Raw genomic sequence first — 143,669 nt, forward strand, 5'->3', positions numbered from 1 at the left:
AAAAGTAGAAGAGGGCCCGCTAATGATTCCTTCATTCACACACGCACGCACGCACACACACACATGAAAGAAATCCTATTCATTTGTACATGTATTACTGTAAAATTTTATGCTTGTACATGCCTATATCCATAGAAACTAGTATTAACTATAAAATATTGAACATTATCATTTTATCTCATCTTTATATCTTTACCATTTATCAAATATATACCAATTCTCTCTCTCTCTCTCTCTCTCTCTCTCTCTCTCTCTCTCTCTCTCTCACACACACACACACACACACACACACACACATGCATATCTAAGTTGCAGTCCCATTATTTAGATTTTTTGAAATGCTTTTATGCTTTTCCACCCACGTATTGAGACACATGAATTTTGCATATAATCATGCATAACCTATTTTTTCCTAACCTTTAAATTTAATTTTATTTATTTGAACAATCATTCTAGCTCCCAATTTTCCTTTTGTAATGTCCATATCTCAAAATTATACAATGATAGCTTCTTTCTTTTTGTTTTATTGATTCTGCAATAAACTTTTTCATTCTCAATTTTTCTTTTGTAATGTTTAATCTTAAAATCATACCACAATAGCTTCTTTCTTGATCTTTAGAATTTTTTGTGTGATTGGGATAACAGCTCGAGAACTCCTAGCACAACCTACAATTTACATTCACATCTTGGATGTTCTTATGTTCTTGTCATGCTGGATGGGTACATGTTAGTAATTCTTATGTTTTAGTTGTGAGATGGATAGGTACATCATGTTAGTAATTCTTATGTTTTAGTTGTGAGATGGATAGGTACATCACGTTAGTAATTATCCCTAGAAGTCCATGCTTTTCATCAAGTTCTTGAAGTTCCTATTATATTTAATTTCTTTATCAACAAATTTACTAGTTGTGCTTTCACTCCGATTCAAAAGTTGTTTTCCCTAATTTGTTGTCTGGTTCCAATTACAGTTGTTTGGGGTTGTCTTCTTGTTTTCTCTTTCTTTCTCTCTCTCTCTCTCTCTCTCTCTCTCTCTCTCTCTCTCTCTCTCTCACACACACACACACACACACACACACACACACACATGAGGATATGTTGATGCCTAATGAGCTCCATATGTTGACATGAAGCATATTTTTGACAATGTCTTCTATTGTAATGCACACCATTCCATTCCTTCAAGTTGTCAAAAATACATTTAGAAGTATGATTCTATTATAGAAATTTGTGTAATAAGGTACGCATTTGAGTATACTGAAGGCTTATCTTATTAAAAAAAGAATAGGGTTTTGGCTTGGAGAGAGTTGTGTCTTGGAGAATGGTAGTCGGTACATAAAGTAAAGATGTCCTCTTTTCATGGAGAATGGTAGTCGCTACATGAAGTAAAGATGTCCACTTTTCATGTGTTCATATACAACTGATTAGGGTATGAATTGTGTGTTACTAGGTGAACATTGGAATGAAGGTATATTAGTAAGATTGTTGTATTAACTAGGTGTGAAAACGAAGACTTAGTGTTTCATGCGTGTTGAAGTTTCCCTTATTTCTTGTATAAAGATAACAAAAATGGCACTAAAGGTTAAATTATAGAGTGACAAATATATATATTGTATCTTGAGGGTTCACTATATGTAAATCCTTCATATCATGTGCGCTCAAGGCCTAATTTAAAAACCCATTATCTATAAATTTTTCATGAATAAAACACACCCTATGTCTATTCAATCTATAAATACCCTCTTTAAGTGGTACCATTTTGTATGTAAAAAATGTGTAAAAACAGTAATTTAAAAACTCTTTCTGTTGAATCCACGTGCTACACTTACATATTTATGAGTGACCCCTCCCCCCACCCCCCGGGGGTGAGTATTGTATTGACATTATGCTTGGTTAAATCTCTTTAAGTATGGCATAAGTTACAATGCCAATGGCATGTTTGAAATATAGAAACAACTCTTTATAGATGGAGAAAATACATCAACCCATAAACATGCTAATTATAGGATTTGAATCCAAGCAAATGCCCAAAAATAAACTAGCATTAGCATGATGTTTAATGAAAATCAAGAAATGCTTCTCAACTTTTTCATGACCTTAATTTAAAGAAATTAAAAATTCTAAAATTTATCTTACAAACTCACAATACATTTTTAAGCATGAACACCACTTACCTTGAAGGATTGTGATTGTTGTTATTTGGCTATAACTGGTTGAATAAAAGTTTGGGCTTTTACATAGTGGTGTGTAAGTTATGGATGGGTGAGCTATGGATGATGGGCTTGAATGCTTGTCCATGTCCAGTTGCCCACCACTCTGCTGTCACACTTGTTGAAAAACGAATGTTTGGGTAAAGGCTATATTTCTGATTGGTGATTCTAACCCATTTGATTCAAGACACAAAATCTAATTCATTCTCATTTTGAAGGTGACTCTAAACTAAGATTAAAATTTTACAGAGTTCGTACGTGCATAAATATAGTTGAACGTTCTAGTGTTTCACCTTTAAAAACTAAGTTGTCATAGATATTTTTAACTCGAGTGTTGTTCTCACCATTGAAAACATGTTGTTGTCTTCAAGGAGTGCTTATAGATATTATGTTGTTGTCTTCAAGGAGTGCTTATAGATATTATGTTGTTGCCTTCAAGGAGTGTCTATAGAAATTATGCTATTAGAGTTATTTTATATAGCCTAAAGGTACAAATTCTTTTGTCTTTTTGTAAAAGATAGTCAAAGTTCCTTTGAAAAGTCTAGCAATAATATCAAGGTAGAAAATGCAAAGAAAGATTGAAATGTACCCACTAAACATTTTGATTATCAATGCACTTTTTTCAATACATGTTCTATTTATAGGTGTTGGGGTTTGAACTTTGGATACTACATAGGGGCATGCTTACACGCATTCAAGAGTTGCAAAATGGTTGGCTCTTGGTTGGTTTGTTTTGTATTAATAAATTCTAATTCAAAATATTACCTTAGTTAATGCACCCTTCGAAGCCTTGGCAAGAATTGATGCAATTCACACACGAGTATGACAAAGCCATGTTAACTGAAAGTGATTAGGTCACAAGTTGCAATAGTGTTCGAAAAAAACCCGAGTTTAGTGTAGTTTGCACCTGCATATTTTGAAAAACACCTTCAAATTTAAAACTTGAAGACACAAGTGCCTCAAGATTTCGAGAAGTTATAGAACAAAAACCTTCAGATTTCAAGATTTTCTTTTATAAATAATTTCACAATTTTTAGATAAAGGTATTCCACTTTTTGGGAAGATACTTTTTTTTGAACGCCTTTGGTCAACACGATGCGGTATGAGTGGTTGCCCACGTGTTGGTAAGTGTGACCAGGCCCATAGCCAGTGGGACAAGGACCCACCACCATGGTGTATGAGAGCCACTTAAGGAGCAAGGGCTGAGCTTCTCTTGCCTTAGCCAAAGTCTTCTTTATAATTTAGTTTGTACTCTAAAAAATTGTATTGTGAATTTTTGTCTTTATACCCTCATCTCATCATTGCCCAATGCAAAGATAATGAATTAAGTAATGACACCTGAAACCTTGGTAAAAGGGGGAAAAATATTTTATATTTTAATCCCCTAGGCAAATTCGAACCGACTCATATGATATCCTCTCTCTCTCTCTCTCTCTTAATCTCTCCTCTTCATGTTAATTACCGTCTAATCTCCAAATCAACTTTCATTTATTCTCCCAAATCATCTGTGAAGCCATTGCTCGACTTTCTGCCAGCAGCACAGTAAGACTAAGCCCGTTAATCAAAGTTAAATCAGAAACTGTATGCAAATAATCTGCACATATTTTACATGTAGTCAAACTTAAGAGTGCGTCCTGACTGGATTAACAGTCTATCACAGGTTTTTGCACAGATCAACATTTTTTGTTCCTTTAAATGCTTTGAATAGCAGAAGATTAGATTGTCCTAATTCCCACTTAAGACTCTCTAGTAGCTCTAAAAGATGATGTAACCATCCTTTCTGGCCATTTAATCCCTCTGATAAGCCCTGATCTAGCAATAGATTTGTGCAGTATCAAAGATGTTATGTACCAGTAGGTGGATTATGTTAGGGAAAAGCTGTAGAACACTCTAATCAGGCTAATTATAACCCATTGGCAGCTTCAATCGAACTAATTAATTCTTGTGTTTGTGTGTACGTTGTGTGTGCAGGATGAGCTACCAAGCTTGATTATATATTTATTGGTAAAAGAGAAGTGTTTGGAAAAGATGGAGAGTTCACGGGGAGGTCTGGAGGGTGGTGGCCCTTCAAGGAGGCTGTCAAGGACCATCACCACTGGTGCCTTAGCTGATGTCATGGACCCTGAAGTGGTGCCATCATCACTCGCTGTCATTGCGCCCATCCTTCGTGTTGCCAACGAGATCGAAGACAAGAACCCCCGCATTGCATACCTCTGTAAGCTCTTTTGAAAACAATCACCCTGTAAGCTCTTAAAAGCTCTTTTTTTTGAAAACAATCTCATCAATGTCAAAGTTTAACATACATACAGTGCAAATGCTTAATATACACATCTACACACACACACACACACACACACACACACACACACACACATGCATATGTATACATACACATACACATACACATACAAATGCGCAATGGACACATGCATGCATACATTCATATGTAGGCACGGATGTACCACACAAATACATACATACATACACACACACACACATGCAAATGCATGATATACACATGTATATACAAACATGAAGACACATTTCTCATGTATGCATTGGACAGTAAATATGCCTACTTACATTTTGCATGTATGTACTTGGTTAAGAAGCATGTCTGTAAGCTCTTCTACTAGGAGTTAGGGTTTTAGCTCTTTCTCTATTTTGAAGTCAGAATCATTAACATTAAATTTTAACATACATAGGTGAGTAACATGCAAAAGCAAACAATGTGCGCATGTATAGATGCACATATGTACATTTTGCATGTATGTATCAGAGTAAATTTGTATGTCTATCTTTGCACAGTTGAAAAGATGGAAGTTTGACATACTTACATATGTACATTCATGCAGATGCACATTTGTATACACTGATTCAGAATGGTTGTTTTTGAGTTTTTTTGTAGGCCGTTTTTATGCATTTGATAAAGCACATAAATTAGACCCCTCCTCAGCAGGGCGAGGGGTTAGGCAGTTCAAGACGGCTCTACTTCACAAACTAGAACGGGTACGCTTTGAAAACTTTGTACTGGGTTGCACATCCTTTATGTATGCATGCATGTGACCATCTGTTACTGGAAATTACATTCCGACAGGCATTGTGGGCATATCTTGCTATGTCTTTGCTTTCTTGCTTTTAGTTGGTAGGCGATTGCTGTTTGAGATGGCCAGGAAACAAGCCCTGCTGCTAACTTGAGTATAAGTGGGGCTTTGTACATTGCAGGATGATGAGATGACCCGCAGTAAGAGGCATGCCACTAGTGATGCAAGGGAGATGCAAAATTATTATCAGGATTTTTTTGATAACTATGTGAAGTCACTAGATAGCACTACTAGTGCTAATATGGATCGGTATGTACTAATCAATCATGACATCAATCTTGTATGTTGTGTCTTTCTTGCACCCTTGGTATTAACCTCCTTTATAAGCTCATGCAAATGGATTAAGATAAGGTTATGTGAGGCCTTTTTATCCTGGTGTCCTGGACACGATTAACAGTCTATTGCTGACTGTAGTGCTCACTTGGCACGAGCATATCAGACGGCAGCTGTTCTCTTTGATGTATTGAAAGCAGTGAACCAGCAGACAGAACTGGACCCTCAGGTGAGCTTGCTAGCCCATACCAATATGGTAACTAGTATTCACTTTAGTGGGAAAGTGGCTCAATTTTATTGATCTGAGATCCAGTACATGCATACAAGAACAGATTATAGAAGCGGCAAAAGAAGTGGAAGCCAAAACACAAATTTATGTTGCCTACAACATATTACCACTGGACCCAACTGGCGCATCCGAAGCAATTATGATGTTTCCAGAGGTAAGTTTTCTGCTATCCCTTATTACATTAGGGCTCACAACAGGTTACTAAACCCTAACCCTAATCCTAACCACGATTGGTAGCTTAGCATGACACATGCATCCAATGATTGAGGATGATGCATATGGACATCCTCTCCTGCTTATTTGGAACAATGCATGCACCACTTGTGGATCAATTGGTATTGGTGCTGTGGCAACATTTGGTGGGGCTCTATTGGGATATTTAGCTGCTTTTGGAACATGCTCTGGTGCTGGTTCTATGTGCTTGATTTGCCAGATTATGGTCCATGTAAATTGTTTGGTGCACTTATGACAATGGTCTATGCCACCTGCACACTAGTCCCCAGCCAATGGAACGGTTACAATCTGATCTTTGTTTGATGGAAAATCAGATGCACCTATATCCATGTTTTCAATCAATGGAACTCATACAAACTGGTGTTGAACTGCGGAGAGTTATACACCCTCCTACTTAGCTTTGACCACAAACACAAATATTGAATGGATACACCTAACTGAACATGATGATGGTCCCTTGTCTGCAGACCCTGAATTCATGCTGTGAGCAATCGATTGAAGTTTATGGCATGCTCATTCACTCCTATGCAGTTGCATCTCACATATTTCCTGCCAAAGCACTTGGGGGCTGATGAAAATCAGCCCAATAAAGCACTTGGCATTGATGAAAATTCTCTTTTGTACACAACACTTCTACTCATCTCCACATTGAAAATCTTGTATTTGAAACCTCCAATTTTCTTTATTCTTTTTGAGCCCTCTTCTCCTTCTTCCTCTTTTCCCTTCTTCCTCTTCTTCCTTCTTCTTTTTCTTTCTCCTCCTCCTCCTCCATCCCCCCCCCCCCAACTTCCCCCCTCCTCTCTCTCTCTCTCTCTCTCTCTCTCTCTATAATGGACAGCAAATTGAGATGGTGCAGACATTCAAGTATCTGGGAGTTGATGTCCCGGCAAATCACAGGTGGAATCAGTGTGTACAAAGAAGGATTGATGCTGGGTGGGGGAAATATTACCACTTTGAGAATGATTGCAGCAGTAGTAACACCAAGAGATGGCACATTAGGCGCATATTATTCGATGCATATGTCTTACAAACGGTGCTCTATGGAGTTGAGGTATGGGGTGGCAGTATCTCTCCATCAACATGGAATGACATTGAGAAAATGCAAAAGGCATTCCTTAGAAGACACTTGGGAGTCAAAATTACCACTCCGTACTCTATATTACTCCTTGAAACAGGCAGCAGACCCATTGAGCTCCGAGCACTTGAAAGGGTTTTTAAGTACATAAGGAAGGTCAAATCCATGAAGGTAGAGAGACTACCGAGGAAAGCATGGGAAGCAAGTAAGAGACCACAAGAGACAAACAAAAGTAAGATGCTATCATCAGGATGGATGCATGACATCAAGGGCTGGTTCCAAAGATGGGGTGTAGCCTCGTACCTAGATACATCACCAGACAAAGTAGACGAGATAGCATTCCACCAAGCATTATTGGAAGCACTACATTGCCAATGGCAATCAGCAGAAAAAAGGGCTAAATATGAATACTACTGTTCGCACATTAATCCAAACCACTGGGTCACATACTCACAAGAAGAAGATAATGCTCAGAAATACATAAGCACACCCATTCCTCTTAATGCCAGGCGAGGTCTTGCGCTCATCCGCACCCGGTCACACACTCTCGAGATTGAGAGAGGAGCATGGAGCGGTGTCTCGAGAGAGAAAAGATTATGTCGGCTATGTAGTCTGGGAGCAGTGGAGACAGAGGAGCATGTTCTTTTAACATGCCCACAATATCAGCACATAAGGAGAGATTTCAGCACCACTTTAGAAGGATACACCGACTTAGTGAATTTGCTCCCGCATGGCCAACTTGCTGCCCTTGGCATATACTTCATCAAAATTCTCAAGCACCGTGACTACCTTGTAACGCAATTGGCCACACACTAGTCTTTTTTTTTCCCTCCCATGAAAGGAGGAGGCTTTGTTTACAGCTTTTGTACTTACTTCGTGGGGGTCCCATGGGCCGTTTTTTCGGCCTTCCGAGGACGATAATATATTCTTCTTCTTCTCCCCCTCATTTTATGTGGTCACCTCACAATTATCTTTCTTATATAGAGAGGCCCCAGCGGAGATTGTGTAGAAGTATGTATAGCTTGGAGCCACTTTAACAGGTCTCAAGCTTTGCATGATGATTGCTGCCATTGACCGACTAGCGAGGGGGCATGCCTCTTTAGCTTGTCTTGAGGGACAGTGTTTCCAGGCACATTTCTAGGAGCCCCGTACTAAGTGTTGACTCTTTGACTCTTTAGTACGACCGGTAGCTATGTATGGTGCAACCTTCTGGGGGCTAGGGCTAGGGAAGGATGAGTGGAGGAGCATAGAGAGGCTATAGGTGATGATGTTGTCACGCATGATCAGGAGGAAGCCATATGCACCACATGACATTATACATGTAGAGTTTGGGGTGGCCCCACTATAGATGGCCTCTTTCAGACCGTCACTTACATTCAACATGTATACACTCTTGATAGAGATGGCCTCCCACACTAGAGCAGAGTCACATGGGGACGGGGACGGGGACGGGGACGGGGTCGGGAACAGCAAAAAAAAACATCTTTTTTAAAAGCAATTTAGGAGTTGCATGCATGACATACATATAGAGACACACTTTGAACAAAAATTTACACCGAATAGACAAAAAAACAAGAGTCATTTTGAGCAAAATGCGCTAATAAAACATCGATGGCACACTGATTATGTGATTGATAGTTTGATAGATACAAAGAGATAAGTACATGCCTCATGGGCAGTGAGGGTTACAAAAAAGAGTGGGTACAAAATAGAGATACTAGATAGATCACAATAGATCATGGCCATTGGCAGTGGTTGGGCACAAAAAAGGTGAGATGGCTCAAGGCTCAAGAGTCAAGCCTCAAGCTCCTGAAGTGCTAGCCTCGCGGGAGGCTTGGAAGTCGAAGTCGTCGATGCCATTTGAAGCCTCCTCCTCCCCCTCAGGCTGTAGCTCCTCCTCTACCTCCTCAAGATGCTCCTGAGCTGCAGGATCTTGCTGTGCCATCTCCATTCGGTGAAGGGATCCGCCTTCCCTGTTGCTGTCGCACATAGCATGCGCACGTTAGCGCTCACAAAAACCAAATCACTTGCCCTTTGCACTTCAAGGTGGTTCCTCTTCTTAGAGGCAATGTGACTGTAAACGCTCCAAAGTTGCTCCAAGCAACTAGAGCTCACAGCCTGGCTAAGGATGCGAATAGCCAAGCGCTGCAACTCCGGCCCTTCTGATCCGTAATTCTCCCACCAAAGAGGAGACCCAATCTTGAGGCTGTCAAGCTGTGCATCTAAACATCCAAAAGATCCCTGCCGCGTCCTGTACTGAGATAGCTGGTCTCTGATCTTCCGCCTGATGGTAGGGTCAGGCTCTAAGCGCTCCAAAATGATCCGCCATCCCGTGCTTACTTCCTTGTCGGCCTCTTGCTTTCTGCCCTGGAACTCTGGATCAACCACAAAGGTAGCCGCATGAAGAGGGGAGTAGTAGGAGTTCCACCTGGACTCACATAATGAGTGGATCTCCTCAAACTCGGCCCTGTCTGGCACAAGCTGCTGGAGTGACTCGATCATGTGATCCATGGCCTCATAGACCTTGCCGATACATGGTTCACGGCCGTCAATGGCTCGTAGAAGGTGAACAATAGGCTTGACCAAGGCGTCGAGTGTCTTCACCTTCTCCCACCAAGCGGCATCGTCGGCGCGATCTCGGCACGTTCTCCCTGTTGCCGATTTTGACTGCGGCATGGCAGAAAATTCATCACTAAGGAAAAGCCCTCTTAGGGCTCCGCCACATGTAGACAAGCGGCCTAGCATGAGGAAGTTGTATGCAAACCTTGTCTCAGAATACTTGAGGAGGGAAAGAGTGCTCCTTTTAGAGAACTCATGTCGCAGCCTTTGGTGGTTGAGGACAAAGGATACAAGCTGGTTAGCCTCCTCAATGGTGGGTGCAATCCATGGCAAGGCACCTATGTCTTTGAGGAGGTTGTTGAGACAATGGGCCATGCAAAAAGAAACTGTGATGGATGGATACATTGACTCAATAATGGTCCCGGCTGCCCTATTTGACGCCTCTCCATCCGCCACCATGCCGACCACAAGCTCCGGCCCAATGACCTCGATCGTGGACGCCCATTCCGCGGCAAGCACATCCACGGCCTTCCCAGTGCCACTCGCATCATGTGACTCGATGAAGTACACTTTGCCCCTTGAGTAGGCCACCACTCCATGGATGGAGCGCTTGCGCGTGTCACTCCATCCGTCTACAATGAGAGAGACTCCGTTAGTCTCCCACGTTGCCTTTGTATCCGCTGCCGCGTGCTCAACGGCCAACTTCTCCCTATCAAGCAAAGTGGTGCAAATCTTTTCCGATGAAGGTGGCACATAAGAGGGGCCATATTCCCCGATCTTTGTGGCCATCTCACGGAAGTAAGGAGACCTATTTCAAGTAAGGAAAACCATGCAGCATGTTAGCTTTTTTTGGCAATATGACAAATGCTTTGAAGCATGAGACATAAAAAAAAAAAAGAGTGAAGAGAATTGAGTCTCGACTCTCACCGTGCCGCTTGAAACGCAATGTGGTCGTGGTAGAAGAACCTAGCCACCGACCTATCCACCTCATCCTTCAATTTTGGGTTCCAATTCTCGTTAAGAGTGGATTGACGGCGGATGGGAATGGAGGCACCCGATGTGGATGGAGTGGACTTGAATGGTTGAGAGCTTGAAGCAAGATTTGGGTTCCTCTCCACCTCCATTCGCGTCGGTCAGAGTCACATGGGGACGGGGGACGGGGAAGTGCCGTCCGAGGACGGAGTCGGGAATGGCAAAAAAAAACCTTTTTTAAAAGCAATTTAGGAGTTGTATGCATGACATACATATAGAGACACACTTTGAACAAAAATTTACACCGAATAGACAAAAAAACAAGAGTCATTTTGAGCAAAATGCGCTAATAAAACATCAATGGCACACTGATTATGTGATTGATAGTCTGATAGATACAAAGAGATAAGTACATGCCTCATGGGCAGTGAGGGTTACAAAAAAGAGTGGGTACAAAATAGAGATACTAGATAGATCACAATAGATCATGGCCATTGGCAGTGGGCACAAAAAAGGTGAGATGGCTCAAGGCTCAAGAGTAAAGCCTCAAGCTCCTGAAGTGCTAGACTCGCGGGAGGCTTGGAAGTCGAAGTCGTCGATGCCATTTGAAGCCTCCTCCTCCCCCTCAGGCTGTAGCTCCTCCTCTACCTCCTCAAGATGCCCGTGAGCTGCAGGATCCTGCTGTGCCATCTCCCATTCGGTGAAGGGATCCGCCTTCCCTGTTGCTGTCGCACATAGCATGCGCAAGTTAGCGCTCACAAAAACCAAATCACTTGCCCTTTGCACTTCAAGGCGGTTCCTCTTCTTAGAGGCAATGTGACTGTAAACGCTCCAAAGTTGCTCCAAGCAACTAGAGCTCACAGCCTGGCTAAGGATGCGAATAGCCAAGCGCTGCAACTCCGGCCCATGTGATCCGTAATCCTCCGACCAAAGAGGAGACCCAATCTTGAGGCGGTCAAGCTGTGCATCTAAACATCCAAAAGATCCCTGCCGCGTCCTGTACTGAGATAGCTGGTCTCTGATCTTTCGCCTGATGGTAGGGTCAGGCTCTAAGCGCTCCAAAATGATCCGCCATCCCCTGCTTACTTCCTTGTCGGCCTCTTGCTTTCTGCCCTGGAACTCTAGATCAACCACAAAGGCAGCCGCATGAAGAGGGGAGTAGTAGGAGTTCCACCTGGACTCACATAATGAGTGGATCTCCTCAAACTCGGCCCTGTCTGGCACAAGCTGCTGGAGTGACTCGATCATGCGATCCATGGCCTCATAGACCTTGCCGATACATGGTTCACGGCCGTCAATGACTCGTAGAAGGTGAACAATAGGCTTGACCAAGGCGTCGAGTGTCTTCACCTTCTCCCACCAAGCGGCATCGTCGGCGCGATCTCGGCACGTTCTCCCTGTTTTGCCGATTTTACTGCGGCATGGCAGAAAATTCATCACTAAGGAAAAGCCCTCTTAGGGCTCCGCCACATGTAGAGAAGCGGCCTAGCATGAGGAAGTTGTATGCAAACCTTGTCTCAGAATACTTGAGGAGGGAAAGAGTGCTCCTTTTAGAGAACTCATGTCGCAGCCTTTGGTGGTTGAGGACAAAGGATAACAAGCTGGTTAGCCTTCTCAATGGTGGGTGCAATCCATGGCAAGGCACCTATGTCTTTGAGGAGGTTGTTGAGACAATGGGCCATGCAAAAAGAAACTGTGATGGATGGATACATTGACTCAATAATGGTCCCGGCTGCCCTATTTGACGTCTCTCCATCCGCCACCATGCCGACCACAAGCTCCGGTCCAATGACCTCGATCGTGGACGCCCATTCCGCGGCAAGCACATCCACGGCCTTCCCAGTGCCACTCGCATCATGTGACTCGATGAAGTACACTTTGCCCCTTGAGTAGGCCACCACTCCATGGATGGAGCGCTTGCGCGTGTCACTCCATCCGTCTACAATGAGAGAGACTCCGTTAGTCTCCCACGTTGCCTTTGTATCTGCCGCCGCATGCTCAACGGCCAACTTCTCCCTATCAAGCAAAGTGGTGCAAATCTTTTCCGATGAAAGTGGCACATAAATATTCCCCGATCTTTGTGGCCATCTCACGGAAGTAAGGAGACCTATTTCAAGTAAGGAAAACCATGCAGCATGTTAGCTTTTTTTGGCACTATGACAAATGCTTTGAAGCATGAGACATTAAAAAAAAAAGAGTGAAGAGAATTGAGTCTCGACTCTCACCGTGCCGCTTGAAACGCAATGTGGTCGTGGTAGAAGAACCTAGCCACCGACCTATCCACCTCATCCTTCAATTTTGGGTTCCAATTCTCGTTAAGAGTGGATTGACGGCGGATGGGAATGGAGGCACCCGATGTGGATGGAGTGGACTTGAATGGTTGAGAGCTTGAAGCAAGATTTGGGTTCCTCTCCACCTCCATTCGCGTCGCAATTCCATGCCCTTGAACCACCGCCCACTCCACGACTAGTGTAGTGGACCTCATCCCACCATGACCATGTGTGCACCGTCGGCCTCCTTCGTGAAGAGCCCGCAACGGAAGATGTGGCGGCGGCGCCTTCACCTTGAGATGCCATGAATGATGATAGTGTGAGAGAGAGGGAAGAAGGGTGCAATAGAGAGTTGTAAGTTGCCGCTTGACTCTTGAGGCTTGCAAGTCTCAAGAGGGATGGATCATGGAACTTGGGGAGAGAGAGAGAGAGAGATGGCTTGGAAGTTGGCACAATGTAGATAGTATAGAGAGAGAGAGAGGGCTAACTTGCCACTTGGGCCTTGAGGCTTGGACAATGGAACTTGGAACTTTGGAAGCTTGAGGCTTGAGCAATGAGGCTTGAAGCTTTAAACTTGAGTGTGGAGAAAAGTCCTAAAGTGTGCCTTGTTTTATAGCTGGAAATCTGCCCGTTTCTGCCCGTTTTCTGCCTGTTTCTGGCCGTCCCCTCACCGCGTCCCCTGCCCGTCCCGCGTTTCAACAACGCGTCCCCGGCACGACTTCATGCGTCCCCACACTGCACGGTGGTCCCCTGCGCGTCCCTCCCGTCCCCGGCCGTCCGCGTTCCCGCGTCCCGCGTCCCTAAGGGCAGTCCCTGCGTCCCCGTGTGACTCTGGCGTTGGTTGCTCTCGTGCTCTCACCACATCATGAGGATCAACGGCAACATGTCGCCCTCCCTTTGTCGCCTCGGCCGCCTCATAAACCTTGAGCTTCTCAAGAAGCTCCGCTCGCTTCTCAGGAGTAATGCGTGCGCAAAATTGCACTTGATGACCGGCCTCGTGCAAAAAGTGAGCTCGCACTTTGTTGTTTCCGCCACTTCTCTTGTAGGAACAAAGCTTGCAATTCCATGCCCTTGAACCACCGCCCACTCCACGACTAGTGTAGTGGACCTCATCCCACCATGACCATGTGTGCACCGCCGGCCTCCTTCGTGAAGAGCCCGCAACGGAAGATGTGGCGGCGGCGCCTTCACCTTGAGATGCCATGAATGATGATAGTGTGAGAGAGAGGGAAGAAGGGTGCAATAGAGAGTTGCAAGTTGCCGCTTGACTCTTGAGGCTTGCAAGTCTCAAGAGGGATGGATCATGGAACTTGGGGAGAGAGAGAGAGAGAGATGGCTTGGAAGTTGGCACAATGTAGATAGTATAGAGAGAGAGAGAGGGCTAACTTGCCACTTGGGCCTTGAGGCTTGGACAATGGAACTTGGAACTTTAGAAGCTTGAGGCTTGAGCAATGAGGCTTGAAGCTTCAAACTTGAGTGTGCAGAAAAGTCCTAAAGTGTGCCTTCTTTTATAGCTGGAAATCTGCCCGTTTCTGGCCGTTGGAGGCGTCCCCTCACCGCGTCCCCTGCCCGTCCTGCGTTTCGGGAACGCGTCCCCGGGACGACTTCATGCGTCCCCACACTGCACGGCGTCCCGTGCGCGTCCCCGGCCGTCCGCGTCCCGCGTCCCCGTGTGACTCTGCACTAGAGTCCTCTATGTAGGTATATTGCGAGAGGGAGAGGAAGCAGGTGAGACAAGCTGGACTGCCCTCGTCCACACAGCCACCACTATTACCAATACATGCATGGTATCCGGAGGTAGTTGAGTGGTTTCATGCACATGGCATAAAGATGGATTGTCTCCCTCCATTTTAGTACAACGTAGATCCCCCCTATCTCTAGCTCTCACAACATGAGATCAACCAGATCATCCGGTTAGATCTACTCGGACGACACATACTCGGACATGGGTGTCACCGTTAGAGATTGGTAAGAAGTGAGTTCTACAGAGATCACTTTTTGAGACTCTTCGAGGATGGAATCATGGAGATCTCGAGATACATACAAATACACGTCACATGCTATGCATATACTGATTGGCCAGCTCAGGGTATCCTTCAACCACCTCTCAGAGTAGAGACTGGCAGAGCCGAGAATATCCCACAGGAGCAGAGGATATGAAGAGTATGCACCACGGGAGCGGTAGAGGATGAGGCTCATTATATGTTTAGCTGTTTGACTTACTATGAGATATGGGGGAGATTCCATTGCTGTTTTCAAGAGGGATTTGGGCCACTCGAAAGGGTGATAGATCAAAGATGCCTCGGCATGTACTTGATGGAGCTCAAACAGCACATGGAGAACGTTAGACTTGTGAATTGCTTCTATTGTCATGTGCATCCCGCACTTGGATGACACATGGCCATATTTGTATAGCAAGTGCAAGTCTTATAGTGGTAATTGGGTGTTTGTGAGCCCTTGTCCAGGACAAGTTAGCTGGGGACCCACTATAGGGTCATGGTCAGGTGTGCATGTCCCACATATGAAGTCAGTGCATGTCACACATGTCTGTAACCTTTGGAATGATGTAGAGGTGTACTGGCATTTGTTAGGCTTCCAACCGGATGCACAGGCACTAGTCTAGGTCAAAGGATAGGCCTTGTAGAAGAGTGTCTCATTGACAGCCATGTATAACCTATCCAAGAGCTACCAAAGAGCCCATGGCTATTGGGGCTGCCTGTAGGCCAACTTATAGCACTTGGACAGTGTTATAGAAGCCCATAGAACCCTGTTGGCCAGCAACAAGGCTACCATTTCACACGTGTGAAAGAGAGGCATTGAATGCTGATTTATGCTAGTCGTGAGCAAGTTGACAGCAATTATTTGGACCAACCTGTATGTCTAGGGCCTATATAAGCTTAAAGCAATGGTCAACCTTTTGCAGAAATAGGGCCTATATAAGCTTAAAGCAATGGTCAACCTTTTGCAGAAATCATCTCATATTCTCTGCAAGTGCTGAAGTCCAAGGGCTAGAACAGCCAAGAAGGGGCTAAAGGCAAGGTGGAAAGTGTAGATCAAGGGGCTATCTTCAGGCCGAAGTCTATCTCCGCCAAGTGAAGGTATCCAAGTCAATTCAGTCGTGGTTATTTACAGCCAGCAGTTTGTCATTTTACTCATTCAAGAAAGCCAATACACCATACATGGTGGGGGCCCTTTAGAGGGTATTTGGGACTTAGTCCTCTCTCTCTCTCTCTCTCTCTCTCTCTCTCTCCCTACTGATATATTGTAGGGCTAGATACTTACCTTCAGTTCTTTCTTTTCTTTTCTAGACAGTGTATCAGATGTCACATGGTTGTAACTTTGGTCTCATAGGTCACTGTGGCCTTTTGAAGACGTTAATATAACATTTCATTTCATTTCTCTCTCTCTCTCTCTCTCTGCAGTCTTATCTTCTCTATGTTGTGCTATTTATCGTTAGGAACAAAGGGTGAAAATATTTATCAAAGTACAATCCTTTTGTGTAAGCTTCCACTTGTTACGGTGGTATTAAAGCTTTGCTTTTTGGTGGAAATTCAGGTAGGAAAAAAAAGATTTTTTTTGTCACTTGTGTGGTGGTTTTTTAGACGTCGGAAGCACTCCCCATCCCAATGTGACTCTTGTCCCTTGAAGGATGGTTGGTTTTCAGCCTCTGGAAACCAATAGTGGATGGTTTATTTGCGGTTAGGAAGAACCTTGAATCTTGATCACTCCCACTGTGGCGACCTCCCATGATGAGAGAGCACTAGATTGAGGATGAGACTGTCACTTTTACAGTGACGGCATCAGGGAGCAAGGCTCTCTGTGGGGACCAGATACAAACAATGTTTTAGGTGAAGGAATAGGGAGATCAATTGTGTGAGCAAAAAGCCATGATCTAGGCCCTAGAGAAGTGACGACCTCTTCCAACCTCTTCTTCCCCCATTCCTCCTCCCTCCCTCTCGCCAATTCTCACCGAGATTACTTCTGAGATCCATATTTTGACTATAACTCCATCAAGGGGTTGATGTAGCAGGTCCGTTCTCCGCTTGAATTGCAGCAATTGGAGGTTGAGCCTCGGATGGAGGTGGACCGTGAATCAACAGCACACGTTGTTGCTGTGGAGGACCAAAGGCGACACATGGAACACGAGTGTTTCCTTGCAGCTCTCGGTGCAAGGGTGGTACCGGCGTCTTTCTCGACTCATCTTCACGAGAAGCTGAATTTCAGTATGCATAACGGTAAACTCAATCCTGAGGCTTTGATTCTTGGACTCATCAGTTTGAAGCTTATTTCGTTGTGCGGGTAGAAAGGCAGATGTGGATAAAGTGGTATTAGGCTATATCTTGGTGGACTCATTGGGCCCATGCCAATAAATGGGACCAATTTGTCACTTATCTCTGGAAGTGGTTTCTACTGTCTCAATATCTTGAGCAGCTTGAGATCTTGAGGATGAGTTCCGGGGATTGCGCCAAAATGTACAGTTGAACAAATCAGAGGAGGACAAGAGAGGGAAATTCTTGTATGGTTTAGCCACGTTGATCCAATGGGATTTGTGTATGTTTGAACCACTGACCTTCGAATGGGAACTAACGCTCACACAAGTGTCGAAATGAAGTACAATAGTGGAAAGCCCAAGCCTTCCTAGCCCATAGTGCTTGAGGCAGCTACTACAAGTGGCAAGGGCTTGAACCCTTTTTGCTCCCGCCTACCCCTTACTCCTTTGCCCCAGCTTGTCCCACTGCTGCTCCCGCCTGCCCCACAGCTGCCCCCGCCTCTCCTACTTTACCTTTGCTGCCCCAGCTTGCCCCACTGCTGCCCCCGCCTGCCCATTTGCTGCCCTTGTCTGCTCCTTTGCTGCCCCCGCCTGCCCCATCTGCTCCCGCACCCGCCTCTGCCCCCTTCTTCTGCACCGGCCTCTGTTGCTCCTGCATTTTGCTTCCGCCTTGCTGCACCCGCCTTGTCCTTTCCCGTTTCCTTTTTTATTTCAACAGCATTTATATTTGGATTCAAGTCGGCCGCCCACACTTTCTCAATTGGCTTTATGGCTTCTTCTGTCGCAGCCAATCTTTCGTCACTCCCACTGGCTAGGAGAATCATCAATTTTTCACAAGACGAGCTCACCTCTCTTCAGCACGACATTGACCTTGAGGTCCAGACCACCCTTGTTGCAAGAGTTTATGGTTCCCACCCCTCTCGTTCACAGGCCACCCTTGTTGCAAGAGTTTATGGTTCCCATCCCTCTCGTTCACAGGCCCGTGAATGGCTTCTAGCAGCTCTCCCTTCGGAGCTGATTGTGCACTTCCAGGATACTCGTTTGCTTGGTTGAGGCTTCTTCCAGGTGGACTTTCATTCTTCAGAAGCTACTTCTCAGGTTTTGGCTGGCAACCCCTTCCCTCTTGGCCCTAGGAAGATTTTCTTCTTTCAGTACTAGGTGGGCTTTGATCCAGTGGCGGAGGATCAACACCTTACCCCGGTCTCATTGCGGTTCCCTGCTCTTCCTCGGTCCTATTGGAAGCTTTTAGCTTCCATAGGGGCATCCTTTGGCCAGGTTCTAGAGATACCAGTCCTTCCGAGCTCTCCTGCCGCCTCAGCTTTCGTGGCTATTACCGCCACTTTTGATGGTGTACCCCGGGTCCTTGTGCTTGTTCCTGATCCATCGATTACTGACGATCATATTATGATTCAGAGACTTGACGGATCTCATTTTTGCCAGAGGATGGAGATTGCAGGCAGACTTGACCAGTGTCAGATTTGTTGTCGACGGGGCCACATTGCTAGAGATTGTCCTAAATCAAGGGGCCATGCTAGGAGGCGACGTGGTCCTACCCATCAGATGCCTTCTGCAGTTGCCGAGACTCCAATTGCTCCTTTGCCACAACAGACCACACAACGTTGGGTTGTGGTAGATGGCAGCACCCTCGGACCCCCGTACTTGCCCCTTCACCCACACACCTTGTGGAGCACCCTAACCCTTATGCAGCTCTGCCTCATAGGATTTTGATCCTTCTTTGGAAGACGAGGCTTTGCAAGCACATGATCTGGATCCTTCATAGGAGGATGTTACATTACAGCTACAGGATGATTGTACCCTTGAGGATGATGTTGCGCATTCGCATTGTCATGGTACCTCTCCAGTTTTGAGGACTAGCCCTGGCTTTTCCCCGGAGTGGGAGAGAGGTAAGGTTTACATCGTCAGATTTTCCCTCCCTTACCTATGTGAGACGTACTTCCATCTCTAAAGGGGGTCCTTCATCGACCATGAGATCTGGTTGTTCCTACTCTGAGTCTCTATGGTTAGGAGCATAGAGGTTGAGAATACCAATGTGTGTAGTACCCTGCATAAGAAGGATCCACTGTGCTCTCGCAAGCAAAATGACAACATGTCCAATGATGCAAGGCAAGATCAAAGCTGAAATAGAGATACAGACAGCACCCTTGGTACCAACAGCTGGTGACCAAAAGGTGTGTCCCGAGAGAAGCTTGCCTGATCTCCCACATTGGCTAGCATCCAATTTATGCCCTTGCAAGAGCAATACATCCATAGGTCCACATGTAATTGCACAATGAAGCCGGGTTTTTACAATTTGTTTCGGCCGACGCGGAAAAAAACTCCCAAGATCCTGAATGTTCCAAGAGATCCTCCTAAGGGTGAGAGGATTGTCTTCTGGAAATCTCTCACTACACTGATGCCTCTTGTCGACCATTGGATTATTGGTGGGGATTTTAACATGGTTAAGATGCCATTGGATAAAAGAGGTGGACATGAGGGCTTGGTGCATCCTCTTGAAAAAGCGTCTTGGGAGAGGTTTATACTCTCCATTCATGGCAGAGATTGTTGGCATGAGGATGACATTTTGAGGACACCATCCACTCTTCTTTATTCATGGTCTAACAGGAGAAGGGATGCAGGATGTATTTATGCACGGTTAGACAGATTTTATGTGGATGATTGGGTGCTTGACAGAGGGGGGCATACTTTTATTGCTATAGGCATCTCTAAATCGGATCATTGCCCAGTGGTTTTATGTATTAGAGATCTGAATTGCCATGGATCAGTACGCCATGTACGCACCCCTAATCATTTTTTTTCAGATGTAGAGCTATCACGTTGTATGTGTGATATTTGGAGATCTCATGATTTCTCACAAGGCTCTCAAAGCGGCCTTTGCTCTCTGTGATATTAGTGATTTTTATCACACGTGCCCTGTCTAAGAGGCAAGAGGCCTTGGATTTAGAAAGGGCTATTAGATGTAGATTGGCTGCCTTAGAGAAAGAGCACGAGAAACATCCTCATGCTCAATGGGTTGCAGATTCTTTATGTATTGTTAGGGCATAACTTCATCACTCTCTTGAGCAGTGTGCGAAGTACCGTTTCCATGCCCAGGAATCCTTTTGGACACAGATAGGTGGCAGTTGCAACAAACATTTCTTTGCTGCTTACGGCCCATCTCATGCCAAAGATAGTGTTAGGCAGTTGCAGGATTCACATGGCACTCTGTCAGAATATGCAGCGGAAATGATAACCAAACTTGGGTAGACAAGAACAAGTAGACTGCAGAAAATAAACAACACAAGAAACACAGAGAGATAGGTGTGTAAACTCTTCTCTATACACAAGATCCCGAGAAAACTGAATGAATGAGTGGTGGGGGCAAGGGGCCTATATATACACCCCTGGGAGAGCAGTTGGCCAGCATAAAAAGTGCCCACGACTGCTGAAAATGTGTCCACGATTGCATAAATGCAGTCGGCCAATAGAGAAGTGCCCACGACTGAGAAACTATAGTCGGCCAGCAGTCCAGTAGCCCACGACTCATGTGTATGCAGTCGGCCAGCACTGGAGTGCTTTTGGCATCCTCTGGCAACCCTCCCACCACTAGAAAAAATGGAAAAAAATAGGGAAAAAATACGAGGAGTGTGGAAAAATGATAAAACACCTTATACAGGGCGGGCACACCCACAACAGAGGCCCTGGTGTATAAATATAGACAGGAGATGACTTCTAACACACTCTTCACTCAGATCCTCTTATGGTTAGACAGATTGCACTGATTTCTATCGCCAGCTTCTTAGTGCTGAGCCGCACTCTGATTTGAGACACAGGGCATAGAGGAAGGTTTGGAATGCATTGCCACATTTGATCACTGAGGAGATGTGTGCCGCTCTGGATGTCCCTTTTTCTATGCAGGAGTTCAGTCATGCTCTTCATGCCTTACCTCATGGTAGGTGTCCAAGGGAGGATGGCCTCTCCCTTGTTTTTTTCATTACTTTTTGGAATGAGATTGGGGCTGAGATCACATCGGCTCTCTAGGAGATGTGGGACACAGGTTTTATGCCTTCTTCTCTCACTGAGGGGCTTATTTATCTTATTCCTAAGAGTGGGGATAAGACATTGATTGGCCAGTGGAGACCTATCACCTTACTTGGGACTGCATATAAGATTCTTGCTAAGGCAGTGATCATCAGATTGCAGCCAATTTTGCAAGATGTCATTCATGATACTCAAAATGGATTATACAATGGCAGGAGCATCTTTGATAACATTTTCTCATTTTGGGAGGTCGTCGAATGGGCTAAAGCGAGAAATCAGTCCTTAGCCATTCTGCTCTTGGATTTTGAGAAGGCCTATGATAGAGTGGATTGGGACTTCCTTGAGGGTACTCTTAGCCATATGGGCTTCTCTCAGAGATGGATCAAGGGAGTTTCATGCATGTATCATGATGCCCACAGTTGTGGTGATAGAGGAGAGCGGTTTTAGATTTCTCGCTCAGTACGGCAGGGTTACCCTTTAGCCCCATTATTATATATCATAGTTGCAGAGGCCATGAGCATCTTTCTCCGCTCCACTGCTGGTATTTCTGGATTGAGGTTGCCTCTTCGTAGTCAAGAGGAATTGGTTGACTCTAAGTTAGCTGATGACATAGCTATGTTCTTGGAGGCTTCACATATATGCTTATGTTCCTTCCGGGTAGCATTAGAGGAGTTTTGTTTGGCAACAGGGGCACTCATTAATTGGCACAAATCTGTTGGTTTTTGGGTTAGTGATTCATCGAGAGTTGCGTGGGGTGCAGAGCTTGGTTTTACTTGGATCAATAGAGGATGCACTGCTAGATATTTGGGATGCGAGGTTGGGATTGATATTTCTCCTGCACATCAGTTTGCTCCGGTACTTATGAGTATCCTGAAGAAGCTCCTTCATTGGAGCTCCAGGAGATTAGATTTAGCTTCTAGAGCTTTGGTGGCTAATCAGGTATTGCTTACCTTAGCTTGGTTTATTGCGTCTTGTTGGTGCTTCTCTTGTGCGTGCATTGGTCAATTGCGGAGATTGATCCGCAATTTTCTCTGGTCTGGGTTTGGATGGCACCTTAGACACTCGTGCCAAGGTAGCTTGGCTCATAGTTATTTAGCTCAAACGAGAGGGGGGCTTGAATATTATCGATCCGGATGTTCAGTGCAGGGCGTTGCTTTGCAAACTTGTGGTCAGAGGTTTCCTACCAGGCACTGAGCCTTGGAAGGATTTTTTCTTGTCTCAGATTTCCGGATGTACACCTCGGGTCGGGAGAGATTGGATGCCCAGCACACGATTTTTGTTCACGGTCTTTGGATGAGGCTAACCGACAACCTATTATGTGGAACGAGCTCATTAGGGATGAGGCCGGTCGGCCACTTGGTGCATCTCGTTATATGCAGTGGTCAGGATGGGAGAGATGTGCATACACAGTTCTTGCTTGGAAGACCTTTAAGAGTCTTCCGGAGGATCGGAGAGATGCATCCATTCAGCATCTTAGGGGCTCTCGCATTCGTATTGACCAGATTGATGCAGCTATTCCGCATGAGTGGCTCTCTGGGACCTTTCATGGAGACTATCAGCCGAGTTGGTTGGGAGTCTTTTCGAGGATAGGCATACCTCTGCAAGGCATTGCTCTCTCGAGCCAGGAGGCTACAGATTGCATCATTTACTCTATCATGCCTGGAGGGAGATTGAGGAGATGTAGTATGGATGAGATCATCCCAGATACTAGGCTTAGTCCAGTGAGGATTGTTGGTTGTTCGGGGAAGCATTGGTTCATTGATCCTTCTCCTCAGATAGTGACTCATGGCTCTTGGTGTTTGTGGTTATATGGTGGCAGTCCTATCAGATATCTTCAGTGGGATCCAGGAGAGTGGGAGTGGATTGATGCCTTTGATACTTTGAAAAGTCTTCTTTTTTTCAGTTTCACCGTCCGGAATGCCAGGCTTCTCCTCACTCGACAAATGCATAGGATCCCTACTCTCAGGCCTCATTGGGAGAGCTATGATATTTCTCCAGTGATACAGCGCAGATGAGGCTATTGAGGGTATCTAGACTTTTGGGTCTCAGTGCATTAGTACTATATGGGGTGATATCATCCATACTCTTATCTACTTGGGCTCGTATTCAGGCGTCCTCTCGTTCTGCGCAAGCAAAGCGCGTTATATTTATGCGGGAGTGGGACCATGGCATTTTCTTTTCCTCTAGTCCCACAGGTCTTTCATGGCATCATGATGCTCCTCAATGGTTGAAATCACCTTACACATTGAGGTGATTCTATTCTTTTCCGGCTTATAGCTGTGATTATTGTATGTCCTTTTCATACTTAATAGAAGTCTCTTTTTGGGGAAAAAAAAAAGATAAAAAAATTGCACCAAGGGTTTCACTGGCAAAACCCCTAGTGTGATTTTTTTTCCATTTTTTAGTAATCACCATTTATTTGGAATTTATGAAAGAAGCAAGTTAGAGAGAAGCAAGTGAGAGTAAGTAGAGAAAGTAGGGAAGGTAGAGAAAGTGAGAAGGTAGAGAGAGTAAGAGAAAGTGAGGGAGTGAGTGGGTGTATAAGCTTTAAAAATTAACAGACTTAGTGTTACCTAAAAAATTGTAAGAGAAATAATTACATTTTCTAAGTAAAGTATATAGGATATAAGATGATTTTACATGGTAAGATTTATTGTAACATTTTCCACGGTAAGTATATAGAATATAGGAGTATAATAAGAAAAAAGAAAACAAAATTTTACTGCAGGGGATATATGTAATGACTGTAACTAATTGTGAATGTGAGGGTGGGATATATGTAATGACTGTAACTAATTGTGAATGTGAGGGTGGGTTAGACTTTTAACATTATAATACATAAAGATGAAAGTAAATGTGTATAAAGTGTTGTGTAGGTTTAATGTGTATATATGGGCATCATTAAGAGATGGTAGGCAACATGGTCTATTTTAAAAATCTCGAGCCTATGGGATGAGACCTTGAGCTGACCAAGTGCTATCCTCATGCCATGTGACATTAAAACATCCAGGTACCCTGGCCTCTGAATGAATCCATCCTGTGTGAGCCTCAGAAAATGGTCACTATAGACTGCACCTTGGGTGGTAGTGGCTCCCCCGGGGTAATCGATGTATCTCTAACGTGTAACTATAGCAAGTCATATCGAATTACCCGGTTCCTATCCACATGTGTGAGCTTGGTGTAGGGGGGGTTTGGGTCATATTGAAATGGTGGTAGTCGGCTCATGTGTAGTCTGTGTGTGGTAACCTTATGTGAGGATAGAAGCATATCAGGATGGAATCTGAATGCACCACTCTCTCCGCTATCGCCTGAGAAGACTGTAGTGCTGGTATGGTAACCGTGACGAATTTGTTTCCAGTATTCTTTGTATGTACATGACAGTCTGGAATAAGGCCTTTACCACCATAGGTGTTGTGACAAACTCTTCTTCGAGAGTGGGCAACCCTGTTTGAACCCAATAGTACTGCATATGAGAGAGAGAGAGAGAGAGAGAGAGAGAGAGAGAGAGAGAGAGAGAGATGAAATGATATGTTAACGTCCTCAAAAGGCCAAAATGACCTATGAGACCAAAAAGGTTACAACAATTGGTGGATCTGATACAATGTCTGTGTAAGAAAAGCTAAAACAACTAAACAACTAATGGAAGTTGAAACAACAACTATGAGGAAAAGTAAGGTACTAGGAGCTCCTAATGGATAACATCTGGGAAGGAAAACTCCAGCAACAAAGGTAAGCATCATATACATCACTATCCAAAGATGTCTCTCATCGGTCGATGGTGGATATCCTCCATGTCCTCCATGTCCTCCATGGTGAGTACTCTGACTGGACGTCTCCCATGCCGTGCTAGTATGGTCCTGATCCTCTGTTGTAGTCTCCGTCGGTGTTGGGATGGGCCTCTCATCTTGGGGTGCTTGGACCGCCCCAGCTCTATAGCCTGATCAATCAGTGTACCTCTGGTGCGGCTATACTCTGGGGCTAGTTGCAATGCCTGCTGGCCTGACTGCTCAATCTCTGGCCGAAAGAAGTCTGTAATCTGCCTCTGTAGGTGTCTCTCCCTCTCTGATCCCCTCCCTCTCAAGAGACCCTCTCTATGTCTACGCAGCTCCAGCAAGTATAATCCGAGGCATCTCTGATCGTGGTATCTTATGACTCTAGAAAGTGGTCCGAAACACCCTCTGAATAGGCAGTGAAAACGGCCTTGTATCTCATAATATACTGGACAGGTAACTCCTCTCGGGCGGGGTAGGTCTAGAGCAGCTCGTGGAGGGTCCACAAGATCCACTATGTCGGTGTCCTCCACCTCCTGGGTCCGGAAGAAACTGGTGATGTTTGGCTGTCGAGGGAGGGGGCGAGGTGGCTGGGGCCTGTGTCTCAAGAGAAGGTGTCCCTATGTCTGCAGAGCTCAAGCAGGAAGAGGCCTAGGCGACGTTGGTCCTGGAAGTCAATGATCTTGGAGAGAGGACCGAATCCCTCACGAAATAGACAGTGAAACCTCCCGCGGATCTCGTAGTATATTGGGCAGCGGCATATGTAATGAGAGAGAGAGAGAGAGAAATGAAATGAAATGAAATGATATATTAACGTCTTCAAAAGGCCAAAATGACCTATGAGACCAAAAAGGTTACAACAATTGGTGGATCTGATACAATGTCTGTGTAAGGAAAGCTAAAAACAATTAAACAACTAACTGAAACTGAAACAACTATGAGGAAAAGTACGGTACCAGGAGCTCCTAATGGATAACATGTGGGAGGAAAACTCCAGCAACAAAGGTAAGCATCATACACATCACTATCCAAAGATGTCTCTCATCGGTCGATGGCGGATATCCTCAATGTCCTCCATGGTGAGTACTCTGACTGGACGTCTCCCATGCCGTGCTAGTATGGTCCTGATCCTCTGTTGTAGTCTCCGCCGGTGTCGAGATGGACCTCTCATCTTGGGGCGCCTGGACCGCCCCAGCTCTATAGCCCGATCAATCAGTGTACCTCTGGTGCGGCTGTACTCTGGGGCTAGCTGCAATGCCTGTTGACCTGACTGCTCAATCTCCGGTCAAAAGAAGTCTGTAATCTGCCTCTGTAGGTGTCTCTCCCTCTCTGATCCCCTCCCTCTCAGGAGACCCTCTCTATGTCTATGCAGCTCTAGCAAGTACAATCCGAGGCATCTCTGATCCTGGTATCTCATGACTCTAGAAAGTGGTCCAAAGCCCTCTCTGAACAAGCAGTGAAAACGGCCTCGTATCTCATAATATACCGGACAGTGACATATGTAATGTAACTCTGTCTCTGGCTCCATCTGGCACAGCTGACAAATCCTGGCCTCAGCTGGTACTCCTCTGAATCTGCCAGTCTCAATCTCTAGCTGGTGTGAGGATGTGCGCATCTGACCAATAGCACACCGTACCCCATGAGAAAGATGAGTATCCATGTAGCTGGGTCTAATCACAAACCCATCCTCCGTGAGCTGGAGAAGATGATCTCTATAGAAAGCCATCTTCGTACCAAGCTCGTGTGTCGGCTGTATCCATGTCCTCCTAGTGTCCAGCTGAGTCAAGTCTAGCCTGATAAGTCTGGTAATCTCTGCCCGTGTGAGAGAGAGGGAGGGTGCATCCAGGGAGTACTGAAATGGAGGTAGCCTGTCCATACTAAAGCCATGCAGTTGGAACCAAGCTGTCATCTGTGCATACCAACATGATCCGTCTCCCTGTGATGCGAACTGTCGTGAAGACTCCAGGGCTAAGCGAGCATATCTGTCTCTAGGGAGAGCCCAAGTGCTATGTATAAAGGAGACTGATCGAGTGAGTGCCTCTACTACCAATGGGGGGGCAGCCATCTCTGCACGGATAATATCATGTGGTACGGAGGCCTTGGCCCTAATCATCCGGGAAATCATAGAAACCAAGGACCTCTCCATACGTCTCCATCCATCAGTGCTACCAGCTCGGCTGTGGTGATCCACTGAGGGTCCCCATATCTCCACTCCATACAGCATGGCTGAAGTGACCAAAGTGTCAAAGAGCCAGAGCTTTGTTCGAGGTTCCTGAAACTGAACCTGCGAACACATCCTCTCTAGTCTCCCCAATGCTGCATAAGCTCTGGTCAATCTGGTCTCCGCTGCTCTCCTCAAGGAAAATAGTGGGCCACTAAAAACCACACCAAGGTAAGTATATGCATCTGTATACTCCACTGTCTCCTGACCATATGTAAAGGTGGGCATTGACCTCCTAACCCACTGTGCTGTGGTGTTAAACACCATCACCTTGGTTTTACCAAGGTTAACAGACAATCCACTGTCCTCTGCAAACATGTGCAATGCATCCAAATGACGCTGCATCCCCTCTGGAGAATCTGAAATCAGCACAATATCATCAGCATACAATAATAGCGGAATCCATGTCCCTGCTAGCTGTGCTCCTCTGTCACCCGCCCGCTCTACATAGTCCGAAACCTCATCCACATACATCCCAAATAAGGTGGGGGAAAGGGGGCAGCCCTGTTTCACCCCAATAGTGGAGTGAACCATCTCAGATACACCTTGGGTAGTACGTACCTGCCCCACAACTGTCCTGTATAAAGCCATGATTCCCCAAATCAGCTCTGTGGGCACTCCCATCTCCTGTAGTCTGCGCATCAGTCTGGCTCTCGGTACCGTGTCAAAAGCTTTGCGGAAATCCACAAAGCAACAGTAAATCCTCCTGCCATATAATCTACCCTCCTCAATAATAGCTCTGAGTGTCAAGATATGGTCAAGAGTGGAGAAACCTCTCCTGAACCCTGCCTGCCCTGATGCACGTATGCCCTCTCTCTCTGCCCATCTACTCAACTCCTGCTCAAGAATAGATGCATATAATCTAGCCAATGTGTGACCAATCATGATGGTACGATAATTCCCAGGAAGCATAGGATCCCCTGACTTGAAGATAGGCACAATCGTGGACATATTCCAAGTCTCAGGAAAACCCTCACACATGGCTCGGTTAAACATCATAGCAATAAGCTCTGCAAGCATATCTCTGGCATGAATAAAGTGCTCTGCTACCAAACCATCATGATCATATGCTCTCCCAGTCCTCATCCTGTCAATAGCTTTCCTTACCATCTCAGCAGTAAAGAAAGCACACGTCTCTGGGCATGGCTCCGATGGGTCTGGCAGGGGCGGCTGTCCTGGTGCTGTGTACAGGGATGCTGCATACTCGCCCCAAATCTCTGTGGAGGTAATGGCTGGTGATGGTGAATGCTCATGGAATAGTCTCCATGCCTCGCCTGAGTCCTGACTCATAAACAACTTGTACAAATCCCTCTCTAACTGAGCAAGATAAGCCCTCTTCTTCCGTCGCACTAGGTGCCGGAAGGTAATCCGTGACTGTCTGTGAGTGGTAACACCCATGAGCACCTCTCTCTGTAATCTGATCCTCATCTCTCTGCACTCCTCATCATACCAACTGTTCTGGGGCATGTTCCCAGATCGTCTCTGTGTAGGCTGACTATGGGGATATGCCTCTGATGCTGCAGCATGAAGCGTCTCTATCAATATCTGAGTGAGCTCATCTAATGGCCGTCCCGGCTCCTCGGCACATAGGCGTCTGTATATCTCATCCGTGTATACGGTGTCAGTCTCTCTCGTAAAGGTATAACGAGTGTGTGTGGAGACCTGTCCCAATGGAGCGGTGCTGAACTGAAATGTGAGAGTGAAGGACAAGATAGCATGATCCACTGCTATTCCAACCGGCCTAGTGCCTACCCCTAAATCCTGAAAAGAGGAAATGAGACAGGGCTGAGCCATAACATAGTCCACTGTACTAGCACCATGCCGATGTGGAAAGCTAGTGAAACCGCCCGATGTCGGGAATCTCTGTAGGCCATTCAGGATGGCCAATCCATGTGCAGTCCCCATGTCTATCAAATACCGCCCATACACTGTATGTTCCTCATCCTGTGAGAGTCTAGATAGGCCCATATCCCTAACATCAAGCTCCCTCAACATCTCCTCTGAGGTATCATAAAATACTGTCTGGCTATGGGCGGTCCTGGCATTGAAGTCCCCCAAGAGAATGATGTCACCATCCCTGGAGAACTCCCAAAGAGAGAGAGAGAGAGAGAGAGAGAGAGAGAGAGAGAGAGAGAGTTGTATTAACGTCTTCAAAAGGCCAAAATGACCTATGAGACCAAAAGGCTACATCATATCCATGAGGTACATCATCCTGGGTACAAAATAGTAATAAAGAAAGATAACAAAAATCTAGAGCTATAAAATCTGATCTAGGTACATGAGTAGAGAGCTCTCATATCGTCCTAATACATCCCTCATGGGTGGTTGTGACATGATGCTCAAGGTGGTAAAACTGAGCTGGCCCGAGGTGGTCTTGCGATGATCGCCGAGATCCTCCTGTGGTGGTGTGGCCGAGGGTGAGGGCCATGGGGTCTGGGGCGTCGAGCTCTGCATAACTGAGAGAAAGAAAGGAAGAAAGTTATATTAACGTCTAGGAAGACCCCAAGGGCCTATGAGACCAAAAGTAATACAATGGTACCATGTATATATTAAGCCATGGAAAACTGAAAAGAAAAAGTAAAATGAAAACATCTGACAGTACATGTGATTAACAGATGATCTTGTGTAGAGTGAGATATGCTCTGATCAGCTAATGACGATACGTGCCTCGGATAGAATTGATCTGATAGTGGAGTGAATGTCAGGCCTCTGTGATGGGAGCATGTCATGTCGGCGGAGAACCTCACAAATCTGTCTCTGTGTGGTGGAGAGACCTGATGCTCTGGGTCAGGGACGTCTGGCTCGCAGGATGGATCTAGCTCTCTCTCTAAGAACTCCTATGGGTACGGGTTGTGGGCTCTGATGTCATAGTAGAGGAACTGTTGTGGGCAGTGGATTCCGATGTGGATGTGTGTACCACAAAGAAATCTGTGATGGCTCATTGTGAGGTGTCCTGTTGGAGCCGGGGCTGTCTCTCAGCATGTTGCCTCAGCACTACATCCCTGTGTCGTCTTAGCTCCATCAAGTACATGCCCAAGCACACCTGATCCTCAAACTGTATCACCTTTGAGTGGTCCAAATCCCTCTCGGAAGAGGCAGTGGAATCTCCCGTGTATCTCGTAGTAAGCCAAGAAACTGAACATATAATGGGCCTCATCCTCTCCTGCTCCTATGGTGCATACTGTGCATGTCCTCTCCTCATGTGTGATATCCTGAGCTTTGCCAGTCTCTCCTCTGAGGTGGTGGGAAGATACCTTGAGCTGGCCGATCGTGATACACATAGCATGTGACATGTGTATCTTGGGATCTCAAAGAATCCATCCTCGGAGAGTGTCAAGAAGTGCTCTAGAGAACTCACACTTCTTACCAATCTCCAACGAAAACATCCATGTGTGGTGCATGTGTAGGCTAAGTAGATCTAATTGGATGATCCGGTTGATCTGTCGTGTGAGATCAAGGTAGGGGGAATCCAGGCTATACCGAAACGGGGGGAGATAGTCCATCTGTATGCCATGAAACCACTCGACTACCTCAGAGTACCATGCAAGTGTCTGTAATGGTAGTGGCCGTGTCGTTGAGGAGGAGGGCAGTCCAGTTCGTCTCAATCGCTCCCTCTCCCTCTCACAATATAATTGCACAGGACTCTAGTGCTAGTAGAGAGAGAGAGAGAGAGAGAGAGAGAGAGAAAGAAAGAAAGCTGTATTAACGTCTACTAGAGGCCGAACTCGACCTATGAGACAAATCAATGTACAACTGCCAATGTCCTCTGGATGTCGAGAAAAAAAGGAAAAAATAAACATGAAATAAGGAAAAAATAAACATGAAATAAACTATGAAAGTACTGAGCTAGTGGGGGGTGTGATGGATGGAGCACTATTGCTAAAGGCTTAGTATGCAACCTATATGCAATGTAGATCTGTCTGGCTCCAACCAGCACCATAATGGGGGTGTAATATGCGATACATAGTCGATGGCGAGGCAAAAATCCCTTGGAGCATGATCTCCGGGTGTGAGTGTAAGTGAGCTAGCCACTCCTGGATATGGTGCTGATGTCGAGCTCGTATCTCTGTAATCTCCCTCTGATGTAGTTTGGGAGTCTGGTAGCCTGGTGCTCTTGGTCTCCGTTTGGCTCGGAGGTCGGCAGCACGCTGAAGTGTAACCCCCTCCTGTGTTAGGGTAGGCACTGGGATAGATCTCTGGAAGAAATCAGTGAGCTGGAGCTGTCGCCCATCTCTCCCTTTGGTATGAGTCCGTAGTAGTGCCTCTCTGTGGCGCGCTGTCTCTAGCAAGAACTGGCCAAATCTGCGTTGGTCTGCGAATTCCATGATCTGGTAGAGTAAGGGATGTCCACTGAAGATGGTGGTGTATCTCTCTCTAATGTCACTATATGCTCTGCATCTTCATACATAATGCTCCTCATTCTCAATCTCCTCCTGGCATAGTCTGCATATCCTCTCTGGTCTGGGGATCTGTGCTGCCCTACCTGCCTCAATCTCAAGCTGGTGTGATGACACTTTGAGCTGGCCAATCGCCACTCGGGCACTGTGAGGCATGTACACATCCATATATCCGGGTCGCTGAATAAATCCATCCTCTGAGATGCTCATAAAACAATCTCTGTAGTATAGCATCTTCGTAGGCAGGGGCTGGTGGGGTGTGATCCATGTCCGCCTCATATAGTGCTGCAATAAGTCCTGTCGCATAACTCTGTTCCTCTCACTGTGTGAGAGCTGCATATGTGGAGCATTAAGATCATACTGAAGAGGTGGTAAGTGATCTATGTCCCACCCACACTGGGTCAATAGCTGTATCATCTGTGCATACCATGATCCTATGTCACCAGCCTCAGCTAACTGTTCTGATCCCTCAAAAGCTCTACGTGACAACCTGTCCGGAGCTATGGCTCGCACTCGATGAATAAAGCAGACTACCTGGAAGAGAGCCTCTACTAGCATGGGTGGTGCAGCAAACTCTACTATGACAATGTCATGTGGTACAGATGGTTTGCTGCGAATCATCTGTGAGAGCATCAGAACCTGGGGTCTCTCGATCTGTGTCCAAGAGGAGGCCGAGAGTTTGGGTGCCCATACTGCTGCTGCGTACATCAGTGCGGGTGTGACCAGAGTGTCGAATAGCCACCCCTTCGTGCGGGGCTCCTGAAAGTGTGCCTGGTGGCACTGTCGCTCAAGCATGGCCAGGGCAGCATATCCTCGTGTCAATCTGTCTCTGGCTGCTCATGCCATAGAGAAGTGCCCTGCTGTACTAGCAAATGTAATCCCCAGGTATACGTATGAGTCCACCACCTCAACCTGGCCTCTTGCAAGAGTGAAGATCTCCTGTTGTCGGATCTGCCCCGACGTATGGAATATGTTTTCCCAAGGTTCACTGTCAGCCCTCTCTGTGTACAGAAATCATCTAAAGCTTGTAGATGTAGCTGTAGTCCCTCCTGTGACTCAGACACTAGAATGATGCCATCAGCATATAGCATAATGCGGATGGGTGTACCTAAGATGTCGATCCCGCCGCCTCCTCCGTGTAGAATGAAATCAGCCACCTCATCGATGTAGAGCCCAAAAAGAGTAGGGGAGAGTGGGCATCCTTAGCAGTAAAGGCTCCTCTTCCGTGCCTTCGCCTGATCAATCAGGCAACACAGAGTGAAGATGTGGTCGAAAGTAGAGAAGGCCCATCTAAAGCCTGCTTGGCCAGGAGCGCGTAGCCCCTTGCTCTCCGCATATGTACTCAGCTCTGCCTCCAGCAGTGCTCCATATAGTTTGGCGAGTGTGTGGCCAATCATGATCGTCCTATAGTTGCCGGGATCTGTCATGTCCCCAGCTTTGTGGATAGGCGCTATAGTGTGCCTGGTCCACTCAGCTGGGAGACCCTCTGCTAGTGCCCTCTTAAACAAGAGAGAGAGAGAGAGAGAGAGAGAGAGAGCTGTATTAACGTCTTCTAGAGGCCGAACTCGACCTATGAGACAAATCAATGTCTTCTGGATGTCCAGAAAAAAAAGGACAAAATGAACATGAAATAAACTATAAAGTACTGAGCTAGTGGGGGGGTGTGATGGATGGAGCACTACTGCTAGAGGCTCAGTAGAGAGAGATATTAAGCGTCTACTAAAGACCCAATGGGCCTATGAGACCAAAGTGGTACAATAATGTCCATGGCATATCTCATCATGGAATGGAAAATAAAACAGAATGAAAACATAAATATAGCTATCTCACTCGGGTGATACAAAACGGTCCACGGAAACTCGTCATGGAATACTAAGAACATAAAAACATGGGAGCAACATCAGCATATACCACTCTCCAAAATGTCAAGCATGGGGTTGACGAGTATTGCCGAGAGGTCTCCCTCAGCTATGTCACGGGGAGGGAGAGAGAGAGAGAGAGAGAGAGAGAGAGAGAGAGAGAGAGAGAGAGAGATTTCTTTCCTTATTTGCAGATTAAGGCAGCAGTTACAGCTCTCCGGAACACTCGTGGGTTACCAGGGCTGCCTGAATCTCGGGCATCTAGACAAAAAGGCATGGAAGTTGATCTTTTTGGTTGGTTACAAAGTATGTTTGGGTTTCAGGTAAGCACTTGTGAAACATTAGACGCATGCCATTTGACACAGATGCATTTGAATGCAGAGCTTGGGTTGTATTTTGAGCAGTTTAGGCAGTACCAGGATGGATGTGTTTGACTTATATGTTTTCTCAGAAAGATAATGTTGCGAATCAGAGAGAGCATTTGATTTTGCTACTTGCAAATATGCATGTGCGTCAGGTGCCGAAGCCCGATCCTTTGAGCAAGGTACTGTTTCTGTGCCTTTATAGATGTCCTGGGCAAAGTGTTACTTACCTAAATAAAAATTGAATTTCAGATGCTGTTTGTTTGCAGTTGAGTGATGCAGCTCTAAGTACTGTCATGAAACGGCTGTTCAAGAACTACAGAAGATGGTGCAAATTTTTGAATCGTAGCGATAACTTGCGGTATGCTGAATCTCATATCATCTCTATTTTCTGCTTTGTTGCTTCACAATTTACGTCTTGCATTTTCAAGCTATAGCTGAACTAAAAAGCCGAATTTCAACGCCACACTTCAACTCATTTATGTAGATTGTTGATTTTGGAAACCAAGCACAACAAGCATGGGACGCGCACACATCCAATAGTTGAACGGATAGGGGTGGGTCTCTAATTCACCTCCCAACTTATAGCCATGGATTCAGAATGAGAATCTATCATGGGCTCACATCCAAGCTATAGAGGAATAGTACGATCAACTTCTGTAACTGTAGATCTGATCTGCCCCACTTCACACCAGACCTCTCAGGAAGTGCTTCACTAACATGTGCTAATCCCAATAGACTGTTTATTGAAGAAACATGGTTTTAAATTTTTTAAAATTTGCATGCTTGTGTGTGACCCATGAGCTTGTTGGTGTAATTTCAGTATTGTCAAACAGCTAATAAGGCACCATATTTTGTGATGGGATAGGCTCCCGAGTATACAGCAGGAGATTCAGCAACGAAAAATTCTCTTCATTGGCCTTTACTTGTTAATTTGGGGAGAAGCTGCAAACTTGAGATTCATGCCCGAGAGCCTCTGCTATATCTTTCACCATGTATATATAATGACCTTTGATCATATATCAACTGAGTGAAGTCCTTTCCCACATACGTATATTATCCTTCTTTTTGCTCTTCTAATTGGGAATGCATGGCTTTAGATGGCAGGGGAACTTTATGGCATGCTGGCGGGCAATGTAAGTTCTGTGACTGGTGAGAATGTGAAGCCCACCTATGGAGGAGGGCAAGACTCGTTTCTTACAAAAGTGGTGACACCAATTTACGATGTCATTGCCGCCGTAAGATACTTTAGTATGTTGACATCATCAGAGGATTCAAATCATCAGTGTGGCTGAAACTCCAGTATTTTCTGGCTAAGAATCACTCCTGTTTTTGATCAGGAAGTCAGTAGTAACGAAAACGGGAGATCCCGCCACTCTGCATGGCGTAACTACGATGATTTGAATGAGTATTTCTGGTTTGTACGAGCGCAATTTTCCTTTACTTTATTTGGCTTCTTTGTTTTCATCACACCTAGTATGTTTGCAAAGACCTAGTCTACCTTCTTTCCCTAATCTACATGCAAAACACGCGTATATCTCTTGATAGGTCTATCGACTGCTTCCGTCTAGGCTGGCCCATGAGATTGGACAGAGACTTCTTCAAAAAACCCAGTGAGAAACGAAAACTTGTCCAGGTTCATACATCCCACACACCTATATGGATGGGATCAAGTGCCATCAAAAGTAGTGTGAAATTGATACTCCCTTACTTTTGTTGAGAAATGTATTGTCGTGTATGATGGGTCTGTTTGCTTCTACTGTTTGAGTGTTTGATTGATACTTCTGCAGACAAATGTTGGCGAGAATCAACAATCCTTTTGGGTGGGCAAGACCAATTTTGTTGAAGTCCGCTCGTTTTGGCACGTGTTTAGAAGCTTTGACAGGATGTGGTCTTTCTTCATTTTGTCACTACAGGTGTTGTACCAGCTTGATAACATGATGATGGAGTTCAGTTTACTGTCATGCGTATGGATCAAACACATATTTGAATGTTTTTTTGCTTTGCTTCTAGGCTATGATAATAATAGCATGGAATAGCTCGGGTTCTGTTGGTGGCATTTTCAATGGAACTGTTTTTGAGAAGGTTTTGAGCATATTTATTACAGCTGCGATTCTGAGATTGATTCAAGGTAGTTAAAAAAATGCCATTCTTGTGTATGTATGCTGTTGAGTTCTGTTTTTTGCAATAGCTTTGTGTCAAGGTGTAAGAACACGGCACAATCCCATGCTTTGGGATATCTAATATCAAAGATTCTAATCAAGTGTCCCCCCTTTCCAACCCCACCTCCTGTCTGGACATGATCAGCGGTTGTGGACATTGCATTGAGCTTCAAGGCACGGCGAAGCATGAAGTACACTGACATGCTTCGGTATGTTCTGAAAGTGGTGGTTGCCATAGCTTGGGTGATTATTTTGCCTGTTTGCTATGCCCACTCATGGGGAGATTCAACTGGGCTGGTCAGCACCTTAAAGAACTGGTTTGGGCAGTCCCGAAGTCCATCTCTCTACGTGACAGCTATCTTAGTATACTTGGCCCCAGATGCTGTCGGTGCATTACTGTTCTTGTTTCCCATGTTGAGACGGGGTGTCGAACAGTCCAATCTTGAAATCGTGCAATTGTTGCTGTGGTGGGACCAGGTAAAAACAACTCGTGGTTGCTACTATAGTTGTTAATCTTGCAAATAATTTTGGATAGAAGGTGGACAATGCACAGCTCTAATAATGTAATTTCTACCATGTGTGATAAAATATGGCCATAATAGTGTAAGTAATGACTGCTGCAGCCACCAATGTACATTGGACGTGGAATGCATGAGAGTCCTTATATTCTTTTCAAGTGAGTATCTATATGAAAGGTAATGAGCCTTTTTTTTCAGTCCATCAAAACTCTATCGTATAGTTTACTACTTTGTGTCGTTTGGTGCTAGGTACACTCTATTCTGGGTGTTACTTCTCACCAGCAAGTTCTTTTTCAGCTATTATGTGGAGGTAAGTGGATGGTTTTCTCAATATTAATTCTGTGCAGAAACGTTCATTCAATAATTAGATAAGTGCCATGTATAGCATAACCTTTCTACTGATCTTGAGAAACATTGACTTGTTTCAGATCAAACCTTTGGTGGAGCCCACAAAGCACATCATTTCAGCCCCTACGGCAGAACGATACCAATGGCATGAAATGTTTCCCAAGGGTAATGAACTGGTGCCTTGAGACCAAACTGTGATGAACATAATTTTACAAGACCGACAGATTGAATGTCAATGTTTGCACCTAGGCTAATCCCTATTTTTTGCAGTAAAACACAACTTGGGCGTTATTATTGCAGTCTGGGCCCCTGTTATAATGGTAATCAAGTAGCTGTCACTGAAGCTGGTCGAGGGATGCTGTCCTTTCTTTTCTTCTGGTCCAGGGTTCTCCTAATACAAGGACTGGACTGTTTTGCAGGTTTATTTTATGGATGCTCAAATCTGGTATGCAATCTGGTCAACCATTTTTGGCGGCATCAATGGAGCATTTTCACGGCTTGGTGAGGTTTGTAGTCTTCCAAGCTTTCCGAGTGCAGTCTTTCAAGTGTAAAGGTTTCTATGCTTAATATTGCAGAAACTGTGTTCTAGATGCTAGAAACAGCCATTTCCATTTCTACACATCACACACAGCTGCACATACAGATTATATACATATATATAAATGTGTATATGTCTAGTGTGTGTGTGTGTGTGTGTGTGTGTGTGTGTGTGTGTGTGTGTGTGTGTATGCATGCATGTATGTGTGTGTGTGTGTGTGTGTGTGTGGCTCTCACTGAAAACAGCCATTCTACAGAGCTGAATAATGATGAGCAGCGGCTGTTAACACAAGCTGAAATTTGCCTTTGTCATGACGATGAATGTAAGCTTAATAAATGGCAAACTAGAGTGAGGCAGAAGCCATAGCTGCTCGTCAAAATCGTTTTTTAAAGGTCTCCATGCTTCCAAGCAAAAACAATGCATTACAAGAGTTAAAAGAACAGATGGTACCTGGACATGCACAAAAACAAAACTCGCAGAAGCTTTCCATGATTACTTTTCTCGCATTTTGACTGCCCCTCTCCCGCTTTTGAGGGAGGCTCTTGATCAAGATAACCGGAACTGCCGATGAGGATAGGAAAAAGCAAATGAGGTTTGTGGTGGAGATGATAAACCTCACCCACAAGCCTTATTGCATGTCCAGAAAGACATTTGTAATGGTGAAGGTTGCAGAAGCTGGCACAAGAGTGGCATGGGCAGAAGTGCTCTACCACAACCTCAAGGAGCAGATCGGAAAGCTCACCAGGCCCAACACAAAGACAAAAATCGGGCCGTATCTGGACGCGCTATTCAAAGGAAAGGCTCAACCAGGAGCAACAAGAGTGGCATGGGCAGAAGTGCTGTACTACGACCTCAAGGAGCAGATCGGAAAGCTCACCAGGCCCAACACAGAGACAAAAATTGGGCCGTATCTGGACGCGCTATTCAAAGGAAAGGCTCAACTAAGAGCACAGAAGGAAAAGGAGGAAGGTCGAAAAGAAAAGTGTCCCAAGGAATTCTGAAAGCTCAAAGCCCTCCGGAAGGATTAGGAACCGGCTAGCTTGGGACAGGGAAAGAAGAGGGTGTTTGAGTTCGGGGAGAAAAAGGTCAGCACCAAAAAGGGGAAAACCTCCAAGGAGGGATCCGGTGGTGGAGCGGAGGTGCCAAGCGGGCAACAAATGAAGGAGGATCTGGCCGCGCTAGGTAGATCTGTGTTGTCCCAGAAGCTGGAGCAGTAGAAGCAGGAGGCAACCACCACTGCAACATTACACTTAGAAGTGTAGTCTCCACAGCCAGAAATCTTGATGCCCATATCGGCCCAGATGGTGTCGAGCCAGTCTAGCTTTCCGGAAACAATTGAGATGGACTGGGTGTAGGGATCATTGAATTACCTGCAACGGTGCATGAATGATGGGCTCAAAGAGATGATAAAGCTGCAATCTATAATCAAGGAGAAGGATGCTGCATGCATTGAGACCACAAAAGTCTCGCAGAACTTGATGAGCCAACAGGAACCGTTGTAGGTAGAGTTCTGGAGAAGGAGGGCAGAAACTGGCAAGGTGGATGACCTGTGAAAGCAGCTTAAGGAGCTCCGACAGGCCAACAAAGGACTGAAGCAGGAAATGGAAGAGATAAAGAAACACATGGCCAGAAAGGACTAGGAAGCCCCGAAGATGCAGGATGAACTGAACAAGTCCATAGAAGGGCAAGCAAGAGTGGAAGCACAGGTCGCCCCGATCCAAGAAGAGCACCTGAAGATCATAAGGGATGTACAGAACAGGGTAGACAAGAATAAAATAGAATTAGTGAAAGCAAAGGCACGGCTAGCAGCACTGGATGCCAAGGAGTGTCCGGAAGTTTATGAGCTGGATGCGGAGAAGATGGAGCAGTGGGAGAACCATACAGTGGAAGATCTTAAGGAGGTATAAGGGGCTTACTTAGAAAAGCTGAAATCAGTGATGGAGGCACGCACACCTTCTTGCAACAAACAAATAAGTCCCCGCCGATCACAAGACGGAAATCTGGACGAAGCATCTAGACATCCGGATCTGGCTCCAACCTCAGGCCTGAAACCAGCAACGGCACTCGAGGCACCAATCTCGAGTGGAGTTGAAGAGAGAAAGAAAGTGTATTAACGTCTACAAAAGGCCAAAATGACCTATGAGACCAAAAGGGTACATCATGTCCATGAAATACATCATCATGGGTACTAAAAATAAAATTCAAAGAAAGTAATAAGAGCTGAAATGTCAGATCTGATCCCAAAACAAAAAGTATGCAGCTCTCGTCTCACCCTAAAATATCCCGTATAGGACGTTGCAACATGGCACCCAATGTAGTAAAGCTGGCCGGTGGGAGAAAGTCATGTGGAGGTGGGAGATGATGACTCTGATCCTCCTGTAGTGACGCGGGCGTGGGCGGGGACCACGAGGTCGAGGGCATCAGGCTTTGCATAGTCAATGGCTCTGTCTAGTGTCATTCCTCTCAGCCAAGGTCGGATGTAGTGGGTGAAAGCTGCCCTCGTCACTCTAGTTTGGAAGAAGTTGGTGAGAGCTCTTTGTACCCGTCATTTGACGGGTACTGTTGGTCTAGGCCGCAAAAGGGACTCCCTGTGTTTACAAAGCTCCAGGAGGAAAAGTCCCAAGCATCTCTGGTTTGGGAAATCCATGATCTTGGAAAGTGGTCCAAATCCATCTCGGAAGAGGTAGTGGAACCTCCCCCTAGTCTTTTAGTATATTGGGCATCTGCATACATAGTGGGTCTCTGTCTTAGCCTCTGTGTGACAAAGCTGACATATCCTAGCCTCCGGTGCAGCTGCCCACGGCCCATATCTGGCTGTCACCACTCTCAACTGATGGGATGAGGTGTGGATCTGTCCAATCGCACATTGCACCCCAAATGACAGATGTGTGTCCATGTAGTTCGGGCATGTGATGAAGCCATCCTCTATCAGGTGAAGAAAATGGTCCCTGTAAAAGGCCATCTTCCTCCCAAGGGGCTGGACAGGTGGGTGCCAAGTCCTCTGAGTATCCAGTCTCACAATGTCCTTCCTAATGACCTTGTTTAGCTCTGTGTGGCTGAGAACAAAGGAGGCACCTCTATGCTATATTGGAACGGAGGGAGTGTGCCTCCATCTGCATGCCATGCATACCAAACCAAGTGCTCACCTGGGCATACCTATACATACATTTTCTGTTTCCTATTTTTTACATTTCAGTTTCTCTTGTGGGGCCTTTATTTCTTTTTTATATGCTCTAACACGATGCACATACACATATGATGGATTTTGGTTTGCCGTCTTTCTGCTGTTCTGTTTCTTCGGTTGTGCCATTTTCCACTCTGTTGTAAGTCATGAGCTTTTGATAACTGACCGGTTTGTGGAGGCAGTGCAGCCAAATATTGATAGCTAGTAGGCATTCTTGTTTTCTCTTGGCACACGCTTTGCTGGGTCAACAAGGTTTACACTCCCACTTCTAGGGCTTATCATGTATTGTTGACTTTATTGTACTCATCTGTTTGTTATGGTTTTGTGTTATGCATGGCAGATACGAACCCTAGAAATGCTGAGGTCTCGCTTTAGGTCCTTACCTGGAGCTTTCAATGCAAATTTGGTGTCTCCTTCTGAGGAGAAATCTCGTGTCCGCCGTCAACACTTCTCCCTCCGAAAATATTACAGACCTCTTGATGAGATGTATGAACCACACAACCAAAAGGCAGGTACACCGTTGGATGAGCGGGATCAACTTCATGATGACAAGGTGCGTTGGTGCTGTTTTGGTATGCTTGCAACAACGCTCTCATATCCTCTGGTGCTTTTTGGGAGGAAAGGTTGTCACTGGCTAGCCAGTGACTGTGATTGCTTGCATGTGGCCCTGTTTGTCTGTGTTCCTTGACTTGGTGTCGGTTAGGTGTTCTTATATACGTTTACAATACTCTTTCAGGACAATGCAAGAAAGATATCTGATGTCCAAGTTGGAGTGGCTAAGTTCTCTCAGCTCTGGAATGCTTTTATTAAGAGTATCTGGGAAGAAGACTACATAAACAATCTGGAGATGGAGCTTCTTCTGATACCACAGTCCTCAGATCTTAACATGAGATATATACAATGGCCTCCTTTTCTACTAGCAAATAAGGTCAGTGCATTGTGCTAGTCACTTTGACTAGGTTGACTCAAGGGATATGTAGCACGGACAGGTTACCATAAGCATGTGCGTGTGTGTGAAAAGAAATAACGAAAGAAAGTTTTTATTAATGTCTACAAAAGACTTAATGGGTATATGAATAATCAGACCATGTGATACAAAAGACTTAATGGGTCTATGAATAATCAGACCAACATGTGATACAAAAGTTCCATGTAAAGACTATGAACATGGAAACAAAAAATACTGAAAATGAAATGGAAAGAAGATCCACGTACTACATGGGCCTTCCATGTATATGTGGTACTGAAACTCCTGGAGTAAAATGGCCAGAGATACTGGGGGAATGTCTCCCAGATCTCCTCATCCAATAATAGTACCATCCTCCTCCATGATCAACCATAGAGCTGCAATGGCGCCCCCTGCCCGTGTGTGGCCTGTCCATGGCCGGCGGAGTATGTCTTGGATCTGCACGTGATAGGTGGAAAGCCTGGATCCCTGGATGCAAGGGCACTTGGCTCTTAGGAGGGGTCGTGCTCTCTCACTAGTGACGCCACGGGTGCGTGGGGCCAAAGGATCCTGCAAGCAGGTGGGCTTTGGTCTCTGACCTTTATGATCCCTAAGCTTGGATGGTGCTTGTTGGCGTGGGGGAATGCAAGTCTGTAATGGATGTTTGAGAGGCATCTCGCTGGCTGTGACTCCCTAGGTGCCGTTTGAGCATCGTCTCCTGGTGGCAGCAAAGCTCTAGTAGGTATAGACACATGCATCTCTGGTCCTCATAATGCATAATCTGTTAGAAAGGGCTGAATCCATCTTGGAAGAGAGAATGAAATCTCCCTTGAATCTCATAGTAAGGTGGGCATGTAATGCTACTTCGTCTCGATCTGACCTATCGTGCATACCCTGCGTATTTGGTGTAGTGCTCCTCCTTCTTGACTTATATAGAGACCAAAGTCTATAGATCCTGTCCTCTCTAGTAATGCCCCTCTTTATCCCCGTCTTTGCTCTGGGGCGGTGAGATGAGACCCGGATCTATCCAATCACGATCTGCATGGCATTATGCAACGGGATGAATACATTTGCTGTGGCCTTAGGAAGTGATCTCTGTAGAACTGTAGCTTCGTGGGTAGCTCCAGGGGCGTGATCCATGTGGTGTGGGTGTGTAAATTGATTTTTCTCAAGAATACAGAAGTTGATGTAAGGTCATTCATGAAGGCATTGTGCCTCTATGGTTTGCCTGCAGGATTGCATGTGAATTTGAAAAATCCAAGTTGCTTCCTTTGAAAAATTATGATTGGCATCAGATTTTGTGGCCGGGTTAGATCTTGCCACCTAGTGAGATAGTCAGGCATCTGGGTTCCCCCATTGATTGAGTTGTGGTTGAAGGATGAGACTCAAGGGGTGATGGGCAAATTGCACTGTAAAATTGAATATTGGAAATTATCTACGCGGCCTCTACATGTGCGAATGCGGATAGTGTAGTCAATAATAATGGCATATGTGGTCACATAAACAAATTGATAATTTCATGTCTAAAGCAATGGAATGCCTATGGAAAACCAAAGCGGATAGAAAAGGGCTACATTTGTTAAGGGGCAAGAACTCATATGTTTGCCCAAAATGCATGGCGGGCTCAATATCCTTAATATTTATTATCATATACCGGCAAGGAAGACCACTCTTCTACCTTGTTTTATAGAGCAAGTCAAGCCATGGGCACGCATGTTGGGACCTGTGTATTAACATGCGTACAGATGTATATGGACATTGGATTATCAATTATGATGATATAGCCTTTGGGCGTTTCACTGGTCGTTACTGCTCTTATTCAAGATTGGCAAACTATATTATGCCATCTACAATGGTCCAATAGGCCTCCAAATCGGGGTAACTCAATGTTGCTGCAGAGTATTCATTGGAGCAGGGTATTAGATCGATCACTTGCTTTGTCTCATCCAAGAAAGGCCTACAATCTGTCTACATTGGGATTCGTCATGTACATGACATCGTGGATGAAAATGGTTATGTTTTCACTTTTCCACGAGCTGCCAAGCAATGTAATTTGGGGATGTGTCATAGGTAAATCTGGAGAGTCATTTTGCAAATGATGCAGCCGTTTCGGCCAATCCCAATGCTTGAGGAGGCAGAGTAACTTCAAGATTGGCATTTTGATAGGAAGCTTCCAGAATATACTCTTGTGCCTTTTTACCGATCGTCTACGGCCAAGGCTTACAGGTTGCTCTTACCGCCTCCACGGATTGAGGATCATGCAAATTGCCAATGGCATATGTCGAAATCTCTTGCTGGGTGGAAAGCTGCATTGAAAAGAATTTGGAAGACCGGATTGCCTCTCAAGGAAAGACTATTTCTATGGAGATGTCTCGTTGGGGTATTCCCAGTAGGAACTATTTTGGCATGGAGGCATATTGCCACTGCATCTTGGAGGCGGTGCTCCAATCTTCTCTGGTATTGCCTTCACTCGTCGGGTTTTCTTGATGATTTTTCCGGACACCTCCGAGCTCGTTTTCTTGGGAGGCGTTTCGAGCGAATGTTTTGGCTTTTTGGTTGCCTCTCTCCTCCACTACCAGCTTATAGAGACTTCCTTGTTTGGATTGGATTCTGGGCATTGTGGACCATTTTCCATGCTTGGAATCAGCTGCTCTTCTCTGGAGATTCTGTTTAGCTCTTGGCTTACTTTCGGATAGCCCTTTTTTATGATCCCTCTGAGATTCGCATGAAATCGGAGGGCTTTCCTTCCAACAACTAGAAGTGTTTTTCCACTGTTTTTGAACTAAGTAGTAGCTGCTCCACTTTGACTAATGCAAGCTTCCTAACGCACCAAATAAATTTTCTCGAATGAGTGGGGGTATGGCCATGGGTGAACCATCTTCCAACATATCTCACATGCCGATGATACCCTAGTGCCCCTACTAGACAGTAGACTACATGTTCAGTAGAGCGCCCTTTGTGAAGGATTTCCACCTTGTTGGTCCACTAACACCATCACTCCCATCCTCAAAGCTGGAGATCCACTTGATCATAATAACTACAGGGCAATCATGATTGGCCACGCATTGACCAAACTATATGGATTGGTGCTAGAGGCGGAGCTGAGTTCATTTGTAGAGAGACAAGGACGCAAAGCCAATCGAGGGGCTTCAGAGACATTTGGATGCCTTGAAGGATTTTTGCACTTAGCAAGACCTCACACTTAACCTTGGTAAAACCAAGGTAATGGTCTTCAATACCTCCCACCCCTTCACATCCAGATTGAGCTTCACATATAGAGGGGATCCTATGGAGATTGTGTCAACCTATGGCCCACACTTCACCATGGTTCATGCGCAACACATGCCATGGTGACACAGGCATATGTAGCCTTGAGCTTACTTGAGCGGCAGTGCTTCCAGGCACATTTCCAAGAGCCTAGGATTATTGCACCTCAATAACGTGTAAATCAAACTCATCTAACAGGCTCATTGTCAGATAATCATAGAACGAAAGATTTTAATTAAAAAAAGCTTAGTATTTTCTAAGGTTAAAAATCTTAACCAACACAAGTTCAAAACTAAAGCACCCACGTTTCCTGTGATCAAATTTGAAGCAGAGTCAGACACAAGTCAAATAAGGGTTAAAGCATTCAAGAAAAATGAAGCATTCAACATTAAGAATGAGTCTGTTGAAGCAATAAAACAAGTGGAACATGAAGACAAAGTATGAATATACCTAGCCATGTCCTCGAGGTTAGGAATGTCCTCCATTGGCACAATCTCATCACCTTCAGCGAGATTCTTTCAAACGACTAATGGGAAATACAAGGTGAATCTTGATTCAAGAGGTAGTGCCAACCGGTAAGCCACATCACCAATCTTCTTTGTAATCTGGTAAGGACCACAAGGCACAATGTTGAGAAGATAACTTGAAATGCTTGCCAGTCCTCGTTGTCTTAGAGTCCTTTGGGACTTTAAGATTCACCCACGTACCCTCTTGTAAAACTCTTGGGGTCCGTCGTCGGTTAGCATAAAATTGAGCATGAACTTGAGTACTCTTTACGCTTTCCCTTGTAGGTTTTAGCATATTTTGCATGTCTTGCAAGAAATCCCCTATTGATTGCAATTTGATCCCTCGTAGCCCTACAGAAACGGGTGACTTCGGTTGATAACAGTACATACGCATAAATGGGCTAAAACCAAGTAGCCGCGTGCTTATTTCTGTCATAAGAAAATTTAATCTATGGAAGATACCTTTCCCACTCAAACGGCCTCTTGGAGACATACGCCTTCGGCATATCCTCCCTAGTTTGGATCGTCCTCTCCGTCTGACCATTCGATTCGGCATGATCCAAAGATGACATGCTCAAGTGTGTTTATAATTTGGAAAACACTGATTGCCACAATTGTGCAGTGAATTTGGGATCCCAGTCACTGGCAATCTCCTTAGGCAGTCCATAGAGCTTATACAATTGCTCCACAAAGAGTTGGGCCAACTCATAGGATGTGTAACTTGCAGCGGTGAGTGCCCGGGGGACTAGGGCCTTTGACACACTTGTTGATACCATCAATGCATGTTAAAACACTTAAACATGGCCACAGCCTTAACACATATCCATCATCACTTTGCATAGAACATAAAGCTGGACAAAACATCCACAAATGCTGAAAATGGAGCTTGCACGTGTGACACCGCATAGAGGCCGGAATGGGCCGACCCCCCCCTTGGAGTATTTTATTACCCAAGGAGAATAATATGATGTACAAGCTTTGAGGGCCTTACTCTCCCCACGGGAGATGCCGGATTATCCATATACACATGCCATAACACGGCCCAACACGAGGCAACCAAGCCGGAACATAGGCTGTAGAAATGCCGAGCCAACAATATAATCCATATACCTCCGTGTGGGTATTGATTCTTCCCCAAAAACCACGGGTCTTCATGCAATAGAAAGGGTACAGCAAGTACAACTCTCCATTCAGCCGGTACAGCAGGTACAATGGCTGGTACAGCAGGTACAGTGGCTGGTACAGTAGGTACAGCAGCTGGTACAGCCGGTACAATGGGTGGTACAACAAGTACATAAGCTAGTACAGCCAGTACAAGGGTTGGTACAGCAGGTACAGTGGCTGGTACAGCCGGTACGGGGCTGGTACAGCAGGTACAAGTACAGAAGTTGGTACAGCTGGTACAATGGGTGGTACAGCAAGTACAGAAGCTGGTACAGCCAGTACAAGGGCTTCAGTATTTCTTCGCGATGGAAGCCTCCAAAACAGTCCCCAACAGCCGGTATTCTTCATGGGCAGCCTTCAAGAGAGAGAGAAAGAGAGTAGCCAACATTAGGGCAACCTGTAACGGTGGTAGAGGCTAGTGTGGAGCAAGAGAGCCTCCATTAATGAAGAGAGAGGGCTCCAATTTATAGATTTGGGCCTCCCATGAGCTAAAATGGCAAGAGAAGGCTACAATGACAAGTGGAGAGCCACACAATAGCTGAAGTGACAAGTGTGAGGCCACTTGTCTCACTTTGATCCACTTTCTAACAAGTGTCAGGCCACTTGTCTCACTTTGGTCCACCTCCTTGCCACATGTCCCAATCTAAGAGATGGGTCCTTCCATAAACTTTATCTCTAAAAATATGCCAATTGGTAGACATTCTGTCATAGGCACTTTGCCAACTCTTGGTATCTGCTCAATTCCAGATGTAATGACGCGAACAGAATTTCCATCGGAGTCGGGCCAAAAATAGCAACTCTCCTAAATTTTAGGAGTGTGGTCCTTTGTATTCTAGGATAATCCCCCATTCCCAAAGCTTGTACTTTCCAAATATTTAAACATCCTGGAGTCCACCAGACCCCTTTCAGACTGGGAAATGTCCAGGCTGGTGACAGGATGAGACAATCTCCACAGGATCCCTTGTGGATGTGTAGGGGCGGGAGGTATTGAAGACCATTACCTTTGTTTTACCAAGGTTAACAGCAAGGTCCTGTTGATCATAAAAATTTGTGTAAGGCATCCAAATGCCTCTTAAGCCCTTCGGCTGAATCTGAAAGAAGGATGGGGTCATCTACATAAAGTAGTAGGGGGATCAATATGCTTGTCAGTGTGGGACCAGCCCTGCCTAATTTGTCAATGAAGCTCGAGATCTCATCAATGTAGAGGCCAAAAAGAGTGGGTAATAAGCGGGCAGCCCTGTTTCGCCCCATTAGTGCTGGAAATCTCCTATGATGTACCTCCTGGGACGTAGAGGCCAAAAAGAGTGGGTGATAGAGGGCAGCCTTGTTTCACCCCAATAGTGCTGGACATCTCCTGCTATGTACTTCTTGGGGCTCTCACTGGTTAGGTGACGGACTCATAGAGGGTGATGATGCTCCAAACCATGTCACAAGGGGCTCCTATCTCCTGTAGACATTGTAGGAGACGGGATTGGGGTACAATATCCAAAGCTTTGCGGAAATCCACAAAGCAACAGTAGATCCATTGATGCCGTGTTGTGCCCTCCTCGATGATGGCACATAAGATGTGGTTAAGGGTAGAGGAGCTCCTCCAAAAGCATGCATGTCTTGAGGCTCTGCATCTGTGTCTCTCTACAAATGAATTGAGCTTTGCCTCTAGCATTGGTCCATAGAATTTTTGGCCAATGTGCGGTCAATCATGATCGTCATGCAATCGTTTGGATCAAGTGGGTCTCTGGCTTTGAGGATCAGGTTGATGGTGTTAGTGGAGAGAGAGAGAGAGAGAGAGAGAGAGAGAGAGAGAGAGAGAGAGAGAGAAAGAAAGAAAGAAAGCTGTATTAACGTCTACTAGAGGCCGAACTCGACCTATGAGACAAATCAATGTACAATTGTCAATGTCTTCTGGATGTCCAGAAAAAAAGAGAGGACAAAATGAACATGAAATAAACTATGAAAGTATTGAGCTAGTGGGGGGGTGTGATGGATGGAGCACTACTACTAGAGGCTCAACATGCAACCTATATGCGCAGGGTATATAAGAATGCAATGCAGATCTGTCTAGCTCCAACCATTACCATAATGGGGGTGTTATTTGTGATACATAGGCGATGGCGAGGCAAAAATACCTCGGAGCATGATCTCCGGGTGTGAGTGTAAGTGAGCTAGCCACTCCTGGATATGGTGCTGATGTGGAGCTCGTATCTCTATGATCTCTCTCTGATGTAGTCTGGGAGTCTAGTAGCTTGGCGCTCTCGGTTTCGGTCTAACTCGGAAGTCCGCAACGTGCTAAAGTGTAACCCCCTCCTGTGTCAGGGTAGGCATTGGGATAGAGCCCACCTCTCCCTGTGGTATGAGTCCGTAGCAGTGTCTCTTTGTGGCGCTGTGTCTAGCAAGAACTGGCCAAATCTGCGCTGGTTTGCGGACTCCATGATCTGGTGGAGTGAGGGATGTCCACTGAAGATGGTGGTGTATCTCTCTCTAATGACACTATATGCTGTGCATCTACATACATGTTCCTCACTCTCAACCTCCTCCTGGCATAGTTTGCATATCCTCTCTGCAATGGGGATTCGTGCTGCCCTACCTGCCTCAATCTCGAGCTGGTGTGATGACACTCTGAGGTGGCCAATCACCATTCGGGCACTGTGAGGCATGTACTCATCCATGTATCCAGGTCTCTGTATGAATCCATCCGCTGAGATACGCATAAACTGATCTCTGTAGTATAGCATCTTTGGCGGTAGAGGCTGATTGGGTGTAATCCAAGTCTCTTGAGTATATCGCTGCCATAAATCCTGCCGAAGGACTCTGTTCCTCTCACTGTGAGAGAGTTGGATGTGTGGTGCATGTATATCATACCGGAAAGGTGGTAGGTGATCTATGTCAAGACCATGCTGAGTGAGCCACTGTATGATCTGTGACTACCATGATCTCCTATCTCCACTCTCTGCGAGCTGCCTGGACGCCTCAAAAGCTCTATGTGAGAGTCAATCTGATGGCATATCTCTGATGCTTTGTATGAAGCAGATCGTCTGGAAGAGGGCCTCTACTAGCATAGGAGGTGCAACAAATTCCGTCCGGACAATGAGAGAGAGAAAGAAAGAAAGAAAGATATATTAACTTCTACGAGAGGCCAAAGTCGGCCTATGAGACAAAAAATAATACAACTGTGTTCTTCCGGTCATCGGAAGAAAAGAAAAAGAAAGAAAAGGAAAAGAAAAAGTGTGCATGTGTCTAGATACAACTGTGAATCATCATGGATCGGTGGAGCCCATATACAAACAATATAAAGGGGGGTGGGGATGTGGATGGAGTGCTAAGGCAAGATGCATCTCTATATGCTGAAGGGGTAGTACAAGCAAGCTATGCAGATCTATGTCTAACTCCATCCAGTGCCATAAGAGGGATATAAGATATTATACATCGCCGATGCTGAGGCTGTGAGTGGCGTGAACATGTACCCTGAGTCTGAATGAAAGCGAGCTAGCCTCTCCTGTGTCTCCATCTGGTGTCTCATCCGGATAGCTGCTATCTCTCGGTGACGGAGTCGGGGTGCTCTGTGTCCAGTCTGTCTAGGTCTCCTCCTGGCTCTCAATTCCTCTGCTCTCTGTGCGGTCACCCCACGTGGTACATCAGCTGGCACTGGCATAGCTCTCTGGAAGAAATCCGTGAGCTGGGACTGTCTCCCACCCCTAGTGGGAGCGGGTGTCTGGAGGAGTCTCTCTCGAGAACTATGAAGCTCTAGTAGTAGTCTGCCAAGGTGTCGCTGGTCCGAGGCCTCCATCAACTGATGTAGTGAAGAGTGCTCCAGAAAGAAAGATATATTAAGCGTCTACTAAAGATCCAATGGGCCTATGAGACCAAAGTGGTACAATAATGTCCATGGCATATCTCATCATGGAATGGAAAATAAAACAGAATGAAAACATAAATATAGCTATCTCACTGGGGTGATACAAAACTGTCCATGGAAACTCGTCATGGAAAACTAAGAACATAAAAACATGGGAGCAACATCAGCTCCGAGTAGATGGTATACCACTCTCCAAAATGTCAAGCACGGGGTTGACGAGTATGGTCGAGAGGTCTCCCTCAGCTATGTCACGTGGAAAGGTAGCTCGATGGTGGTGGAGCATGTCCTGGATCTGGAGCTGATGAGGTGATCGTGGCCGACAGGGGGGTCGAGGGCGTCGGGCACGTTGGAATGCAGAGGCTCGATCGGAGGTAACTCCTCTCGGGCGAGGTAGGTGCAGAGCAGCTTGTGGAGGGTCCACAAGATCCACTATGTCAGTTTCCTCCACGTCCTAGGTCAGGAAGAAACTGGTGATGGTTGGTTGCCGAGGGAGGGGGCGGGGTGGCTGGGGCCTGTGTCTCAAGAAAGTGTCTGTGTGTCTGCGGAGCTCAAGCAGGAAGAGGCCCAGGCAACGCTGGTCCTCGAAGTCAATGATCTTGGAGAGTGGACCGAATCCCTCACGAAATAGACAGTGAAACCACCCACGGATCTCATAGTATACTGGGCAGCGGCATATGTAATGCTCCTCCGTCTCAACCTCTGTGTGGCATAGTCGCCAGATCCTCTCCTCTGTGGGTTTCTGACGAGCTTCCCGGCTCTGAAGATGTGCTCAGCTCTACCTATCTCCACTCTGAGGCGGTGGGAAGAAACCCGTATCTGGCCAATCGCAATCCGCATGGCATGGGACATGTGAACACTCAAGTAGCCCGGCTATTGGATGAATCCATCCTCAGTGAGTGTGAGGAAGTGGTCTCTGTAAAATGAAATGAAATGAAATGTTATATTAACGTCTTCAAAAGGCCAAAGTGACCAAGTTACAACCATGTGACATCTGATACACTGTCTGGAAAAGAAAAGAAAGAACTGAAGGTAAGTATCTAGCCCTACAATACATTAGTGGGGAGCATCTGGAAGCCACAACTAGGGAGAGTGGGAAGCTAATGCTACTAGTCAAAATGGGGTACATGAGTACATGGATACATGAATACCTGAATATGGGGGAGTACAAAAGTGACAGTGAGTACAACAGTATATGGCTGGAGTGGTAATCATCCTAGGAGCTCTAGCATGGGTCTCTGCCGGATGGCCTGGATATCTGCCATAGTGAGATGCCTGGTCGGACGAGCCCGATGCCTCGCAATGATGCTCTGAATCCTCCGGTGTAGGCACTGTCTCCGATGTATCTGCGAACCCTCGGGCGTCTGGATCTGCCCAACTGGATAGCTCTCTCAACTAGAGTCCCACAGGGTGCCTGCTGCTGGGCTGTCGGCTGTGTGTCCTCTCAGGTAGTCCCTCTAAAGAAGTCGGTAATCTGTCTCTGTGTGGACTCCGTGCCAGTCGGACGTCTACTCCTGATAATGGACTCTCTCAGCCCGCGGATCTCCAAGAGATAAAAACCCAAGCATCTCTCATCACAATATTCCATGACTCTAGCCAGTGGTCCAAATCCCTCTCTGAAAAGGCAATGGTAGCGCCCTCGAATCTCATAATATGCTGTGCCGCGACAGATGTAGTGCTCCTCCGTCTCCTGCTCTATCCAACAAATCTGACAAATCCTGTCCCCTGGAGGTATGCCTCTAAATCTGCCCGTCTCTATCTCTAACTGATGTGAAGAGGTGTGGATCTGCCCAATGGCGCACCTCAATCCATGGGTATTCATGTAGCTCGGTCTAAGTATAAAGCCATCCTCAGTGGTGCAGAGAAGATGGTCTCTATAGAAAGCCATCTTCGTCCCCAACTCCTGTGAGGGCTCTAGCCATGTCCTCCTAGTGTCCAATTGAATGAGGTCCTGTCTCATGACTCTACTAATCTCAGAATGTGTCGAGGTGAGAGAGGGTGCCTCCAGAGAGTACTGGAAGGGTGGAAGTCTGTCTAAACTGAACCCATAGAGCTCAAACCAGGATGGTATCTGCGCATACCAACATGAAGTGTCTCCCTCCATGGCTAGCTGATGAGAGGACTCTAAAGCAAGTCGTGCATACCGGTTTTGGGGAAGCTCCCAGGTGCTATGAATGAAGGACATTGATCTGGCAAGAGCCTCGACTACGATCGGTGGTGCTCCCATCTTGGCTCTGATAATCTCATGGGGTACTGAGGCCTTAGCCCGAATCATCCTGGAGATCGTGGACTCGTGGTCTCTCCATCGATCTCCATCCATCGTATGTGCGTCCTGATCGACTGTGACGATCTAGGCTAGGCCCCCAGATCTGTACTCCATATAGCATCGTCGATGTGACCAGCGTGTAAAAAAGCCACAGCTTAGTGCATGGCTCCTGAAACTGTACCTGTGAGCACATCCTCTCTAGACCCCCTAGTGCTGCATATCCTCTAGTCAGTCTGGCCTTTGTTGCCCCCCTCATGGAAAATGTGGGCCCAGTGAACACCACTCCGATATGTGTATGAGTCAACATACTCCACTGTCTCTTGCCCATATGTGAAAATAGGCGCTGATCTCTAGACCCACTGAGCTGTAGTATTCAACACCATAACCTTGGTCCTACCAAGGTTAACTGAGAGCCCACTGTCCTGTGCATAAGCATGTAAAGTATCCAAGTGCCTCTGCATACCCTCTAGTGAGTGCTATAAGCACAATATCATCAGCATATAAGAGCAGAGGTACACAAGTGCCAGCCAACTGGGCTCCTCTGTCCCCTCGTGTCCCAAGTGCTATGAATGAACGGCACTGATCTGGCAAGAGCCTCGACTACGATCGGTGGTGCTCCCATCTCGGCCTTGATAATCTCATGGGGTACCGAGGTCTTAGCCCAAATCATCCTGGAGATCATGGACACAAGTGGTCTCTCCATCGATCTTCATCCATTGTATGTGCGTCCTGATCGACTTTGACGATCTAGGCTAGGCCCCCATATCTGTACTCCATATAGCATCACCGATGAGACCAGCGTGTCAAAACAGCTTAGTGCGTGGCGCCTGAAACTGTACCTGTGAGCACATCCTCTCTGGATCTCCTAGTGCCGCATATCCTCTAGTTAGTCTGGCCTCTGCTGCCCCCCTCATGGAAATTGTGGGCCCAGTGAACACCACTCCAAGATATGTGTATGAGTCAACATACTCCACTGTCTCTTGCCTATATGTGAAAATAGGCGCTGATCTCTAGACCCACTGAGCTGTAGTATTAAACATCATAACCTTGGTCTTACCAAGGTTAACTGAGAGCCCACTGTCCTGTGCATAAGCATGTAAAGTATCCAAGTGCCTCTGCATACCCTCTGGTGAGTCTGCTATAAGCACAATATCATCAGCATATAAGAGCAGAGGTACCCAAGTGCCAACCAACTGGGCTCCTTTGTCCCCTCGTGTCCCAATATAATCAGAGATCTCATCAATGTATAGTCCAAATAGAGTTGGAGAGAGCGGGCAGCCGTGTTTCATCGCTATAGTGGAGTGTACTGGCTGGGAGAGACCCTCTAAGTCCGCACGTGCCCAACTACTGTCTCATAAAGTGCCATAGTACCCCAAATGAGCTCACATGGAACCCCCAAGTCTTGCAGACTGCGCGTCAGTCTAGCTCTGGGCACTGTGTCAAAGGCCTTGTGGAAATCCACAAAGCCACAGTAGATCCTCCTCCCATGTGCTCTGCCCTCCTCAATGATAGCCTTGAGGATAAAGATATGATCCAAAGTAGAGAATCTCCTCCTGAAATCAGCCTGTCCCTGAGCTCGGACCCGTTGTCTGTCAAATCCTCGACAGCCGTGGGTAAGCCCACAAGACTTGGTTGTCCCCATCAAGCCACGAGCTGAGCTAACTAGATGGACGTACCGACCAATCTCTACTTGGTGACGTCCCATACTGCCACGAAGCTACCCTCGCGGACCTCGAGATTGCTGTCGGCCTCGACTGCATGAAGTAGGTGCACGTCTGTACTAGATCCAGGTTCCTGACCAAAGAGCTCTCACAAAGACACGCGAGACTCTATATGACTAATGACTAACCTTGGCCACCCTTTTATAGGTTTTTGGCCGGTCATCGGGCGTCCACACTTGGGCGTGCGCCCGTCCATACTTGGGTGCCCGCCCAATATAACATTTCTACCATATCTTGCAAAAAATTACGTGTTCCATCATGCTGAAGTCTTGAGAATCCCACTGTAACAGGTGATCTTGGTTGAAAACCATACATAAGCATGAAAGGACTAAAACCTGTACTCGTATGCTTAGTACTGTTATATGCAAATTCTAACTTAGGAAGATAATCCTCCCATGAACTCTGTCTTTTGGATACATATGCCCGAAGCATATTCTCCAAAATCTGATTCACTCTTTTAGTCTGGCCATCAGATTGAGAATTAAGAGGAACTCAAATTCAAAGTTGTTTTCAACTTCTCAAAAACAAGTCTCCAAAAGTCACTTGTAAACTTAGAGTCCCTATCACTGACTGTAACCCGTACAGTCTAAACAACTGCCCGATAAACTGCCTTGCTAATTGCGTAGTTGTAATGGTCTTCCGGGTCGGTAAAAATCTAACCATTTTTGTCAAGCGATCTACCACAACCCAAATAGAATCGTGGCCTTGATGTGTTCTTGGCAATCCGGTAATAAAATCCACGGAAATACTTTTCCATTTATTACCTGGGATTTGCAAAGGATGCAACAACCTAGCCTGTCTAAAGCATTCAGCTTTATTTGCTTGACAAACTTGACACTTGAGAACATAATCTTCTACATATCCTTTCATCTTTGGCCAATAAAAAATGTGTTTCACTAATGATTATGTCCTGTGTATCCCAGCGTGTCCAGCAGAAGGGGCGTCGTGACACTCCTTAAGAATCTTAGATCTAATGTCCGGGATCTCTGGTACACAAATTTTGTCATTACGGAATAGTAAACCATTCCGAATCATCCACTGGCCTCTTGCAGCTTGAATGGTAGGCTGCGCAGTCATCGAGTCTTGGTCAATCAATGAGCTCCCGTCCTGGATCTTCTGCCAAAATGGACCAAAATAACTATCAATCCTGCAAAGCCCTCTCAATGACTGAAATAAGTCATTAGAAATCTCGGTGAACGACAAAGTATTCACCTCTCTAATTCGACTAAGCACATTTGCAACACTATTCATGGACCCTTTTCTATAACGAATTTCAAAATCAAAATCTTCCATTAATTTAGCCCATCGAGCTTTCCTTCGTCTCAAATCATTCGCATCACACACATACTTGATTGACTGATGATCAGTCAATACCATAAACTTGGAGCCATATAAACAATGTCTCCAACCTTGAGAGCATGAATCACAGCATAAAGCTCCTTCTCAAGGGTTGGCCAACGAGATTGAGTGTCGTCCAGCTTTTTACTTTCAAAAGCAACAGGTCTACCATCTTGAAATAGAGCAGCCCCGATGGCATAGTCACTGGCATCAGTTTCAAGAACATAAGGCCGACTAGGATCGGGTAATGCTAAGATAGGTGCTTCCTTGACTTTATCTTTCAAAAGTCTGAAGGCCATATCCAAATCGTTATTCCAAGTGATAGGCTGATTTGACTTACGTCCACGACCTTTCAACAAGTGGGTCATCGGTAGTGTGAGCTGAGAGTACTCCCGCACATATTTCCGAAGAAAAACAACAAAACTGAGAAAAGAACGAAGTTGTTTCACTGTTTGGGGTATAGGCCAGTCCAGAACCTTCTGAACTCGGTCATAGTCAATGCTCAATCCATCTCTAGTGATCTTGTGTCCCAAGTAAATGATTTCTGTCATGAAAAACTCACATTTATTTAATTTAGCATAGAGTCGATTCTGTCTTAAAATCGTTAAGACAATCGTGAGGTGTCTAACGTGATCCTCAAGAGTACGACTATATATCAAAATATCATCCAAGAACACAACCACAAATTTTCCCAGATGTTCACGAAAAAGATCGTTCATCATTTGCTGGAAAGTGGCTGGAGCATTGACCCAAAAGGTAATACGAGAAACTCGTAATGGCCATACCTAGTCCGAAAGGCGGTTCTTTCGACATGCCTTTCATGAATACGTATCTGGTGATAGCCAGTACGTAAATCTATCTTTGTGAAATATTTCGCTCGTGCTAACCGGTCAATCAGGTCATTTGATCTAGGGAGAGGATAACGGTTCTTAATTGTCAGCTTGTTCAATCTCTTGTAATCTATACACATTCTCCAGGTGTTGTCCACACAGGTGCATCCCAAGGTGATTTACTTGGACGGATCTGGCCCATCCTCAAAGAATCTTCGAGTTGTTTGGCCAACTCATCTTCCTCAGCTTGGCTCATCGTATAAGGTGGAATACTAACAAGATGAGCACAAGGGATCAGGTCAATACGATGATCTACTGCCCTTTCAGGTGGTAAGTCCGATGGCAGTTCCTTAGGAAATACGTCTTGAAATGAATCAAGTATCTTCTGTAATTCTTTGCTTTCAAATACACTTAATTCATTGACATCCATAGAAGGTATGAGAAATGAAGAAAGTGGAATCAGTACACAATGGAAAGCAGTATACAAAGAAGAATCCATTATATTACCAAAATCAACTGTATTTACAAGAGGTCCCTGAGAGGGATGTATACAATCACCGAAGATACTATACTGGGTGTTTCTATGTTCAAAAGAAAAAATATGACTAGACCAATCTATCTGGACTTGAAGAGTCTTAAACCACTCAATCCCTAATAACAAGTGTACATGTTCTAGGTGTATAATATAGCATTCCAGAGTATCTTTGTAGTCTTGAATCCGGATGGGTAGCATCTCCACCTTTCGATCCCATACTTGCCGACCCGCAGGTAGGAGTACCTCATAGGTACGATCGCTGGGCGTTGTATCAAGACCCAATTTCTGCACAAGTCTTGAAGACGTCTTCGAACTGTGCCCAAGTTGTTGGTTTAGGGTTGAGTTCCTTTCACCAAATCAAAGCTTTGCCTGAGAGGAAACCTGCTGCTAATTGGATCTTTTTCCCATCTTCATATGGATGGAACTGAAAATGGACTTATCACTTATGTAGCCAAGTGTCCACTATCTCCTTGGTATGCTGCTTTTGCTCGCCCCCGAACTGTTCTGGAGTAATATTGGGGCCTAAAGCAGATGCCAAGGTATCCATATCCAAAAGAGTAGATAGGGTAGTGGTCAACAAAGAGATGGAGTTCTGCAAAGCTTGTATCTGCGCGGAGATTTGTGCTTGACGTTCCGAGGAAGAAGCTTCGAGAGCAACTTCAAATTCTTGGAAATTTGATTTTGACACACAATCGTCGAAAAGATCGGTATCGGTATCTTCCGTAGGCAGGTCTTCACGTTTGATAAGGGGCTCCAACTCGGATTCTTGGATCGACATCTTGAAGAGGGCAAGGTGAGAGAAAAAAAATATTTATCTTGCACAAGGAGAGTGCTAGAAAACTCGAGAGCTTGAGAGCTTGAGAACTTGAAAACTCGAGAGATGTGTGGCAAGAAGCCCGCTTAAGGGGAATTTATAGGCTTCCCCAAAAGCTAACTGTAGCTTTGGCTTTTGTGTTTTTTTTTCTATATATATATATATATATATATATATATATATATATATATATATATATATATATATATATATATATATATGTTTTCTTTAAAAAACACACTTATAAAGCAATACGTGGGTTTTTTTAAAACCCTTTTTACCAAAGTGTGGGTTAACCCCCCTCCCCTCCCCCCCCCCCCCAAAGGTGTGGGTTTATAAAAAAACCTTTGGTGCAGATTGAAATGCCGAAAGCAGCGTGGTGGATATTTAAAAAAAACAGAAGCTAAAAATACCTCCACCCGGCAACCCACTTTCGTGTTTTTCTGCAGCACCTTCATGCACCTTGCGTCCGCTTGCCAACGACGCCTGCGACCAGCCTGTTTACGGGGCCGACTGCGAAGTTGCAATTGAAGTTGCTGCCTGCGCACCGGCGCTTGCCTGCGCCTGCACACGTACCTGGCCCGCCTGAGCGTATAGATGACCGGCTGTGCTGCTTGCGTATCTAACCGGCCTGCGCTCCTCTTGACTGTGCGAAAGCAGTCGCCTGCCTGCGTATAAATACCCGCAAACAGCCGGCCTGCGTGTAGCTACGTGTGATGAGATTCTTCACACATAAAGCTGCGCAATAACCATACAAGTGCCGCGAGGAGGTGGAGACTGAGGATCACTTTGTATGTAGATGTAGAGCCCACCAAGGGGTCAGAGATAGATATGCAGGATTGTTTGAGGAGCACTCTTCACTACATCAGTTGATGGAGGCCTCGGACTAGTGACAGCTTGGCAGACTACTACTAGAGCTTCATAGTTCTAGAGAGAGACTCCTCTAGACACCCGCTCCCACTAGGGGTGGGAGACAGTCCCAGCTCAGATTTCTTCCAGAGAGCTAAGCCAGTGCCAGCTGATGTACCAGGGTGACCGCACAGAGAGGAGAGGAATTGAGAGCCAGGAGGAGACCTAGACAGACTAGACACAGAGCACCCCGACTCCGTCACCGAGAGATAGCAGCTATCCGGATGAGACACCAGATGGAGACAGGAGAGGCTAGCTCACTTTCATTCAGACTCAGGGTACATGTTCACGCCACTCACAGCCTCAGCATCGGCAATGTATGATATCTTATATCCCTCTTATGGCACTGGATAGAGTTAGACATAGATCTGCATAGCATGCTTGTACTACTCCTTCAGCATATAGAGATGCATCTTGCCTTAGCACTCCATCCACATCCCCACCCCCCTTTATATTGTTTGTATATGGGCTCCACCGATCCATGATGATTCACAGTTGTATCCAGACACATGCACACTTTTTCTTTTCTTTCTTTTTCTTTTCTTCCGATGACCGGAAGTACACAGTTGTATTATTTTTTGTCTCATAGGCCGACTTTGGCCTCTCGTAGACGATAATATATCTTTCTCTCTCTCTCTCTCTCTCTCTCTCTCTCTCTCTCTCTCTCTCTTGCATCCAGCCTACTGGCTTTTTCTTTTTTCTCTCTCTTCAAACTGTTCAAACAATTGCAAAAACACAGCCCTTCTTCTTGCTAAACAAACAACCCAACTAGACCACAATCTCCATCATGACGGGCTCCTACGATGAAAAAGCAACATACTGAATCTGCAAAAACAGCAGTATGCATAGAAAAAACAGCAAGCTTCTTGAACTCATACCTTTTCCTCGACCTTTTTTTCTCTACCTGCTGACTTGCTCGTTCACGAGGCTTGCTCTGATACCACTGTCAAATCCCTATAGGATCTCCTCGTAGAACGCTCTTGGTACATGACTCGAAACCTGCAAACAAACCAAACAAACAAGACGGGGGTGCAGGCGTGACTCACCTCCCAACCTTGACAGCCGTGGGCAAGCCCACAAGACTTGGCTGTCCCCACCGACCCACGAGCTGAGGTAACTAGATGGACGTACCAACCAATCTCTACCTCGTGACGTCTCATACCGCCACGAAGCTACCCTCGCGGGCCTCGAGACTGCTGTCGGCCTTGGTTGCATGAAGCAGGTGCACGTCTGCACTAGATCTAGGCTCGTAACCATAGAGCTCTCACAAAGACGCGAGACTCTATATGACTAATAACTAACCTTGGCCACCCTTTTATAGGCTCTTGGCCGGTCATCGGGCGTCCACACTTGGGCGCCCGCCTGTCCATACTTGGGTGCCCGTCCGTTAGTCTATCCCTAACTTGGCTCGCGAATCAACCTGCCTAGCTCCAAGCTTCCCCAAACCTCGAAGTCAGTCTTGTGTGTGTGTAGCACATGGTAGATACACAGTGTGCACATGACATTGTCTCTCTGCCCATCTGCTCAACTCCTTCTCAAGAATAGAGGCATATAGCTTGGCCAGCGAGTGACCAATCATAATGGTGCGGTAGTTAGTCGGCAGGCTCAGATCTCGAGACTTGAGTACCGGTACAATCGTGGATGTACTCCAAGTCCTAGGAAACCCCTCACACATGGCTCTATTAAACATGAGAGCTAGCAAGTTTGCAATCATATCTCTAGCATGTATGAAATGCTCGGCTACAATGCCCTCATGATCTTGTGCCCTCCATGTTTGCAATCTGTTAATGGCCCTTCTCAACATCTCTGCTGTGAAGAAGGTAGAAGTGGGTGGACAGGGCTCTGGAGGGTTCGGTAGTGGTGGCTGCTCTGGTACTGTCTCTAAGAGGCCATAATGGCCTATGAGACCAAAACTGGGAGTACATCTGAAGTTGGTGTCTCATCAAAGAGAACAACTAAATGAGACTAAAAAGTACAATAAACTGATTGTCTTACAGTTATAAAAATAGAATTGTAAGACTCCGAGATGATATCGAGTAGAAAATACTAAAAAATGTATATCATGTATGCTGATCAGTTGAAGTGTTGCCCTCTCCTTAGATCAAGTATCGCTTCCATGGGGCTGTCTAGAATGGAGAGGTCGTAGAAGCGAGGTAGGTAATGGCTCTAATCTGGCGATGGTAAGGATGCCGTGGTGGGCGTGGCCGACGAGCACGGCATAAGATGACTGTTATATCAGTGGTGAGTCCCTGAGAGCGTGGTTGGTGCCCTGATGGCCCAATGGAGAAGGTATCAGGAGGTGTGTGGGTTGGGTTGCTGGTGGTGGTGCCGAAGAAATCTGTCAGGGTCCTCTGTCCAGGTACATCATGGGTCTCCTGTCTGCCAAGAGGGTCTCTCTGTGTCTCTTGAGCTCAAGTAGGAACAATCCCAAGAATCTCTGATCCTCAAACTCCATGACCTTGCGTAACGGCCCAAAACCTTCTCGTTCTCGGAAGAGAGAGTTATCTCTCCTTCGGATCTCATTATAGACTGTACATCGGCAAATGTAGTGCTCCTCTGTCTCTGCCTCCTGGTAGCATAGTTGACAAATGCGGTCATCCAAGATCTGATGCACATATCGCCCTGTCTCAATGCGCAGCTGGTGTGATGAGGTCTGGATCTGTCCAATGGCACAACGTATCCCATGTGATAGGCGTACATGCATGTATGCCGGGCGGGTGATAAAATCATCTGGTGAGAGGTGTAGAAAATGGCTCTTGTAATGAGCCATTTTCGTGCCTAAGGGCTCAAGGGGGCTAGTCCATGTCCTCTCTGTGTCCACTCTGATGATATCCATCCTGATCACGCGGTTTTGCTCTGAGCGGGTGAGATCCAAAAATGGACAATCCAGACTGTACTGAAATGGTGGTAGTGCTTCTATCCGCAAACCATGAAGGTCAAACCATGATCTCATCTAAGCGTACCAGCAATGAGTATCTCCATCCTCTGCCAACTGTATGGATGAGGTCAATGCGAATTGGGAGTACCTTTGTTGAGGGAGTTCCCATAGCCGCTGTAAAAAGGTAACTGCCTGGAATAGGGCCTCGGTCACTACTGGTGCGGTACCCAGCTCAGCCCGAACAATCTCATGTGGTACTGATGATTTACTTCGAATCATGCGGGCAATCGTCATAATCAGTGGTCTCTCCATTTGCCTCCATCCCTCCTCCGTCCCTCTCTGTGATCTGTGATGTATGCTGGGTCCCCAAATTGGAGCTCCGTACAGGAGGGTCGGTGTGACAAGCGTATCAAATAGCCACAATTTGGTGTGTGGCTCTTGAAACTGTATGTGTGGAGACTGCCTCTCAAGTGCCCCCAAGGCTGCATGCCCTCCAGCTAATCTAGCTGCTGCTGCCTCCTTCAGGGAGAAACGCGGTCCTGTGAAAGTAACTCCCAAGTAGACATATGACATGACGTACTCAACGGGCTCCCCTCGGAAAGTGATCTGAGGCTTTGATCTCGTCACCCATGCTTGTGTGGTGTTAAACACCATAACCTTGGTTTTCCCAAGGTTCACTGTCAGATCTCTATCCGTACAGAAAGCTTGTAATGCATCGAGGTGTCTCTATAATCCCTCCGGAGAGTCTGAGATTAGAACAATATCATCAGCATATAACAAGATGGGTATCAACACCCCTTCCAGGCATGCCCCTGGGCCTCCCAATATGTCTACATAATCAGAGACCGCATCAATGTACAGTCCAAAGAGGGTGGGCGATAGCTGGCATCCCTGCTTCACCCCTATCGTGCTGGTCACCATATCGGATAGTCCGCCTGGAGCTCGGACTCTGCCTATCACACAGACTCATACAAAGCATATATCCCGCAGTGCATATCCTCGGGTACCTCAATGTCATGCAATCTGTGCATAAGCCTAGCACGTGGTACGGTGTCCACAAAGCAGCAATATATCCTTCTCTTCTGTGCCCTGCCCTCTTCAATAAGTGCCCGAAGTGTCAGTATGTGATCTAAGGTAGTAAATCCTCTCCTGAAGCCGGCCTGTCCATGTGATTGATGACCATGCCTCTCTGCCCAGCGGCTCAGCTCCGACTCCAATATAGAGCCATATAGTTTGGCCAAGTAATGACCAATCATGATCGTCCTGTAGTTGCCTGGTACCATGGGGTCCCCACTCTTAAAGAGTGGTACAATGATATGCTATGTCCAGCTTGCCTGGAAAAGCTCACAAATGGCATGATTAAACACATGTACGATGAGCGGAGCCAAAGTGTTGCGTGCATATGAGAAGTGCTCTCCAACTAGCCCATCATGATCTTGTGCCTTTCCATTCTGTAACCTGTCTATCGCATCTACAGCCATCTGCATAGTAAAAAAGGCGCTGCTAGCTAGTCTAGCTCCTAGTGGAGGGGGGGTGGGGGGCTGTCCTGGTGCATCATATAGCTCTCTAGCATAAGTATGCCATGCCTGTCTCTCCTGAAACATCTTCCATGCCCTCTAGCTGTCCTTCCCCAGGAAGAGTTGGTAGATGTCCTCCTCTAGCTTAGCTAGATAGGCTCGTTTCTTCCTCCGCACAAGGCGCCGAAAGATCATCCTAGCTTGTCTATGCGTGAGAGTCCCAATGGCAATCTCACATTGTAGCTGTGCTCGTGTCTCACGACACTCATCATCATACCAACTGTTCTGTGGGGCAATGCTGCGGGGGTGGGTGGAAGGGATCATAGTGCAAGGAAACACATATGAGGTGGATGCATGTAGTACACCTGCCAATCCTCTCGTGATCTCGTCCAGAGGGCTATGCGGGTCTAAAGCGAACAAGCCATCAGATACTGCATCTTGGTAAACCCCAACTGTCTCACGTGTAAACTGATATCTCGGGTATCTAGGTAGATGAGCGGCTGGCCCATCTCTCGGGGATCTACCTACTAGTGTGAAACTCAGGTATGCATGATCAACTGCTATGCCAATGGGCCGACTGGAAATCGTGAAACCCTGCATATCAGGTATCAATGAAGGAGATCCCATCAAGTAGTCTACTGTGCTCGCTCCCCCTTTAGAGTTCCAGTGTGTGAGAGCATCTGATCCTTGCCATCTCGATAAGCCATTGTATATGACCAACCCATGTGCACTCCCTAGTGTGAGAAAATGCCTGCCATAATCTGTAATCTCCCCCTCATCTTGTGCTGATCTCTACAACCCTGCATCCTCTGCCGTGATCTCTCGATACATAGCCTCTTGAGTATCATACAGCTCTGTCTGCTTGTACGTGCATTAAAGTCTCCCAATAGTAATATGTCTCCCATGCTGGCAAACCTCATGATATCATCATATAGTGGAGTATAGGGCGACTCTCTTGATGGTGCAAACCTGGAGTGGGCTAGGGGAAAGTAGCATACGGCCACATACAGCTCGCAGAGCCCCTCTCTGCATATTCGGACCCACATGTACCTCGCATCTGCATCTCTATGAACCACATGTATTTTGTCACGAAGCTGCTCCCTGAAAAGTATTGCCACTCCTCCAGATCCTCTGTACCTCCCACTGTGCGTGGCTGAGGGCAGAAAACTGATTCCCATCTATTACCCTGCATGTCAGGAAGGCTCTTGTTTGTGCACTGATGGGTCTCTGTATACATAGCAACATCATTGTGTCTGAAAGTATCGTCAAAGTATCTTGCATCTGTTCTAAGGGCTCCGTTGCAATTCCACACCGTGAGTCGCAAGGTCTCATAGGCCGCGCACCGTCAAGCGGGCCTCCTCTCCGTAATGATGACTCGGCCATCTCTGTATACCACCCATTTCCCCTCTTTCCTTGCCTCAAGCACACGCGGCATGTGTTCCTTCTTCCGGTGTGCTATCTGTGCCGGTGTAAGGTCCTCATCCAAATAAATCTTTTCCCCCTTAAGGGCCATCCTTTTGGAGAGGAAGGCCTTCTTCTTCTCCAAGTCACCGAACCTGATAATCAATATCTTTGCCTTGGTTTCATCTCTGCCTACTCGCCATGCTCCGGTAATGGGTACATCAGTGGCTCTGATTTTTGTTGCAAGAGCTTTTGCATCCTCTTGGGGATTTCCCTTTATCTTCCCACCCAACTACGCATACATCTAAGGCACGTGCCCGTCTCTTGGCTTCCTCTTCCAATGTAGCATTCATCACCTCTACTAGAGAATTGGGGCAGAGCCACATGTACAAGTTTCCAAAAAAGAGACATTTGCCAAAAGAAAAAATTGATCTCATAAAACCTTTGAAAAAAATTCTCCACCTTGCATATTCTTGATAAAATAATTCAAACGTCCCAAAAAACAATGTTTCGTGTCCTTATTGGTGTAAGAGCAAAAACCCAAGTTGTGATAAAGCGAGGAAGAATAAAGCATTGGGTTTATAACTAATTTGAGCTTGGCGGTACTAACAAAAAAGTCTTATGCTTATTTATGAGGTATGCACATATATAAATGCGTAAAAGCACACTAATATTTTCTCTCTCCTCCAAAAAAGTCTTATGCTTGTGAGGTATGCACAAATATAAATGCGTAAAAGCAAACTGATATTTTGTCTATCCTCCAAAAAAGTGAGTCACATGACTCAATTGGGGCTTTCCCATGGACTCAAGCTAATTGACTCAATTGGGGCTATCTTGTATTTTCTCTCTCCTCCAAAAAAGTGAGTCAACTGACTCAATTGGGGCCGTCCCATAGACCCAAAGCCAAATTTTATGAATAGGACTGGTCATTCATAGCAAAGGCCTCAGAGGAAGATAAAGATCAAATTGAGTTTCCTCGAAACTCAAGAGCTCAACTGGCTCATGGCAATTGCCATCAAGTTCATAGATTCATGGAAAGGATGTATTTTCCAAAATGAAGTCCCCCAAAAACTTCTATCCACACACCATTTGAACCCAAAGGTCAAGAGGTTTGCAGTGAATATAAAGTTTCTTTATAAAGGAAGCATCTTCAATGAACCTATGCATCAGTTAGCCTTTGTACCACAACAGCTAGAGGTTGTTGCACAAGGAGCATAGTATCACCAATAGCATAACTACTAGTATCGTAGCACTAGAAATGCTATCGTCACATTTTGCTTCAATTCAGAAAGCAAAATATCAAACTAGTTCACCTCATTATACTATTTCTAGAATCTTTGACACATCCCAAGGGACTTGCTTGGCCAAATATACTCCATTCGGAGATATCCAAACAGTTTCCTCACAATTTTATTTTCTGATGAGACTCAATCGGCTTAGTTATGTCGAAAATGAGCTACGATTTCTTTCCTACAGAAGGAGATAACCACGGAGTAGCTCCAAAGGAAACATATTTAGGAATTCAGCAAAAATTGAACGCACAACCTACCCTTCCTCTAAATCCTCAAAAGGAAGATTAGAGGAGTTTTTCTCCAGCCAAGTCCACGTTTGATTTTGATTTTTTTGGGGAAGTAGTTGCTCTTTCACACGGTATCCAGCTGTGTAAGTTCCGAGCCCATTTGTTTGCTCCTCTTAGAGTCTATGTTGGTATCTAGGTTTCTGAACGAAGCCATACTATGTGATGTGCAGAAAAAGTCCTGATAGAACTTCAGCTTTGGGGGTAGCTTCGAAGGTGCAAGCCATGTGGCGTGGGTGTGTAGGCAGAGATGGTCGTAATGGATGAGGCTGTTAACCTCTTGACAGTGAGATACTCCAAGATCTGGCCCCCAAACATATACTATTTGAGTATATTTTGATTTCATGTAGATTAAATTTATGTGAATTTGAAAGAAGACTCCCAGAGCTTCGAGTTCATTGTAGCTCGCTGAAGCTCCCGCCTCCACCCTGCTCTGCGCGCCCGCCTGTTCGCCCCCCCTCCCTCTGTCGCCTGTTCGCCCCCCACCTCTCCGCCTGTTCGCCCCTCCACCCCCCGCCTGCCTTCGCCCCCTTCTTCTCGCCGTTGCGCCCCCCCCCCCTCCTGCCTCGCTGCTGCGCCTCCCCCCTCCTCGCCATTTCGTCCCCCCCCTCCTAGCCGCCTCTTCGTTTTTTCGCCCCCCCCCCCCTCTTCGCCTGTTCGCCCCCCCTCCCCTTTGTCGCCTGTTCGCCCCCCACCTTTCCGCCTGTTCGCGCCCGCCTCACCTCAGCAGCGCCCCGCCTCCCCTCCCTTTCGCGTTGTTGCCGCCCCCCCCCCCTTAGGGCTTCTCCTTCGTTTTCGCCCCCTCCCTCCTGTTTCGTGTTGTTTTTCACCCCCAGGGGGTTTTGTTTTTCTTCATTTTCATCCGGTCTTCCGCCTCTTTGTGTGCAGCCCGCTTCTTGCAGGTTTTCCGCTTTCGCCTCGCCTTCGCTTGAGCTTCAGACTCTGATGGAGACTCCTCCCGCCTCGTCTCAGAGGGACTCATCCGCAGCCCCCTCGCCCGCCCCCGAGGACATCCCCATCAGGCTTTCTCTTTCGCCGGAAGAGGAAGCGAGCCTCACCGCAGAGGTGGAACGCCTCCAGGCTCATTCCACCATCTGCCGTATAGTCGGCACTCGCCCCAGCAGAGGGGAGATCCGGGATCTTCTTCAGGCTCGCCTTCTTGCAGATGTGGGCAAGATCCTGGATGTACAGCTCCTGGGCCGGGGCCATTATCAGATCGAGTTCGAGGCCGCCCAGAGCGTTGCCAAGGTCCTTGCCATGAGTCCTCTGGACATCCGGGGTGCTCGGGCTTTCTTCAGACCTTGGCAGCATGGATTTGACCCAGCAGCGGCGGAGCAGGGAGAGCGCCTCTTCCATATTACAGTTTGTTTCCCTGGTCTCCGTCGGGAGTATCTTCCGCTCCTCTCCAGGCTCGGAGCATTGGTGGGCTCGGTACTAGAGACGGGCCCCTCAGCAGCTTCAGTGGTGGCCAGAGCAGCAGGGCTACCTTCGGTCAGAGTGTTGGTGTCTGACATCTCCTCCCTTCCTAAGGTCATTCAGCTACCTAGGATAGGGGGGGGGTGGATAGATCAGAGAGTGGAGTTCTCGGGGCTCCCGAACCAGTGCTTCATTTGCAGGCAGGTCGGTCATCTGGCCAAGGCCTGCCCTCGCAGGAGACCTCGACCCTCACCACAGCAGCAGGCTACTGATGGCCCGCCCACAGATTCGGCTCGGTAGGCTGCCTCAGGGACGCCTGCTCAGGCCGCAGAGACCTCGGAGTGGCAGCCTGGACAGGGGCGCCGCCGAGGGAGACAGCCACAGCAGCACGCCCAGAGACCCTGCAGCAGCAGCCACAGTCTCAGCCTCACTGGGTTCCCGTGAGGAACAGCTTTGCTCCCCTTCAGGAGGAGACCCCTGCAGCGACCGAGGACCAGGAGATGCCAGCTCCTCCTCCTTCACCCCCCCCACCCCCGTTCCCTCCCACCGCCTCGCTTCCACCTTCGCCTCCTCCCGCCCCCGCTCCGGTTTCGGCAGCGGCTCCCTCTCCACCTCCTTCGCCTCCCCCTCCTCCCCCTCCGCCCGCCTCACCTTCCCGGGAGACCCTGGCAGTTCCCTGGCGCTCACCTGCAGTCCGGAGAGCGCTGAGCACTGACCTCGCTCGAGCATCACAGAGGAGACCTATGCCGATTAGGGCCTCACGGATTTCATCTATCCGTAGTCGGCTGAGTCGCCTTGGCATTAGACAGCGCTCGGAGGCCTTTGATTATACCTTTACACGGCTTTTTGGAGCAGAGGGCCCCCATGAGCCAGCACCCATTCGAGTTCATGTAGTGATACCTCCGGCCCGCGGGGAGGAGGCACTAGACTCAGCGGTGGCCTTCTCGTTCCCTCTATGTGGACCTGGTGATCGGGAGTGGACTCTAGAGCTCGCTCTCAGCACTTTGAAGACTCAGGCAGTTGAGTTTTCTCACCACATGAGCGATCTGGAGGTGACAGATGTGATAGGCCGACTTTGGGAGCTGGCTCATTTTTTCTTGGATCCCGGGAGTGTGGATACCTCAGGGATTCGGCATTTGGTCGTGCGCATAGTGGCAGACTTGGCACGCGACCCTGGATATGTGAGTATACACGAGGTTTCTCTGTCAGAGCAGGAGGCAGTCGCCATGGGCCACAGCCACTGGCGCCTGATCCGGGATTCTTGCAGTACACCGGGTGGGCAGATTTGCAGCCGCTCGGATGGGGACTACTCTCCATCCAAGCCCGCCGTACGGCTGAGACAGCATCCACCTCAGCAGGGCATCCATGAGGATCATCTCATGGAATGTACAGGGCCTTGGCGGAGCACACTTTATACGCTATCGAGGTTGCTTGAGGCAGGAGCTTCAGAGATGCCTGGTTGGTGGTAGCATTGACATTTTGATGATGCAGGAGCACCACTTGGGTGAGAGCAGGATCCGGAGATATGGTTCGGTGATGCCTGGTAGATGGGACACTTTTTGGTCTGCAGGGTTTGGTCCTTTGGGTGGACAGGGAGGAGTATGCATGGTTATTGCAGATGTATGGCGGCAGGCCATTGTGGGTCGAGGGATCATTGTGCCTGGTAGAGCACAGTATGTCATTCTGAGGATGCATGATGAGCTATTGGGTGTGCTCAACATCTATGCGCCCAATCATGCTAGTGCCAGAGCAGAGTTCTGGACTTAGGTTACAGATGCATTGCCAGAGGCCGCACATTGGTGTGTTGGGGGAGACTTCAACATGCTTGAGGACCCGGCAGATAGGGTGGGAGGCAGTCATGTTACAGTGCACGGCACGGAGCTTGCAGCTTGGGACCGGTTTTGCATGTCACTGAGGATCACTGATGCATGGCAGCATGGGGCTTTCTCCCGGTCTCAGGACAGTCTTAGTTTCTCTCGGTCGGATCGCCGGGAGGGAGGGACTAATCTATCACGGATTGATCGCTTTTATGTGGGCGATTGGCTAGGGGAGCGAGGGGGCTCCGTCGGCATTCTCGCTAGCACCTCATTTTCAGATCATGCGCCAGTTATATTGACATTGGAGGAGGGGACACGGGAGCCCAGCTTGCAGTTGAGGATCCCAGAGAGGGTACTTGCAGATCCCAGTCTCGCTGAGGACATTGAGAGGATCTGGCATGATAGTCAGTGCTCTGACCACGATGCAGCGGGCCAGTGTGCCCAGGGACTCATTGATCTTAGCTCTTTTCTGCACGCTGCAGCTTTGACACGACTGGGAGAGATTCGCGAGCGGGAGCAACGGCTGAGACGCAGCCTTGCTTCGCTACAGCGCCTTCAGGAGCAGCAGCCTGCATGTGAGTGGGTGGCGTCCCAGCTGAGCCAGGCACGCCAGGAGGTTAGAGAGGTAGAGGAGCAGAGACATGAGTTTTATTATCGTCGTCAGGCCTCTCAGTGGACGCAGCTTGGTGATAGAGTGACTGGGGAGTTTTTTGAGATCACTGGACCCCGTCATGCGCGAGCAGGAGTCCGCCAGCTTGGTAGACCGGATGGATCGGTAGCTACTGAGCTCGGGGAGATCAGAGCCATTGCCACTGCTTTTTATAGTGACCTGCTTTCAGCGGAGCCAGCCACTGAGGATCGAGATGTTTGCAGACAGACTGTGTGGGCCCATGTGGAGAGGAGGGTCACAGACCATATGCGTACAGTTCTAGGTGCGCCTCTGTCAGAGATTGAGCTTGCCGAGGCCTTGAGGGTCCTGCCGCGACATAGTTGCCCAGGGGAGGACGGACTGACGCCGGCCTTTTTTATGCGCTATTGGGACCTTTTGGGGCCAGGCCTCCGCAGAGGCTTTCAGCATGTTTTGGACACTGGGGTGATGCCGCAGAGCTTTTCAGAGGGCTTGATCTATCTTATCCCCAAGGGGGAGGGAGTATCAGATGACATTCGGCATTGGAGGCCTATTACGATCCTCAATACTGTCTACAAGGTCTTAGCAAAGGCCTTGAGTTTGAGGATCCAGCCCTTCCTGGGGGAGTTGATTCATGCTACTCAGACAGGATTTGTCAAGGAGCGCAGTATCCTTGACAACATCTTTACTTTCTGGGAGGCGACGGCCCGAGCTAGATTTCTTGGCGAGGACTTGGTCGTGATGCTTCTCGATTTTGAGAAGGCATACGATAGAGTTGATTGGGGATTCTTAGAGGGCACTATGCTTCGCCTGGGCTTTGAGCCAGGATGGATCAGAGGGGTGGCAGCTCTGTATTCCACAGCTCGCAGCCAGGTGCTGATTGCAGGAGGACGGGGGCCGAGTTTTGAGCTGACCAGATCAGTCCGTCAGGGGTGTCCTCTCGCCCCTTTCCTTTTTCTCTTCTTTGCGGAGGCTATGAGTATGTATTTGACGGCTGAGGAGGTTGGTTTGAGAGGACTTCAGCTCCCAGTCCGGGGGGAGGATTTGCTTGATGCTGAGTTTGCAGACGACACGGGCTTATTTTTGCATGGCCAAGAGGCCAATCTTATTCGAGCTGAGCAGCTCCAGGTTTTTAGTGCAGCTTCGGGAGCATTGATCAATTGGCGCAAGACAGTGGCCTTTTGGATCAGTAGTGCTCCCACTCCGGCATGGAGCCCGGACCCCGGTTTTAGATGGATTCCTCCAGGCACAGCAGTGCGGTATTTGGGATGCCAGATTGGCCTCGATTTGTCACCTGAGCAGCAGATTGCCCCGCTTCTTCTGAGCATTCGGAAGAAGCTACTGTATTGGAGTACAGCTCGACTATCCTTGGCTGGGAGGGTGGTGGTGGCAAATCAGGTGCTGTTAGCGACCATGTGGTACATTACGTCTTGTTGGATTTTCTCGAGCTCTTGCATCAGCCAGGTACAGAGGCTGATCAGGAACTTTCTGTGGTCTGGGCGGGACGGTCAGCCAGCTCGGGCAAAGGTTGCATGGGCAGTTATTACACTTCCACTGGCTCAGGGCGGTTTGGGCATTATAGATCCAGTCGATCAGAGTAGAGCCTTATTGGGGAAGGTCATTGTTCGGGGGTTGCTTCCAGGCGCTGAGCCTTGGAAAGAGCTCCTCTTGCAGCGGCTGCAGGCTCGGGCGCCCCCTGCAGGGGGTACTTGGGCACCAGAGATTCGCTGGATCTTCATAGAGATGAGGAGGACAGGCCTCAGTAGAGGATGGGAGGATAGATTTGCTTTGAGTATCCTGAGAGCTTGGGAGCTGCTGAGACCGGGGCTCTCTCAGCGGCCTCCTTGTGTTGAGGAGCGGGCCAGGCAGCCGCTCATCTGGAGCCCAGCGGTTCGTACGGAGCAGGGTCATATGCTGGGTTCTCGGCCTCGTCTAGCCTGGGAACCTTTAGCGGCAGGCCCAGCTCGTAGTTTTGGAGACTGGCAGGCTTTCTGCAGTCTACCAGAGGAGATCCAGGTGGAGAGGCTGAGTCACTTCAGAGGGGGGTTGATTATGAGGGATGATATTCAGGAGGCACTTACAGAGGAGTGGTTCACACCTCTCGAGCCAGTGGCCCCACGGTGGATGGGAGCCTTTACACAGTTGGAGATCCTGATTGCTGTCAGAGCTAGCACTGAGGATGGCAGATGCCTCTACTATGAGATTTAGGATGAGGGCAGACTCCAGAGAGTGGAGGTGGAGTCGCCTTTGGTTGCAGAGTGCACCTTTCAGAGGATTCGGGTAGTGGCTGCCGCTTCTCGGAAGTGGCATATTGACCCCGACCCTGCTGATGTGCTCCCGGATTGGCGCATATGGGCATATGCAGCGCGCCCCTTGGCCCGGCTACAGTGGGACCCCGGGGAGTACGAGTGGCATGATCCTTATGCATCCCTTGAGGCCACAGAGATCACCTTTTTCCAGTATACTGTTCGGCTGGGACGGCATATTTTGACGGCGAGGAGGACGGTTTCTCCAGCGGCAGCGGGGCATTGGCGATTGCAGGGACTCTCACAGGAGTTCCTGGAGGATTTCTAGGCTCGGCTCTGGGCTAGTCGACAGGCCCGCAGGATCTCGGCTTTTCAGTGGCTGGTCGCCCACAGGGGCTCAGCAGTTGGCACTTGGCTTGTTTACAGCGGTCTTCCGGCGGCCTGTGTCCGATGCGGCCACCCTATGGAGACACAGAGACATTGCCTTTGGGACTGCCCTCAGGCACAGCAGATTTGGCTGCGGATACTGCGTATTCTGGTCCCCCTCTCTCCAGAGGGTATGTTTACGTGGGGTGCCGCTGCTTGGTCGACTTCGTCAGGGCCTGCTATGGGCTATGAGATGGAGCAGGGCAGTCAGGCCATCAGATTTATTAGGGGCCAGCCTCGCCTGGTTCCGGCACCGGATTTCTCGTCCGCCAGCTGGACACAGGAGAGGGATTTACGATGGGAGCTCCTCAGCAGCCTTACCATCTGGTTCACCTGGAGGGCCCGGTGCTTTACGGCCTTTGAGGGGAGATTAGAGCCACCAGCAGAGACTGTTCGGGGGATTTGGCAGGAGTTGATCCACACCCTGCGAGGACAGTACGACCGCATCCGGGGAGACTCGGATGAGGCGATCTTACGGCGCCAGGCCTTTCACACCACTTGGCGCAGTGGCCCGTTCTACACCTTACACACGGGATCCCCCCCGTTGGCACTACAGGCCACCTGTTTGGCTCTTCCCCCCCCCTATTGTATGATTTAGCCGCTCAGTTCTTTATACTGATGCTTGTATTTTGCAGCACCTAGGGAGAGTCTCCCGGGCTGCCATGATGTATTCACTGCTCTTCTCTCTCTTAGGAGCAGGAGAGATCTTTTGTAGCCCTACGGGCGTTTTTATATAACTAATGAAAGGATCTTTTCTCGGGAAAAAAAAAAAAAATTTATGTGAATTTAGTAAAAGCCTACATTGATTCTTTGCATTATAGGTGGTAAAAATTGGGTCTCAATTTGGCTTCAATTACATATTCAGTAATTTGTTATTGTTAAATACATTGCCTTACCAAAAAAGATGAAGTGTTTAAGTTTATATTTTAGATTAAATACACCAAAAAAGATGAAGTGTCTAAGTTTATATTTTAGATTAAGTACAAATTGATTCAATTTTGATGCAAATGAGTGGGTTTGTGACCTATTAGTAAGTCGGGATGGAGTTGGTCTCTTGCAGATAGCCTCGGTGCTAGATATGGTTAAAGACTTAAGTGATCGAGTGAATGATGAAGAGCTCATGAGAAGGATCGACCATGACCCATACATGAAATGCGCCATTATGGAGTGTTACGATTTGTTTACAGTTATTTTGCATGTTATTGCAAAGGGTGGTCGTGAGCGCAAGTAAGTGTCAGCGAGGTTTTGAAAGTTTTATTTGTATGTACTGGCTCCTTTGGGAATTCAAAACCTTCCCACTGGTGAGTATCATTTTTTGGCCAACTGATAAATGTGAATGGAACCGATGTGGGCCTGGATGATTTATAGGGTTGTAGAAAAGCTGATCAAGGATGTCCAGGAGAGCATTGCACAGAGGACGCTTATCAAAAGCTTGAGAATGAGTGCTTTACCTTTGCTTTTTGGCAAGATTGTCGAGCTTGTTAAGATTCTGGTAAGCTTTTATCTGCCTGGTGTTTTCTGCAAATTGTCAGCAGTTATCATTTCAAGAAGCAGGATTACTCTATTTTCTTTTCCAGGTAAAGCCGAACATTGCAGAAGTAGAGCAGGTGACATTTTTACTCCAGGATCTACTCGAAGTGTACATCAGAGATGTGAAGAAAGACAGTGAATCGTGAGTATCGATCTTTGTATTACAGAACATGTGAAATTGCATGCACTATTAGAACCCTAAAGTTAATTTCTTTGTTTAAATTTTTGCTTTTCCTTTATTGTGAGGATTTCAGTCGAGTTAAAAAAACTGGAGTTCCTTGGCAATAGGTAGTTGGCTACTGAATGAAAGACGTGCACACTGGTCCGTGCATACGTACTCAGAAACATTGCACAGCTGGTGCATGTGCACACACAAACACACATAGCTCTTTGGCCATATATACCAATTATTGTCAGGATTTCAGTGGAGTTAAAAAAAAATAGAGTTCCTTGGCAATAGGTAGTTGGCTACTGAATGAAAGACGATTGTATTTATTTTGTGCATTGTAATTTTATGCACACAACAGGCTTATGTGCACACATACACAGAAACATTGCTCGGCGGGTGCATGCACACACACATACCCCTTTGGCCATTATATCTACCCAATTTCCTTAAACTCTGTGATCTTTTTTCCCCCCCAAAAGACAATCCTTCTAATAGTTAAATGGAAAAACCAGCTGAGAGGCTGCATACAACCCTTCTGAAATGCAGTCAAAAGTACAAAATGAATGGTGGGGGAGCTCCCTCCATATGGCTGGCTGCTCTATCAGAGGGAGTCTACATCGGGGGCGGAGGGGGGAAAAGCCACACTGGGGGTCTGTAGGGCCATGCAACACCGCTATCCTTCATGGAAAGAAAGGGTCTGGGGCTCCAGGCATGGAGAAATGCCTCTTGCTGCCACCGCATAGGATTTGAATTATATCAACTCATGGTTTCTGCTGGAGGGGTGAGCCTGCCATCAATGCCTCGCTGCACCTCGCCTGCATGATGTGCCATTCTGCTAAGTTGCTGATCACCTCCCATCTTGAGCTGGTGCGTGACTCTGAAGTCTAAGCCCAAATTGGGGCTGCTGCTGCAGTTGTCACGGAGATGTGCAAGTGGGATAAGCACAGTGCTAGGCCTTCCTGTCGTCCTCATAAAAAAGGGCTTCCCCCGCCTCTGCAACCTAGGTGACCGCCTCCCATGTGACCGTGTGAGTGGTGCTATGCTCCGAGGTGAATATGCAGAGGATGTGCTTCCAAACCTGTGGGGCCTCGGGGCAGTCCCAAAGGCAGTGTCTCTGGCTCTCCTCAGGGCTACCACAACGACAGAATCTCGCTGGTCTGCCTGGAATTGCCAACCATGTGCTTTCGCAAGACTCCGGTGGGCGAGTCAGCACAGGAAAATGGATACCTTCCGGGGTCACAAGCTACTCCACAGTCTTTGATGAATGGGGCTGGAACTCCCTGGCCCTGCTACTGCTGTTGTGTTACAGTGGTGCCATCTACAGTCTGTAAGAGAATCCGTCTGTCCAGCCAGGCAGAGTAATCAAGAAGGTGATGGGCTCCTCTGGATCGGGTATCTTTGGATCTCACCACTGCCACTCTCCTGGGTCCCACTGAACATGGGATAAGGGGCTCTTCTCCCAAAGCAAGAGGCACCAGGATGCGATGCCTCTAACCTCTAGCAAGGGGGGAACAATAGTCCACTTCCCTCCCTGGAAGCCCCACTGGGGAGGGGACGGGAGGTCATTGCCTGCTATCTGCCACTGTGATGCCAGCAAGAGGCGGCCGGGGCCCACCTCGCAGGTCCTGATGAGAAGCCAAAAACCATCAGGGTAACTCCTGTACGGGTAAAGGATGTGATCCATGGGGAGGGGGGGAGTCCACTGGAATGTCTGTCAATGTCGTGGATCATAGTAGAGGCCCCCTCAAGGAAGCAAGCTGGGCCTGCTGAGCCTGTTCCTGGAGGCGCCTGAAGCTTTGCCGAGTACCAAATGTCTGGTACCTTAATCTCGGAGGGGAGCCTCAATCATCTGCAAACTGTGCATCCAGAAGTTCATCCAAAGTGCAAATAGGCAGCCGCAACCCCTGGAGACCTGTATCATGAGCCTTGAGAAAAGAGCTCATAGCCTCGGCCACGAGCAGAAAAAGGAAGGGGGCAAGTGGACAACCCTGTCTCACTGAGCGAGATATGGCGAAACACTCTCCTCGGCCGCCCTGGATAAGAACCTGGCCATGGGCACCTGAGTAGGGTGAAGCTACTCCCCGAATTGAAGAAGGCGAGAATCCAAATCTCAGCATAGTCCCCTCCAAGAAGGGCCAATCTACTATGTCGTGGGCCTTCTCAAAGTCGAGAAGCAAAACTGCAAGATCCTCCCCCCTGAATCTAGTTTTTTTTTTCCCAGGAAAGAGATCCTTCAATTAGTTAAAGAAAAAACAGCCACGAAGGGCTAAGTACAACCACGAAGGGCTAAATATAAACTCGCCTCATATAAGGGTGGGAAACAAGTGATCATAAGGGGAAGAGATGCTTCTCGTCCGGCTGGCCGCTTGATGAGGAGAAGGCTATCTCATAAGAAGGGGGGGGGGAGACAACCACGTAGGTGGTCTGTAATGCCAGATGGGGTCACCGCCCTATGTGCGAGGAAAGGGCCAGGCCTCCAAAATCTCAAGAAGGCTTCCCGCCGCTTCCGCATGCGGTCAGAACCTCCCTGCAGCTTCCCCCATTGACCGCGGAGGGTGTGAATGATGTCAAGCCATATGCTCTTGATGGTCTCAGCCAGCGGAGTGTGGGTACCCTCGATGGCCTCGCTACATCTAGCACGTCAGATGTGCTAGGCTGCTATGCTACTGCAAATCTCCCATTGCTGGCATGAGCCTGGTCGCGAGACACTTGCAAGCGGGGCTGTGACTGATACTATTGCAATACGATGGTGGGAGACCTGAAGGGCAAGGCCCCCCCCATCCTCCTTGTAAGTCCTGACCACTCTAGTCTCAGTTGCCCAAGCGACAGTACCCCAAGTGATGATCTGGGTCGATGCCCTGTCCATAGCGAAGATGCGGAGAATCCGCTGCCAAATCTGCTGAGCCTTCGGGATTATTGAGCCTTCGGGCGATCCCAAAGGCAATGTCGTTGAGACTCCTAGGGGTGGCCGCATCTCGGGCAAGCTGTTGACCGACCTCCGACTGCTAGCCAAGTCACTATTGTGTGCCGTTAGCCAAAGGAAGAGAGTGATCTTCCTCGGCCGAAAGCTATCCCAAAGCCTCTTCCAGAAATCTGAAAGGAAACGCTGTGATAGGCCCCGAGACTGCGAGTGTGCTGGTGTGCCATCTATCTCCAGCATCTGGATCCTACGGCCGATCCGTGCTGTATATGCAAAGAAAGAGGCATCCAGAGTCTCTACCCGATCTGTGGGATCATGCCAAGTCCACTCTCCAGGGTCCCACTGCAACCGTGTGAGAGGACGGCACTCCCAAATCCATAACCGCCAAAATCTCTCCCTGGCCACCTTGGTTGGTGCTGGATGTATGTGCGATTCCTGTGCCTGAAAACCAGTCACCCTCACCCTCTGCAAGGTGCAGCCTTTGAAATCCTCCAATGGGTGCTTTGATCTCTCTAATCTGCGATTTAATCCAATAGAAAAAGTGAGCAAACCACCGTCCTCATCTGCTCCATGGACCGCCATGAGGATATTGTGTTTGGTGAACACACCTAGCCACACTGGGGGGGTTGGGTCTGGAGTAGGAGTCAACCACTCCGGAGGAATAGCCGAGTTAATGTCGACGCTGAGCCTGTCTCTACCCCGGATCCCTGTCAGGCCTCTCTCCTGCTCCTCCCGAGGTAACTGCCTGTGTGCAACCCAATCTCCAAGAGACTTGGCTGGTCGCATGCTCAAGGCGCCCCAGGATATGTGCGGTCAGGCCCCTAGCATGTGGCCACTAGGTAAATGGATTAGGGGGTTCTAGATCAAAGGTTGCGGAAGCTGCTCCTTTGAGGCCATTGGAACAATCTGTCTGAGGGCTGGCCTGAGATGCTCCCAAGCACGAAGTAGACTGGCTGCGAATCTGTCCTCAAAGGCAGGACTAAAACCACAGCTCGCATCGCCGTGAAGATCCATCTAGTACTCTGCGGCCACGGGCCTCCAAGGCTCCGAGTGCGGGATGGAATCCGGGCCGAGAGGAAATCCTTCGAGGGCTCACCCTTGGGTAGGAGTCCTTTGACAAACAACTTGCCTAGCAGGGCACGGCTCTATATAGCTGGATCCAGGAGGCCGAGCCCCTCTTTGCTACCTGGTTGAATGATGACTCTCCATGCCACCTTGGCCCTGGCTGGCCTCCCATCACTTCTGGTCCACAAGAAGTTCCAGATCAAACGTTGTACTTGGCCAATACAAGCCCAAGAAAAGGCCCAGCACGAGGTGATGTACTACATGGTGGCAAGTAGTACCTGTTTGCCACTGCCACTTTGCCTGCTAGGGATAGCCTCGCTGAGCTCCAGTGTAGAAGCTTCTTCCGAATACTTAGAAGAAGTGGAGCGAGCTGCTGCTCGGAAGAGAGATCAATGCCAACCTGGCAAGCGAGGTATCGGACTGGAGTGCCCCTTGGGATCCACTGAAAAGCCTCAACTGGTCGCCAAGTCGGGGTGGGTACTGAGCGTACCCAAAAACCACACGACTTGTGCTAGTTGATCTGTGCTCCTGATGCACGACAGAAAATCTCTATTGCCTTCGTGAATCTCTAGAGATTCCCAACATCTCCAGCAAGGTAGGCTACTATGTTGTTTGCAAACTTTGAGTCCAGCAGCTCCTCTTGCGTGCGGAGGTGAAGGCGCAATCCGTGAAGTCTAGTCTCCTGGGCGGAGAGAAAACTACTCATGGCCTTGGTGACAAATAGAAAGAGGATCGGTGCCACAGGACAGCCTTGTCGAACCGAGCGGGAAAGGGGGAATCTGTTGCCTTGGGCTCCTTGAATGAGAACCTGGCTGTGAGATGTTGAGTAAAGTCCTGAGGCTCCACGAATCCACTGCATGGGGAATCCCATTCGGCTCATAGTGCCCTCCAAAAAGCTCCAATCCACACTGTCATAAGCTTTCTCAAAGTTTAGGAGTAGCACAATGAGGTCTCACTGTCGCATCCTGGCTGAAGTTGTTGCCTCCCAAAAAGATGTTGTCTAGAATACTCCGATCCTGAACAAAATCCGTCTGAGTGTCATGGATCAAGTCTGGGAGGGAAGGCTGAAGTCGCTTGCTGATGGCCCTGGCCAAAATCTTGTAGGCCGTCCCTAGAAGGGTGATGGGTCTCCAGTGTCGGATCTCCAATTTATCACCACCCTCCTTGGGAATCAAATGTATCAAGCCCTTTGCGAGCCTCTCTGGCATGGCACCTATGAGCATAATCTCATTGAAAGCAGCGCGAAGGCCACCTTCCATGAGGTCCCAATGGCAAAGAAAGAAAGAAACATGAAGTCCATCCGCCCCCGGGCATTTGCCCTTGGGTAATGCCTTCACCGCCGGTGCCAGCTCCTCTGCAGTGAAAGGGGTCAATAAGAAAGACCAAAGGGAGGGGGGAACCACCTCTCTCGTGTGCCTCCAGACTCTCTCGCGCGCATCCATCACCTCGGGGGATAATGGGGCACAAGTGAGAAGAGATCGGGAGAAATTTGTGGCGATGGCTCTCACCTGCGGGGGGTCAGAAACAATAGTTCCATCTTGGCCACGTAGCCTGCGAATACTGTCTCTCCTCCTGTGTGGGCTGGCTATCTCAAAGAAGTCTCCACTAACTCTGTCACCGACCTGAGTCTAGAATGAAGCCCTGGCATGGTATCTATACACCACCCTCCTCTCCTCAATGGACTGAATCTCCATGCGGGCGGCAACGATCTAACTATCAATCCACGGGTTGTTTGGGAAACTCTCCTGAAGACATTGTAAAGAGGCTAGGCCCCTCTTCACACTCCTCTCCTGCTCTTGAAATCCCTCCAATCTACTCTGGGCTGCCTCCTGTAAAAAAAAACTGACCTCCCCAAGGCCATCATCCAAAGTGCACACTGCAGATCCTGAGGAAAAGTCCAATCCCGCCCATATCTGCTCAATCCGGCTACAAATCTCGAGGTCCTGAATGAGGCTGTTTGGAATCCTGGAGCTCGCATGTCTGTCATGCCTCCATGGTCTTCTAGGGACATAATAACTAGGGCATGATCTGAAAATGTAGTGCTTGCCAGAATACCAACCATGCCTCCACGGCTGCAAGCCCACTCGTCAACATAAAACCTGTCTAGCCGCGAGAGGTTGGGGCCAGGGCTCCACCTATCCGATCGAGAGAAGCTAAGACTCCCAGGGCTACGCTCAAACTTAGGAAGATGCCAAGGGTCTTGTCTACTAAGAATCAATATCATCTCCTCCCATTGCTTTGAAGGAGGAAGAAAAGCCAACAACACAAAAATTAAGGAGATTGGGAGTAGAACAGAGAGAAGCACTATTGGGAGAAGTGAAGAGATTGCTTTGTGTAGGGTTTATCTATCTAGTGGAAAATGCAGAATGGGTCTTAGTATTCGTAGTCACTCTAAAGAAAAACGAGAAGTGGTGGGTTTGTGTTGACTATAAACCTTTGAATTGAGCTACTAAGCCGGATCACTTCCCACTCCATTACAGGACGAGATTCTAAATGAGGTGGCAGGTCATGAATTGTACACTATTTGTGATGGGTATTCTGGTTTATTTTAAATAAGAAGTGCAGAGGAACATCAGCGGAACACCACCTTCATCGCCCCATGGGGATGATTTGCATATAGAGTAATGCTATTTGGCCTTACCAATGCTCCAGCCACTTTCCAATAGTTTTATGAATTATGTTTCTAAGCCCTACTTTGTTTCATCTATTCGAGTCTTTATTAATGATTTATGCATCTATAGCTCAAGAATTCTACATCTGGATAAAGTTGAGGAAGGCCTCAATAGACTTCATTAGTTGGGCAGGCAACTCAAGAGAGAGTGTGGCTGTGCCACCTCCAAGTCTGTCCTCTGCTGCCTCTATCATGTTGAAGTCACCACCCATGCACTAGAAATCAGCCTGGGGCAGGGCAGGGCCTGTCGACAATGCTCCAAGACATAGCTCTGCCTTCAGCCACATTCGGGGCATAAATGTTGAGGAAGCCAACGCTATCCTCTCCAATCAGAATGTTTAACCCATTGAGCACGTCCTGGATGACTCGTGATCTTGTCATAGATGGCAAAAGCTGCTCACTGACAGAGAGAGACACTCCTCTCTGCTTCCCTGAAGGGCCGAAGGATGGAGACCAAAAAGTACGACTCTTGCTTGGTAAAATCTTCCCGCAGTGGTGGGTACGCCCCTCAGTAAGATGGTGCTCATGGAGGAAAAGAATGTTGATAGGTCTCCCCATCATAGCTTGATGCAGCTCTCCTCTAAGGACGCCTTGTCTCTGAAAGCACTGAGGCCCCCCTAAGCCTTGAATGTTCCATGAGACCATCCTCATATCAATCTCTGTGTGAGGCGGAACTACCGGAACTGCCCTCCACTCGAAGAGTCTTGGGCGCGGGCTTAGACGGGGAATAGTCACAATCTGTCCTGGTGTAGAGTCGCGCTAAGTGGGTGTGGATCCTGCCCTCCATGTTTTGCCACTCTGCGGAGTGCTCGAGTATGCATACTCCGTGTTCTATTGATCACAATGGAGGTATCTGTAAGAAGGGGGAGATATATTGCGAGAGAGTATGCATGAATACAAAAAGCAGCACCTCTAGGCTGGAGGTCACCATCTCCCCTCCCTAGTCTTTGTGGGCTGATCCACCAAGCTCCATCTTGGCCAAAGGCCATAGATGAGTAAGAACGTCGGTGATGCGGAGATCCTGCAGATGATGCGATAGCTCAATTGCCTGATCCTAAATGGTAGTGGCCACCAACTCTGGATCCCACTCTGTCTTGGGGGTTGCGCTCAAGGGGAAAGAGAAGATCATTGTGCCGTTTTGTGGCGTAGAGGGTATGGAGTGGTGGAAGACCACACATACCCGAATAGGGGCTACGGTCTCCTTGAACCTCTCTGTCCCTTCTGTCAGAAGACACCGGAAGAAACTATAATCCACAGGTTGCCCCAAGATCTTGGGGGGCCCGCCTAGAGACTTAGGTGGGAGAGCCCTCACTGGGTGAGGCCGCAATGGTCATCTCTAGTAAGAAAATTGGGAAGTTGTAGCAAACATGTGAGTCGTGCCTTTTGGCTTCCTGAAATTCCATGGGTGTCTATCTTCTTTTAACTGGCATGTATAGAGGATCTACCCGCAGTGTTGGTGGAGTGCTGATTGCCTTGGCGAGGATCTTGTACGCTGTCCTCCCTAAGAGTGTGTCCCTAAGAGAGTGATTGGTCTCCACTAGCGGATCTTTGAGATGAGGAATATTAGACCATCGGTCAGGTGCTCAGGCAGCGAGACTGTCTGCATGACCTCATTGAAAGTGACCCAAAAACCCGCTCCCATGAGATCCCAAAAGTGAAAAAAGAGGGATACCGGCAGGCCATCCTCTCCGGGGCACTTCTGGTGGGGGAGGGCCTGAAGTGCCTCAGCTAGCACCATGCCTGAGAAGTGGGATTCCAGGTGATCCCTAAAGGACTGTGAAACACATGGCTGAATATGCCTCCAAACTCGCTGGTGGGCCTCCTCTCTCTGGGGGGAATCTGGGGTGGCTCCAGGAGAGGGCTCTCTCTGACTTGTGGAGGTTCTGAGGCAATGGATCCATCTGGCTGGTGGAGAGCCCTGATCCCCTCCCGACAAAAGTGGGGTCCTGAAGCTACAAAGAATTCTCAGGAGACCTAATCCCCAGCTTGGGTCCAAAATAAAGCTCTTGCATGGTATCTGTACTCAATCCTCTGCTCCTCCACGCTCTCTTAAGCAGTGCGGGCAGCCACCAGGTGGCCACTAACCTTGGTGCTCTCCGGAGCCTGCTCTTGAAAGCCTCTGCAGTGAGGCTAGGCTACGGCGGAGGCTCCTCTCCTGCTCTCAGAAGGCCCTGAGTCTCTCATGTGTGGCCGTCTGAAGAAAGGAGCTGATCTTGAATAATGTGGCATCAAGCTCAATTGCCGCACTCCTGGGGGGGAAACTGTTGGAGGCTCAGATCTCCTCAATGTGGGCGGAAACAACTGGATCCTGAAGGAGGCGATCTAGAATCCATGCAGACTGCTGGCTAGCGGCTGAGCCAGGCTCTGCTAAGGTGAGAAGCACAGGGTCATGATCTGAGGTCATGCCTGCTAAGATGCCTACTTGACACAGCCCCACGTAAAAGCAGTCCAGGTGCAAGAGGGTGGGCCTTGGCGCGCCGATCTGAACAGGAGAAGGCAAGGTTGCCCTGCATGCGACCGAACTCAGCCAGGTGAGAGCCCCAGATACGGAAAAGAAGCTCCTCCCAAGTGGAGCACTCACATCCAGAAACAGTAGGTTCAATGCTCGGTCCTCAGGGTCCTCGAGCATGTTAAAGTCTCCTCCCATACACCGAGTGTTGGCTCAGGGAGCCCATGTCGAACGTAAAGCTAGAGGGAGGTGCACTCAGCAGCCGCGCCGTTAGGGGTGTAGATGTTGAGGATACCAAGGCGATCCCCCCCAACGCGAATAATCAACCACTCGGCGTGGCGAGAAACAATCACACCAGAATCGACTATCAATGGTACCAAGCATTGGCTCATTGAGATGCAAGCTCCACCCTGATTCCCAAGGGGCCCAATTGCCGGGGACTAGAGTATGGCTTCTGTCAGGCAGAATCTTACTGCAACCATGGGTGTGCCCTGAATTGAGGTGGTGCTCTTGGATCATAAGAATGTCAAGCTCCCCCGACTAGTACTCGTTGAGCTCCTCTCGAATCCTTTCAGTGTCTCGTCGCTAGTAGGCACCGCCAAGGCCCCGGATATTCCACAAGACGATCCTCATGGCTGAGCTCTCTCTCTCTCTCTCTCACACCAGCTTGAGATTGAGGCAGGTAGGGCAGCACGGATCCCGAGAGCAGAGAGGATATGCAGACTATCCCAGGAGGAGGTTGAGAGTGAGGAGCATTATGTATGCAGATGCAGAGCATATAGTGTCATTAGAGAGAGATACACCACCATCTTCAGTGGACATCCCTCACTCCGCTAGATCATGTAGTCCGCAGACCAGTGCAGATTTGGCCAGTTCTTGCTAGAGATAGCGCCACAGAGAGACACCGCTACTACGGACTCATACCACAGGGAGAGGTGGGCGACAGCTCCAGCTCACTCATTTCTTCCATAGATCTATCCCAGTGCCTACCCTGACATAGGAGGGGGTTACACTTCAGCGCGCGCTACGGACCTCCGAGCCAGACAGAGACCGAGAGCACCAGGCTACCAGACTCCCAAACTACATCAGAGGGAGATCACAGAGATACGGGCTCGACATCAGCACCATATCCAGGCGCGGCTCGCTCACTTACACTCACACCCGGAGATCATGCTCACTAAATATAAATCACACATAGCTTGCGGGATATTTAGAAAATCTCTCTTTCTATGGATTTCTTTTTATGAGAGATTAATTGTGTAGGTTCAAGGGTTCAAACCTTGGACTTACATTTCACATTCCAAATTTTATCATTTCATGTCCTAAAGTATTTTGGGACTTATGTAACCTCATTGGAAGCAGCCTCATTGTAGAGGGTTCGACTGTTCAGTATCTTGTTTTGTGTTACCTTTGTGGTAGGCAATTCAGAAAGTGTAAGAGAGAAAGAAAGAAAGAATGAAAGATATATTAAGCGTCTACTAAAGACCCAATGGGCCTATGAGACCAAAGTGATACAATAATGTCCATGGCATATCTCATCATGGAATGGAAAATAAAGCAGAAAGAAAACATAAACATAGCTATCTCACTGGGGTGATACAAAACTGTCCATGGAAACACATCATGGAATACTAAGAATATAGAAACATGAGAGCAACATCAGCTCCGAGTAAATGGTATACCACTCTCCAAAATATCGAGCATGGGGCTAATGAGTATGGCCGAGAGGACGTTGGTCCTGGAAGTCAATGATCACGGAGAGTTGACTGAATCCCTCACAAAATAGACAGTGAAACCTCTCGCGGATCTCATAGTATACTAGGCAGCGGGATATGTAATGCTCCTTCATCTCAACCTCTGTGTGGGAGAGTTGGCAGATCCTCTCCTCTTTGGGTCTCCGTATCAGCTTACCGGCTTTGAAGATGCGCTCAGCTCTACTTGTCTCCACTTTGAGGAAGTGGGATGAAACCCGTATCTGGCCAATCACAATCCGCATGGCATGAGACATGTGAACATTCAAGTAGCTCGGCTACTGGATGAATCCATCCTCAGTGAGTGTGAGGAAGCGATCTCTGTAGACGTGCATCTTTGTGGTGAGCTTCGAAGGTGTGATCCATGTGCAATGGGTGTAGAGGCTGAGAAGATCTAACTGGTAGCTTGGTCTGCCCGTCTTTGTTCTTCTTTAGCCTTGCGTTTAGCATGCTCGGCCCCTTCGTTCATCCTCACGACGAGCTTCGTTGGCTCGTCATACTTCCGCCTTTTTGCAATTGTTGCTCCATGAGAAGGAATAATTTTGCCAATTTTGAGAGCTCTTTTGGCTTTTCAGCTGCTTCTTTGGCTTTTTAGCCTCCGCTTCTTTTTCTTTGGCCTATATCTGTTGCCTCAGCAATCTGTTTTTCTCCAAGAGTAATCTGATAAAATCTTCATTGCTTGGTGGAAACGTTTTTGTAGTGGTTGTCTTCCTTGTAGATCTCTCCTTCCATATCTTCTTTGTAGATTTCTGACGATGTCTCTCCTGACACCGTGGAGGCGAGGGTGGTTTTTCTTGAACGCAGTTTTATCATCCACGGAATGCTCTCACTTTAGGGTAGCTAAGTTGGGTTACAACCTGCAGCTCTAATACCAATGTAGCATGCAATAGGTTGATCGTCGTAGCGCGCAACAAAGCCTTCTTTATACCCATGAGTTTATGCAATTCCACTTTGAGAGAGAAAAGAAGAGAAAGAAAGAAAGATATATTAAGCCTCTACTAAAGACCCAATGGGCTTATGAGATCAAAGTGATACAATAATGTCCATGGCATATCTCATCATGGGATGGAAAATAAAACAGAAAGAAAACATAAACATAGCTATCTCACTGGGGTTATACGAAATTGTCTCCATGGAAACTCATCATGGAATACTAAGAACATAGAAACATGAGAGCAGCATCAACTCCGAGTAGATGGTATACCACTCTCCAAAATATCAAGCATGGGGCTAATGAGTATGGCCGAGAGGTCTCCCTCAGCTATGTCACGTGGAAAGGTAGCTCGATGGCAGTGGAGCATGTCCCGGATCTGGAGCTGATGAGGTGATCATGGCCGACGGGGGGCCGGGGGCGTTGAGCACGCTTGAGTGCAGAGGCTCGGTCCTAGGTAACTCCTCTCGGGCGAGGTAGGTCCGGAGCAGCTCGTGGAGGGTCCACAAGATCCATTATATCGGTGTCCTCCACCTCTTGGGTTTGGAAGAAACTAGTGATGCTTGGCTGGTGGGGGAGGGGGCGGGCTGGCTAGGGTCGAAGCTCTCTCAAAAAGGTGTCCATGTGTCTACGGAGCTCAAGCAGGAAGAGGCCTAGGCAACGTTGGTCTTAGAAGTCAATGATCCTGGAGAGTGGACCAAATTCCTCACGACATAGACAGTGAAACCTCCCAAGGATCTCATAGTATATTGGGCAGTGGCATACGTAATGCTCCTGCGTCTCAACCTCTTTGTGGCATAATCGGCATATCCTCTCCCCTCTAGGTCCCCGTATGAGCTTCCCGGCTTTGAAGATGCGCTCAGCTCTACCTATGTCCACTCTGAGGCGGTGGGATGAAACTCGTATCTTGCCAATCGCAATCCACATGTCATGGGACATGTGAACACTCAAGTAGCTCGGTTGCTGGATGAATCCATCTTGGTGAGCTCCAGAGGTGTGATCCATGTGCAATGTGTGTAGAGGCTGAGAAGATCTAACCGGATAATCGATTGGTATCCTCGCGAGACAGCCGGAGAAAAGGGGAGTCCAAATTGGTTACTGTACTGAAGGGAGGGTAGGCGGTCCATGGGGAGTCCATATACTGAGAACCAAGTGGAAACTAGTGCATACCATACTCCAGAGTGCCCCTCAAGAGCTAGCTGTGTGGAGGACTCTAGGGCAAGTCTCAGGTACCTATGGGGATGCATGTGACTGATGCGATGGAGGTATGTGACTGTTTGGAAGAGTGCATCCACTACCATCGGGGTTTCAACAAACTCTGCCTGGATAATCTGGTGTGGGACTGATGGTTTGCTACGGATCATACGGGAGAACATCATGACCTGGGGCCTCTTAACTCGCTGCAAATCCTCATCGGATAAATTTGGCCCCCAGAATGCTGCTCCATACATCAAGGGTGGTGTGACGAGGGTATCAAAAAGCTAGCCCTTTGTCCTGGGCTCCTGGAAATGTGCCTGGAAGCACTGCCTCTCAAGTAAGCTCAAGGCTGCATATCCCCGCGTCACTCTGGCATGTGCTGCGGGACATAGGATGAGACAACCTCCATAGGATCCCCTCTATATGTGAAGCTCAATCTGGATGTGAAGGGGCGACCATTACCTTGGTTTTACCAAGGTTAACAAGAGGTCCCGCTGAGTGCAAAAGTCATGTAAGGCATCCAGCTGTCTCTGAAGCCCTTCGGCTGAGTCTGAGAGGAGGACGATGTCATCTCCATAAAGTAGTATGGGGATCAATATGCCTGCCAGTGTTTGTTGGACCAGCCCCACCTAATCCATCAATGAAGCTTGAAATCTCATCAACGTAGAGGCCGAAAAGAGTGGGTGACAGAGGGCAGCCTTGTTTCACCCCAATAGTGCTAGAAATCTCCTGTGATGTACCTCCTGGGGCTCTCATTCGTCTGGTGACGGACTCATAGAGGGCGATGATTCTCCAAACAATGTCAGATGGGACGCGGATCTCCTGTAGATGGTGTAGGAGGCGGGCTCGGGATACAGTATCAAGAGCTTTGTGGAAATCCACAAAGCAGCAGTAAATCCTTATGGCGTGCTCTACCCTCCTCGATGATGGCACGGAGGGTGAAGATGCGGTCAAGGGTAGAGTAGCTTCTCCGAAAGCCAACCTGTCTGAGGCTCTACATCCCTGGCTCTCTGCAAATGAACTGAGCTCTGCCTCTAGCACTGATCCGTAGAGTTTGGCCAATGTGTGGCTTATCATGATCGTCCTGTAGTTATTAGGATCAAGTGGATCTCTGGCTTTGAGGATGGGGTTGATGGTATCGGTGGACCAAGAGGGTGGAAATCCTTCACAAAGGGCTCTATTGAACATGTAGGCTAGCAGGGGCGCCAGGGTATCATCGGCCTCATGATCTTGGGCTCGCCCATTGCATAGTCTACGAATGGCCTTGAGGATCATGTCCTTTGTGAAGAAGGTGGAGGTGGTTGGACGCGAATCTGGTGGTGGGGGTAGGGGTGGTTGATGGGGGATATGATAGAGGGAGTGCGCATAGGAGTGCCATCTGTCCGGGCAGGTGATAGGTGTGGGAGGGCGATGTTCTCAAAGTTTCCTCCATGCCTCTTTGCAGTTCGGCGCCCAAGAAAAGTCGGTATAACTCATCCTCTTTCCGAGCATAGAACTCCCGTTTTTTGTGTTGGGTGAGTTGTTGAGAAATCCGTTGCACTTGGCGCTTCTTGATTTGCCCAATCCGTACCTCATGCTTAAGATGGGAGCGTGTGGCCCAACATTCGTCATCATACCAACAGTTATGTGGCATGGAACCGCAAGGTGGCTTGGCGGTAGACCGCAGCGCAGATGAAAGAAGCAGTGGCGGATGTGTGGAGTATGGTTGTGAGCTATGCTGTGAGGGTGGATAGGGGGACAGTAGGTTCCACATCTTGGAGTTGGCGGTAGATGTGGTTGGAGCAAACAAGGTCAAGCTCGTGATCAAAAAGGACTTGAGTGTAATGTGAGATGAGGGGTGGTGGTGGAGGGACGGGTGGTGTGCAAGTAAGAGTGAAAGAGAGGTAGGCATGGTCAGCTTCAAAAGGGGGTGGTGGAATGGAGAAGTCGGGGAGAAGGTGTGCTAAAGCCGGAGATCCCATAAGGTAGTCCACAGTGCTAGTACCTCCCGAGTGAGAGAAGGAGGTGAGGGCGCCAGAGGAGGGCGATCGAGACATCCTGTTATAGATAACGAGACCATGTGCAGCTCCTAGCTCTAAGAAATATCTCCCATACAGTGTGACCTCCTCACGGTCCTGTGATGATCGCTGCAGCCGTGTGTCAGAGACGTCCAGCTCCTGTAGTCTGATAGGGCCGTCTAGATCGAGTAGTGGGACCTGTTGACATCCCATCCTGGCGTTGAAATCCCCGAGCAGGAGGACTTCCCCCAACTGTGAGAACGCCATGATATCCCCATCTGATGGTAAGTAGGTTATGCTGCGCGGCATAAGGGGAGTGGCGTGGTGCAAAATAACACACAGCAATGTGGATGACTTTGTCACTGCTAAATTGTAGCCGCACCCAAAGATATTGTGCATCCTCATCCTTCTGGACGATGGTGAGAATCTGTTAGAGATGGGATCTAAAAAGGACAGCTACCCTCCCAAAGCCACGTACTCCTCTTGATGTGCGGGTCTCGCCTCGAAAAGCTGACTCCCACTCATACCCGGCTATGTATGGTAAGCCCCTCTCAGGGCTCTGATGAGTCTCTGTATAAAAAATGACATCCCTGCCTGTGAGAGTCTCGCTAAAGCCTCCTGGATTCGACCACAGCATGCCATTGCAGTTCCATACTGCCAACCTTACGTGTTTGGTCTCATAGTCCCTGCGTCCCTATTTGGTACGGCACTTAGTGATAATGACTCTACCATCTCTGTACTTGCCTGCTCTGTGGGCCTCATGAACAGTCATCATCGCCTGACGCCGGTGTGCCACCTGTGCTGGAGTGAGATCATCTCCCATGTACACCTGTGTTCCCTTGAGGGCAGCCCACCTATCTAAGAAGGCCTTTCTGAGAGAGAGACAGAAAGATATATTAAGTGTCTAGTAAAGACCCAATGGGCCTATGAGACCAAAGTGATACAATTATGTCCATAGCATATCTCATCATGGAATGGAAAATAAAACAGAAACAAAACATAAGCATAGCTATCTCATTGGGGTGATACAAAACTGTTCATGGAAACTCATCATGGAATACTAAGAACATAGAAACATGAGAGCAGCATCAGCTCCCAGTAGATGGTATACCACTCTCCAAAATATCAAGCATGGGGCTAATGAGTATGGCCGAGAGGTCTCCCTCAGTTGTGTCACGACTCACGTGGAAAGGTAGCTCAATGGCGGTAGAGCATATCCTGGATCTGGAGCTGATGATGGTATTGTGGCTAACGGCCGCGGGCGTTGGGCACGTTGGAGTGCAGAGGCCCGGTCCGAGGTAACTCCTCTCAGGCAGGGTAGGTCCGTAGCAACTCGAGGAGGGTGCACGAGATCCAGTATATCGGTGTCCTCCATCGAGAGAGAGAGAAATGAAATGAAATGAAATGTTATATTAACGTCTTCAAAAGGCCAAAGTGACCTATGAGACCAAGGTTACAACCATGTGACATCTGATACACTGTCTCTGGAAAAGAAAAGAAAGAACTGAAGGTAAGTATCTAGCCCTACAATAAATCAGTAGGGAGCATCCCGAAGCAGCAACTAGGGAGAGTGGGAAGCTAATGCTACTAGTGAAAATGGGGTACATGAGTACATGGATACATGAATACATGAATATGGGGGAGTACAAAAGTGACAGTGAGTACAACAGTATATGGGAGTGGTAATCATCCTAGGAGTTCTAGCATGGGTCTCTGCCGGATGGCCTGGATATCTGCCATAGTGAGATGCTTGGTTGGACGAGCCGGATGCCTCGCAATGATGCTCTGCATCCTCCGGTGTAGGCACTGTCTCCGATGTGAGGATCCGCGAACCCTCGGGTGTCTCGATCTGCCCAACTGGATAGCTCTCTCAACTAGAGTCCCACAGGGTGCCTGTTGCTGGGCTGTCGGCTGTGTCCTCCTGGATAGTCCCCCTAAAGAAGTTAGTAACCTGTCTCTGTGTGGACTCCCTGCCAGTCGGGCGTTTGCTCCTGATAATGGACTCTCTGAGCCTGCGGATCTCCAAGAGATAAAAACCCAAGCATCTCTGATCACAATAGTTCATGACTCTAGCCAGTGGTCCAAATCCCTCTCTGAAAAGGCAATGGTAGCGCCCTCGAATCTCATAGTATGCTGTGCAGCAACAGATGTAGTGTTCCTCCGTCTCTGGTTCTGTCCGACAAATCGGACAAATCCTGTCCCTTAGAGGTATGCCTCTAAATCTGCCTGTCTCTATCTCTAACTGATGTGAAGAGGTGCGGATCTACCCAGTGGCGCACCTCAATCCATGAGACAGAAGGGTATCCATGTAGCTCGGTCTAAGTATAAAGCCATCCTCTGGTGCGGTGAAGGTCTCTATAGAAAGCCATCTTCGTCCCCAACTCCTGTGAGGGCTCTAGCCATGTCCTCCTAGTGTCCAACTGAATGAGGTCCTGTGTGATGACTCTACTAATTTTAGAATGTGTCAAGGTGAGAGAGGGTGCCTCCAGAGAGTACTGGAAGGGTGGAAGTCTGTCTAAACTGAATCCATGGAGCTCAAACCAGGATGCTATCTGCGCATACCAACATGAAGTGTCTCCCTCCATGGCTAGCTGATGAGAGGACTCTAAAGCAAGTCGTGCATACCAGTGTTGGGGAAGCTCCCAAGTGCTATGAATGAACGACACTGATCTGGCAAGAGCCTCGACTACGATCGGTGGTGCTCCCATCTCGGCCCTGATAATCTCATGGGGTACCGAGGTCTTAGCCCGAATCATCCTGGAGATCATGGACACAAGTGGTCTCTCCATCGATCTCCATCCATCGTATGTGCATCCTGATCGATTGTGACGATCTAGGCTAGGCCCCCAGATGTGTACTCCATATAGCATCGCCGATGAGACCAGCATGTCAAAAAGCCACAGCTTAGTGCGTGGCTCCTGAAACTGTACCTCTGAGCAATTCCTCCCTTGATCTCCTAGTGCTGCATATCCTCTAGTCAGTCTGGCCTCTTCTGCCCCCCTCATGGAAAATGTGGGCCCAGTGAACGCCACTTCAAGAAATGTGTATGAGTCAACATACTCCATTGTCTCCTGCCCAGATGTGAAAATAGGTGCTGATCTCCAGACCCACTGAGCTGTAGTATTAAACACCATAACCTTGGTCTTACCAAGGTTAAGTGAGAGACAACTATCCTGTGCATAAGCATGTAAAGTATCCAAGTGCCTCTGCATACCCTCTGGTGAGTCTGCTATAAGCACAATATCATCAGCATATAAGATCAGAGGTACACAAGTGCCAGCCAACTGGGCTTCTCTGTCCCCTCATGTCCCAATATAATCAGAGATCTCATCAATGTATAGTCCAAATAGAGTCGGAGAGAGCGGGCAGTCCTGTTTCGCCCCTATAGTGGAGTGTACTGGATGGGAGAGACCCTTTGAAGTCCGCACCTGCCCAACTACTGTCTCATAAAGTGCCATAATACCTCAAATGAGCTCACATGGAACCCCCAAGTCTTGCAGCCTGCGCATCAGTCTAGCTCTAGGCAGTGTGTCAAAGGCCTTGCGGAAATCCACAAAGCCACAGTAGATCCTCCTCCCATGTGCTCTGCCCTCCTCAATGATAGCCCTGAGGGTAAAGATATGATCCAAAGTAGAGAATCTCCTCTTGTTGAAACCGGCTTGTCCCTGAGCTCCGACCCCTTGTCTCTTTGCCCATCTGCTCAACACCTGTTCAAAAATAGAGGCATATAGCTTGGCCAGCGAGTTACCAATCATAATGGTGCGTTAGTTAGTCGGCAGGGTCGGATCTCCAGACTTGAGCACCGACACAATCGTGGAAGTACTCCAAGTCCCAAGAAACCCCTCACACATGGCTCTATTAAACATGAGAGCTAGCAAGTATGTAATCATATCTCTAGCATGTATGAAATGCTTGGCTACAATGCCGTCATGATCCTGTGCCCTCCCTGTATGCAATCATTTGATGGCCCTCCTCACCATCTCTGCTGTGAAGAAGGTAGAAGTGGGTGGACAGGGCTCTGGAGGGCTCGGTAGTGGTGGTTGCTCTGGTACTGTGTAGAGGGAGGCTGCATACTCGCCCCATGTATCTGGAGAGGTAGTGGCCGGAGGCGGGGGGTGCTCTCTAAGAAATCTCCAGGCCTCCCGAGAATCCTGACTCAAAAACAGTTGATACATGTCTCTCTCCAACCGAGCTAAGAATGCTCTCTTCTTCCGCCGAATGAGGCGTCGGAAGATGATGCGTGACTGTCTATATGTAGTAACACCTGTGGCCACCTCTCTCTGTAGCTGGGCTTTGAGCTCCCTACAGTCATCATCATACCAATTATTCTGAGGCATGCTCCCAGGACGTGGTCGTACTGTGGGCTACATGTGTGGGAAGGCCGTCGCTGCAGCAGTATGTAAAGCCTTTGTCAGGATCTGTGTGAGCTCTGCTAATGGCCTCTGTGGATCTTGTGCACTCAACAAGCTATAGATCTGGTACATGAGCAGAGAGCTCTCATATCACCCTAATACATCCCTCATGGGCCGCTATGACATGGTGCTCAAGGTGGTAAAACTGAGCTAGCGAGAGAAGGTCGTGCGATGATGGGAGATGATGGCCCGGATCGTCCTGTGGTTGCGTGGCCGTGGGCGATGGCCATGGGGTCTGGGGCGTTGAGCTCTGCATAACTCAGTGGCTCTTTCTAGTGTCACACCTCTCGGCCGAGCTCCTACACTAGCTTGTGGTCTGGGTATGATGGGTGGATCGGCCCTCGGAGTGTTGGTATGGAAGAAGTCGGTGAGAGCTCTCTGTGCTGGTCCTCGAGCAAGTACAGCTGATTTGGATCTCACTAAGGACTCCCTGTGTCTACGGAGCTGTAGAAGAAGTCCCAGGCATCTCTGATTCGGGAAGTCCATGATCCTGGAAAGTGGTCCGAACCCAGCTCGGAAGAGGCGGTGGAACCTCCCCGGAATCTCATAGTAAACAGGGCATCGGCATATGTAATTGTCCTCTGTCTCGGACTCTGTGTGACAGAGCTGGCATATCCTGTCCTCTGGTGTGGCTGCCCTAGGCCCATATCTGGCATTCTCCTCTCTCAGCTGGTGGGAAGAGGTGCGGATCTGGCGGATCGCACATCTCACCCCAAAGGATAGGTGTATGTCCATGTAGCGTGGACGGATGATGAACCCAACCTCTGTTAGGCATAGGAGGCGATCTCTGTAGAATGCCATCTTCGTCCCTAGTGGACGACTAGGTGAACTCCATGTCCTCTGAGTATCCAATCTAACAATGTCCTTCCTGATAACCCTGTTCCGCTCTGTGGGGCTGAGAGCAAATGACGGGGCCTCTATGCTGTATTGGAAGGGGGGGGAGAGAAATGAAATGAAATGCTATATTAATGTCTTCTAAAGGCCAAAGTGACCTATGAGACCAAAGTTACAACCATGTGACATCTGATACACTGTCTGGAAAAGAAAAGAAAGAACTGAAGGTAAGTAATCTAGCCCCACAATACATCAGTAGGGGGCATCCGGAAGCAGCAACTAGGGAGAGTGGGAAGCTAATGCTACTAGTCAAAATGGGGTACATGAGTACATGGATACATGAATACATGAATATGGGGGAGTACAAAAGTGACAGTGAGTACAACAGTATATGGCTGGAGTCATAATCATCCTAGGAGCTCTAGCATGGGTCTCTGCCGGATGGCCTGGATATCTGCCATAGTGAGATGCCTGGTCGGACGAGCCCGATGCCTCGCAATGATGCTCTGAATCCTCCGGTGTAGGCACCGTCTCCGATGTGAGGATCCGCGAACCCTCGGGCGTCTAGATCTGCCCAACTGGATAGCTCTCTCAACTAGAGTCCCACGGGGTGCCCACTGCTGGGCTGTCGGCTGTGTGTCCTCCCGGGTAGTCCCTCTAAAGAAGTCAGTAATCTGTCTCTGTGTGGACTCCCTGCCAGTCGGGCGTCTTCTCCTGATAATGGACTCTTTGAGCCTGCGGATCTCTAGGAGATAAAAACCCAAGCATCGCTGATCACAATAGCCCATTCTCTGAAAAGCCAATGGTAGCGCCCTCGAATCTCATAATATGTTGTGCAACGACAGATGTAGTGCTCCTCAGTCTCTGGCTCTATCCAACAAATTTGACAAATCCTATCCCCTGGAGGTATGCCTCTAAATCTGCCTGTCTCTATCTCTAACTGATGTGAAGAGGTGCGGATCTGCCCAATTGCGCACCTCAATCCATGAGACAGATGGGTATCCATGTAGCTTGGTCTAAGTATAAAGCCATCCTCAGTGGTGCGGAGAAGATGGTCTCTATAGAAAGCCATCTTCGTCCCCACTCCTGTGAGGGCTCTAGCCATGTCCTCCTAGTGTCCAACTGAATGAGGTCCTGTCTGATGACTCTAGTAATCTCAGAATGTGTCAAGGTGAGAGAGGGTGCCTCCAAAGAGTACTGGAAGGGTGGAAGTCTGTCTAAACTAAACCTGTGGAGATCAAACCAGGATGCTATTTGCGCATACCAACATGAAGTGCATCCAAGCCGCTTGCGAAGGCCCGCCGCACGGCTGAGACAGCATCTACCTCAGCAGGTCATCCATGAGGATCATCTCATGGAATGTACAGGGCCTGGGCGGAGCACATTTTATACGCTATCGAGGTTGCTTGAGGCAGGAGCTTCAGAGATGCCTGGTTGGTGGCAGCATTTCTGAGCCCGGGGAGATCAAAGCCATAGCCACTGCATTTTATAGAGACCTGCTTTCAGCGGAGCCAGCCACTGAGGACAGAGATGCTTGCAGACAGACTGTGTGGGCCCATGTGCAGAGGAGGGTCACAGATCGTATGCGTTCGGTTCTTGGTGCGCCTCTTTCAGAGATTGAGCTTGCCAAGGCCTTGAGGGTCTTGCCGCGACATAGTTGCCCAGGGGAGGACGGACTGACGCCGGCCTTTTTTATCGCTATTGGGACCTTTTGGGGCCAGGCCTCCGCAGGGGCTTTCAGCATGTTTTGGACACTGGGGTGATGCCGCAGAGCTTTTCAGAGGGCTTGATCTATCTTATCCCCAAGGGGGAGGGAGTATCAGATGATATTCGGCATTGGAGGCCTATTACGATCCTCAATACTGTCTACAAGGTCTTAGCAAAGGCCTTGAGTTTGAGGATCCAGCCCTTCCTGGGGGAGTTGATTCATGCTACTCAGACAGGATTTGTCAAGGAGCGCAGTATCCTTGACAACATCTTTACTTTCTGGGAGGCGATGGCCAGAGCTAGATTTCTTGGCGAGGACTTGGTCGTGATGCTTCTCGATTTTGAGAAGGCATACGATAGAGTTGATTGGGGTTTCTTAGAGGGCACTATGCTTCGCCTGGGCTTTGAGCCAGGATGGATCAGAGGGGTGGCGGCTCTGTATTCCACAGCTCGCAGCCAGGTGTTGATTGCAGGAGGACGGGGGCCGAGTTTTGAGCTGACCAGATCAGTCCGTCGGGGGTGTCCCCTCGCCCCCTTTCTTTTTCTCTTCTTTGCGGAGGCTATGAGCATGTATTTGACGGCAGAGGAGGTTGGTTTGAGAGGACTTCAGCTCCCAGTCCGGGGGGAGGACTTGCTTGATGCTGAGTTTGCAGACGACACGAGCTTATTTTTGCATGGCCAAGAGGCCAATCTTCTTCGGGCAGAGCAGTCGCTCCAGGTTTTTAGTGCAGCTTCGGGAGCATTGATCAATTGGCGCAAGACAGTGGCCTTTTGGATCAGTAGTGCTCCCACTCCGGCATGGAGCCCGGACCCCGGTTTAAGATGGATTCCTCCAGGCACAGCAGTGCGGTATTTGGGATGCTAGATTGGCCTAGATTTGTCACCTGAGCAGCAGATTGCCCCGCTTCTTCTGAGCATTCGGAAGAAGCTTTTGTATTGGAGTACAGCTCGACTATCCTTGGCTGGGAGGGTGGTGGTGGCAAATCAGGTGCTGTTAGCGACCATGTGGTACATTACGTCTTGCTGGATCTTCTCGAGCTCTTGCATCAGCCAGGTACAGAGGCTGATCAGGAACTTTCTGTGGTCTGGGCGGGACGGTCAGCCAGCTCGGGCAAAGGTTGCATGGGCAGTTATTACACTTCCGCTAGCTCAGGGAGGTTTGGGCATTATAGATGCAGTCGATCAGAGCAAAGCCTTATTTGGGAAGCTTATTGTTCGGGGGTTGCTTCCAGGCGGCGAGCCTTGGAAAGAGCTCCTCTTGCAGCGGATGCAGGCTCGGGCGCCCCCAGCAGGGGGCACTTGGGCACCAGAGATTCGCTGGATCTTCATAGAGATGAGGAGGACAGGCCTCAGTAGAGGATGGGAGGACAGATTTGCTTTGAGTATCCTGAGAGCTTGGGAGCTGCTGAGACCGGGGCTCTCTCAGCGACCTCCTTCTTGTGTTGAGGAGCGGGCCAGACAGCCGCTCATCTGGAGCCCAGCGGTTCGCACAGAGCAGGGTCATATGCTGGGTTCTCGGCCTCGTTTAGCCTGGGGACCTTTAGCGGCAGGCCCAGCTCGTAGTTTTGGAGACTGGCAGGCCTTCTGCAGTCTCCCAGAGGAGATCCAGGTGGAAAGGCTGAGTCACTTCAGAGGGGGGTTGATTATGAGAGATGATATTTAGGAGGCACTCACAGAGGAGTGGTTCACGCCTCTCGAGCCAGTGACCCCACGGTGGATGGGAGCCTTTACACAGTTGGAGATCCTGATTGCTGTCAGAGCTTGCACTGAGGATGGCAGTTGCCTCTACTTTGAGATGCATGCCTCATCTTCTCCTCCTCAATGGTGGTGTGAATGATTTGATGTTCTTCCCTTTGAGTCTCCTCCCTCACTTCCCTTTGAGAGAGTTGGAGGGGGATAATCTTTTTGGAATATGCTTGCCCGATCCGAAAAAAGCGCTTGTTAGAAATAGCTCACCAAAAAAAATCCCCCCTGGTTGTGATGCTTGTGGAGGCTAATGTGTTATTACTTAGGCTCGCTTGTAGTTCCCCCCCAAAGAAAAGATCCATCTGTTAGAAGAAATTAGAATGTCTGTGTGGGAGTAGACTACAAACCCCTAGTGATGCAAAATGACAAACTAGAAAAAGGTGGGCTTCATCCATGGCTGGATGCTTTCAAAAGAAGGCTGCCGCCATCTCCTTGATTAAGGAAGGGACCTGGGCTCTAAGTAAGGAAGGAAGGGAGGTACCCGGGCTCTAAGTTGTGAAAGAAGGTTGCTTGGTGCTGCTGCATGCTCTTTGAATCATTTGTTAGGTACTTCAGTTGCCCCTGCAGGGTGTGAATGAGTCCATCTAGATAGGGTGAACAATCTCTTTCCCATGATGGCCTCAATGCACTATGGTTGCCAAATACGCCAGGCTACGATGATAGGGATGGTCAGTGTGGGTTGGGGATTCAAGATGCCAGTGGGATTGTTGTAGTAGTGATAGCCGAGGTCTAAAAGTGAGTGAAGCGTGACACCCTCATTGTCCTTGTAGAGGAGTTCCGGCATACCTGCCTCCGTGCTGCCCATGGGATGGTCCAGCAATTGACAATACGGAGGGTCCTTGCGTCTGAAGTGCGAATAAGCACAAGATCCGTCACGAAACTTGTTGAGCCTTTGGGCAATCTCAAAGGCAATGCCAATGGGTCTCTAAAGAGGGAGGGGGCGTGGATTGAGGCCCAGATAGCAGCGGCTTGGGAAGAGTTGAGTTCCATCAAGGAGAGGAGGGTGGAGTACAGATATCATGGTAGGGCTTCCTTCTGGACATAGGCTGGAGATAGAGTCACCAGCGATTTCCTTGAGATCATAGGCCCACACAGGCAGAGGGATGGCTTCCGCGTATTGTGTGGTGAGGATGGATCTATTGTCTGAGGTCTCTGATCCCCCTCAGGTTTGAGCCATTGCCACAGATCCCTTCTTTCTAGATCCCCTCTCTCCACACACAGGTGATGGACGCAAGGGATCGGGTATGGCGGGGGTGGTCCCACCCCACCCATTCTCTGGACCTTCTTGATGACACCCTTTACCTCAGAGGAGCTGGCTGAGGGTCTGTAGGCACTCCCCTGGAGCAAAGCCCTGGGGAGGATGGGGTTCCTGTCTCTTTGTTTCTTCGGTACTAGGATCTCATGGAAGACGGCTCCAAAGTCGCTTTCAATGAGATTATGGCCACGGGGTCGATGCTTGAGATGCTGACTGAGGGTTTGATCCATTTGATTCCCAAGGAGGGTGGAGAAAAATTGTATATTTGGCAGTGGAGACCCATCACCCTCCTAGGAACTGCCTACAAAATCCCAGCCAAAACCATCAGCCAGCGCCTTCAGCCTTTCCACCTTGACTTGATTCATGGAAGGCAGACAGGTCTTGTTCAGGATCAGAGTATCCTGGACAACATCTTCACTTTTTCGGAGGTGACCGCCTCGGCGCTGGAGACCCGTCACCCTGTTAGGGATTGCCTACAAAATCCCAGCCAAAACCATCAGCCAGCGCCTTCAGCCTTTTTGCCCTGACTTGATTCATGGCAGGCAGACAGGTTTTGTTCAGGATCAGAGTATCTTGGACAACATCTTCACTTTTTCAGAGGTGACCACCTCAGCCTGTTTGAGGCATCATGATTTGATAGTTCTCCTCCTTGACTTTGAGAAAGCCTACCACGACAGGGTGGACTAGGCCTTTCTCGAGGGGACTATGTGCCGGTTGGGATTTCGAGTGGAGTGGGTTTGAGGTGTTTGTGGACTCTATTCAGGCTCTCACAGTTGGGTGCTCATCCAGTGGACCCGAGGTGACAGATTCCCTCTAAGTCGTCCAGTCCGGCAAGATTGCCCTCTCACACCTTTCCTGTTCTTGTTTGTAGACGAGGCCATGAGCTGTTTCCTCTCTGCCCAGGAGACCAGTTTATAGGGGTTGTGCCTACCTATCCCCTCACAGGAGGAGTTGCTTGACTCAGAGTTTGCTGATCACAGCAGCATACCTGTCGGGAGATGTAAGGAATCTCCAGATATTTAATGATGTGATAGAGATCTTCTGCCATCCATCCAACGCACATATCAACTAGCACAAGTCTTGTAGGATGGTGTCATCTGGGTCCCTCATTCTACTTTAGCAAATCCCTCCAAGGAGAGTGATGGGTCTCCACTGCCAGATCTTCAACCTGTCACCACCCTCCTTGGGAATCAAGTGAATCAAGTCCTCTGAGAGCCTCTCTAGCATGGCACTTGTAATCATAATCCATGTGTGGATTTTGGATTGGCTCCTTTTTCGCACCCATTTGGAGGCAAGCTGAGGCTTTTCAGTGGATCCCAAGCGGCACTCCTGTTCGTTGTCTTGGATGCTAGGTTGGTATTGACATTTCCCTGGAGCAGCAGCTAGCTCCTCTTCTTTTGAGCATTCGGAGGAAGTTGTTATACTGGAGTTCAGCCAGGCTTTCCTTAGCTGGCCGAGTCGTGGTGGTGAACGAGGTTCTTCTTGCCACCATGTGGTACATTCCTTCTTGTTGGGCCTTCTCCTAGGCATGCATTGGTTGATCTGCAACTTTTTGTGGGCTGGTAGGGATGGGAGGCCCCCACAAGCCAAGGTGGCCTGGAGAGTGATCATTCAGCCTGAATGTTGGGGGGTCCTTGGCATCATCGATCCCTCTATTTAGAGTCAAGCCTTGCTGGCCAAGTGTTGATCCTTCATGGACTCCTTTTGGGTGGTGAACCTTGGAATGACTTTCTCTTAGCCCAGATCTCAGCCTGCACTCCCGTTGTGGGTGGTCCATGCCCCCAGAGTCAGAGATGGATCTTCACAAAGATGCGGGCCCGTGGCTTTAGCTCAGCATTTGAGGACAGATTTGCAGCCAACCTCCTTGGGACCACCCCAGGCCGGCCCTTCAGCACTACTCCCTAGCCTCATCAGAGGCGCGCCTCTGATAGCCCTTGATATGGAACCCTCTAGTCGGATTACCCCCAATGGTCACATGCTGGGTGCGTGATCTTGGGGAGCTTTGAGCATGAGCCCAGCGCAGTCTGTTGGGGATTGGTTACTTTTCAGACAGCTTTCCTCAGAGGCCGAGGTGAGGTGCCTTGCTAGGATACAAGGCATGGACAGACTTGGCCTTGCATCACCCTTCCGACCCCCCCCCCCCCCACGGAGTGGCTTACCCCGATCCAGGACCCCCCTCCCCCGCAGTGGATAGGAGTGTTCGCCATCCCAGACGTGACATACCTTGGCAATGCATGGCGCGCTGACGAGTGTTCAACCTTCCTCACTTATTCTATCGATCTCATGGCAGACTTGTCAGAGTAGAGCCCCCTGCTGCCAAGGATCTCAGCGGATGCACTCTGTAGAGAGTGCGGGTGATTGGTTTCCACGAGCATGGTTGGTACATTGACTCTCCACTAGCCAAGGTGGCCAGAGAGGGATTTTGGCGGTTATGGTTATGGAAGGGCCGCCCGCTCACGCGCCTTCAGTGTACCCAGGAGAGTGGACATAAAAGGATCCCTTTGCTAGAGTGGAGGCTCCCGGCACCCCCTTCTTTGAGTACATAGTACGGCTGGGCTGTAGGATTCAGGTGCCTGAGATTGAGCGCACTCGAGCAAAGCAGCGGGGCGCTTGCAGTCCCAGGGCCTCCCTCCCTCAGTTTCTTTTAGACTTATGGAAGAGGCTCTTGGACAGTTATCGGCTGTGGAGGATTACACCAGAGCCTAGCAGTTAGCACTTGGTTGGCCATCAGAGGCAGATCAGCAGTCTGTTTGAGGTGTGGCCATGTACAGGAGTCCCAGCGTCGTGGCCTTTGGGATTGCCCAAAGGCTTAGCAGGTTTGGTAGATGATTCTCTGCATCTTCACTATGGATTGGGCTCCCCCCTACAGAGTTACTTCGGGCACAGTTGCTTGGGCCACCGAGGCTGAGGCAGCCATGGCATAGGAGGAGGATGGACTGCAGGCTGCTCATCATCGGATCTTGGCAGCTCCAGTTCCGGATCAACCACTTGAGGGCTGATTGGAGGTGTTGGAAACAGATCTGCAGCATAGAATTGGACTCAGCACTAACATGTGACATCAGCGTTCAGGGTGAGAGCAGAGATCACCTTTTAAGTAACATTTTGTACTTTAAAGTCTGTTGTAAACCTTTTCATCAATACATACACAGTAGAGTTTAGGGTTACTTATGTTCGTGCTTGTGTTTCTATTCCGCTACTCTCTCTCTCTCTCTCTCTCTCTCTCTCTCTCTATTTTCTACTCAGTGTCATCTCGGAGTCTTACAATTCTGTTTTTATAACTGTAAGACAATCAATTTATTGTACTTTTTAGTCTCATTTAGTTGTTCTCTTTGATGAGACACCAACTTCAGATGTACTCTCAGTTTTGGTCTCATAGGCCATTATGGCCTCTTAGAGACGTTAATATATCATTTCATTTGTGTGTGTGAGCACACACGCGCACGTGCGTAGAGAGAGAGAGAGAGAGAGGAAATCATGGGGTTTTCGGTCACGAAAGGGCAAGGCTTGAGAGAGAGAGAGAGAGAGAGAGAGAGAGAGTACATTTACATATACGTGCACGGGCACACGTGAATAATCTCTAAAATCGTCTCTAAACGGGATGCCTATTTTTACTAGAGAAATGTTGGATGCAAGTCAAGGAGGGCATTTAGAAAGGCCTGAAGAATTATGGGGGGTTGAAAACCGCCCACTTTTCGAAAAAGATTCGATTGAATACCCTCCAAAATCAGATTCTTTGAACCAAAAGGTAACATAATATTGCTTGTTTTTGCATTTTAAAATTGATTTTATAATGTTGATTTAAAATCCTGAGGTTTACTGTAGATTAAAAGGCTTCACTTGCTGCTAACCACGGAGGAGTCCAACGCGGATGTTCCATCTAATCTAGAAGCAAGGCGTCGGATTACATTTTTTACAAACTCTCTTTTTATGGATATGCCACCGCCTCCAAAAATCCACGACATGTTGTCTTTCAGGTGTTGTTCACACACTCATTGATCAAATAAGAGTGCAAGAACTGACACTATTTACATGCGCACTTTTTTTTTTTTTTGGGGGTGAAACCACTGTTTTATGTTATATTCGAGAACCCTCAAAGTGAGAGACTCTCATTAAAGTACATCTAAAAATCATGGAAAAACACTAGTTACACACACACACACACACACATAAAGCCATACCTACACACATATATAAGTACATATATATATATATCTATATATATGTATATATGTACACCCACACACACTCCTACATACATATGTATGTACATATCTATGTGTACATCTAAAAATCATGGAAAAACACTATTTACACACACACACACACACACACACACACACACACACACACACACACAGCCATACCTACATACATATATATGTACTTATATATATACATATCTATATGTATGTACACACACACATCCCTACATACATATGTATGTACATATATATATATGTGTGTGTGTGTGTGTGTGTGTGTGTGTGAACACACATACATACATACATATGTATATGTGTGTGTGTATATATATATATATATATATATAGTTTTCTTTTGCCTTGAGGGCTTATAGATATGTATATATACACCTACATACCTATATATATACACATATATATACACACACACACACACACACACACACACACATATATATACGTATATATATATACATATATATACGTATATATATACACACTTTCTTTGGACACACACACACACAAGGCGGCCTTCGAGCAACCTTCAATGAGATTATGACCACAGGAGCCATGCCAGAGAGACTTTCAGAGGGTTTGATACATTTGATTCCGAAGGAGGGTGGTGACAGATTGGAGATCCGGCATTGGAGACCCATCACCCTTCTTGGGACCGCCTAGAAGATCTTGGCCAAGGCCATCAGCTGAAGACTTCAGTCTTTCCTCCCTGACTTGATCCATGACACTCATACTACTTTTGTACAGGATCAGAGCATTCTGGATAACATCTTCACCTTTTGGGAGGCAACAATTTTGGCCAAGATGCGGCAGCAGGAACTCATAGTGCTACTCCTAGACTTTGAGAAAGCTTATGATAGGGTTGATTGGAGCTTTCTAGAGGGCATGATGCGTCGGATGGAGTTCCCTGTGGAGTAGATCTGTGGTGTTTCAGAATTGTATTCAGCCTCTCACAGTCAGGTTCTCATTCAAGGAGCTCGAGGCGACAGATTCCCCCTTTCTTGCTTGGTCTAGCAGGGCTATCCTCTGGCACCTTATCTTTTCTTATTCATTGTCGAGGCCATGAATAGTTTTCTCTCAGCTCAGGAGATGGGGGCTCCAGGGATTGCGTCTCCCCCTCCGTGCACAAGAGAAGCTGCTAGACTTAGAGTTAGCAGATAACACAGCAGCAAACCTATCAGAAGATGTGAAGAATCTTCAGAGATTCTCTAAGGTGATCAAGATCTTTTGTTGTGCATCAGGAGCGCAGATCAACTGGCACAAGTCATGTGGTTTCTAGGCAGACTTTGCACCCACCTTGACTTGGCGCCCAGTTGAGGCTTTCTTGTGGATTTCGAGAGGCATCCCAGTTTGTTATCTTGGATGCTCGGTGGGCATCGATATCTCTCTGGAGCAGTAGCTCACCCCTCTTCTTCTGAGCATTCGGAAGAAGCTTTTGTACTAAAGTTCTGTGAGGCTCTCCTTAGCTGATCGAATGGTGGTGGCAAACCAGATCCTTCTTGCCACCATGTGGTACACTACTTCTTGTTGGGCCTTCTCCTCCTGAGCATACATTGGCCAGGTACAACGGTTGATCCAGATGTCCGTACCTGCACGCCATCGATTATAGTACAATTGATTGCCCAAAATAAAAAGATTGAAACAAACAAACTAAATTGTATTGATTGCATTCAAATGTGGGGAAGTCCCAGGTTTATACAACTTGCACCAAGGCATTACAATCCCTTGCATATGGGATAACTCACATACACTTCGTGCTTTCACATGTGCGTACCGATGTGAAACCTACCTCTGTACAGGTTCCCTGACTGTTAAGAGTTCACCGTCCTGGTAAACAAACATGAAAACTAGCACATAACTTCCATACATGTGTATGACCATGAACTACCATAATCCAAGAAACAAAAAATAGCCATGATCAACAACATGAGCAAGAGAAGGTGGAGTCGTGGTTGAGTAATCATGTTACCAAGCCATCTTCTCCCTACTGCACCAAGGTTGGGTCTAACCCTCTACCCCCTTGGCTCCTGGTCTAATGTACCAAGAGCGGCCTCTTGGCTCCTAAACTTCTCAATACACAAATGTTTGACTCTAGCATTATGCCAAACCATTCAATCAACAAAACCATAACACATGGTTGACAAGTTACATGTTTGCATAAAAGTGCACCCAAGATGTGACTTAAAGCACCATCTTTATGTCTAGAAGAGAGTGTTGATGATGTCCACAACATGATTGCTAGGAAGAAGGCTCTGGTGTAGCTCTAAATGGCAACATAAACAAGAGGAGTTGATGTGAAGAAGCTCCAGGTTCGCCCTGGATGGTAACATAAACAGAATGAGGAAGAGCAACAAGAGAAATAGAACAAGTCAAAAGCAAGCTTAAAAGGGAGCGATGGGAGTTCAATTCCTTCCGAGTATAATTGCCAAAAAATTATGCTACATCTGTAGCACAATTGATTGCCCAAAATAAAAAGATTGAAACAAACAAACTAAATTTTATTGATTGTCTTCAAACGTGTCTCCTTTTTATATACTTTTGTAGTAGAACCCTTTCCATTGCTGTCCGTTGCCAATTCTTGTTCATAGCCAAGCCGTTGTCCTCTGCGCCTTTTAGTGGATTGGTCTCGCCTTGGGAATAGCCTTCCTAATTGTAACCTCTATAAGAACGCCCATTATTTTATTTTGGGATATTTTATTTTGGATATGCCTTTTATTTATATCATCTACCACGATTAATGTGATTAATCAAGTTGTGTACGCTGGTATGATGTCTATCAGGATTAATATGTTTAATGAGCTTTGTATCCCAGTATAATATGGTCAAGATTAATGTGTTTAATTAGCTGTTTACATTGACCACTATTATTTTGGATTAAGGCAATGAATATGTGACAAATTATGTGTTAATCATGGGTGGAACATGTGTTGGACCACTATGAGATATTTTGGAAGACATGTGAACACCTTTTATGGTTTCATATTTAGACATCAATATTTTTGCAAGGCCTTATAGGACCTTGTATCTTTGTACATACCAAATAGTGTTTTATACTTTTGAGCCAAAGATTTTATATTGATGTTTGCTATATTTTTGTAGAGCTTGCACGCTTGTAAACTCAAAAGCACTTGCGCTTTGTTTTTGAAACTATCTTTTTGGAAAGTAAGCGATTTTTTTAATATATATAAATATGGGAGAGTGGTACAAGGACCACACTCTAACCAAGGGAGATTCAACCTACTCTTGTGTCTAAGGTGACGTCTACTCTATCTCTTGCTTGTTTATTTAATTTGGTTTATTTAAGATTTATGCTTTCAATTTGTTAAAGTATATGTTATGCTCTAATTTTTTGTATTGAGAAATTAGAGTTTCCTTCTTGAAGTGTCTTAAAGGTCTTGACAGTGGTATTAGAGCTTTGGGGACCACTCAAGGAGAAAGATATTTGAAGAAAAAATCAAAAATCAAGGTCTACAGAATTTGCTTGGTGCAAAGAAGGCCAAAGGTTTAATTTTTGGGAATTACTAAAGTTTCAACAAATTACAAGAGAAATGTCACGAGAAAAAGAAAAGCCTGCAAAAGCTCTAGCAAGGGTACAAGTGCTTGGATAGGATATCATCAAAGATCCAAAGGATAAAGAGAAGAAGATTATAAAAATCTTTGGGTAAAGGTTGGATGGTTTATGGGAATTTTCTGGACCAACGGATGGTTATCTAGATCAAGGGCTTCAAATCCTTGTCACCACTTGTCACTTGCCAAATACCAGCTATAGGAGCAAAACTACCTTTTGTTTTTTTCATCCTCTCCAAAATCTGGCCTTATGGATAGAAAGAGCATGGATTGAAGCTTCATCTCCTAATCTCAGATTTTCTGAAGCTTTCATCTCCCAAGAATCCATATTGGAGGGTGGAGAAAAATTCTCACCAAGTTTTTATCAAAAACTTTATTTGGTTCTCAATTTTTCTCCGCGTTGATTTAATTTCTCTCTCTTTCTTTTTCGCAAATTGGCCGCCCTAATTACCTCTTTGTTTGCTCAAAATCGCCTTGACTTGCGCCATAGCGTATGTTGAAGTCAAAAAATCGCCTTGAACCGTATATGCTAGCTAGCTTGTATTCCATGCTTATTCTGTATGCATAAGAAGACTAAGAACAATGCTACAAACAACGAACAATTGCTACCACTAGGAAATAGACATCTGTCCTCGGATAACTAAATGCCTCCTCTTGGTTCAAAGATGAAACACTATGACATCCACTTCTTAACTTAAAGTCCTCTAGGATCAAACGATCAAAGCATAATTAAAGAAGGCGCCAAAATTAGAGGGAGAAATCGGCGGGCATCCCTAAAAGGAAAGAGAATGAATTAAAAAAAATGCATTTGATGCTTATGATGCCATACTTGGATGCGGATTCAAAGAAATATAGGAGGGTGGATATAGAAGACAACACATTTTCTTCAATAGTGGTGGCATGGCTTATGTCAGATGTTTTATGCTTTGGGTTGACAACTTGTTCTATTGTTCTAGGATATGTTATGATGCAAGCAAGACCATCTAGCAAACCTTTTGATCCTGGAGGTCCAGTAGAGATTTGTGGTGCTATTAGTGTGAATTGGTAGATGCTTTTGTTTGTGCTTTGGCTTTATGATTTTGGAGTACTTGGTGGATATCTACAGGTTCTCTTAACTTATTGTTCAAGCATGTGTTGGAGCTTGGTCTTTGATCCAGGTGGTGCAGGTTGTCTTCTATTGATTTATGTTGGCCGGCCCTGTCACCCAGGTTCTTTGCTGCTTTCTGGCCGCTATCGCGAATCGCTCTCTCCCCCCTCTCTCCTCTCCTTGCGCAATAGCCATCCGCCTAGCGCAAGGAGTCAGTCAGCGGGGGTGGCCATTACAGAGGCGAGCACTTGTAGCTCTGCAGGAGGAAGGAGTCGACTATCGTTTTTTTTATTATATCTTTTTTCGTTTTCCACCTTAATTCTCCTCTTGCGCAAACAGACGAACATCCTTTTTTTTTTTTGGCTATTCGTTGAGCAATTAGTATCAAACCTTTGTTTTAAGATTTTGTTACAAGCTTTCGTATTTAAGCTTTAAAGCTTTAAAAAGCTTTGTGTTAAAAGCCATATACGATTACGCTTATAACAAAGGCTCAAGCCCTTACCCAAAAGCTTATAATTCAAGCTTTTTAAAAATTGCAAGCTTGAATCCCCTCTCGCATCTTAATACAAAAGTTCAAAAAATAAAAAAACACAAATCAAGTGTTTTTTAAAATTTGCAAGCTTCTACCTTCTCTCACACACCTTACTACCAAAACAAGAAGAAGTTTTCGGTAATCAATAACAAAATTTTGAAAAATTCTATGGCCGTCTTAAGCTTTCGAGAGTTGTTTTTCAAGAGTAACAATTATTTAACCACAACACCAACAATTTCAATTACACTCAGCTTCAAAATTCTATCGGCACACCAAGCGGGATGGCAAAGCTTTTATTAAAAGCGGGAATTAGATTAAATCAAGGCTCTCAACAACAATACGGACTTCTTCGACACTTCTTCCAAAGGGCTATATCCAAAGTGCTACATCTCTAGTAAAGCAAGAGTATCAAGAGCTACATCAAAAGTTTTTCTCGAAGGATGATGACTTTTCTCTCGAGCAAGAGAGTAATTTCGAATATTTTCAATGATCCAAGTATGCGTAAACCTATTGAAAATAAAGTTTCACCTCATAATAATAATAAAAATTATTAATGAAATAAAAAGCATAAATTAAGCACAAGGAAGTAACATATTCTAAAATTAGGACCTTTCAACATTATACAAGAAGAATATCTTATACCTAAGTCTATTATCATAGTTGTCAAGTATGAAACGAAGGTACGAAAAAAATTTAGAGATGCAAAGCCTAGAGAAGTTGTAACTTGTCATAAGCTAGAAAAAAGTTGAAACACTAGTACAAAGACTCAAGTGACAAGAGTCATGAACAATGGATATTGACCATGCCATAAATAAGAGTCGTGGCCCATGGCCTTCAATAGAAAATACAAAAAAGTGTGTTGTGACTAATCACAACACTAAGTACAAAAATGTGTAGAGTTTAGAGTCTAGAGTCTAGAGTCTAGACTCTAGTCGTCCTCCTGAGAGAAATCACTAGGGGAAGGAATGCCCTTGCTAGAGGTGCTCCCATCATCAGAGGCCAACCCAAAACTTGGGCTCTCCGATGCCTGCAATAGGAGCATTATCTTCTTCAGCAAAAGGTGCTAAAGTGCTCCTCGAAGTCGAGCTAGAGCCACGCCTCGCATATGTAGCCACCACGGTCGAACTCGGGCGTCGAATAGTGCATGCGCGGCCTCCTACTCGTGTGCCACCTCTAGCTGCACGACCTCTACGAGTACGAGAAATTCGATGGTCAATCTTCTTTAGCTCTAGCCTTCTTGTAGAGATCAGCATATATGGCCTCCTCATCTGGATCTCGCTCCTTGTGGACCACTATGAACTTGAACTCGTCGACATTCACCTGAAAGCAAAGTTCAAACATTTATAAATTATTAGTCGTGCACGACTTGTCATTCATGGCATGCTATAGCCTATGAATTATCATTAATGAGTCGAACTTTGAACTCTGGAGATCTCTATCTGTTTGGAGATCTCTATGTCATGCATCTTCTCCACCATGCGCATGTTAGCACGGTAATATACAAGCCGCTCTAACTGCATGGTGTTGAGATGGTTTCGTATCTTTTTGTGTATGACCGAGTAGGAACTGCAGTTTCTGTCACATGTCCCAACATACATGCCCCCAAAAAGCAATTCTATGAAAAAATAAGAGTTAAAAATTAGAATGTAAGAACTAGTTAGTAGTTACTACTCTAGAGTATATACTATAAACATTAAAGTGAAAAGTCTTAAATATTCAATAGTCACCTGTAAACAAGACTCTCAAAGCCATTTTTTGTATGTGAGTCGTTTGATAACCAAATGACTCCCATCAAAAAAGTGGTTGGACTATTGACTCCCTACTCGAGCAAAGTGGGTTCATGAAAGCGGCTCCCCTGTGATCATTATACCGAATGAGCTCTTGGAGGAAGTCTCTTTGCTCGTGGACGAGACGTATCCTTGGCAAGTAGGCATCCCGATCGGAAAGTAGCTCCGCATCGGCGAAGAGCCTTGGTACTTTGTAGGCGGGATGCAACAAGGTGGCAAGACCATGGATAGGTCTATGCATCCATCGCCACTTCCTCTCCACAAGCGCCACAATCGAATCACGTCGTGGAGTGGGTGGAGGATTAGTGGGATCCCTAGAATACAAAAAGACCACTTTAAGGATAAGCCTTTAAGGAACGAGAAAGCGATGTAAAAACGAGATTTGAAAACATTGGTTCACCTAATCCCCGCCATAGGAATGTCGGACTTTTTGTCATCAAGCACGGTGGTCTCATGAATCTCCGCTAGAGCCTCTCACATGAAGTGGGTGAGTAGCCTCAATGTGGAGGCCCTCCATGTCGGCCATGCGCAAAACCCTATACAAGGGAGTCACCACAATGACAATGGCACGCACCTTGCGCCAAAAGGACTCCCTCATGCATAGCCGTTGTTCGGCTCAGGCCTCGTCTGCACTATTCACTATCTCCTCTCTTAGCCATGTGACGAAATCCGGGGAGGCCACGGTCATCTGGAGCTTCGGTTACACGTCATATAGCCGCTCCAAGAGAAGCCACATGTAGGCAAACCGCATGGAAGAGGGCTTCTTAAGCTCCAAGTTGCTTTGCCCGTGAAATATAGCGAGCACCTTTACCTTCTTTGTGAAGAAATTCACAATGGATAGGCCTTGTGCAACCACCCTCTTCACCCACTCTAGCTTCCCCACATCCACCATGAGTAGGTCTAGACAATGGGAGGCAAAAGGAGTCCATACAATGGATGGGAACTCCGCCTCTACCAAGCGTCCCATTTTGCGGCAATTGGATGACTTAAATGACATTTTCATGTCCAACCTACATGTAACACAATGGCAAATGTAATGACATTCTTAGAAGCTTGAACATAGATACTAGAGAGTTGAGACTTGAGAGTTAAAACTTAAATCACGATTCACAATGCACATGTGACATAGTACATACCTCTATGATGGCTTGCCGGATATGACGATAGATAAAGTTCCCCGATGTTTTTTGTCCCAGCTTTCCGGTATGCACGGCGCGTAAGAAGTATGTGACGAGAGCGCATGAAACAAGGATATTCATTATACCTCTCTTCTTCCGATCACTATTTGAAAAAAGAAAATGTTTTGCTTTCGTTTCGTCTTGTTTCATTACGTGCTCTATATTTGGTTGGTGCGGTACGCATTCGGCAGACAACTATGTCTATCATTAACTAGGATACCATCACTACATGCACTGGCAACACTTATATCAAATATCTTGAATCATCCTATTGAAGATTCCAAATGGATGTCAGAAAAGTTTTTCTGTTCATACCAAAATCTCATCCACTCATATCATCCATACAGTTGAGGTCAATTACAACCCGAGCAAGAGGAAATGTAACCTCTGTGTGGGAATGTCCATTAGTTTATTTCGAGATATTTTATTTTGGATGTCTTTTATTTATATCATCTACTAAGATTAATGTATTTAATCAAGCTGTGTGCATTGGTATGATATGGTGAGGATTAATGTATTTAATCAGCTATGTGTATTGACTAATATTATTTTGGATGAAGGCAATGAATGAGTGACGGATTATGTGTTAATCACGGGTGGAACATGTGTTTGACCACTATGAGATATTTGGAAGACATGTGAACACTTTTTATGGTTTCATATTTAGGCATCAATATTTTTGTAAGCCTAAGGCCTCATATCTTTATATATACCAAATAGGATTTTATATTTTTGGTAGACCCAAGAATGTATATTAATGCTTACTATATTTTTGTAACGCTTGCGCGCTCATAAACTCAAAAGCATTTTTGCTTTGTTTTTGGAATTATCTTTTAGGAAAACAAGCGCTTTTTCTAATACATATAAATACAGGAGAGTGGTACAAGACCCACACTCTACCTAGAGAAGATTCAACCTGCTCTTGTGTCTATTGTGATCTCTACTCTTTCTCCCTTGTTTATTTAATTTGGTTTATTTAAGGTTTATGCTTTCAATTTGTGCAAGTATATGCTATGCTCTAATTTTTTGTGTTGAAAAATTAGAGTTTCTTTCTCTAAGTGTCTTAAAGGTTCTGACACCTACCCTTCTCTTCGTCTTTAACAAGGTCCAATTATCATCTACTATACAACTTCATCTTTTTCCATGGACACCCATGAACAAGTCTTTCTTGAGAAAGTATACACCCGCGGGTGTATCATTTCAAGTGGTGAAGATTCTAAAAGGCCAAAGGAATCATCTCCTGCATTGTCTCACCATGATAATCCGGATACACAATACGTAAATGATGTTTTGCACAAGAACTTGCAGGAAAACTAGATTGCGTGGGACAAATCTAAACCTACAATTAAATACAAAATCTCGGTGCAATTAATTTTGCCAAAAGTAAAGAAGCTTTGAAGAGTGCTACCATCTTATTTTTCCTTGGGAAAATGCCATTAGGAAATGATGTTGCAGGATGGTTAAATGCTTTGTTGATGGTTTGTATTATGTGGCGCATGGCTTTTTTGAAGTGGTTCTTTTGGGAAGCAACATACAAACAACCGTTGGAACAATCACCATTGTTTTATGGTAGGCAAATGGTCCATGTGCTTCCACTAAGGATTGCTGATGGTAAAAATTTGGCAAAAAGAAAAATTACTACTACTAAATGCCCAAGGTGTTCATGCTCTAGACCATCGAACACTTGCCATAGCACTATAGTGACACCCAGGATTTCTTGCATGCTAACAAGAATGGCTGCATTTTTTAAATGGACGAGATTTTGGGCTCTCTGGTCACTTTGGACTACATGCAATCAACTGGCTTTCCAGTCACCCCAGGTTGACAAGTATTACTACTTCTGTCAATCATTGCGTCCGTCCTTATATGACTGCCATCAGCTTCAACAACTAGATCAGATACATCTAGATTTGTTTTTTCACTGATTTTAGTTTTGTGAATTCATGAGAAACGCTCTCACACTGAGGATGCTTTTCTTTGTTGATAAAGTAATAGAACAATGGTTTTATCCTTTTAAAAAAATGTGTGTTTGTGTGTGTGTGTGTGTGTTGTATGTATACATATATGCGTGTCTATGTGAGGGTGCACACACACACACACACACACACTTTTTTTAGTGAGAATAAAGCTTCTATTATGGAAAACAAAAACTACAAGGAGTTAACTCAAGGTGGGATTAACTTAGAAGCATTGGAAAAACAGCTCAAACTGGGCACGAGAAATCTGCTCCATTCGAAGGCTGTCATGGAGCGATTGTCTAAGATGCACTTTGAAAAGGGATAAGGATCAAAGTCTAGCTGATCGAACATGGTAGTATCAAGAATTTGCCATATTGTCCAAAGTGTCCAAAATCTAACCCAAGAAAAGAACATAGCATTATCCTATAAAATCGGATTGCCCACACCAAAAGGCCAGAAGTTCTTGGAGCATCTTCTACGAGGGAAGCGGGCAGCCAGATCATGAGCTAGACGTGCCAAGAACTGCCTGGAATAAGTGCAATGCCATAATAGATGTGGCACAGTCTCAATGTGACTACGACATCTACAACATCTGTTAGATGCGAAACCACGTTTCATAAGAATATTAGAAACGGGCAACGTTCCAATCAAACATCTCCACAAAAACAATCTTTGTTTGAGTGGAAGACCATCTTCACAAAGAAAAGAGATGTGGAATAGATTTGCTACCTACCCATGGTTGTCAAATGCTTTCATTCGCGGTGATTTCAATAACTCTCTCTCTCTCTCTCTCACACACACACACACACACATATAGATATATGTATACATACACATACAATCACGCGCACACATACACGTATATACACATACAGACAGACAGTCATATATACACACACATACATAGACAGATAATACGCACACATGCACATACACAGGCACACATACATACACCAATATATATATATATACACACATACACATGTACATGCATACACATACTTACACATAATTACATATATATACATATAGAGATAAACATTCACCTACATACACATATATGGGCAGATCTGCATACATGTACGTTCATATATATACATAGATATACAGACATGTACATACACTTTTTTTTTTTGGTAATATCCAGTGCAGTATATTTATATGCTCATAAATTTACATACACATATATACATACATATACATACACACGTATATGGGCAGATTTGCATACATGTACGTTCATATATATACACAGATATACATACATGTACATGCACATATACACATATATACATACATATACATACACACATATACATAGATATACATACACATATATAGAGATACGTAAATAGATGCATATATATATAGCCTCTAGGCCAAGGGCCCACTAAGTTTGCATGTTTTGATATCTTGGCACTTGGCAGTGTTCTAACTCCTTACGATGATGAAGAAGTTGTGTACACACAAAAAGGGCTAAATTTAGATAATGAAGATGGTGTTTCTATTTTCTACTACCTACAGAAAATCTACCCAGGTATTTCATTATGTACGGCCGATCAATTTGGATATGCTTAACTATCCTAATTGGATTTGATTAAATTTTTTATTCGAGAGCTTGAGACCTTAAATCTCACTGATGATGCAGAAGCCCATGTATTTTTTGAGCAGACGAATGGAAGAACTTTTTGGAGCGGACAAAGTATCGTGAATTGGACGTGTGGGACAGCGGGAAGGCAGCTACTGATGTGTGTAAATGGGCCTCCTATCGTGCACAGACACTGACCAGAACAGGTAAACTCTCGAATGGTTGAATTTGTGATACCCTATGGCTCATTTAAGAGCATAGATATAACTTGATCATCCTCTTTGGATATGATTGGACTTCCACAACAGGACACACAAACACATCTAAGACTTCTAGGATGGCCAAAACGTCTTTGTAATGTCTTGTTAGACTGTATATATACCCTTGGCATCCTATTGAGTCTTAACAGATGATCCGATTTGTGACGCCACACACATGCACACATTTAAGAATTCTATACTCCTTGTAATGTCTTGTTGGGTGGTGTATATATTACTTTGACATCCTCTTTAACACTCTACTTTTGATCAGTGAGGGGTATGATGTACTATCGGAAAGCTATTGAGCTGCAAACTTTTTTTGAGATGGCTCAGGCGACAGGTGAGTTACTCATGTACTTATTTTCCCCCATTTGGATTTCTCTTCAAATCTTTGAGCTACTTTGTGCATAGCCATAACATCCTTGCCCTTAATTCAGACATCATGCAAGGGCACGAAGTGGTTCTCCAACCTGATTCCGGCAATAAAAGCCAGCACCCACTCTTTGCAACTATTCAGGCAGTTGCCGATATGAAGTTTACCTATGTAATTACTTGTCAAAACTATGGGCTACATAAACGTACTAAGGATCCTCGTGCAGACGACATCTCACATCTACTGCAAGAGTAAGTGAGGTCGAGGAAACCCTATAACTGATTAGGATTAGACTTTAGGGTCTTCTCAGACAGATCCTCTGCCTATTGGATGTGCACGGTTTGTATGGGGGACCCCCACCCGTGAGAGGTCTCGCCCTTTTTGAGCAGAGGCTTCCTTGAAAACTTAGAGGATGTAAGGGAGAGAAGGTACAGGCTACTCTGACACCTGACATTTTGCAGGTACCCAGCTTTGAGAGTGGCATATGTAGACGAGGTTGAGGAGGACAAGAAGAAGGAATATTACTCTGTACTCACCAAAGGTGTAATAGACAGTGATATCGGCCAGGTGCACCTATCCTTTATTATAAAGAGTTGAGATAATGAGCATTTTTTGTATCTTTGTTTAAACCATAGTCACAATGGAACAGAAACAGGACTGGAATTGGCTGCTCTGTGTGGAATGGAGATGGCTGAAAACCTAGAGGCAGAAAGGGCGGTCTTACAAAATACATAATACAAAGAATTAGGAAAAAATGGAAATTGGTGAAAATCCTGAGGAAATTCAGAGGAAACATTCGGGGAAAATCATGTTAAGTTGAACATCATGATGGCCAATGTTAGGGGCAATATTTGGCCAGCCATGGCCTCCCTTAGAAAAGTGGGGACCAGGATTGAGAAGAAGAGCGGGAGTCATGCATTCATGTAACATTTCTTGGGAGCTCACCTACAATTGATTATGTTTGTGAATAGGTGATTTACAAAATCAAGCTGCCAGGTACACCCTTTTTGGGAGAAGGTAAGCCGGAGAATCAGAATCACGCCATAATTTTCACTCGAGGCGAGGCGTTACAAGCCATCGACATGAATCAGGTTTAGGCCAATCTTCAGTGTTCTTAACTGGCCACTGTGCATACATATATTGTGCAAAATTGATTTTAAAGTAACTTTTCTAATGAAACACGTACATTAGTCAACGGGCTCTATCCTGGGTGTTTGTGCCTGGGCCTGCTATGTAGCAGGTCACAGGTCTCAACCCTGGCATGTAAATTACTCCGAAACGCAAAAACACAACCCCCCACCCGGCCGAGTGCTGCCCCCTCTCCCTCCACCACTAAACACACTCAGGGGAGAAAAAGCTTTATTTATTTATTCTGAAGTAAAAGTCAGTCATTTTCGGCCTTCATTGCAGGACTACTATTTGGAAGAAGCTCTCAAAATGAGAAATCTTCTCCAAGAGTTTCTAGAGGACAATGGCGTGGGGCCGCCTTCCATATTGGGAATGCGTGAACATATTTTTACTGGAAGGTAAACTTTTGCAAAAGCTTGTCTTTTTGTTTTAAGGGTAAATTTTGCTTCCTAAAAATCTCATCTAGAATCATTCTCTTTGCAGTGTTTCTTCTCTGGCAGGCTTCATGTCAAACCAGGAGTCTAGTTTTGTTACCATTGGGCAACGAGTTCTTGCGAATCCTCTTAAGTAGCCCACTTTCTTTATCCTTGAAACTTGAAGCTTTTTTAAGTTACTGTGTATTATATGTACTACTCGGTGGTGGTTGGGGTGTGCATGCACAGCAGTGTCAATGCATGCTATGATACTCAAGGGACTAATTTAAAGTGAAGTCAGGATTTGTTCTTTTTTAAATGAATCTTCTTGAAACAGGGTCCGCTTTCACTATGGACATGCCGATGTCTTTGATAGGCTTTTCCATTTGACTAGAGGCGGCATCAGCAAGGCTTCTCGTGGTGTAAATCTAAGCCAGGATATCTTTGCAGGTGGTGATGCAAGAGGAAATTTCAAAACATCATATGGGTCTCTTGATAATTCCTTTACCAAAGCTGTTGTTTTCTAACATGTTCCAGGGTTCAATACGACACTCCGTCGGGGTAATGTTACCCATCATGAGTATATACAAGTGGGCAAGGGACGAGATATGGGTCTGAATCAGATCGCTCTCTTTGAAGCTAAGATTGCCAATGGAAATGGTGAGCAGACGATGAGTCGGGATGTCTATCGTCTTGGGCACCGGGTTGATTTCTTCAGAATGTTGTCAGTTTACTTCACAACTATCGGGTTCTATGTTAATACTCTGGTGGGTGCACCCCATAAGATCCTACTTTGAATCTCATCTTATTGACATTTCTAAATGCCTAGTAAGTTGCAAGCTGGCTGCAAGTTGTCTGCATATCTGGCTGCTCATAAGAAAGATATTGGGATTGTTGATGCAGATTGTAATATTGATTGTCTATATCTTTTTATACGGCCGCATATATCTTGCCCTTAGTGGACTGGAAGCGAGCTTAGTGAAATATGCAGGCCTTCAGGACAATATGCCTCTACAGGTTGCTATGGCTTCACAGTCATTTGTGCAGATTGGATTCCTTATTGCCCTTCCCATGGTCATGGAAATTGGGTTGGAGCGAGGTTTTCGTACAGCCCTTAGCGAGTTTATTATCATGCAGCTTCAGCTTGCCTCCGTGTTCTTCACATTCTCGATGGGAACCAAAGTGCATTTTTATGGGCGGACTTTGCTACATGGTGGTGCTAAGTATAGGCCCACCGGGCGTGCATTTGTGGTCTTCCACGCAAAATTCGCTGAAAACTATCGGCTATACTCCCGCAGTCACTTCACTAAGGGGTTAGAGCTACTGATACTTCTAATAGTATATGATGTGTATGGCGCTTCTGTGAACAAGACGGTTCCTTATGTCTTGATCACCTTCTTATTGTGGTTCTTGGTCGGCACGTGGCTTTTTGCACCATTTTTGTTCAACCCGTCTGGCTTTGAGTGGCAGAAGATAGTGGACGATTGGGACGACTGGAATAAGTGGGTCAGCAATCGTGGGGGGATCGGGGTGTCACCAGAGAAGAGCTGGGAGTCTTGGTGGGAAGAAGAACAAGCTCATCTTGGAAACTCAGGCCTTCTGGGTCAGGGCATCGAGATCCTCTTGTCAGGAAGGTTTCTTTTGTACCAATATGGATTAGTGTATCACTTACATATCACCCAGCACCATAAAAGCATAGTGGTAAGTACTCTCTGTCTGCAGCTCTATACATTATGCTACGATCCTTTGTGAAGGCATGCTTTTCAGTGAGTCATATATTGACTTGTTGAGTCAGTCTACTCATATAGTGAGCTTTTGCATTGTACAGGTGTACATCTTGTCATGGCTTGTGATTGTGTTTGTACTAGGGATGTTGAAGGTGAACAGGATAATCCCTACTCCTTAACAATAGGAAGGTTTTCTTACATATGTTCATTGACCTTGGATATGTTGATTTATTTTTTAGGGGGTCTCTGTGGGCAGAAAGAAAATCAGTACAGAGTATCAGCTCCTGTTTAGACTGCTCAAAGGAGGGCTTTTTCTGGCAGGATTGACGATCTTAATAGTTCTCTTTGTGGCGGCAAATCTTAAGATAGGGGATCTGTTTGTTAGTGCTCTAGCATTTCTTCCATCTGGTTGGGCACTGGTTCAGGTAAATGAATCATGGAATTACAATACCTAACCCTAAAATCATTCCTATACTCAAATGCATGCAAGTTTTCTGCTTTGTACTAACGTTGGTCACACAACGGACCATCCAAACCGCCCGTCACTTACGGACGGATTATGCCCATCCAACTCCCCATCTGCACAGGCAGGGAATGTTTTGTAACCAGCCTAAGGTTAAAGGCTTGAGAAAGTTATGACTTTATAGCACAGTTCACTAGCCTTAAGTAAGTGTCTAAGGACCGCCTATCATTTCTTGTTTGTAGATTGCTCAGGCTTGCAGACGGGTGGTGCGAAAAATCGGCATGTGGGATTCTGTGAAGGCTTTAGCTAAAGGATATGAGTATCTCATGGGCTTGATACTATTTGCACCAGTGGCCACACTGGCCTGGTTCCCCTTCATCTCGGACTTCCAAACTCGCCTTCTTTTTAACCAGGCTTTCAGCAGAGGTTTGCAGATATCTCGCATCCTGGCAGGCCGAAAGGACAAAAAAATGAATTAGGGTGTTCTGCATTGAGGAACTAAGCTATATGTCTTGCTTTTTGGATCATCAAAAACTACGTCTCTGTGTATTGGTAGCAGTCCTGCGACTGCTGGCAGGGTAGCGCCTTCCCCACCCAAGAAAAACCTGTGTTGTATCAGCTGCCAACATCTCATTTCTGAAATTCCTGATGTGGGTTTGCCCTTTTTTTAAAGAGCTCTCATTACCATGGTGACCTGAATATGTATATCCCCTTGTTTCTGATGAGCTGACGACCAGCTCTTTTGTTTTGCCCGAGCCACCTTTGTAATTACAATGAGAAATGTTCATCTAGAGCAACTCAAATCTCTTAGCCTCATGGATCATGACATGCCAAGCCACTAAATGCATAAGTTCTATATTATAGGTACAGAACTCCTACAGCTTCTCATGACCTATTTAAATTTCGAGATTAATGGTGAAATGGTCTAATCTTTTCCATATATAAGAGTGACAATCGTTTTTGGATAATAGCATAGTGAAAAGAAGTTGGGTAGAAAAAACTTTTTAAGTATGGTGTAATAGCAACTTTTCATTTTGATTTTGATTTTGGAGGTTAGAAGTGTTGAAACGTTGTATATTTAGAAGTTTTGAAGAAAAAAAGGGGAATCTCATGGTGAGCCAGGTACTCCACCCCAACTGGAGATATTATGAACATTGCCTAGGGAAAGTGCCCATGTGATTAATGCTGCAAGGAAGCTTGTGGAGTTATGGTTCTTTTGATTATGTGATGTTACAAGGAAGAAAACAAATGGAACCTTGCTAAGGAGTGTGGAGGGGCATATTCAGATGAAGTCTAGTGAGTGGACTTTCATAAATGCTTTGAAAGATGGGACTCTCTATGAGCAATGATTCTTATGGAGAATTTGATTAGTGCTTAGATTGGTTCAAGGTGCACCAATATAACAATCCCCCCAAACCAATCAACAAATAAATAAAACAAGAAAACAAGAAAAGGAATTAGAAGAAACAAGGCGATTAAAAAATCAATGAAGCTTCATTGCAAATGCTCTAAATTTTATTTCAAAAATCCCTATTTTGGATCTAAAGGCTTGACAAACTAAAAATGTTAAGCTTCTTATAATTACTAATGTGAATGATTTAGAATACTTGACTTTGAGCTCTGGATTGCTATTTCTTTGTGAAAATCTTTGAACAAGGTTATGCCATGTTCATGTTCTAGGAGTAGGGATAGAATTTTGATCAACAAGTTTAACACCTATTATAGCTTAGTAGTATCCTAAGCACCATTAATTTAAGGTAATTGTGAAATGGTCACCCACTAAGGTCCTAGGGGTTGCTCATATGTTGGGAGGATGAAGGATGGTGTAATACACCTTCCACATAAACATCCATATGTTGGGGCTGGAGGATGGATAATGTTGTAATGTCCTTTCCCCTTTCAAGGTCAAGCTCATGAACAACCCTCGCGTCAAGGCACACAAGCATAAGTGATTTGAGAGTACATGGTTGATAGTTGTTAAGGTCCATAAATTTAACTCAATTTTTCCCCTCTAGGAGGACACGCAGTTGAGGAGAGCCTATTACTTGTTCACAAAAAAAAAACAATTTTCTTAGCAAATAGCTTAAAATTTTGATTGGCTTTCTTGAGAATTTGCATATTTATGAGTGAAAAGTATAACTATAATGCATTAAATTTTGTAGGTTTTTTAAATTGTGAAAATAAAGTTTGCAAAGTAAAAATAAAAATGTTGCAAATCCATTGTATTAGTTTGCATGTTTTCTATGAAGACTAGTCTAGCTAATCAAGCATAGGATTAGTCTCAACAAGGGTCTAAAATCACTGAAACAAGGGTGAGTAAGATCAAGACAATGTATTAAGGGTGGAGATTGATTGTCTATTAGCCATAGGTTTTATCTATTTGTTTGAAAACTCTTAAGTGGGTTTAATTGATGTTAGTCACTCCAAAGAACGATGAAAAGAGGTGTAAATGATGGAGAAGTGTCCATCGAATAAATGCATACATTCATACCATAGTCCTTTTTCAGTTCATAACAAAAATATTCAACCAAGAGGAGGAACTTTTGTTCACAAAAAACAATTTTCATAACAAACCACAAAACTTACAACCTCAAGATTTTGAAGGTTCTTCTTGAGATTTTGTTTTTTTTTTTAATAAAATAATTAAATTTATAGGTAACAATGAAATGTTCCAGGTACACTGTACATAGTATCCAATTTCTCTCTAAACACTAGGAGGGGAACACGATAAGTGCACAATTTGTAATGGCTACTCATGTTTCCAAATCAGCATTGTGAAGGGGATCAAATTATGACCACATTTATTACACGATGGTTGGAGACACGTCAATTTACTTCCTATATTATCTTCATGGTTGTATGATATGGATTGTTAGACTAGATTTAGTTTTTTTAGAAGTTTAGCTTATAAATTAAATCCTATAAGTTTATTTTTTACCTTTTGGAATCCTCTAGTTTTAGATTGGTGGGTGATGTGTGGTAGAATACCAAAGTGGTAGAGGACATGGAGGGAGTGATTTCTTGATTTGTCCATTATGATCAACAAGCAAGTAAATCCTAAAGCAAAGTAGTAGAAAACACTTATTTAGTGGTTAGATCTTCACCCATTTTACATGCACAAATACATGGCAATGCGTACGTGCATAATCGATCCAGAAGAAGGGTACACGGTATCATTCCAAAGGAAGCGAACACTTGATTCATCTAGGAGGATGAGTACGCATACCTATTTGGAACATCAGCCTACCAATCAAAGTATACAAATAGGAAGACACATTCCAATTCAAAAAATTTACATAACTTGGAATAGGGAAACCTTGGTTTCTTGGTCTTTTTGCATGATTTTAAAGCATGTCATGTCCACAAAAACTCTAACTACTAGGCCAAACTATCTCTTGGGTTGGTAGACGTAAGCTCACAGTTCCATGGAAAATAGACGTGAGTCTGGACATGTGACCCATGAGTTTGGAGGCATGAGTTTGCAGATGAGTCTGTAGACATGAGCCGGGATACGTGAGTCTAGAGAAAGGTATATCTAATATTGCAACAACTAATTAAAACTACCCTAAAGACTTGTAAGGATATACTCACTCATGCATGTCTTATAAAGATTTTCATATCATACAATCTATAGTACTAGCTACAATTTCTAAGGAAAAATCTTGCCCTTTTGCAATTCTCAGGGCATTCAGTACAATTACTCCCCAACCCTAGGGAATAATAGGCCGAGTCTCTTATGTTGGAATAATTGACAGGAAAAATCTCACCCTTTTGCAATTCTCAGGGCATTCAGTACAATTACTCCCCAACCCTAGGGAATACTAGGCCGAGTCTCTTATTTTGGAATAATATGACAAGAATAATTGAAGCCCCAACATGGGTAAGAAACCTTGGAAAAAAAAAGGACTAATCAACTAGAGAGAGAGAAAAAAAAGATCAAGCCCAAATCCATCAATCTACCCAACTTCATCAGGTCGTAGCAAAGTTAGCAAGTGTAAATACTAAAGAGAGCAGATACTTTAGCAAGAGAAGGGGAGAAACCCTAGCATGTAACGAAAGAAGGGGAATCAAATTCCTTGTAAATAGAATCTCAAGAGATTTAAATTCGTAAATATTACAAATGTCTCATTAAGAGAAGTTGCTACAAAAACCAAGATCAAGGTCCAACATTCAAAAAATATGTGAAGTTTGTGATGTCATGGAACAAAATAAGCTTATTAATTAGTTAAGTTTTAAATTAATAAAAGCAAGCTATGGATACTAAATCTCACTCCGCTTTACAAATGAAATAAACCAAACATACCATCGATGGAGATGGTCTACACATAGAGGATGATGAAGAACTACATGACATGAAATTGTTTTTGTAAAAGGTTGCAAAAGACTATGTATGTAGCAGAATGAACAAGAAGAATATTTCAAAGTCAAAGAATGATATGTTCAAGATAGACAATCCAAATACACAATAAAACAAGCAAAAAATTATCAATAACAAAACAATGAAGAAAGTATCAACAACATAACAACATTAAATTGACTTGTATGGCATCTTAACTTAGTAACTTTGCACTAATCCATGTTATACGTGGATCAAGGTTTTTGATAAACTTGAGAACAAAATCACAAGGGACAAACATAATCAAGTGGATCAAGCAACACAACTTGACAAGATATGTTCTAGTAAGGTTTTGGATGGGGCATATACAATTAAGCCAAATGTTTGTCAATTTGAACCCATACAAAAATAAACAATAGGAGCAGTCGAAGCAACATTTATAAGAGGTGATGAAGCCTTTATATGGAAAGTAGATTAAGCAATTGAAGAAACATTTGTAAGAGGTGATGAATCCCTTATCAGGAAAGTAGATGCTTAATTAAAACCTTGAGAATGAAAAAATGGATATGGAGACTCACAAATAAGTCGTTTTTCTTTCAAGGATGGAGAAGGCTACAGAATCTAAAAGAGATCATATGTAAGGTTCTAAGGCCTAATTTTAAAGCACTTTTAAAATGCATGGCACTAAAGAACTAAATAACACCATGGGTTGAAAATTGGTTATTGAAGCCTTGTATCACGAATATGATATTTTATATTCAGTGGCTATGAGACTTTGCATGAGTGTATACCTATATCCATTACATGCTCTTTCAATGTAAGGCCTCAAGTCACTACGTAAATAAAGTGCAACATTAGAAGGTGAAAATGTTTTCAAAGGAAAAAAAAATATTTTTCCAAATAAACAATTTGACTCAAATGGGTGGTCAGACTGTGTTTGACTCAAATGGGTGGTGAGAATGTGGTGACTCAAATGGGTGGTGAGAATGTGTTTGATATGATGTAAACAAAGGTAGGGTAGATGGTATCCAATTTGGACTCGGGATGACACGAGAGTGATATGGATTTTACAAGTATGTGCATGCATCTCTTGCAATGGTTTACAATTAAATTTATTGAATGGTATTTATATGGTTAAATTTTATTAAATATAAAGGTTATATTCCTAAGGTTTAAAGTGTGCGTAGAGCTGAAGGTTTATTAAGAGAACTAACTCACATGAAGGCAAATTGGTAGAATTTCCTTTTTTTCAACTTGAATCATTGTCAAGCAAGGGTGGAACCTCACAACAATGAGTCACAAACTTAGCTCTAAATGTGTGACTTTCACCAAACTTTGTGACACTGTTAATGACATTAGTGAAAACATAACCATGTCTTTTGATGAGGTTTTAATTTTCCCTATTTCGTTTAGTTTTAGACCCACAAGACTTGGAGGGAGTGATTTCTTAATTCAGAGCTTATCTTGGGTTGTCCATTATGATTAACAAGCAAGTAAATCCTGAAGCAAAGTAGCAGAAAACACTCATTTAGTGGTTAGATATTCACCCGTTTTACATGCGCAAATACATGGCAATGTGTACGTGCATAATCGATCCAAAAGAAGGGTACACGGCATTGGTCCAAAGGAAGTGAATGCTTGATTCATCTAGGAGGATGAGAATGCTCTTGGTCTTTTTGCATGATTTTAAAGCGCGATATGTCCACCAAAACTCTTACTACTAGGCCAAACTATCTCTTGGATTGGGTGACATGAGCTCACAATTCCATGGAAAATAGACGTGAGTCTAGACATGTGAGCCATAAGTTTGGAGGCATGAGTTTGCAAACGAGTCTATAGACAGGAGCCGGGATACGTGAGTCTAGAGAAAGGTATATCTAATATTGTAATAGCTAATTAAAACTACCTTGAAGACTTGAAAGGATGTACTCACTCATGCATGCCTTAAAAAGATTTTCATATCATATAATCTATACTACTAGCTACAATTTCTAAGGAAACATCTTGCCCTTTGCAATTCTTAGGGCATTTAGTACAATCTATTAATTACTCTCCAACCCTAGGGAATACTAGGCCGAGTCCCTTATTTTGGAACAATATGACAAGAAGAATTGAAGCCCCAACATGGGTAAGAAACCCTAATTTTCTTTGGTAAAAAAAAGACAAATCAACTAGAGAGAGAAAAAAAAGATCAAGCCCAAATCCATCAATACACCCAACTTCATTAGGTCGTAGCAAAGCTAGCAAGTGTAAATACTAAAGAGAGCAAATTCGTTAGCAAAAGAGGGGGAGAAACCCTTCTCTTTAGCAAGAGAAGGGGAGAAACCCTAGCATGTAACGAAAGAAGGGGAATCAAATTCCCCTTCTTTAGCAAAAGAGGGGGAGAAACCCTTCTCTTTAGCAAGAGAAGGGGAGAAAGCAAATTCTTTAGCAAAAGAGGGGGAGAAACCCTTCTCTTTAGCAAGAGAAGGGGAGAAACCCTAGCATGTAACGAAAGAAGGGGAATCAAATTCCTTGTAAATAGAATCTCAAGAGGTTTAAATTCATAAATATTACAAATGTCTCATTAAGAGAAGTTGCTACTACAAAAACCAAGATCAAGGTCCAACATTCAAAAAATATGTGAAGTTTGTGATGTCATGGAACAAAATAAGCTTATTAATTAGTTAAATTTTAAATTAATAAAAGCAAGCTATGGATACTAAATTTCACTCCGCTTTACAAATGAAATAAACCAAACATACCATCGATGGTTGGAGATGGTCTATACATAGAGGATGATGAAGAACTACATGACATGAAATTATTTTTGTAAAAGGTTGCAAAAGACTATGTAGCAAAATGAACAAGAAGAATATTTCAAAGTCAAAGGATGATCTGTTCAAGATAGACAATCCAAATGCACAATAAAACAAGCAAAAAATTATCAATAACAAAACAATCAAGAAAGTATCAACAACATAACAACATTAAATTGACTTGTATGGCATCTTAGCACTTAGTAACTTTGCACTAATCCATGTTATACTTGGATCAAGTTTTTTGATAAACTTGAGAAGAAAATCACAACGGACAAACATAATCAAGTGGATCAAGCAACACAACTTGAAGATATATGTTCTAGTAAGGTTTTGGATGGGGCATATACAATTAAGCCAAATGTTTGTTAACTTGAATCATACAAAAAGAAAGCAGTTGAAGAAACATTTATAAGAGGTGATGAAGCCTTTATATGGAAAGTAGATTAAGCAATTGAAGCAACATTTGTAAGAGGTGATGAAGCCCTTGTAAGGAAAGATGCTTAATTAATACCTGAAGAATGAAAAAATGGATATGGAGACTCCCAAATCAGACGTTTTTCTCTCAAGGATGGAGAAGGCTATGGAATCTAATAGAGATAATATGTAAGGTTCTAAGGCCTAATTTTAAAGCACTTTTAAAATGCATGACACTAAAGAACTAAAAAACACCATGGGTTGAAAATTGGTTGTTGAAGCCTTGTATCACGATTATTTTAGATTCAGTGGCTATGGGATGTCGCAGAAGTGTATACTTATATCCATTACACGCTCTTTCAATGTAAGGCCTCAAGTCACTACATAAATAAAGTGTTATATTACAAGGTGAAAATGTTTTCAAAGGACAAAAAAAACTTATTTTTCCAAATAAACAATTTGACTCAAATGGGTGGTGAGAATGTGTTTGAGATGATGCAAACAAAGGTCCCTAGGGTAGATGGTATCCAATTTGGACTCAAGATGAGAGTGATATGGATTTTACAAGTATGTGCCTGCATCTTGCTATGGTTTGCAATTAAATTTATTGAATGGTATTTATATGGTTAAATTTAATTAAATATAAAGGCTATATTTCTAAGGTTTGAAGTGTGTACACCTAAAGGTTTATTAAGAGAACTAACTCACATGAAGGCCAATTGGTAGAATTTCCTTTTTTTCAACTTGAATCATTGTTGTGAGGCAAGGGTGGAACCGCACAATGAGTCACAAACTTAGCTCTAAATGTGTGACTTTCACCAGACTGTGACATTGTTAATGACATTAGTGAAAACATAACCATGTATTTTGATGAGCTTTCAATGTTCCCCATTTCCTTCAGTATATTTTTAAAATCCCAACAAAACTTAAGAGGAAAGATTAAACTTAGGAGGAAATATAAAATAATTAAAAATATGAATATATGCATTTTTTTATTTTGAAGTATGGTCCTGATTTTGAAGTATGGTCCTGTTCTTTAATTTTGTACAAATGGGTGGCTGTAGTGTGTTGCATTATAGACCTAAAGTGGGGTGGTTGGCCCACCCTCGGATGTAAGACTCGCTTTAGAATTTACAAAGATGTAAAATACACATTTACAAATCATATGCATGTGGTCATACTCTGGTCATAGTATTTACAAGTTGCAATCACATGAAATCCTAGTAGAGGGGACCATTTCCTTTTATAATTATTTTGAAGCATGCCAACCTTGCAAGAAGACATAGACTTGGCTCTATTTTTCCAACTTTCACCAACCTATGTGATACTATTACTAACATTGGTCAAAATAATACCATGCATTTGGGTCATGTTTTGGTGTTCCTTATCACATTGAATCCCAAATAAAGTTGGTATTTCTAATGTATTGATCTAAATTTTGAAGCCATACCAAAGCTACAAGCTTGTCCCCATTTCTTAGAATCCCATGAAACTTTAAGTGGACATGGAATTACGCATCTAAACATTTGATTGGTTAAAAGTTTAAACTTTTTCCTGCTTTTGTACGAATGGGTGGCCATAGTTTATTGAAGTGTGGCAGACCCAAAGAATGGTCACTATTTGATGTCCAACTTTCAGTAAATTTAAGGGGGTTGTTAATAACATTGGTACCATGTCTTTAGAGCAGCTAATAGTAACACATATCACATTAAAATACCGAATAAAGCTCTTTTAACACCAAATGTGACCCATGTTACCTTAAACACCAAATAAACCTCATATTACTAATGTTGCACCTTAAGTTTTAGACCCATGGGCAAGCCACACATTTTTATCCATTTTTTACGATCCTAACAAGCTTTAATCTAGGCAATGGAAAATAATTAATAAGATGCATCTATGCATTTGGTTAGGTTAGAAGTACCATTGTGTTGTCTAATTCCATACAAATGGATGGCCGTGCTGTGTTAGGCTATAGGCATAGTAGAGTTGGTTCAATAACTCAAACTCATTTCTATTGCAAAAGGATGTGGAGCACACTTTTTCAAAACATTATGTGTTTTCAATTGCATGGAATTCAAAACATTCTTCTATGACTTCTTTGAGGCATATAAACCTTGCAAGAAGCATAGACTTGGCTCTAATTCTTTAACTTTTTCCAAAATTGGTGAGATTGTCAATGAAATTGGTGGAAACATTACCATGTCTTTTAGAGTAACTTTCGTTTCATGTCCCCCAACACATTTGCTAACAAATAAAGCTAATATTCCTAATGTATGTTGTATGTTTTGTAACCGTGTCTTTATTTCTAATACTCAAACTAAGCTTTATGACATATTAAACACTTAGAGATATGTATATATGCTTTTGGTTGGGTTGATCTAATTATTTGATTCTATAGAAAGTAGGTTGCTCTACAATGCCTTGTGCTATGGATCTCGAGTCGGGTTCTTGAGGCACTCTCTAGTATAAGACTCCTTTCAAAGTTCATGAAGAATTTCCCAAAGCATATCAACCACAATATATTCTCTAGGGAATATACTTCATGAATATAAAATTTACTTTTCCACTATTTATTCTTCCAAAAATGGCAAGTATATCTAAGGTTGGATTCAGAGAGAATGCCCCTTTGGATTTTCTACCAGCATATTCCCTTTACAAGCTTGTCTCTTTCTAGGAAGAAAATCTTTATAGATGAATCCGAAATTCTCTTAGAACTAGATGGATTTATCTCTTCACTTGCCACTTTTTTATTTCTTGAATTCATTGTTTCCTAGGTGACAAATGGTTGTTTTCATATCTCGTTTCTCTAATGATGATGATGACAAAGATAATGATGGCAATGTTGCTACTGATGATGGTGATGGTGTTACTAATTCAAGTTTTAAATATGTAATGATGGTGATGGTGGAGGTGATGTATTAATAACGATGATCATTCCAAGGACCACCTTCATTACTATTGCTGATGGATGATGATAGCAATCATGATAATGTTGATGATGGAACTAATTTTGTTAAAGGTAAGATTTTAGTGAGCGGTACCAAAGGGGTATTTTTTATGTGGGATTGCTTACCAATTTTGAGTCAAAACAAGTGGAAATTCATGCCTTATATTGATTGTCATTGCCTTCTACCATAGGCGTCTCATGATTCATGCTCCCATTAGTATTATTCATCACGGTGCTCTCTTACAAAATCTCTTATGGTTTCACATATGGAATTTTCTCTCTTTCAAAAGCTCTTGTAGTTATTTCCCCTACCATAGTTTTCTCACATCTAAATTAGCCAATCATTTTGAGCTTCTCTTCCATCTAGAGGGTTTCAGAGTTTATCTCATAAGGAAGGTGACATGGTAAAGAACAACAAAAGGGACGTGGTGAAGAACAACAAACGGGACCCCATCCTTATAAAAATCAATCTCTGGACCATATAAAGGATTTATTTATTAGACAATCAAGGATAATACAAGTTATAGGACTCTTGTAGTGCCAATTCAATCCTCTATAGCTTTCCTACCTCTCCCCAACACTCCTCTACCTACAGGTCATGCCCTTGATGATGGATTTCATGTGAAAGGTCAAAATGACTCTCAATCTTTTATGAAAGAAAGAGTTTTCATAGAATTGGGTAGATATAGGAATTCATATCAAGGCTAAAGATGAGAGGTATATGATTTTTGTGAACCAAGGAAATTGGAAAGTTTTGGGAGGGGTTGAATTTCCCTTTGGTAGCCAACAAGGATAAGAGAATGTTGTAAGAGATTGAAGAGGATTATTTGCTTGAACAACTTTAATTTCCATAAAAGAAACTCACATGGAATTCAAGATAGGTGATAAACATGGCAAATTTCATGACTTACATGGACATATGAATATAGACAAAGAACATCTGTTCTTACAATTTAAGGTGGCCTTCTTTGAGGATGAGTAAATAGAGAATTTGAAGTTATGGCAAGTTGTCCCTCACCTCAAAGGCACCATTAGCTCTTGGTGGTTGGCCACAATCTCCTTATCATAGCTCTCGAGACTTTTATAGGCTCTAACAAAAGTTTTAATAAACATTTCTTACCACAACATGTTGAGAGAAAGATTATCAGAGAATGGGAAATGATAACAAAAAAGAAGCATGAGAAAGCTAAAGCATATCATGTATGATTTTTAAAAGTGTCTCTTAAGGTCCCACCTTTCATGCATTCTTAAGAAAATAAGATCTTGAATTTCGAACTCGTACAGTGGCAAAAGTGTATATCAACTACCTAGTGGAAGAGATACATGCATGCATGAGTAGCTAAAGCTGGTCAACGTGTGCATAAGGGTGGACACTAGCAAAAGAAGTTTTTAAAGGATGCCATAGAGCCTAAGAAGGCTTAAAAATGAGGGTTATAAGAAGCACGATTCCAATAGGAATAGAAAGGATAATGTTGATCTAATAAGGCAAGAGAAAATGGAGTATGTAAAAGAGGGAAAATACTTCAAATGTGGTAGCAAGAGCACTTGGTTTTAGAGTTTTACTAATAAATGGAATAAAAAGGAATAAGTAACATTATTTTTTAAATGTTACCTTTAATGCTAGGGTTCTGACATGAGGCCCCTCAAATTCTTATAGTGAGACCAATTTCTTCATAACTTTTGCATCTAAAATCAAAATATAATAGTGTAGGTACTTAGATCCCCCACTATATAGCCTAGCATAGAAAACATTGTACACAAAAATTTCACCTATATGAATTTATATAAAATTAATTCCTATTTCTTTGCATTCTTATAAGAAAAAAATAAATTATGTTGAAATACTCTTTTTTGGTATTCTCTTCTTAACAAATCACACTTAAAGTAAAGGGTGCTTTTGTAGTACTTTTTAATGTTATATTTCACATTCAAAAAAGTATAGAAAATATAACTATAAACACATGGGTCATTCTTCATGTTCCATGTTTGAAAATAATTTGTGTATTTCAAAATAGTTCATCAAATCATCTTACTTTCATTACTATAAATTAATGATGTTGTAAAATAAGGCATCACAATAATAATAAGACTTAGCTCTACAAGTTGTGTGGTTGTGTTTATTGTGTGGTCTTACCTTTTATTCATGTTGGTGTAGAAAAGAAGATGTGGATTTTTGAATCTAGCCTTCAACCCATCTTCCAATATGGGCTTGAACTATATCCTCATGGCACTTTCCAAAACGTGGTTGGTTAAACTCTACCAGTGCATGAAATGTCAAATACTTAGTGGAAAAGATTTTGTGACACTGAACTTTAAGTGTTGGCAAATTATTATTTGGTTTTGTGCAATGCACCATTTATTCCATTTTGGGTAGCTTCCATATTTATTGGTGGCATATATATTTATTTAGACATACGAATGCTCCCTTATGAATATTTGATTTTAAAAAGGATGTACACAATTATATGATTTGAGGTTTACACCTATTTTAAGTAGTCTATCTTTTTGCATGTTTAATAAAGAAAGCTATTTTTGTCGAAGTTGACATCTTTGTAAAAGGGAAGCTATTTTGAAGTTGATATCTTTGTAAAAGGGAAGCTATTTTGAGCCCCACAAGGTATTTCAAGCAATATGATAAAAATACACCAAGAGGAAGAAGCTATTTTTGTCGAAGTTGACATCTTTGTAAAAGGGAAGCTATTTTGAGCCCCACAAGGTATTTCAAGCAATATGATAAAAATACACCAAGAGGAAGAATTGGCTCACTCTTATGTTGGGGGGGGGGGAATTGGATCCAATAGTGTTTTTTTGTCTTTATGCTTTTATTTACATGCAATTTAATATTTGAAAGGGTCTTTATCTCCCAACAGTGGTATTAGAGCATGGTTTACTGGCACTCTTGGAACCGGTGAAGAGCTAGTGGGCAAATAGGAGAAGAAATACAAAGAAAAGGCAAATTTTCAATTTCAAATGAAGAGGGAAGCCTAAGGTTCAAAGAGAAGCTTTCTTTTATCCATTGAGCAAAAGAATCCCATCAATCTAAGGTAAACCAAGGTGGAAAACCACTCTAAAAATCAACATAAATCCAAAAGTGGTTTTTTCAAATTCTTCACCTCTTCCAAATTAGAAACTATGGATGTAATTTACCCACTCCATAAGCTTTAAAACCACTCTCATCATGTGCTAGAGTTCATCTTCATCATCTCATCTCTTTTAATGGCTCATGGCATGAAAAAAAAAATCATATAGTTACTTCTTTGTTTTCACTATATGTAGATGGTCAGTGGTTTACTTCTCTATTTTATATGAATTATAAAGATTAAATTATAAGTCTTTCTTATAATCTACCAAGCTCTTTTTTTAAAAAAATTACCCACAAAACATTTCAGCCTTTGCACCTTTCTTCCTTGTTGCCAATCCTCAGTAAGATTAGTTGTCGTACTTTTTCCTTTGTCAAATTTGCTGGCAAAAATGATGCTTGTCTTGTGCTTTCATGGTTAAGTCAATTGGATGATTACTTCTCTAAAGATAATTTTTTCAAATGGGATAAGATTAAATATGCTACCAATCACATGGTTGATCGCACATCATTATGGTGAAATATTCTTCACAAATAGTCTTGACAAGCCTCCTACTTGGGAAGAATTCCAACACGAGGTGAAGGCCAACTTTTTATCACCACAGTTCGCCCTCAGAAATCTTGTCATGCATGTGACACTTTTGATGGTGAAGCTTCTACGTCACAAAATGTTACAAAACCATTGTTGGCTATCCAAGCCCCAACTTCATTGGTTTCCCTAGAGCGACCCACTATGCCAGTACAAATTGCCTTGCCGCAAGTGTCAACTCCATTACGGATCTATAAGGAATCGATCCAGTAGAGGAGAGGGTAGATGCCGAAAAGGAAACATTTTCCACTAGTACATCCCTTATCGGTGTCGATGCAGCAGCACCTATGAGTATAATCCTATTAGAAGCCAGTCCACCTAATGAGAATGAACAGGGGGACTTGTCACTTTTCCTTCTTTGCTTAGCTTTACTCTATGGCATACCAATGTGATTATATATTATTAACAGACATTATGCATCATTTTAAATTTCGTGAAAGACTATTGCTTGGCTGCTTTAGCAAATTATAGTGAAGCAGACATGGGGTGGGTAGAGTAAGGAGTTGACAAACACCTCCTAGTTGATTTTGTAGTCCAGGACTCCGAGTATCTGCCTGGCAAGGAGAGATTAAAGGACATGTTCCATGAAGCAAGGACATATGAAACCCAATTGCCTTCCGAGGAGGAGGCTGTAGTAATTGCAAACTATCTTAGTTTAGCAGACATGGGTAAATATATAACATTTAGTGTACATGAAGACAATAAGTCTACAATCCCTTTGTGGACAAGCAAAATGCTTGAGGGTGATAAAAATCAACTGGTTACAGTACCAAAAATTTCTTAAGCTACTAGTATTTTTTTTACGTGTATTTTTTCAATGAAACGTTTTACATTGCTTCCAAGTTTTTGTATATGATGATTTTCAGAAGAGAGCAGGAGGCTCAAGGTCATCCGATATGCTAGCAGTTTAAAATCAAATATAAGACATTTGAATCATCAAAAGGTATCATTAGGGAGAAAATGGACTATAAAATGGGTCCTTTACTAATCAAAAAAATTGTGCTAATCAAGATATCCACCAATGGGAAGGGGGGGAGTGCACATTCTATCCACTAGCTTTAACTATAAAATATAGGGTAGTTATTACATTTCTTAGCCTTGTCCCCCTATCTTCCACCTCTCTCTAGAGGTCACACCAAAGTTCAAAGCAAGGCTCAAATCTCCTTTTTGAAATGACATGGGCCAACATTTTTAAATAAAAAAGTGCAGCTCGGCCAAAAAAAGCCTAAAATTTTAAAATTTTGGTTTTTCCTCCAAAAAGGTGTTTTTACCTCAAAAAAGGCTACCTAATCATATTCTATGTGGTGGGAAACCCATTTTTCAAGCTCATTTCAGCTCTCTAGGCTCTTAATCTCTCTCTAATCCTCTTCCACAAGCTTCTTTAATCTTCTATTATTTTATAATCATCTCTAAAGCTAATGTACCCTCCCTAATCTCATCTTGCACTCTCTTGCTCACCCATACCAAACTTTAATCTTCTATTTCTTCATAATTTTCTATTTCTTTAATCGTTTCTTAAGCTATTGTGCCCTCTCTTTTGCTCACTCTTCTTCACCCATACATCTCATTATGCCTACCTCTAGTAAGAGACCAAGTGATTCCATCTTTGAATACCTTCTCTGCAATACTACAGATGATGAAGGTGAGTGGATCGGGCATCCATTTAGGGTGAAAGATTGCATAATCATCTCTAAAGCTAATGTACCCTCCCTAATCTCATCTTGCTCTCTCTTTCTCACCCATACTAAACTTGAATCTTCTATTTCTTCATAATTTTCTATTTCTTTAATCGTTTCTTAAGCTATTATGCCCTCTCTTTTGCTCACTCTTCTTCACCCATACATCTCATTATGCCTACCTCTAGTAAGAGACCAAGTGATTCCATCTTTGAATACCTTCTCTACAACACTATAGATGATGAAGGTGAGTGGATCGGGCATCCATTTTAGGGTGAAAGATTGGGTTTATATGCAACCAAGTGCCGTAGGTCCACATCGAGTTCTTAACCGTGGTGTTTTGGAACACCATTGGAAGGGAAGGATTCTTCATTTCAAGAAGGATAAGAATGGAGAAATCAAGGCAACATGTCTACATGGCTGTAGACATGTATCTTCCTCCTTCCATGGAGAGAAATAGGATCCCTTGCAACTGTAAGTATGTGGTTGTAATTTTATTTGGAAATGACTTGTCTTGTTTTACTAATTATGGTATGTGGGTTGCAATCAGTTTAATTTTCCCATCAAGCTATATTGAATAACAACCTGAGGAGCCTCACTGGTGTGTTTAGTGCTTTTCATAGTATAATAGGTGAGCTAACGTTTCCATGTGAGAATCATAGAGCCCTCTTCAACAAAAATATATTCTTTTACACACACTCTTACAAAGTCCCTTCTTGACCTACAGAACATGATAGCCTTGGTGAGGAGATCCTTGTGGACTCTTTATCCAACCATGATATGAGAGAGAGAGAGAGAGAGAGAGAGAGAGCCATTATGGATAACATTGGATTGCATGCATGTTCATTATGCGGTATCAATAGTGATTAATTTGGGCCAACTTCCCATGATGTCCCTCCCTGTCCTCTCTCACCAAAATGAGTGTGTAGTTCTGTCTGATTTAGCCAACACCCAGCTCTAATTGATAGCAAGGCCTATGTGTATGTGAATGTGAATGCTTGTACATGACAATTGGAGGCCACCAAACACAAAAATAGCCCCAACCTGAAGGCCCAAATAGGCTTCCTATATGGGAAAAAGTCGCCCTATTCAGGTTGGGTTTTTTTTTACTTTTCTAAGTCTTCAAACTATACATACTAGCAAGTGAAATATACAAATCACCCTTGCAAATGAAATATATAAATCAAATACATTTCAATTTTTTTGATATAATTTGATACAGATGCACATGCAATAAAGGCCTTGTTGGACAACTTGAGAAGCACCAAAAAAAGAATATATTAAGTGAAGTTTTACATTGTCCAATCATGTACATCATAAGGGGGAATATTCAAACGTTATCACGTCAAATGGTGCATGCCAGCTTCATGTTTTTACACATGATTGTGACTCGCTTTGCATGGATTACACACAGGTTAGAATCTTCAAACATGGTGACCAAAAATGCCTCCGCTGCTTCTTCGATTGCAGCCAAGGCAAGGCTTTGCATCCTCTTGTCTCAGCCCCCAAAATTGTACAGTATCTCTTTGACAAGACGTGCAAAAGGAGCTCTCAGGATGAGGAGGTCGACACTCTTCTAGAACCTTCGAATCTCCTTTAGAGCTACCATGCCATTGCATTGTTTCCTCCTGGGGGGGACACGAGGATGAGGGTTTCTTGCGGGTGGTCGAGGAGGACGTGCATGAGCACTCCAATCTCGTGCACGTTTATGCCGAGAGGATGATGGAGCTCCTTCAGCTATTGCTGCTACTTCTGTGCTGCTACCTCCTGCCACCTCTTCTCGTGTTGGCAACGGACCCATGCCTCGATGCAATCTCTTCTCCCTAGTTGTGGAACGTATTGGGGGGATCGAAATATCACCCCATGGCACTCGATCAGGGTCAACATCACTCCCTATCTCTCGATCAGGGTCAATGGTGTTCGGATGAGGGGGAGAGGGAGGTGGAGGTGGAGGTGGAGTATGATGAGCTGATGGTGGATGCTTACGTGCAGTGTTTTTCGTGCGAACCATGGCAAAAAGTGAAGTCAAAATATAGAATTGAGAATGAATGAGACTATTACGCCTTTATATAAAGTCATTTATAATGTGTTTAGATAGTCTGAAAAACCGACCAAAAATTACAAAACCACTAAATTAGACACCCAACATCTGCCATGTCTTGCCATTGTGCCACACCATACGACATGGCATGCTCTTGAACTTCCATTCCATTTCTCTATGTTTGCCTCCTTCCTTTTGAGTCATGTAGCTTTAGCAATTGTTGACATTCGAGCCTTTTCCCTAGTAACATTTCTTGCAAGATTGTTTTGCGATAGAACTAATTAAACATCTCCACAAGATAATTGTTACGTGTCTTCCCTCCACCATGTCAAGTATTCTTGAAGTACACTCCTTTGGTTACGTAATGTGATTTTTCCATGCCTTGGGTGCTAAACATATCCAAGGACCCATATTTTTGTAGAAAATACGGTCCATGTGCATATACAATGTGCTAGGAAAAAATGTCCAAGTAAGAAATTATGAAGACAAATGTTTAATTTATGGAATTTCAATAAGCAATTTCAATGGTAATTAATGAACGGCAATAATTAAGATGAGAATATCTTACCATGTAATATGTAATGAAGGTATCTCCCTAACTCTCACTAACAAGCTTGATGAATTTTGTCACATCTATTTTGAACACACTTTGTTCTTCTTGAGTTGTTGTGCTCTTTAACATAGTTGTCACAACCTTGTCAAAGTAAGCCCACACCTTCTTTCGCTTGTTTTGTAGAGTTGGATCCTTGTCGACATCTGTGGTGCACTTGTAAAGATCCTTCCAATGCTCCCATTGGAGGCTCCTCCCTCGATCGTTCATAGGATGCAACAATCGCCTCGCCTTTGCAACGCTCATTAACACTTGTTGTGAGCAACAATATGCTGTGCCCCAGACTTCTTAATATCTTTCACAATCTTTACATTCCCACTATGCACTGCCAAAAAGTTAAGGAGCTCCTCCACTTGCTTTATTGCTTGGGCTGAGCGTCAGGCTATGGCTGCATAGTGAATGCATAGTCAATGTGAAGCTTAAGCAACCTATCAAAAATCTTTATCATGGCATGCAATGTGCAAAAGTGTATACTTTCCCTTGGGAAAGGAATAATTGGTGCCCAATTTGGATCCTTTGTGTCCCTATTAGAACTATTCTCTCTCTAGAATTAATTATTGTTGAAATATGCAAGTGAATGGGTGTGTGCGAGAACAAGCCCTTAGCAAGAGCCTGTAAAAGGGAGTTTGTAATTGAGTGGGTAGCAATGAAAAGGTGAGAAGAATCTACTGAATGAGAGAATCAAGGGTAGCATGAGTGAATATAGGGGTGTGGAAAGATTCTAGGAAAAGGTGCCCCCAGATGTAGAGGAGGTGGCACAAATCAAGGAGAAATCAGTGGAGTGGGTGCTTGGAACCTTGTGGATGTAAAAGCTATAAATTGAGGCATTGGCCTAGTGAGAAATTGCTGCTTTTTTAGTACCCATGCCTACATTATACTAATAGATTAATTGTGTACTAATCTTACCTTAATCACCTTCTAATTACTTGCTAATCATGTTGATTCTTGCATTTGATCCACCATAGCTCATCACATTACTGCAAATTCAACATGGTATCACAACCAGATTAGCATTCAGCTACTGTTTTAAGCTTAATCACCCTCTTAATTACTAATTAGGTGCTAATAGCTTTATAAGCCATTTTTTCCACTCTTTGCAGTACCCACTCTCATTGGAGCTTAGATCTCTCCCTCCACACAGATCCATTACCTACAAAACCCACACACCTTCTTGCCAATAGTCTAACATCTAGGCGTGGCACCTCAGAAGCACAAATCGCTGTGGTGACGGACGCAGCCGGGAGACTTCCATTTGCAGGCACCTTTTTTCTAGAGCAAAACGTAGATCCACACTTCCACAAATGGATCTATGTTTTGCTCTAATTCCTCTCAGCCCCAAGGGTTTTCAAGGGTGCTCTACACGCCTATGATCTCAGATTTACTCAATTCATCAAGGAGAAGTGGCATCAAGCTTTGGATCAAATCTGCCAAGTGACTTTGGTAAAATAGAAATTAAGAATTCAATATTTGGTCAAATCTTATGTTTTTGGGCTTGATCCTCTACTAGACTAACTGCTATTGATGCCCTTAAAAGTATTTGGGCTCATTTTAACTCTAAGGCACCATATCTGGTCTCCCCATACACTCTATTTTTTTTGCACACAATTAGTGATTAATTAACACTAATTACTATCTTTTGGTACAATTGATGGTTCAAACTTACCATTGGGTATGTGATATAGATCTCTGTCACTTTAGATTGCAATTTGAAGTTGGTTTGATGTCCCAACCATCCAATACAAAACCAACTATCCTAGGCTTTATGCAAGTTTTGGTGTATTCATACTTGTAAACTTGTTGTAATCATCATTAAACACCAAATTGGAGTTGTAAAAGGTCGACACTGCCCTTGAATCTTGAATTGGATCAAGAGGTCAGACCCACTTCACATCATCATGAGCATTACACAAGAAGTAGCTAAATTCAACTGGGAGTAATTCCATACATGGCAAACAAAGACCATGTATTTGCTCATGAGGAAGAATGTATGGGGGCTAGTTGAGGGAAGAGATAAGTATCCAGAGGAAAATGGGAAGAATGAGTGGAAGAGCAAAAATGAGAAAGCATTAAGACTCATTGCACTTTGCGTAAATGATGAAATCATTCACCACATTGCAGGGATACAACAAGCTAAAAATACATGGGATGAACTTAACAAATTATTTGGCACTCAAACAAAGAATTCAAAGATAAATTTGCTAATGCAATTCTACAAACTTGACATGAAGAAAAGTGAACCTCTAACCACACACTTGAACAAATACAAAAGCATCAAACAACAACTTGCAGCAGCCATTGGGAAGAAAGTAGAAGATAACGAGGCACTAGTAGTGCTTCTAAAGAGTGTGGACAAGGGAGAGTATGAGAACCTTGTGGCAACCTTAAAGAATATACCATATTTGAAGCTACATGAGATAGAAGGAGCTCTACTAGAGCAAGAGAATAAGGTCAAAGAGAAGAAAGGATTGGACCCAACAACTAGAGAGGAGAAAGCACTCTACACCCAAGGAGGCCTCGTACGAGGACGAGGACGAGGACGAGGACAAGGAGACGAGGAAGAGGCAAGGGAGGAGCAAGGATCTTCACTTGCCACAACTGTGGGAAGACAGGACACATGATTAGAGGCTGCTATACAGAAACCATATTGGGCAAGGTTTATTTTTGATGAAATGCTTTAAAAGCATTGGACTAAGGTTCAATTTTGTAAAAAAGGCCCAATTTTGGAAAAGCTATGCTATTTATGGCTCCAAGGGCTAAATTTATTAATATGATTTAAATACCGCGTGTGGGAGTGGAGCCACACACGTCAGGGGGGAGATTGCACCCAATCTTGTCTTGATGGTGAAGTTATTCTTTCTCTCTTGCTTTATGTTGTGTTATGTGATTTGATTTCAATTTAATTCAAGTCTTTGTTTTAATTTTTGATGTATTTTAGGAGTTTTTAATTATTTTTCTTCAAGATGATTAAACGGTCTCATGACATACATAGGCTTAGATAATGTAAGTACGACACCATTTTTTTTATAAAATAGGCTTAGATGTAAGTACGACACCATTTTTTGATAAAATAGGACTAGATGTAAGTATTGTTCTTTTGATAAAATAGACTTAGAATCTATGCAGAAGTAGGTGTGGAAAAAAATCATCCCCTTCCCCCCTATTTATAACAATTGGCCAAGGTACGGGCCCTTTAGGTGAGCTTGAATGGGGCTTGAATGGCTTTACTTCACACCCTTTGCTCTTTCCTCCCTTTTTTTTAGCTCCCAAAAAAAGGCCTAGTTAATTCTCCTTTCAATTCTTAGAAGTACTATAGTACTTAGGTATGACACAAAAAGGACTGGTACAAACTCTTAGGCATGAAAAAATAGACTTAGATGTAAGTACGACACCATTTTTTAATAGAATAGGATTAGATGTAAGTATTATTTTTTGATAAAATAGACTTAGAATCTATGAAGAAGTAGGTGTGGAAAAAAAATCACCCCTTCCCTCCCTATTTATACCAATTGACCAAGGTATGGGCCCTTTAGGTGACTTGAATGGGGCTTGAATGGCTTTACTTCACACCCTTTGACTTTTCCTCCTTTTTTTTACCTTAGGCTTACCATTCCTTATCTCCTTAATTTTTTTCTACCTTAGCCTTACCGCTCCTTATCTCCTTAATTTTGCATCCACCTTAGCCTTATCACTCCTTATCTCCTTAATTTTTGGGAAATTCATGTGTCCACTCTTTCTCCCTTCCTTTTTTGGGCAGGGAGTGCACGACTTCACTCTTTCCACTTTACTTCCCACAAGTACTCTCTTTATGACTTGAGGCCCTTATACATCCAATTATTAATCATTTTAGACCTTAAAAACCATTCAACCTTACATTTTAATAAAATACCCTTGTAAACCATAATTTACCAATGAATAGACATGTGCACCTTCTACACATGTATTCACATTATTTTTGCACACCTCTATGCTAAAACGTAATGTAAATTTATTATTTCTAATATTACTTTTACAATATTTGAAGCCTATGTCTAAACCTTACAATACTAGTTTAATTTTAATGTGCATGTGCACATTTCCAAGGGTCTAATTATTTTTCTGAGGTCCTTACCTATTAAATTTAGAAGTTTACATGATTTCTCATAGTTATTTTCAAAATTTCCTTCAATATTATAATTTAGTTAGGAGGTATCTTACATTCTCTCCCACTTGAAGATCCGAGATGTCCTCATTTATTAGATCTTCTTCCTTTTCCCAAGTTGCATCTTTAATGGGGTAAAATTCCACTTGACTAGACACTTAAACAAGATTATGTTTCAAAGTGGCTTCTCCTTGACATCCAAAATAGCCTCAAGTTCAATATTCACTTGACCTTGAGTTAGGAATACCACTTGCTCATCGTTTAATACAGGTTTAGGCCTAGGTACACACTTCTTGAGTAAACTAACGTGAAACACATTATGAATGCATAGAAATGGGGGAAGTAATATTTCATAAGCCTGTTCCCCAATCTTCCTTGTGATGATATATGATGCATAATACCTCGGCGATAGTTTCTTGTGCTGAAGGAAATTGAGCTCCTCTTGGGCGAGACTCGAATGAACACTAGATTTTCTTCTTCAAACTCACCCTACTTTGGACATCTTTGTTTGGATATGCATATTGCTTCTGACCATCTTGAGCCTCCTTAATATGCATCCTTATAATTTGCATTTGCTATCCCATGTTGGAGATCTCTACTCTAATCATAAGGTCTGTCCAATTTAGTGGAGTGAGGCAATCTTGTCCATATAAGGCTTGAAATGGACTCATCCCATTCTCATCCTTAGAGTAGATCAGAATATCATCAAAGAATACCAATACATGATTGTCTAGCTTCTTCTTGAATATATGTTGTATGAGCCCGTTAAAGTTGCTGGGGCATTAGTCAACCCAAACGGTGTATTCTCATAATGCCCATATTTGGAGTTGAATGTTATCTTTGGGATGTCTTCCTCATGAACTCTAATTTTATAGTAGCCAGACTTTAGATCAATCTTTGTGAAGACTTTGGCTCTATGAAGTTAATCTAGAAGTTCGTTAATCCTAGGGATTGGATACTTATTTTTCATGGTTAGTTGATTTAGACTCCTATAGCTAATGTATAACCGTAAGGTTCCATCTTTCTTCTTCATGAAATGGGACCGAAGCTCCCTAAGGTGATACACTTGGCCTGATGAACCCTTGCTCTAACATCAATTGAAGTTGTTCCTTGAGTTTTATCGACTCTGGAACTGACATTTTATATGCTCTTTTTGCCACATGTGCTGCTCCATGAATAAGCTCAATCTCATGGTCTATTCCTCTATGTGGAGGCATTGGGTAAGCTCCTTTGGGAAGAGATCTTTGTAGTCCTATACCAAATCAGGTTTATTCCCTATAGTATCTTTCTCTACCTTATTGAGTTTTACTACAAACACCCTTTGATTCCTCTTGAGACCCTGTATTAGTAACTTACTACACTTTACTAGCTATAAGTTGGGTTACCAATCCTTGCTGAAGCCACTACTTCTTCATTTTTGGC

At 45.1% G+C, this 143,669-nt stretch overlaps 1 protein-coding gene and 2 pseudogenes across 5 annotated transcripts; 1 reads left to right on the forward strand and 2 right to left on the reverse strand.

Moving 5' to 3' along the window:
* The first annotated feature begins 3,470 nt into the window (after positions 1–3,470).
* On the forward strand, positions 3,471–120,553 carry LOC147627069 (callose synthase 3-like). Of its 5 annotated transcripts, none has more exons than XM_086815630.1 (42): positions 3,471–3,749; positions 4,179–4,422; positions 5,116–5,216; positions 5,433–5,560; positions 5,726–5,813; positions 5,917–6,027; positions 33,733–33,861; positions 33,990–34,082; positions 34,170–34,261; positions 34,769–34,895; positions 35,001–35,151; positions 35,245–35,317; positions 35,449–35,536; positions 35,691–35,816; positions 35,914–36,031; positions 36,208–36,539; positions 36,686–36,738; positions 36,830–36,890; positions 37,009–37,093; positions 37,199–37,248; positions 37,348–37,434; positions 40,991–41,203; positions 41,387–41,578; positions 73,762–73,928; positions 74,070–74,193; positions 74,279–74,373; positions 102,951–103,080; positions 103,158–103,309; positions 115,089–115,198; positions 115,333–115,455; positions 115,781–115,849; positions 115,947–116,133; positions 116,344–116,449; positions 116,854–116,973; positions 117,293–117,408; positions 117,494–117,577; positions 117,761–117,873; positions 117,961–118,190; positions 118,327–119,124; positions 119,252–119,302; positions 119,390–119,575; positions 119,856–120,553. In XM_086815630.1, the coding sequence occupies exons 2-42, from the start codon at positions 4,236–4,238 to the stop codon at positions 120,090–120,092; spliced, it is 5,883 nt and encodes a 1,960-aa protein (XP_086671756.1). In that variant the 5' UTR covers positions 3,471–3,749; positions 4,179–4,235; the 3' UTR covers positions 120,093–120,553. The 5 variants fall into 5 exon arrangements, with proteins under 5 accessions (XP_086671756.1, XP_086671758.1, XP_086671761.1 ...); XM_086815632.1 differs by having other exon boundaries at positions 35,001–35,138; positions 35,241–35,317; XM_086815631.1 differs by having other exon boundaries at positions 3,726–3,867.
* LOC147627070 (uncharacterized) lies at positions 31,094–32,868 on the reverse strand (annotated as a pseudogene).
* On the reverse strand, positions 91,033–92,687 carry LOC147627071 (uncharacterized; annotated as a pseudogene).
* Positions 120,554–143,669: the final 23,116 nt, after the last annotated feature.

Source organism: Cibotium barometz, chromosome 21 (assembly GCF_041138505.1).
Source record: "Cibotium barometz isolate CiBa-2024 chromosome 21, ASM4113850v1, whole genome shotgun sequence".
Taxonomy (NCBI): Eukaryota; Viridiplantae; Streptophyta; class Polypodiopsida; order Cyatheales; family Cibotiaceae; genus Cibotium; species Cibotium barometz.

Excerpts from the sequence above, each read along its gene's own strand:
- LOC147627069 (XM_086815630.1), top strand. The coding sequence starts at position 4,236 with ATGGAGAGTTCACGGGGAGGTCTGGAGGGTGGTGGCCCTTCAAGGAGG. Across the intron at positions 35,817-35,913 it reads TCTTCATTTTGTCACTACAG|GCTATGATAATAATAGCATG; the intron begins GTGTTGTACCAG and ends CTTTGCTTCTAG. Across the intron at positions 117,874-117,960 it reads AAGCCAGGATATCTTTGCAG|GGTTCAATACGACACTCCGT; the intron begins GTGGTGATGCAA and ends AACATGTTCCAG.